The sequence below is a fragment of the Tamandua tetradactyla genome, chromosome 7 (assembly GCF_023851605.1).
Source record: "Tamandua tetradactyla isolate mTamTet1 chromosome 7, mTamTet1.pri, whole genome shotgun sequence".
In the NCBI taxonomy this organism is placed as follows: domain Eukaryota; kingdom Metazoa; phylum Chordata; class Mammalia; order Pilosa; family Myrmecophagidae; genus Tamandua; species Tamandua tetradactyla.
In genome coordinates this window covers 77198150-77342328 of record NC_135333.1, presented here as the reverse complement: position 1 = coordinate 77342328, position 144179 = coordinate 77198150, and the positions used below count along the sequence as shown (strand labels likewise).

Genomic DNA, 144179 nt, shown 5'->3' with positions numbered 1-144179 from the left:
GGAAGCCAGGAGAAGAAGCTAGCAGATGATGCCGTGTTCACCATGTGCCCTTCCAAATGAGAGAGGAACCCTGACCATGTTCGCCATGCGCCTTTCCACATGAAAGAGAAACCCTGACTGTGTTCATCATGTGCCCTTCCACTTGAGAAAGAAACCCTGAACTTCATCGGCCTTCTTGAACCAAGGTATTTTTCCCTGGATACCTTAGATTGGACATTTCTATAGACTTGCTTTAATTGGGACACTTTCTTGGCCTTAGAACTGTAAACTAGCAACTCATTAAATTCCTCTTGTTGAAAGCCATTCTGTTTCTGGTATATTGCATTCCAACAGCTGACAAACTGGAACAGATGGCATTGTTGATTCCACAGTGCCAGGGCCAGGCTCATCCCTGGAAGTCATTTCCCATGTTGCTAGGGAGACCTTCACCCCTGGATGTCATGTCCCATGTAGAGGGGAGAATAATGCTTTCACTTGCAGAGTTGGGCTTAGAGAGAGAGAGGCTACATATGAGCAACAAAAGAGGTCCTCTGGAAATAACTTTTAGGCATATCTATAAGCTAAGGCCTTGATCTTGATGCTTGCTCTTGTGAAGCATATTTATGTAGCAGAAAAGCTTAGTTGCTATTTTGAATGGAATTGTTTGTCTTAATTGTCTCCTCAGTTAGGTCATTGCTTGTGTATAGAAACTACTGGGTTTTGCACATTAATCTTATATCCTGCCACTTTGCTGAATTTATGTTTTAGATCAGAAGCTTTGTCATAGATTTCCCAGGATTTTCCAAGTATAGTATCATGTCATCTGCAAATAATGAAAGTTTTACTTCCTCCTTTCCAATTTGGATGCATCTTATTTCTTTTTCCTGACTTATTGCCCTAGCTAGAATTTCTAGTAGAATGTTGAATAATAGTGGTGACAGAGAGCATCCTTGTCTCATTCTTGATCTTAAGAGGAAGTCTTGCAGTCTGTCACCATGGAATATGATGCTGGCTATGGGGGTTATCATATTGAAGTTTCCTTCAATTGCTGCCTTTTGAAGTATTTTTACCAGAAAAGGATGCTGAATTTTATCTTTGGATTTTTCAGCATTAATCAAGATGATCATGTGATTTTTCCTTTTTGATTTGTTAATATGCTGTATTGCACTGATTTTCTTGCATTGAACCATGCTTATATTCCTGGAATACCCCACTTGGTCATAGTGCATAATTCTTCCAATGTGTCATTGGATTGGATTTGCTAGTGTTTTTGTTAAGAAATTTTGCATCTACATTCATTAGGGAGATTGGCCTGTAGTTTTCCTTTCTTGTGGCATCACTAGCCACTTTTTGAATTAGAATGATGCTAGCTTCATAAAATGAGTTAGGTAATGTTCATTTTTCCTCAAATTTTTGGAATGTTTGTTAAAATTCCTCTGTGAAGCCATCTGGCCTGAGCTATTCTTTTTTTTAAAATATTTTTCTTGATAATTCTTCACACATATACATCCATATATGGTGTACAATCAATGGCTCACAACATCATCACATAGTTGTGTATTTATCCCCATGATCATTTTTTAGAACATTTGCATCACTCCAGAAAAAGGAATAAAAAAGGAAAATACCTCATACTTGCAACACCCCATTCCCTCCCTTTCCTCTCATTGACCAGTAGTATTTCCATCTACCCAATTTACTTGACCCTTTGTCTGCCCTATTATTTATTTATTCTTGATCCATATTGTTTTACTGATCTGTCTATACCCGGGATAAAAGGAGCAACAGACACAAGGTTTTCACAATCCCATAGTCACATTGTAAAAGTTGTATCTTTATACAATTGTCTTCAAGAATCAAGGCTACTGGAACACAGCTCAGAAGTTTCAGGTACTTCCATCTAGCCACTCCAATATACCATAAACTAAAAAGGGATCTTCTGAGCCTGCCCATGCCAAAAAAAATTTTTAGATATCTATATAATGCATTACAATAACCTTTAGGATAACCTCTCAACTTCTGTTTGAAATCTTTCAGCCACTGAAGCTTTATTTTTTCCCCATTTCTCTCTTCCCCCTTTTGGTCAATAAGGCTTTCTCAATTCCTTGATACTGGGTCCCAGATCATCCCAGGAGTTTTGTCCCATGTTGCCAGGGAGATATACACCCTGGGGAGTCATGTCCCACATAGTGGGAAGGACAGTGAGTTCACCTGCCAAGTTGGCTTAGAGAGAGAGGCCAAATCTGAGTAACAAAAGAGGTTCTCTTGGGGTGACTCTTAGGCCTACTTTTAAGTATGCTTAGCCTATACTTTGTAAGAATAAGTTTCGTAAGGGTGAACCCCAAGATTGGGGGTTCCCACTGCTTGCAGGAATATCAGAAATTCTCCAAATGGAGAAGTTGAATATTTCCTTTTTCCTCCCCAGCTCCCCAAGAGGACCTTGCAAATACTTCTTTTTCACTGCTCATATTACCCTGGGATATATTGGGGTTTCACACTAACCTGGACAAACCAATAAGAGCTCACAGCCTACACAAGATTCCATGTACTTAGGCTGTTCAACTAAACTGACCATACAAGTTAAATTAGGAAATGCACTACCCAAAATAATAATTATGCACCAAATAAACATCTCTCCCTTTGGTCTCACACAGAAGTTGAAGTTTTAAAAAATGGACCATATCAACCTTTACCATGTGTTCTAGTTTGCTAGCTGCTGGAATGCAACACACCAGAGATGGATTGGCCTTTAATAAAAGAGGATTTATTTCATTAGTTCTTCAGAGGAATGGCAGGTAACTTTCATCTGAGATTCTTTCTTATGTGAGAAGTCTCAGGGTAATCTTTGCTGTCCTTCTCTCCAGGCCTCTCGGTTCCACCAACTTTTCCCAGGATGATTCCTTTCTGCATCTCCTAAGGCCTGGGCTGAGCTGCGAGTGTTGAGATGAGGTATGCTGAGCTGCCTGGGCTGTGCTACATTGACCTCTCTCATTTCAGCACCAGCCATTAAATCAAACATCATTCATTGCAGCAGGCACACCTCTTAGCTGACCCCAAATGTAATGAGCAACAGATGAGGTTCATGTATCTTTGGGTCATGTCCACAGCAACAGAACTAGGTGCCTTCATCTGGCCAAGCTGACAACTGAATCTAACTACCATATGTCCACCCCTTTTCAACTTGGTAACTACACACATCACCTTAAAGAATATTAAGGTGAAAAAAAATTCTCTTCTGGCTGTGGACCTGTGAATCTCAAAACAAGTTGTCTGGTGCCAATATGCAAAGGAGGGATAGTCACAGGATCCATAGGGAGAAATTGGAAGGAAAACCTGCAGGGCAAACACCATTGGATTTCAAAGACTGAAAGTCATTTATCCTTCGGCTTTAGAAAGTGGGAGTCCCACCCTTTCTAAGGGCATATGCAGTGGCCCGCCTCTTTCCACATCTACCTCGGGGAACATTGGGGAGACCACCTTTTTCTTGGCTCCACTCTCTCCAGGGTTCAGGGCCACCCTTGGGCTCTTGGCCATTTGCAGGGCACACACTCAACCCCTCCATGTGGTGTGCTCCCCAAGGAGCATGCTGTACCTTCTCCAAGGCCTGAGGCCTGAGGCCCTTCCATTGCAATGGGGTGGGAAACTCATCCTCGCCCTTCAGCATAAACTCATCATCTCCATGTATATGGGTGGGTCCACTCTCCTGGTTGAGGTTTCATGGCTTCAGACCCAAGCTTCCATGGTTCTCACTCTGCATACTCCAGTTTTTTCCTTTTGTGTCACCTTTGTCCAGGTTGGCAGTGGTTTCATTTACACCAGCAGTCTCTTCAAGCACTCCAGAACTTTCTCCATCATTCTCTTCACAGTTCCTCCAAAATCTTCCTTTTAGTCATCCAAAAAAACCATTCCAACATATCTGGTATTTGCACACTGCAGCAGCACCCCACTCCTGGTATCAAATCTGTTCTAGTTTGCTAGCTGCTGGAATGCAACACACAGGAGATGGATTGGCTTTTAATGAAAGGGGATTTTTTTCATTAGTTCTTCAGAGGAATGGCAGGTAACTTTCATCTGAGATTCTTTCTTATGTGAGATTCTTTCTTATGCTGAGTTGCCTGGGCTGTGCTACATTGACCTCTCTCATTTCAGCACCAGCCAATTAAATCAAATGTCATTTGTTGCAGCAGGCACACCTCCTAGCTAACCACAGATGTAGTGAGCAACAGATGAGGTTCACGTATCATTGGCTCATGTCCACAGCAACAGAACTAGGTGCCTTCACCTGGCTAAGCTGACAACTGAATCTAACTACCACATCATGTATTCTGATTTACCTTAGCCCTATCCAAATCAGCTTCCTTCATGTCTCTACCTTTTTCAGCTTTTTAAACAGTTCTGTATGGGGTACTGCTGACTTTCATAGCTCAAGAACTCTAACTCTGAGTTTCAGATGTCACATAAATACCTGAAGTTTCTGGGAATGACCCAGTTATAAACAATCAGCTCAGTATCTCAGAATTTAGAAATAACAGTTACAACTCTTGAATATATGTGACTGCTGTAAGAGCTTATGATCTAGGACCCTTTACAATAGGCCCCAATCTGATAACCTATATTCTTGACTTCAGTTCACTGAGTTTTTATATAATAGTTAGTCCATATGTTTGAGACATGATAATATTTGTCTTTTTGTTTCTGACATTTCATTCAACATATAGACCTTAAGATTCATATACATAGTTGCATGCCTCACAATTTCATTCCTTCTTGCAACTGCTCAGTAGTCCATTGTATATAAACACCATAGTTCCCCCTTCCATTCCTCAGTCGTTGTACCCTTAGGCCACCTCTATCCATTTTGGATCATGAACACTGCCACCAGAAACACCCGTGTGCAAATGTCCATTGGTATCCCCACACTCAGTCCCTCCAGGTATATTCTGAGCAATGGGGGTTTCAGGATCATATGTCAACCCCACCCCTAACTTCCTGTGGAACCACCACACTACCCTACAAGGTGCTGCACCTCTCACCTTCCCAACCAATGGTAAATAGGTACATCTCTTTCTCCACATTATCTCTAGCACTTGTTTCTCTCTGTTCACTTTTAAACAGTTTTATTCACACATCATATAACCCAACCGAAGTGTATAGACATGCCTTCACCACCATAATCTATATGAAGACCTTTCCTTTTTTTCCACAAAAAAATACATACCCCTCCCCAATGCCCCCTACCTGTTGACATTTAGTTTTGGCATAATGCCTTTGTTACATTCAGTAGAAGCATATTGCATTGTTACTGTTGAATACAGACCCTAGCTTGCATTGATTATACTTTTTCCTGTATACCATTTCTTCTAGTTTGCTATCTGCTGGAATGTAATATACCAGAAACAGAGTCGCTTTTAAAAGGGGAAATTTATTAAATTGCAAGTTGACAGTTCTAAGGGCCTGAAAATGTCCCAATTAAAGCAAGTCTATAAAAATGTCCAAATTAAGGCACGAACAAGAGTTTACCTTCACTCAAGAAAGGCCAATAAAGTTCAGGGCTTCTCTCTCAACTGGAAAGGCACATGGTAAACATGGTGACATCTGCTAGCTTTTTCTCCAGGCTTCTTGTTTCATGAAACTTCCCTGGGGGCATATTCCTTCTTCATCTCCAAAGGTCTCTGCCTGCATGGGCTCTCTGCTTCATGGCTCTTTCCAAAATACTTCCTCATTTAAAGGATTCCAGCAAACTAGTCAAGACCGCCTGGAATGGGTGGAGTCACATCTCCATCTAATCAAAAACTTAATACCCACAATTGATGTGTCACATTTCCATGGATATAGTCTAATTAAAAGATCCCAACCTACATTTTTGCTCTAGTTTGCTAGCTGCCAGAATGCAATATACCAGAAACAGAATGGCTTTTAAAAAAAGGAATTTAAAGAGTTGCTAGTTTATAGTTCTAAGGCCAACAAAATGCCCCAATTAAAACAAGTCTATAGAAATGTCCAATTTAAGGCATCTGGGGAGAGATGCCTTAGTTCAAGAAGGCCAATGACATTCAGTGTTTCTCTCTCAGCTGGAAGGGCACATGGCAAACATGGTGGCATCTGCTGGCTTTCTTGTGACTCTACCAAAGGAAGCTCTCTCCAAAATGTTTCCTCTTTTAAAGGATTCCAGCAAGCAACTCCACCTTCAGTGGGTGGAGACACACCTCCATGGAAATCATCTAATCAAAAGTTACCACCCACAATTGGGTGGGTCACATCTTCATGGAAACAATAAAAATGCTCCCACCCAGCAATATTGAATGAGGATCAAAGGGCATGGCTTTTCTGGGGTCCACCACAGATTCAGACTGGCGCAATTATTGAATAGGGATTAAAAGAAACATTGCTCCCACAAGATTGGATCAGGAGGAAAACATGGCTTTTCTAGGTATGTAATCCTTTCAAACCAGCACACCATCTATTTTCAGCACCCTACAATGTTGACATTCATATATCCCAGATACTAAACCCTAATCTGATATGTGGCTTCCAACTTTTGTCTCCCATTGTGTAGGCTACCTTTTCACTTTCTTGACACAGTTCTTTGATGTGCAAAAGTGTTTAATTTTGAGGAGTTCCCATTTATCTATTTCTTTTTTCAATGCTCATGCTTTGTGTGTAAGGTCTAGGAAACTACCTCCTATTACAAGTTTTACAAAATATTTCCCAGCATGGTCTTCTAAAAGATTTTTGGATTTAGCTACAATGTTTAGGTCTTTGATCCATTTTGAGTTAATTTTTGTATAGATTGTGAGATATGGATCCTTCTAAATTCTTTACATATGGATATCCAATTCTCTGAGCACCATTTATTGAAGACACTGCTCTGTCCCGGGTAGATTGGCTTGAAATTATCCATAGATAAGAGGGTCTATTTCTGAACAACCTATTTGATTCCATTGGTTAGTGTAGCTATCTTTATGCCAGTACCATGCTGTTTTGACCACTGTAGCTTTGTGATATGCTTTAAAGTCAGATAGTGTGAGAACTCCCACTTCATTTTTAGCTATTCAAAGCATGCTTCCATTCCAAATAAATTTAGTTATTTGTTTTTCTATTTCTGCAAAATTGTTGGGATTTTAATTGGTGTTGCATTGACTCTATAAAACAATTTGGGTAGAATTAACAACTATATTTAGTCTTCCAAACCATGAACACAATATGGCTTTACATTTATTTAGGTCTTCGATGATTTCTTTTAGCAATTTCTTGTAGTTTTCTGTGTAAAGATCTTTTGTATCCTTTGTTAAATTTATTCTTAAATATTTTATTCTATTGTATACTTCATTAAATTTATTCCTAATTATTTTATTCTTTTGGTTGCTATTGTAAATGGAATTTGTTTTTTCTTGTTTTCCTCCTATTAGTGTAGAAACCTATTGATTTTGGGTTGTTGATCTTGTTCCCTGCCACTTTGGTCTACTCATTTATCATTTCTAATAGCTTTGCCTGTAGATTTTTTTGGGATTTAAGACATATAGTATCATGTCATCTGCAAACAGTGAGAGTTTTACTTTTTTCCTTTCCAATTTGGATGTCTTTTTTCCTTTTCTTGTCAAATTGCTCTGGCTAGAACTTCCAGCACAATGTTTAATAACCATGGTGAAAGTGGGCATCCTTTTCTTCTTCCTGATCTTAGAGGGAAGGCTTTCAGTCTTTCCCCATTGAAGATGATGTTGGCTGTTGGTTTTTCATATATTCCCTTTATCATGTTGAAGAAGTTCCCTTCTATTTCTATCCCTTGAAATGTTTTCATCAAGAAAGAATGTTGAATTTTGCCAATCGAGATGATCATGTAGTCTTTCTGCTTTGATTTGTTGATATGGTGTATTGCATTAATTGATTTTCTTATGTTGAACCATCCTTGCATACCTGGGATGAATCTTACTTGGTCATAGTGTATAATTCTTTTTTTTTTTAATTTTTAATTAAAAAAATATATAGCAACAAACACACAAACATTCTTAACATATGATCATTCTCTTCTATGTATATAATCAGTAATTCACAATTTCATCACATAGTTGCATATTCATCATCATGATCATTTCTTAGAACATTTGAATTGATTCAGAAAAAGAAATAAAAAGAAAACAAAAAAATTCATACATACCATACCCCTTACCCCTCCCTTTCATTGATCACTAGCATTTCAATCTACTAAATTTATTTTAACATTTGTTCCCCCTACTATTTCTTTTTATGCCATATATTTTACTCATCTGTTGATAAGGTAGATAAAAGGAGCATCAGACAGAAGGTTTTCACAATCACACAGTCACATTGCAAAGGCTATATCATTATACAATCATCTTCAATAAACATGGCTACTGGAACACAGCTCTACATTTTCAGGCAGTTCCCTCCAGGCTCTCTATCACATCTTGACTAACAAGGTGATATCTATTTAATGTGTAAGAATAACCTCCAGGATAATCTCTCGACTCTGGAATCTCTCAGCCATTGACACTTTATTTTGTCTCATTTTGCTCTTCCCTCTTTTAGTTAAGAAGGTTTTCTCAATCGCCTAATGCTGAGTCTCAGTTCATTCTAGGAGTTTTCTCAATCCCTTGATGTTAGTCTCAGCTCATTCCAGGATTTCTGTCCCACATTACCAGGAAAGTCCACACCCCTGGGAGTCATGTCTCATGTAGACAGGGGGAGGGTGGTGAGTTTTCTGGTTGTGCTGGCTGGAGAGAGAGGCCACATCTGAGCAACAAAAGAGGTTCTCTTGGGGGTGACTCCTAGGCCTAATTTTAAGTAGGCTTGACCTATCCTTTGTGGGGTTAAGTTTCATATGAACAAACCCCAAGACTGGGGGGTGGCCTATAACTTTGGTTGTCTGCACTGCTTGTGCAAATATCAAGAATTCAATTTGGAGAAGTTGAATTTTCCCCCTTTCTCACCATTCCCCAAAGGGGACTTTGCAGATACTTTTTTATTCACTGTTCAAATCACTCTGGGATTTATTGGGGCATCACTCTGGACAAACCAACAAAATCTCATGTCCTACTCAAGGTTCCATGTACTTATGATGTTCAATTAAGCTGTCTACATAAATTATATTAGGAAATGCACTTGTCAAAATATAAATTTTGTACCAGATAAACATTTTTTGCTTTAGTCTCACACATAAGTTAAAATTTTATAATATTAATTACCATGTATTTTCAACACCCTGCAGTAATGACATTCCTTTGTTCTTCCTCATGCAAAAGCATTTTTAAATTTGTACATTTAGCCATTATACACTCTAGGCATTCCTAGATTATACCATCTCAGTCTTTATCATTTATCTTTCTTTCTGATTTCATTTGTGCCCCCAGCCCTCCTCCCTCTATCATTCTCACATTCAGCTTCATTCAGTGTTCTAACATAATTGTATTACAGTTAGGTAGTATTGTGCTATCCATTTCTGAGTTTTAACAATCAGTCATGTTGCACGATCTGTATCCCTTCAGCTCCAATTACCTGATATCTTACCCTATTTCTATCTCCTGATGGTCTCTCTTACCAATGAAATTCTCCAAGTTTATTCACTAATATCAGTTCATATCAGTGAAACCATACAGTATTTGTCCTTTTGTTTCTGGATAATCTCACTCAGCATAATATCCTTAAGGTCCATCCATGTTGTTACATACTTCATAACTTTATTCTGTCTTACAGCTGCATAATATTCCATTGCATGTATATACCACAACTTGTTTAGCCACTGATCTGTTGATGGACATTTTAGCTGTTTCCATCTCTTTGCAATTGTAACTAATGCTGCTAAAAACATTGGTGTGCAAGTGTCCGTTTGTGTCCTTGCCCTCACATACCTAGCAATGGTATTGCCAGGTCATATGGCAATTCTATACTTAGCTTCCTGGGGACCTGCCAAACTGCCTTCCACAGTGGTTGCACCATTTGATAGTCCTACCAACAGTGGATAAATGTGCCCCTTTCTCCATATCCTCTCCAGCAATTGTCATTTTCTGTTTTATTGATAATGGCCTTTCTGGTGGGTGTGAGATGATATCTCATTGTGGTTTTGATTTGCATTTCCCTAATAGCGAGGGAATTTGAGCATCTTTTCATTTGCCTTTTGGCCGTTTGTATTTTCTCTTCTGAGAAGTGTCTGTTCAAGTCTTTTGCCCATTTTGTAATTGGATTGTCTGTCTTTTTGTTGTTGAGTTGAACAATCTGTTTATATATTCTGGATACTAGAACTTATCTGATATATCGTTTCCAAATATTGTCTCCATTGTGTAAGCTGTCTTTTTACTTTCTTGATGAAGTTCATTGATGCACAAAGTGTTTAATTTTGAGGAGTTCCCATTTCTTTCTTTCTTTCTTCAATGCTCATGCTTTGGGTATAAGGTTTAGGAACCCTATTATGAGATTTATAAAATATTCCCCTACATTTTCTTCAAACAGTTTTATGATCTTGGATCTAATATTTAGGTCTTTGATCCATTTTGAGTTAATTTTTGTATAGGGTATGAGATATGGATCCTCTTTTATTTTTTTTTTGCATATGGATATCCAGTTCTCTATGCATCATTTATTGAAGAGACTGTTCTGTCCCGGGTGAGTTGGTTTGACTGCCTTATCAAAATTCAATTGTCCTTAGATGAGAGGGTCTATATCTGAGAACTCTATTCGATTCCATTGGTCAGTATATCTATCTTTATGCCAGTACCATGCTGTTTTGACCACTGTAGCTTCATAAAACACCTTAAAGTCAAGTAGCATGAGACCTCTGACTTGATTTTTCTTTCTCAGGATACTTCTACTTATTTGGGGCACATTGCCATTCCAGATAAATTTGGTTATTGGTTTTTCTATTTCTGAAAAGTAAGTTGTCGGAATTTTAATTGGTATTGCATTGAATCTGTAAATCAATTTAGGTAGAATTGACATCTTAACTATATTTAGTCTTCCAATCCATGAACACGGTATGCCCTTCCTTTTATTTAGGTCTTTTATGATTTCTTTTAACAATTTCTTATAGTTTTCTTTGTATAGGTCTTTCATCTCTTTGGTTAAATTTATTCCTAAATATTTTATTCTTTTGGTTGCAGTTGTAAATGGATTTTTTTCTTGATTTCCCCCTCAGATTGTTCATTACTGGTGTATAGAAATACTTCAGATTTTTGAGTGTTGATCTTGTAACCTGCCACTTTGCTGTACTCATTTATTAGCTCTAGCAATTTTGCTGTGGATTTCTCAGGGTTTTCAACATATAGTATCATATCATGTGCAAACAGTGAGAGTTTTACTTCTTCCCTTCCGATTCTGATGCCTTGTATTTCTTTTTATTGTCTAATTGCTCTGGCTTGAACTTCCAACACAATGATGAATAATAGTGGTGATAGTGGACATCCTTGTCTTGTTCCTGATCTTAGGGGGAAAGCTTTAAGTTTTTCCCCTGGGGCACCTTGCCATGTTAGCTGTGGGTTTTTCATATATTCCCTTTATCATGTTGAGGAAGTTCTCTTCTATTCCTATCCTTTGAAGTGTTTTCAACAGGAAAGGATGTTGAATTTTGTCAGATGCCTTTTCTGCATCAATCGAGATGATCATGTGGTTTTTCTGCTTTGATTTGTTGATAAGGTGTATTTCATTAATTAATTTTCTTATGTTGAACCATCCTTGCATGCCTGGGATGAATCCTGTTTGGTCATGGTGTATAATTCTTTTAATGTGCTGCTGGATTCAATTTGCTAAAATTTTGTTGGGGATTTTTGCATCTATATTCATTAGAGAAATTGATCTGTAGTTTTCTTTTTTTGTAATATCTTTGTCTGGCTTTGGTATGAGGGTGATGTTGGCTTCACAGAATGAGTTAGGTAGCTTTCCCTCTTCTTCAATTTTTTTGAAGAGTTTGAGCAGGATTGGTACTAATTCTTTCTTGTGTATTTGGTAGAATTCACATGTGAAGTCATTAGGTCCTGGACTTTTTTTTGGGGGGGGGGCTTCTTAATGACTGATTCAATTTCTTTACTTGTGATTGGTTTGTTGAGGTCATCTATTTCTTCTCGAGTCAATGTTGGTTGTTCATGCCTTTCTAGAAAGTTTTCCATTTCATCTACATTGTCAATTTATTAACATAAAGTTGTTCATAGCATCCTGTCATTACTTCCTTTATTTTTGTGGGTCAGTGGTTATGTCTCCTCTTCCATTTCTGATTTGATTTATTTGCATCCTCTCTGTTCTTCTTTTTGTCAACCTCACTAAGGGCCCATCAATCTTATTGATTTTCTCATAGAACCAACTTCTGGTTTTGTTGATATTCTCAATTGTTTTCATTTTCTCAGTTTCATTTATTTCTGCCCTAATCTTCATTATTTCTTTCCTTTTGCTCGTTTTGGGGGATAGTTTGCTGTTCTTTCTCTAGTTCTTTCAAGTGGACAGTTAATTCCTCGACTTTTGCCTTTTCTTCTTTTTTTGATATAGGCATTTAAGGCAATCAATTTCCCTCTTCACACTTCCTTTGCTGCATCCCATAAATTTTGATATGTTGTGTTTTCATTTTCACTTGCCTCAAGATATTTACTGATTTCTCTTGTAATTTCTTCCTTGACCCACTGGTTGTTTAAGAGTGCATTGTTGAACCTCCACATATTTGTGAATTTTCTTGCACTCTACCTATTATTGATTTCCAACTTCATTCCTTTATTATCTGAGAAGTGTTTTGTATGATTTCAATCTTTTTTAAATTTGTTGAGACTTGGTTTGTGACCCAGCATATGGTCTATCCTTGAGAATAATCCGTGAGACTTGAGAAAATTGTGTATCCTGCTGTTGTGGGGTGTAATGTTCTATAAATGTCTGTTAAGTCTAGCTCATTTATTGTATTATTCAAATTCTCTGTTTCTTTATTGATCCTCTGTCTAGATGTCCTGTCCATTGATGAGTGTGGGGAATTGAAGTCTCCAACTATTATGGTAGATATATCTATTTCTCTTTTCAGTGTTTGCCTCATGTATTTTAGAGCATTCTGGCATGGTACATAAATATTTATGATTGTTATGTTGTGCTGGTTTGAAATGATGCATGTACCCTAGAAAAGCCATGTTTTAATCCTAATCCCATTTTGTAAAGGCGTTTCTTCTAATCCCTATTCAGTAGTGTATGTTTGAAACTGTAATTAGATCATCTCCCTGGGGGTGTGATTTAATCAAGAGTGGTTGTTAATGGCATAAAGATAGATATATTGACCAATGGAATCGAATAGAGTGCTCAGATATAGACCCTCTCATCTATGGACATTTGATCTTTGATAAGGCAGTCAAGCCAACTCACCTAGGACAGAACAGTCTCTTCAATAAATGGTGCCTAGAGAACTGGATATCCATATGCAAAAGAATGAAAGAAGACCCATATCTCACACCCTATACAAAAGTTAACTCAAAATGGATCAAAGATCTAAACATTAGGTCTAAGACCATAAAACAGTTAGAGGAAAATGTAGGGAGATATCTTATGAAACTTACAATTGGAGGCAGTTTTATGGACCTTAAACCTAAAGCAAGAGCACTGAAGAAGGAAATAAATAAATGGGAGCTCCTCAAAATTAAACACTTTTGTGCATCAAAGAACTTCATCAAGACAGTAGAAAGACAGCCTACACAATGGGAGACAATATTTGGAAATGACATATCAGATAAAGGTCTAGTATCCAGAATTTATAAAGAGATTGTTCAACTCAACAACAAAAAGACAGCCAACCCAATTACAAAATGGGAAAAAGACTTGAACAGACACCTACCAGAAGAGGAAATACAAATGGCCAAAAGGCACATGAAGAGATGCTCAATGTCCCTGGCCATTAGAGAAATACAAATCAAAACCACAATGAGATATCATCTCACACCCACCAGAATGGCCATTATCAACAAAACAGAAAATGACAAGTGCTGGAGAGGATGCGGAGAAAGAGGCACACTTATCCACTGTTGGTGGGAATGTCAAATGGTGCAACCACTGTGGAAGGCAGTTTGGTGGTTCCTCAAAAAGCTGAATATAGAATTGCCATACAACCCAGCAATACCATTGCTGGGTATCTACTCAGAGGACGTAAGAGCAAAGACACAAACGGACATTTGCACACCAATGTTTATAGCAGCGTTATTTACAATTGCAAAGAGATGGAAACAGCCGAAATCTCCATCAACAGAAGAGTGGCTAAACAAACTGTGGTATATACATACGATGGAATACTATGCAGCTTTAAGACAGGATAAACTTATGAAGCATGTAATAACATGGATGGACCTAGAGAACATTATGCTGAGTGAGTCTAGCCAAAAACTAAAGGACAAATACTGTATGGTCCCACTGATGTGAACAGACATTCGAGAATAAATTTGGAATATGTCCTTGATAACAGAGTCCAGCAGGAGGTAGAAACAGGGTAAGATAATGGCCAATTGGAGTTGAAGGGATACAGATGGTGTAACAGGACTAGATACAAAAACTCAAAAATGGACAGCACAATAATACCTAATTGTAAAGTAATCATGTTAAAACACTGAATGAAGCTGCATCTGAGATACAGGTTTTTGTTTTGTTTTGTTTTGATTTTACTATTATTACTTTTATTTTTTTCTCTATATTAACATTCTATATCTTTTTCGGTTATGTTGCTAGTTCTTCTAAACCAATGCATATGTACTAAGAAATGATGATCATGCATCTATGTGATGATGTTAAGAATTAATGATTGCATATGTAGAATGGTATGATCTCTAAATGTTGGGTTAATTTCTTTTTTTCCGTTAATTAAAAAAAAAAAAAGAGAAGGGATAATTGGAGTTGAAGGGATACAGACTGTACAACGGGACTGGATATAAAAACTCAGAAATGGACAGCACAATACTACCCAATTGTAATGCAATTATGTTAAAACACTGAATGAAGCTGCATGTGAGGTATAGGTTTTTTGTTTTTGTTTTTGTTTTTTTTTTCTTTCTATTGTTTTAATTCTTATTCTGTTGTCTTTTTATTTCTTTTTCTAAATCGATCCAATGTACTAAGAAATGATGAATATGCAACTATGTGATGTTATCAAGAATTACTGATTGTACATGTAGATTGGAATGAGAAAAAAAAAACTTAAAAAAAAAAAAAAAACTTATGAAGCATGTAATAACATGGATGGACCTAGAGAACATTATGCTGAGTGAGTCTAGCCAAAAACTAAAGGACAAATACTGTATGGTCCCACTGATGTGAACGGACATTCAAGAATAAACTTGGAATATGTCATTGGTAACAGAGTCCAGCAGGAGTTAGAAACAGGGTAAGATAATGGGTAATTGGAGCTGAAGGGATACAGACTGTGCAACAGGACTAGATACAAAAACTCAAAAATGGACAGCACAATAATACTTAATTGTAAAGTAATCATGTTAAAACACTGAATGAAGCTGCATCTGAGCTAAAAAAAAAAAAAAGAGTGGTTGTTAAGATGGATTAGGTAGAGGCATGTCTCCACCCATTTGGGTGGGTTTTGTTAAGTTTCTGAAGTCCTATAAAAGAGGAAACATTTTAGAGAATTGAAGATTCAGAGAGAGCAGAGCAGAACGACATAGCCACGAGAAGCAGAGTCCACCAGCCAGTGTCCTTTGGAGATGAAGAAAGAAATGCCTCCAGGGGAGCTTCATGAAACAAGGAGCCAGGAGAAGCTAGCAGATGATGCCATATCTGCAGTGTGCCCTTCCAGGTGACAGATGGACCCTGAACGTGTTCACCATGTGCCTTTCTGGATGAGAGAGAGACTCTGCCTGCGTTTACCATGTGCCTTCTTACTTGAGAGAGAAACCCTGAACTTCATTGGCCTTCTTGAACCAAGGTTTCTTTCCCTGGATGCCTTAGATTGGACATTTCTATAGACTTGTTTTAATTGGGACATTTTCTCAGCCTTGGAACTGTAAACTAGCAACTCATTAAATTCCCCCCTTTTAAAGCCATTCTTTTTCTGGTATGTTGCATTCCAGGAGCTAGCAAACTAGAACATATGTCTTCTTATTGAATTGTTCCATTTAGTAATACATAGTGTCCTTCTTTGTCTCTTTTAACTGTTTTACATTTGAAGTCTAATTTGTTGGATATTAGTATAACTACTCCTGCTCTTTTATGATTGTTATTTGCATGAAATATCTTTTCCCAACCTTTCACTTTAAACCTATATTTATCCTTGGGTCTAAGGTGCACAGCATATCCTGTAGACAGCATATAGATGGGTCCTGTTTTTTAATCCATTCTGCCAGTCTATGTCTTTTGATTGGGGAGTTTAATCCATTAACATTCTGTGTTATTACTATACAGGTAGTACTTTCTTCTGCCATTTTGCCTTTTGGATTTTATATGTCATATCTAATTTTTCTTCTTTTTACCTTTACTGACAGTCTTGATTTCTACACTCTTCTCCACACCTCTCTCCTGTCTTTTCATATCTGCCTCTAGTGCTCCCTTTAGTATTTCTTGCAGAGCCAGTCTCTTGGTCACAAATTCTCTCAATGATTTTTTGACTGAAAATGTTTTAATTTTTCTCTCATTTCTGAAGGACAATTTTGCTGGATATAGAATTCTTGGTTGCCAGTTTTTCTCTTTTAGTATTTAAATATATCATCCCACTTTCTTCTTACCTCCATGGTTTCTGCTGAGAAATCTACACATAGTCTTATTGGGCTTCCCTTGTATGTGATGGATTGTTTTTCTCTTGCTGCTTTCAAGATTCTCTCTTTCTTGTTGGCATCTGACATTCTGATTACTTTGTTGTCTATCTGTTCTTTGACATTCAGTTCAGTTTATTCTGGGCCACTAGTTTAGGTTTTGTTTAACAGAGCAGAATTTTTCAGTTCTTGTTTTCTTGTTTCTTGCCCTACCTATATGGTGCCTTCCTCCCCCACCACCCTTAGGAGAGTTACTTAGGTATTATAGACCCCAGCCAGATTTTCCCAGACCAAATTGGCCTCCTGTCAGGAGGAAAGAGTCATTTGCATCAGTTTTCCTTGAGGGTGAGACCCAGCAGGTTGAAAGACTTTCCTATGAAGTCTCTGGACTCTGTGTTTTTCCTATCCTGCCCAGTATGTGGCACTTTTCTGCCTGTGGGTCCCACTAGTATAAGGTGATGTGGTACCTTTAACTACAGCAGACTCTTCCTGCTGGAGGCGTGGTTGTAGAGGAGAGGTTGTAGGCTGGCTTTAATCACTTCAATTTTCCAAATCCTGAGGTCTAAATTCCTTGAGGGAGGGAATCCACCTGAGCTGGGCCCCACCCCTCTCCTGGGGAAGACACAGGCTCCAAACAAGCTCTCAAACAAGATTTTTGCTGCCTATGCCTGGGGCAGTTGCAGCCTGAGAAGCCCTGCCGCTGTATCCAAAGGCCGTAAAGCCTTTGTAGAAACAGAGCCACAAAAAAAGAAAGAGAAAAATCCTTCTCAGAGAAGGACCCCCATTCTTCAGGTTTGCCAATCAGGAACATAAGTTGGTATGTTGCTTTGTGTACCTTCAGATCCTATATACCCCCTCATTTCCTTCAGGGCCCAGACCCTTTCAAGTATTATCTGCTATCCTGTCAAAAAAATCTCAGTTTCTTTTTTCTTTTTCTATCAGCCCTGTCCCCTTGGCACCAGGGCAAAAATCAGCAACCTCCACTTTGATGAAGTTCAGCTGAGCTGGGGGCCTATTTTTAGTAGTCAGAATTTGTGAATTAATTTCACAATTGGAGCTTAGTTGCACTCAGCCCCTACTGCTGGTAACGTCCCTTTCCTTTCCCCTCTGGGAGGCAGCCTGTGGGGGAGGGACACCGGCCGCCATGGCTTGGGGAACTCAAGGTTGTGGAGGGGCTTGCAACTGGTCAAGCTTGTCCAGACTGGGGTACGCTGTGTGTCCGATCACTGATGTGGCCCCAGCAGTTGTTCTGTACTGTTCCTGGCTATTTAGTAGCTAAATCCCATACCTCGCTAAGCTGCCACCTTGGCTGGTTCACCTCCAGAATTCTGCATAATTATTTTAATGTACTGCTGGATTCGATTTGCAAGAATTTTGTTGAGAATTTTTGCATCTATATTCATTAGAGAAATTGATCTGTAATTTTCCTTTCTTATAATATCTTTGTCTGGCTTTGGTATGAGAGTGATGTTGGCTTCATAGAATGAGTTATGTAGCCTTCTCTCCTCTTCAATTTTTTTGAAGAGTTTGAGCAGGAGTGGTACTAATTCTTTCTCGAACGTTTGTTAGAATTCACATGTGAAGCCATCTGGTCCTGGACTTCTCTTTTTGAGGAGCTTCTTAATGACTGATTCAGTTTCTTTACTTGTGATTAATTTGTTGAGGTCATCTACTTCTTCTTGAGTCAATGTTGGTTGTTTGCCTTTCTAGGAAGTTGTCCATTTCATCTCTGTTGTCTAGTTTATTAGTATAAAGCTGTTCATAGTATCCTCTCATTACCTCCTTTATTTCTGCAGGGTCAGTGGTTATATATCCTCTTTCATTTCTGATTTTATTTATTTGCATCCTCTCTCTCTTTTTGTCAACCTACTAAGGGTCCATCAGTTTTATTAATTTTCTCAAAGAACCATCTTCTGGTTTTGTTATTTTTCTTGATTATTTTCATGTTCTCAATTTCATCTATTTCTGCTCTTTTCTTCATTATTTCTTCCATTTTGTTCACTTTGGGGGTTAGTTTGCTATTCTTTCTCTAGTTCTTTGAAGTGAACAGTTCATTCCTTGATTTTAGCTTTCTTTTTGTTTATTTGTTTGTTTGTTTGTTTATATTTTTGTATTTTTATTTTTTCTCTATATTATCATTTTATTTCTTTTTCTGTTGTCTTGCTATTTCTTTTTCTAAATTGATGCAAATGTACTAGCTTTCTTTTTTTTAATATACACATTTAAGGGAATAAGTATCCCTCTCAGTATTGCCTTTGCTGCATCCCATAAATTTTGATATGCTATGTTTTCATTTTCATCTGTGTCAAGATATTTATTGATTTCTCTGTAATTTCTTCCTTGACCCACTGGTTGTTTAAGAGTGTATTGTTTAACCTCCATATATTTGTGAATTTTCTGGCCCTCTGCCTGTTATTGACTTCCAATTCAGTCGATTATGATCTGAGAAAATGTTTTGTATAATGTCAATCTTTTTAAATTTATTTGAGACTTGCTTTGTGACCCAGCATATGGTCTATCCTTTAGAATGATCCGTGAGCTCTTGGTAAAAATATTTATCCTGCTATTGTAGGGTGTAATGTTCTGTAAGTGTCTGTTAAGTCTAGTTCATTTATCATATTATTCAGATTCTTGGTTTTGTTATTAATCCTCTGCCTAGATTTTCTATCAATTGATGAGAGCAAGGAATTAAAGTCTCCAGTTATGATGGCAGAGGTGCCTACTTCTCCCTTCAGTACTGTCAGTGTTTGCTTCATATACTTTGGAGCACTCTGACTCAGTGCATAACTATTTATGTCTGTTATGTCTTCTTGTTGAATCATTCCTTCTATTAATACATAGAGTCCTTCTTTGTCTCTTTTAATTGTTTTACATTTGAAGTCTAATTTGTCATATATTAATATAGCTACCCCTACTCTTTTATGGTTGTTGTTTGATTGAAATATCTTTTCCCAACCTTTCACATTCAACCTTGTTCTGGTTTGCTAGCTGGTGGAATGTGCTATACCAGAAATGTTATGGCTTTTAAAAGGGGGAATTTATTAAGTTGCAAGTTGACAGTTCTAAGGCCATGAAAATGTTCCAATTAAAGCAAGTCTATAAAAATGTTCAAATTAAGGCACCAATAAGAAGTTACCTTCACTCACGAGAGGCCGATGAAGTTCAGGGCTACTCTCTCAACTGAAAAGGCACATGGTAAACATGGTGACTTCTGCTAATTATCACTCTAGGCTTCTTATTTCATGAAGCTCCACCAAGGGTGTTTTCCTTCTTCATCTCCAAAGGTCTCTAGCTATGTGGGCTCTTCTGTTTTTTGTGGCTCTGTGCTCTCTCATCATTCTCAAGCTTTTTCCAAAATGCTTCCTCTTTTAAAAGATTTCAGTAAACCAGTCAAGACCCACCTGGAGTGGGTGGTGTCACATCTTCCTCTAACCAAGGATACCCACAATTGGGCATGTCACATCTCCATGGAGATAATCTAATCAAGTTTCCAACCTACAGTACTGAATAGTGAGTAAAAGAAATGACTTCCTCCACAAGATGGATCAGGATTAAATCCTGGCTTTTCTAGGGTACACAATCCTTTCAAACAAGCACATATGGTAAAAACACCATGGAAAAAAATTGTATGTCCACTCACAATAGTAGAAGGTAAATGAGGAATCCACACTTCCACCCTTACCAATCTGTGTAATGAGATACTCCAACCCTGCCTCCTGAGGTGTTGACAGAGAGGCAAGAGTAGGAGGCTGAGAATTTCATCTCCACTGGTGGTAACAAGCCCCCCACCCCTAGCCAACTCCACAGTGTCAGTAGAGACCACATGGGGAACCTGAAATTCCAACTAACTCATCTGACCATAAACAGCTACCCCTCACCCTCTCTGCTGAAGTGGACAGAGGAGGCATGCTGTGGAAGTCGGAACTTTCAACAGTAGTGATGAGGGCAACCCCCCCCCCCCGGTTGTGGTGTCAAAGAAGGCCATATGGTGAGCAGTACAAGGCTCCCTCACCGTGCAGAGCCAGGGAGTTATAAATGGGAGCCTACATGGAATCTAGAATTCCTACCACTGTTTGGCAAGAAGAAGGAGTGTCCACCTCTAAGGTCTCAACATAGGCCAGGTGGAGAACCTGGACTTCTCCCTTCACCTGGCAGTAATGAATCAGTGCCCATCTCTTTCCCTGACAGAATAATGTTCAAAAGAAGCCAGCTACACCAGGGTAAAGTTAAATCCAGAGTGTCATAGCATAATACCTGAAATATCCAGATTTCAATTGAAAATCATATTATGCCAAGAACCAGAAAAATCTCAAACTAAATGAAGAAAAGACAATCAATAGATTCAAACATGAAGATGACAGAAGTGTTAGAATCATGTCAAAGCTTTTAAAGCAGCCATCATAAAAAAATACTTTGGTGAGCAATTGTGAACATACTTGAAACAGATGAAAAAATAGAAAGTCTCAAACAGAAATAAGAAACATAAAAAAAGAATCATAAAAAAATTTTAGAACTGAAAAATATAATAACTGAGACAAAAAATTATTAGACAGGTATAATAGTAGAATGGAGTAGACAGAGGAAAAATTCAGTGAAGATAGAACAATAGAAAATATCCATTCTGTATGGAGAAAAAAATAGACTAAAGAAAATAAACTGAACTTCAGGGATCTGTGGGATGTAACAAAAGATCTAACATTCTTGTCACTGGAGTCCCTGAAGGAGAGCAGAAAGTGGGCTGACAAAGTACTCAGAGAAATAATAGCTAAAACATTTCAAATGGGACAAAAGACATAAACCTATATATTTAAGAAGCTGAGCAAACTTCTAACAGAATAAGCTGCCACTTTACCCCCCCTCCAAAAAAAAGCCCACAATAAGACATCGTAGTCAAATGTTTGAAAACCAAAGACAAAGAAAAAATCCTTGAAAACAGCAGGAGAAACATGACACCATACATATAGGGAAAAACACCTCCCAATGACAGTAGATTTCTCACCAGAAACTAAATGTGACAGTTAGATTCAGGTATCAACTTAGCTAGATGATGATGCCTCGTTCTGATGCTGTGAACTTAAATCATCAGTACATGAAATTCATCTATGGCTGATTACGTTTGTGGTTGGCTAAGGAGAACGCCTTCCACAATGCGTGAGGTTTAATTAGCTGGACACTTAAAAGAGAGAGGTTAGAAGAGAACTCAGCAGTTCAGCATACCTCATCTCAGTACTCACAGCTCAGCGCACTCACAGACATTTGGAGATCCAGAAAGGAATTGCTCTGGGGAAAGCTGCTGGAACCCAGAAGCCAGGAGAGAAGGTTAGCAAATGTCCACCATGTGCCTCCCCAAGAAAAAGCCAGAGGAATGCCAGATGCATTTCTCCTGAAGAACTATAAATGTGTAAATAAATAAATCCACTTAAAAGCTGATCCATCTCTGATGTGTTGCATTCTGGCAGTGTTAGCAAACTAAAACACATGAAAGCCAGAAGGAAGTGTTACAACAATTTTTAAGTGCTGAAAGAAATAAATTAACAGTCTGTAATTCTATATCTAGCAAAAATATATTTCAGAAATGAAGAGGAAATCAAAATATTCTCAAATGAAGGAAAACTAAGAGAGTTTATTGCCAGCAGCCCTACCCTAAAAGAATGGCTCCAAGAAGTTCTCTAAAGAGAAAGAAAATAATAAAAGAATCATGAAACACCACAACAAAAGAAAATCATGGCAAGCAAAAATAATAATTATGACAGACCAAAGTTTCTCTCATAAGTTTTCTAAATTATGTTTGATGGCTGAAATAAAAATTGTTAGTTGAATAAAACACATTTGGTGTGCTTTTAAATGTGTGTGGAAGAAATAGTATAATTTCATTATGAATGAGAGAGGATAAAGGGATGTAAAGGAAGGTAAGATTTCTACACTTCATTTGAACTGCTAACATGATGACAATGGTAGACCATAAGTCACAGGTATATAATGTAATACCTAGAGCAAACACTAATAAAACTTCACATAGAGATACACTCAAACATACTACAGATAAACCAAAATGGAATTCAACAAATATTCAACTAATCCACAGAAGGCAAGAAACATAAAATACAGAAAATAAAAGCAGAGAGCCAACAAAGCAAAAAGTCAAGCTTAAGCCCTAACAAATCAATAACTACATCAAATATATATAGTCTGAATAAGTGAATTAAAAGATGGAGATTGGCAGTAGAGATTACAAAACATTACTCAATGATATGCCGTCTATAAGAAGCTTACTTCAAATGCAAAGATAAAAGCATGTTGAAAATAAAAGAATGGAAAATCCATATCATGCAAACATTAATCAAACAAAAACAGGTATCACTATATTAATATCAGATACAGTGGACTTCAGGGCAAGGAAATGAACCACAGTTAGAGAGGATGTTATGTAATGATAAAGGGATCAATCTACCAGTAAGCATAGCAATCTTAAATTTGCATATACCAAGCAGTGGAGCTGAAAAATATTTGCAGAGAAAACATAGAACCAAGGAAAGATAGACCACATTCACAATTTTGTGAATTGGAAACCTCCACATGCCTCTCTCAACAATTGATGGAAAAAACAGAATATCATCAAGGATATAGAAGAACTAAACAACACCACCAATCAACAGGATCTTAACATTTAGAGAACACTTCACCCAGCAACAGCAGAACACAATCTTTCCAAGCACCCAGGGAATAGGAACTAAGATAGACCATCTCCTAGGCCATCAAACAAACCTCAACGAACCTCATATTTTAAAATTTGAAATCATATGAAGAGTGTTTCCTCCATCCACAGTGAAAGCAAACTAAAATTCGATAATTAATAGCTAACAGCAAAATCTCCAAACACTTGAAAACTAAAAAACAAACTTCTACGTAATCATGGTTCCAGGAGTGAATCACAAAGGAAACTTTAAGATATTTTGAATTGAATGAAAATGAAAATACAGCATGTCAAAATTTGTGGGACACAATTAAACCAGCCCTAATGGAGAAATTTGTAACACTAAATGCATATATTAGAAAAAAGGAAAACTCTCAAATCAATTTTCTAACCTCCCACCTCAAAAACCTAAAAAATGAAAATCAAAGTAAACTCAAAGTAGAAAAGAAGAAGAAAATAATACAGATAAGAGAAAAAAGCAATGAATTAAAAACCGAAAGACAATGCAGAAGATCAATAATAGCACAATGAGATGTGTCTTTTTCAAGACCAGTAAAATTGACCCCTTGAAAGACTGGCAAAAAAAAAAAAGACATAAATTATCAAAATAAAAAATGAAATGGAATTGGTTACTTTTGTCTTAGGGACAATGAAATTATCTAAAGTTGAGAGTGCTGATGGACTGTGGGCTTTGGGCATTATACATGATGCCTAATGAATGCAGGTGGCTGAAGGATGCACTGACTGAGAAGTAGACTGGTGAATGCTGGTGTATACATATGATCAAATATTGTGCTGCTACAGAAAGGAACGAAGCTGTGAGGCATGCAACACTGTGTATGAACCTGCAGGGCACTGGGTGAGGCAAAATAAGGCAGCCACAAAAGAGCAACTATTGTATGGTCTCCTTTCAGAAAATGCTTATTTTATAAGAAAACAGGGGCTTAGATTATAAGCTCTTATAGCAGTCACATTTAGTCTGGAGTGGTAATTCTTATTTTAGGGTTTTGAGAGGCTGTTTTATAAATGTATAACCTGGTATTTAGAGATAAGAATGAAGCCCATCAGGTCGGGATTAAGGTAACTCGGAACACAAGGGTAAGGAAGACATTGTCTATATTCTAGAACCTCACCTACTCTTCAAGACCAAAGGAAGAAAGGTTTATTTTGTCCAGAACCTAAATTTTCTGTAGCACATAATCTAACTCAACCTATCTGGACAGCTCATTTAAATAATTGGAACACGGAGCCCAGAATAAAGAATGAGGGACTTTAATCCTGTATAGTTTAATGTAATGCCTGGATACAAGCTACAATATATTAAGCAGATAATCAAAAAAGTATTGGCAGAGCAGGCCACAGTGGCTCAGCAGGCAGAGTTCTTGCCTGTCATGCTGGATACGCAGGTTTGTTTCCCAGTGCCTGCCCATGCAAAACAACAACAACAAAAAAAGAAGTATTGGCAAAATCCCTTGAGGGATGGAAGGAAAAATATGGAACTATTAAACTTTACCACCAGAGAAACCCCTGGTACTGTGTGAAACATTAGGGACACCCAAATCAATAGGCCAAGCCTTTGATCTTGAAGTTTGCTCTTGTGAAGCTTATATATGAATAGAGAAACTTAGCCTACCTATAGGTATGCCTAAGTGTGACTTCTGGAGGACCTCTTTTATTTCTTAGGTGTGTTCTCACTCTCTCTAAGCCCAACTCTGTACGTAAAATCATGGCCCTCCCCTCTACGTGGGACATGACATCCAAGGGTGAAAGTCTCCCTGGTGGTGTGGGAGATGACTACTAGGGATGAGTCTGGCCCTGGTACCATGGGATCAACAATTCCATCCTGACCAAAAGGTGGGGGATGGGGGGGTAGGGGGGAAGAAGTGTAACTATAAAGTATCAGTGGCTAAGAGAGTTCAAATAGAGTTGAGAGGCTACTGTGGAGGTCACTCTTATGCAAGCTTCAGTTAGACATTGCTACCTATCAAAACATACCACCCCAACCAAAACCATTCCAGCCAATCCTAAAGAACACCTACAACAACATATAATATTCTACAAATGTTCTATGCAATAAGGGTAACTTTCAAGAAACCTACAACCTCCAGATGGGTCCCAGGATCAGATAAGTCCTGAAACTTAGAGGGACCAGCCTTTCCAGAACATCAGCTACTTCCATCTCCCTACCCTATATTATTGACAGCCCCTTTCGACATGAAAAAGTTAGAATGGCCATAGCCCAAATACCCTCTAAAGAATGGGATAGAAAGATCAAAGGTGATGGTGGAGTTATACAGAGAAGGTAGGGTTTAACAAACAAATATGATTGCTGAGTCATTAAATTGATATTTCTTTTAGTCTCCAGTATCTTAGAGTAGCTAGAAGTAAAAACCTAAAATTGTAGAATTCTAACCCATATCAAACTCTGAAATCTGTTCTACAACTGATTGTTGTGCTGTGCTTTGAAATGTATTGCTTTTTTTGACTATATGTAATTTTTCATAAAAAAAAGTCAATTGTAATGATAAAAAAAAAATTATTCCTTCTAGAATTTGATGTTCTGGAGCAGCTAGGAGGAAAAATCTGAGATAATGGTATAGTAGCCCATGAAAACCCCTGTAACTACTTGTTGAAGAGTGCTTTGAAAACCAATGCTTTTTTTCTTTCTTTGCTTTGTATATATGTTAGATTATACAAATAAAATAGCTAAAAGAAAAAATGAAATAGAAAATTTTGCTACAGACTCTGCAGATATCTAAAGGATAATAAAGGAAAAACATTGAACCAGCTCTACACACAATTTTACAACTCAGATGAAATGGACCAATCTTCAAAGAAAACAATCTGCCACAGCTCACTCAATGAAATAGTTATTATGAATAGAGGCTTAACTATTAAGGAAATTGAAAACATAATTTTAAAAACTCCCCAAAAAGAAATCTTCAGCACTGGTTTTTTTAGACTCCAGAATTCTACCAAACATTTAAACAATTAACACCAATTCTACACAATATTTTCCAGAAAATAGAATAGGAAAAACACATCACAATTCTGTGTCTACTATTACCCTGACAGCAAAACTAGACAAAGACAGTAAAAAGAAGAAAACTATAGACCAAAATCCTTCATGACCATAGATGTAAAAATCCTTAACAAAAATACTAGCAAACAGAATTCAACAATATTTTTAAAAATTTTACATAATTAGCAAGTAAAGTTTATTCTAACAATGCAAGAGTGGGTCAATAGAGGAAGATGCAGCCACAGCATGGGTAAGGAGCCTGGAAGTACAAGCCAAGATGGCAGATGTTTAGACACATTGGGCCGCCACAGTTTCCAGAAAGGATTTGATGGGAGGAACCTCTGGAGCAGCTGTGAGTTAGGGGGGCAGTGAAGAATGGGGTAGTATTGGGAGAGGGCAGGACATTGAGAATTGAAGGGGCAGGGGTTAGGTACCTCTGAGAAAGGGTGGGGAAGGGAGCAAGGGAAATGAGTGGTAGTCTGGATTGGTCCCACTGGAAGAACAGGCTGTGAGGGGCCTGGGAATACAGACTGGAGCTGCCCTAGAGGCAGTGCATACTCTGCTCCTATGCCCCTGGCAAATACTGTCAGGTAGGAGCCCGAGGAGGTGGTGGGTGATTACCACCTCTCTCTGCCCTCATTTCCCTCTGTGGCCCCATCCTTCTCTTTAATCATTAACAGCCCTGAGATTAATGGGCTCAGACTCACAGATTTATCTATGCACCTTTGCTATGATAATCATCTGTGCCTGAGGTAATTGGGCTGGAAGCTTTGCCTGTATCTAGTATAGAACAAGTGGAATGGGATGGCAAATGCATTTTTGTCCACTTCTCACTCCTCTCCCTCCCCTATACATTCCTTTCATTTCCACTTAATTTTCTGTGGCTAGGTGGCAATCCTATTTATTTGTTTGTTTTAATGGCACTCTGTACCTTGGCTACCTCTTTTGAATTCAACGTTCAACTTCTGTACCAGATCTGCAAGCTTTGTAGTAAGTTCAATTATAGGCTGTGTCAGGTCACATTTGGGAGTACCTCATAATGTCTGGTAGCTCCCCATTATAATGAGCATTTTCACCTAGGACTAATGAAATTCCAGACAGAGCCCTTGCAAGTGTTTCTAAAGAGTGTCGTAGTCCAGGAATTAAGTTCTCTTGCTCTAAATACTTTATTTGTGAGGAATTTACATGTTGCCAACTCTTTCCATAATGGCTTGATGTTGGGTTAATTCTGGATTTCTGTATTTCTTTCCATCCACACTTTATAATGCACTTCAGAAAACAGAAAAGCCCATATTGCTTTTTTTCCCATGCTTTTACAATAGCTCTTTTATCTCTCTCTACTTTTGTGTATGGGCACATCAGTCTTCAGTGACACATTGGACTTTGCTGATTTCCATTTTGTTTATTTAGCTGATTCTGTGTGTGTACAGGTGGTCTTAAATGAGACCGTGTGATTCATTTAGTTTTGTTTTAAAGAAGGTTATGAATCTGTAAAAAGTGTGAAAATGATTATTTTAAGGAAACAAAGAATGATGGAAAGATGTTAAAAATAAAATAAAATGGCCACCTGCGTTTTGCCCAGAGGGACCCCTTTCCAAGAAGGGATTTTCCAAAAGACAGAAACAATTAACCAGCAGGAGCTTTCTGAGAAAATGGACCGCACCCTATAAAATTGCAGATAAGAACATCTGGTGATAAACTAGTTTCGGTCTAGTAAAGATAGCTTATCAGCATGGATAAGCAAACCAAACTAATCAATGTATGTCTGCTCCCTGCTTTTTAACCCACCCACCCCCCATGTAAAGTGGAAGCTTAACATCAACCCGTCAGAACATTTCCTCAATTGCTTCCGCATTTGTCCTAGATTAACTCCCCCATTCCACCCCCTGAGTGGCGCACCCTTCTATTTCTTGACTGGGAAACTGCCTGATTTGTGAATCGCCTAATAAAGCGGTGAGATCCTAAATTTAATGTTCTTGCAAAATTTTTCTTTTAACAAAGTTCTCTTTGTTGATATTCTGTTGGTTTAAAAAAAAGAAAGATCAAGTAGCACTCATTTAGCCTATCATGTATTTCACAGGGAAGTATAATGATTCCCATTTTGGCGTTGACATTTTCTTTCGCTATCTTTTGTCTAATACACAACTGTGTTTGCTGAAGAAGTTTAAAAAATAGTGCCCAAAATTTAGAGGTCTAATGATTGCAAAAGTATCTGTAAATCTTGCCCTCAGTAACTGTTCTTGATAAACGTATTGCTAGCAGAATTATCATAACAGGTTTTCTTCTGATGCTGGAGAGTGTCCCATCCTAACTTTCAGTGCTTTCAGGCCTTATAAAACATAATATTTAATGCCTTCGCTGTACAAATAACAGTGTGTTTAGATGTTTCACAGAAATACAACAAAAGAAAAGAATCGCTACTTAGACTCAATTGATTTGGAACCCAGTTTGCCATTGAACAAAATGTCCAAAATTATTCATTCAACAAACATTTATCAGCTGGATACTAGGTGCTAGTCCCTGTTTCAGGCATTGGGCACACAAGCAAAAAGTCCATGCTCTCATGGAGATTAGTTGGAGTGAGAGGAGTGAGTACAGAGAGACAAAATAATTAAGCAAATAAATCAGATTTTGATAAGTGCTGAATAAAATAAGAGTGATGTAATAGAAAGTGTCGAAGTGGGATTCAGTTCAAGGAGATGACATTTAAACTGAGCTTTAAATTAAAAAAGGAGGAAGCCATGCAAAGATAAGGAGAGAAGCCTTCCAGGTTCAGGGAAATGCTAGTGGAGAAACTGACTGGAATGAAAATAGAAAATGAATTCCAGAATGGTGCAGGGAGAATATCAAAGTGTTATTATAAGAGATATTTAAAATGGGAAATAATCATCAGAAGATAATAGTCATTAGGAGATTAATATTAAAAATTGAAAACCACCATATAAAGTTTTATACTTTCCCAGTCACTATCATATCCACTTTTTTTATTTCTCAAAGTTAAAAAAAAATCTTTATTTAATATAAATATATTGAATGCTTACTGTACTGTTCTAAGAGATGGTCATATAGAAATGAATAAAAAAATCCAAATCCTTGAACTAACAGTTTAAATTCTAATGGTGAGACAAAGAATTAATAAATAAGATCATATAAAATAATGATATCTTTTATAAAGAAAATAAAGCAGGTGATATAATAGCAAATTACTAGCACAGAGTGTTTTTAAACTATTGCCCAAAAAAGGTAACTCAACCAAAGTACTATTTGAGCTGAGACCTAATAATAATCCATAATCATTGTTATGGAGCTAATGTTCCAGGCCCCTGAACTAAGATAAGCATTAATGCAATCACCCTTAAGTAAGTGGACCCTAGTGAATAAGGCAGAAAGTCACAGCAGATGAGGTGTGTGATGTAGAGAAGGGTCCCCAAGATGCTTTAATGGATCAGCAAGGTCAAAACTATTTTCATTAGAATAATACCAAAACGTTATTTTTCTTTTCCACTGTGTTAGAATTTTTTTTCTCTTCATCTGAGTACACCAGGTCCAGGAGCCCTTCAACTTGAATAGATGGAAATTGTAACACTAGTAGTATCTCAACTTCTATCATCACTTCCCTCTTTTTTAAAGTGAATCTCAGAGGCATTAAGTGAAACTTTTTTTCTAAATTATTTTTTATTAATTATTTCCAACCATTCTTCTTTCAAGAGCAAACACATGATCTGCTTTTTAAATTCCTCCAGTTGTTCTGTAAGGGTCATGCAAAAAGCCCCCAGTGGCAACACCATATGCCCACTCCTTGATATAAATAGCAATAATATACAAGAAAATTGACAGCAGAAATTTCTTGATGAGACTGCCTTCATTTCCTAATGATAAACACCCAGCATCATTGTTATCTTTCCTGTTACTTTCATATTTATGTTTGTGCCTGCCTCGCAGCTTTCTAAATTTTTGGCCAGAATTTTCACCAGCCTCTTCTCCATGCCCACATGTTCAATGCAATTGTATTTTCTTTCCCAACAAATTTACAGCTCTGTGCTTTGTTTTGTTGACTACTAGCTTCCGCTTCTCTGGCAATCTACTCCCTCCTTTTATTCCACTGGGACGTTGCGGGTGCCAGCTGTAAATAGGCTTGGCTTCTGTTTTCCATTCTTACTCCTTACATTCATTTCATCAGTGAGTTTTAAAAGCCTATAAAACTGTTTGAGACATGAGAACAAAAGTGTTGGCTCAAAAATACAAAAAGATAACAGCAACATCAAAACTGATAAATAATTTCAATAGCAAAATTGTAAAAATCCTTTCAATTTTGAACATAAAAATGACATGTGCCTTGAGGCATGCAACCAGGTGAATGAAAATTGAGGACAGTAAGTAGCATGAAATAAGCCAGAATAAAAAAGACAAATAGTAAACACCACACTAATATACACTAACTATAATGTGCAAACTCTGAGAATTTAAGTGGAGGGTATATGTTTTCAGAGGGAGACTTATTGTAAAGGTTCCTAGATTGTAAGCTCTTAACAGCAGTCACATCAATTCCAGAGTTGTAAGTGTTATTTCTAAATGCTGAGGTACTGAGCTCTTTGTGTAGAACCTGGTCATTCCATGGAACTTTGGGCATTTGTGTGACACCTGAGACTCACAGCTACAGTTCTGCAGCTATGAAAGTCAGTGTTACCCCATACAGCAATTGTTAAAAACACCAAAAAGTGATCAGACTTCAATTAGAGATAAAATGAAGCTGACCTAGGGAGGACTAAAGTAAATCTGAGCAAAGGGTAAAAAATGATATTGATTGTATTTTACAACTTCAACTTCTGTGTGAGACCAAAGGAAGAGATGTTTATTTAGTGTAAAATTAATATTTTGGTGCTGGTTTGAAACTGTAGATTATCCCAGAAAAGCCATGTTCTTAATCCTCATTCATTATTGCTGGGTGGGATCTTTTTGTTTCCATGGAGATGTTACCACCCAATTAGGGGTGGTAACTTTTGATTAGATGGTTTCCGTGGTGATGTGTTTCCACCCATTCAAGGTGGTGTTGCTTACTGGAGCCTTTTAAGAGGGAAACATTTTGGAAAAAGCTTCAGAACCAACAGAGCCCACACAGCTAGAGACCTCTGGAGAAGGAAGAAAATGCCCCCTGGGGAAGCCATTGAAGAAGCCCAGAGAAAGCTAGCAGACATTGCCATGTGCCTTCCCAGCTAACAAAGGTGTCTGGAAGTCAAAGACCCCAGCAGATGCCAGCCTCTTGCCTTTCCAACTGAAAGAGGTGTTCTGGACAGCATCAGCCTTTCTTGAGTGAAGGTAACCTCTTGTTGGTGCCTTAATTTGGACATTTTCACAGCCTTAGAACTAAACTTGCAACTTGATAAACTGCCCTTTTAAAAAGCCACTCTGTTTCTGGTATATTGCATCCTAGCAGCTTTAACAAACTAAAACAAACACTATCTAATTTAACTAATATGGTCAACTTATTTAAACACCATAGTTATATGGAACCATGAATAGGGAGCAAGATCTTATTGGTTTGTGCAGGTTGGAGTGATGCTCTACACATTCCAGAGAAACCTAGGCAGAAGATTAAAAAGCATTTGCAAAGTACCTGTGCTTTTTTGAAATTGTTATGCACCCCAGAAAAAAAAAACATGTTCTTTTCATTCTGATTCAATATTGTAAGGTGGGACTTCTTGACTGGATTATTTCTATGGAGATGTGACTACCCACCAATTGTGGGTGTGACCTTTTGATTAGATGAAGATGTGACTCTGCCCATTCAAGGTGGGTCTTGATTAATTTACTGGAGTCCTTTAATAGGAGAAACATTTTGGAGGAAGCTCAGAGCCAACACAGACGCAGACATTTGGAATACTGACATAGATGCTTGGATAGCCAATACAGAGAAAGCTGAGACACAGATGTTTGGAAATGCAAAAACCCCAGGAGATAGTAGGAATTGGGAGAGCATACAGAAGCTAGGCAGTAGCCAAAGTCCAGCAGACATTGCCATGTGCCTTTCTATGAAATGCTAAGCAAGTCAGAACCTGGAGAGAGCTAAAAGAGGCTAAGAGAAGAAATCCAGAGTTACTCCAGAGAAGGTAAGAAAGAACCAGCCTGTGCTGGTCACGTACCATCCCATGTGACAGAGGAAACCTGGATGCCATTTGACCTTTCTTCAGAGTCAAGGTACGTTATTCTTGTTGATGCCTTAATTTGCACTTTTTTTTTTTTACTTGAACCGGTCAATCTTTTTTTTCTTTTTCACAATCACACAATCACATTGTAAAAGCTATATACAATCATCTTCAAGAATCAAGCCTACTGGAATACAGTTCAACAGTTTCAGGTACTTTGCTCTAGCCACTCCAATGCACCATAAACTGAAAAGGGATATCTATATAATGCATAGGAAATACTTCCAGGATAACCTCTCAATTTTGTTTGAAATCTCTCAGTCACTGAAACTTTATTTTTCCTCATTTCTCTCTTCTACTTTTTGGTCAAGAAGGCTCTCTCAATCCCATTATGCCAGGCCCTGGCTCATCCCTGGGACTTCTGTCGCATGTTGCCAGGGAGATTTACACCACTGGGAATCATATCCCACGTAGCAGGGAGGGCAATGAGTTTATTTTATTTCATTTACCTTGCCCCTTTTGTAGGAAGCTTTCTCAATCCCACATTGCCAGGGCTAGGCTCATCCCCAGGAGTCATGTCCCACATTGTCAGGGAGATTTACACCCCTTGAAATCATGTCCCATGGAGTGGGGGTGGGGAGTGGGATACAGTGAGTTCACCTGTGGAGTTGCTTTAGAGAGAGAAGCTGCATCTGAGCAACAGAAGAAGTTCTCTGGGAGTGACTCATAGGTACAATAATAAGCAGGCCTAACTTCTCCTTTGCAAGAATAAGTTTTATAGGGGCAAACACAAAGATCAAGTGTTCATCCATCATTTGGACATTTTTAAGGCCTTAGAACTATAAACTTGTAACTTAATAAATACTCTTCTTAGAAGCCATTCTATTTCCGGTATATTAATCCAGCAACATTAACAAACTAAAGCAATCTCCTTGAGAGATTGGGGGAAAAAGTGGAAATATTGAAATTCCCCAATTGGGGAAGACTTGATATAACTCGTAAGCATTGGCTGCCAATTTAATGGACCAGGCCCTCAATCTTGTGGCTTAACCTTATGAAACTTAATCCTGCAAAGGAGAAGCTAAGCCTACTTATGACTATGCCTAAGAATCACCTCCAGAGAGCCTCTTTTGCTGCTCATATGTGGTCACTTTCTCTAAGCCAACTCCACAGGTGAACTCACTACCCCCACTACATGGGACATGACTCCAAGGGGTGTAAATCTCTCTGACAATGTAGGACATGACTCCCAGGGATGACTTTGGCCCTGGCAACATGGGAGTGAGAAAGCCTCCCATAAAAAGAGGAAGGCAAATGAAATAAAATAAAGTTTCAGTGGCTGAGAGATTTCAAATAGAGTCAATAGTCATTCTGGAGGGTATTCCTATGCAGTAGATTAATATCCCTGTTCAGTTTTTTGGTGTTTTGGAATAGCTAGAGGGAAATACTTGAAACTGTTGAGCTATAATCAAATAGCCTTCAGTCTTGAAAATGATTGAGTAACTGTAGAGCTTTTAAGATGTGAATGTGTGAGTGAAAACCTTGTGACTGGCACTCCCTTTAACCAATGTGTGGATGGGTGGGTAAAAAAAAAAAAAAAAAAAGACTAAAGAAAACCCTAAATAAGCAATAGGGGTATGGAGGATGTATTAGCTAGGGTTCTCTAGAGAAACAGAATCAGCAGGAGATATCTGTACATATAAATTTATAAAAGTGTCTCACATAACCATGGGAATGTAGAGTCCAAAGTGTGTAGGGCAGGCTGCAAGCCTGGCAACTCCGACGAACCTCCTCAGTGAACTCTCAGGAGAGGCTGGCTGAACAACCATGGGAATGGAAGAGTCCAAATCCATAGGGCAGGCTGTGAAGCTGGCAACTCCAATGAAGGGTCTGGATGAACTCCACAGGAGATGCTCGCTGGCTAAAGCAGGAAAAGAGTGATTATCTCTTCTGAACCCTCCTTAAAAGCCTTCCAATGATTAGATTAAGCAGCACTCATTGCAGAAGACACTCCCTTTAGCTGATTACAAATGCAACAACTGTGGATGCAGCCAATGTAATCAAGATTTAAGTCCATGAAATGTCCTCATAGCAACAGATGGGCCAGTGGTTGCCTGGCCAGATGACCAGACACCACCACTTGTCCAAGTTGACACATGAATCTGACCATGACAGGTGGTATGGGAGGTTTGGGGTGTTCTTTTTCACTTTTATTTTTATTCTTACTTTTTTTGTTTTTGAAGTAATGGAAATCTTCAAAAATCTATTGTAATGAGGAATGCACAGCCTATGATGATACTGTGAACCACTGTTTGTACTTTTGGGGTAGGATTATATCTCAATAAAAAATACATTGAAAAAATAATGCATGTGGGATCTAGATGTGGTTAATACATTTGATGTGATATATATTGGGATGACTCGTTTTTGTAATCTTGAAAGAATAAGAAGAATTTATCCACCGTGATCTTCTTTCATTTTAAATAATATCCTATTCTTCTAGGCATTTGTTCATCCTCCAAATAATTTTGCCAAGTTTTAAGCATTTGAGAAATTATTTTTCCTAATCTCATATATAGCCAGGAAAGGAATATCCTCCACTCTACATTTCAAAGCTGTTTTTTTCCAAATATACCCTGTTGTTTCAATAAACATTTTCAGACAATAAAAAAGCATAGCTAGATAAGGAGTCAATCCAACAAGAAGCCATGACAATTATAAATATATACGTATCTAATGACAGAGCCCAAAAATATATGACACAAATATTGACAGCTTTGAATGGAGAAATAGATGGTTCCATGCTAACAGAAGGAGATTTCAATATACCACTTTCAGTAAGAATAGAACATCTAGACAGAAGATCAGTAAGGAAACAGAAGACTTGGACAATACTCTAAACCAACTAGACCTAAGGACACTTCACCGAACAACAGCAGAATGCACATTCTTCTATAGTGCACATGGATAATTATTCAGGAAGGGCCATATATTTGATTACAAAACAAGCCTCAGCATATTGAAAAATATTGAAATAATATAATGTATTTTCTCCAACCACAAGTGAATGAAGCTAGAAATCAATAGCAGAAGGAGAACAAAAAAATTCACAAGTATATGGGGATTAAACAATGCTCTTGCAATCAACGAGTGGGTCAAGAGTAAATCACAAGGGAAATTAGAAAATATTTCAAGACAAAAGAAAATGAAAACACAGCATACTAAAATTTATGGAATGCAGCAAAGACAGTTCTGTGGGATAAATTTATAGCTCAAAATGCTTAACATTAAAAAGGATAAAAGATCTCAAATCAGAGACCCAACCTCACAACTGGAAGACCTAGGAAAAGAAGAGCATACTAAACCCAAAGCAAAAAAAAAAAAAAAGAAGGAAAGAACAAAGATTTGAGCAGAGATAATGAAATAGAGAATAAAAAGTAATAGAATCAACAAAACCAGAAATTGGTTCTTTGAGAAGACCAAGAAAATCAACAGACCTTTAGTTAGACTCACAAAGGAAAAAAAGATAGGACACAAATACTTAAACTCAGAAATGAAAAGGAGAACATTATACAGACCTCATAGAAATAAAAAGGATTATAAAAATGCTATGAACAATTTGTATGCTAACAAATTAGATAATCTATATGAAAAAGATACATTCCTAGAAATAAACAAATTAGTTACACTAACTCAAGAAGAAATTGAAAATCTCATCAGACCAATAACAAGTAGAGATTGAATCAGTCATCAAAACCTTCCCAATAGAGAAAAGCCCAGGACCAGATGGCTTCACAGGTGAATTTTGCCAAACATTCCAAGAATTAATACCAATCATGCTCAAACTCTTCCCAAAAATTGAAAAGGAACACATTCTAACTCATTCTTGAAGCCAACATCCTCTTAACACCAAGGTCAGATAAAGATATCATGAGGAAGAAAATTACACACCAAAATACCTTATGAATATAAATTCAAAACTCCTTAACAAAATACCTACAGCACACTGAAAGGGTTATACACCATGATTGAGTGGATTTTATCTTAGGTGTGCAAGAGTGGCTCACATAAGAAAATAAATTAATGTACTACACCACAGTAATAGAGTGAAGAGAGAAAAATGACATAACCATTTCATTTCAAGCAGAAAAGGTATTTTACAAAATCCAACACTGCTTGAAAAGACCACTTTAAAAAACTAGGAATAGAAAGAAACTTTCTTTTCTATTAAAGAGCATATACTGAAAACTCACAGGTAGCATCTTATTCAATGGTGACTGAGTGAAAGCTTTCCCTCTAAGATCAGGAATAAGACAAGGATGTCTACTGTTACCACTGTTATTCAACATTGTAGGAAGTTCTAGCCTAAACAATTAGGCAAGAAAAGTAAATCAAAGGCATCCAAATCAGAAAGGATGATGTAAAACTTTCCCTATTTGCAGATGAAATGATGCTATTTAGAGAAAATCACCACCACCACCAAAAACTACAAAAAAGATATGAGAGCTAATCAACAAATTCAGCAACATGGCAGGATACAAGATCAACATGCAAAAATCAGTAGTGTTTCTATACATTAATAAAGAAAAATTTGAAGAGGAAATTAAGGAAAAATTCCATTTACAATGGCAACTAAAAGCATCAAATATCTAAGAATATATCTAACCAATGATGTACAGGACTAACATGCAGAAAATCACAGAACACTGCTAACAGAAAACAAAGACCTAAGTAAGTGGAAGGACATTCCATGCTCATGGGTTTGAAGGCTAAAATAATGCCATGATGTCAATTCTACCCAAAACAATTTATAATTTCAACACAATCCCAATAAAAATTCCATCAACCTTCTTTGCAGAAATGGAAAAGCCAATCATCAAATTTATGTGGAAGGGTGTTTCAGTTTGTAAAAGCTGCTGGAATGCAATATACCAGAAATGGAATGGATTTTTAAAAAGGGAATTTATTAAGTTCCAAGTTTACAGTTCTAAGGCCATGAAAATGGCCAAATTAAGGCAAGCCTATAAAAATGTCCAAACTAAGGCATCCAGGTAAAAATAACTTAGCTTAAGAAGGCTGATGATGTTCGGGGTTTCTCTTTCAGCTGAAAAGGTACATGGTGATATCTGCTAGCTTTCTCTCCAAGCTTCTTTAACATCTCCCCTGGGGATGTTTTCTTTATGCATCTCTAAAATGGTTCTCTCTAAGCAGCCCCACCTTGAATGGGTGGAGACACATCTCCATGGAAACCATCTAATCAAAATTACCACGCGCAATTGGGTGGGTCACATCTCCATGGAAACAATAAAAAATATTCCACCCAGCAATATTGAATGAGGATTAAAGGACATGGCTATTCTGGAGTACATAATAGCTTCAAACTGGCACAAAGGGAAAAGAGCCCTGAATAGCTAAACTCATCTTGAAGAAAAAGAATGAATTTACAGGACTCGTATTTCCCAATATGGAAACTTACTGCAAAGTCACAGCAAGCAAAACAGTATGGTGCTGGCATAAGGACATACATATAGATCAATGGAATTGAATTGAGAGTTCAGAAACAGACCAATTAATACTTTTTTTTATTAGAGAGGTTGTGAGTACACAAAACAATCATGCATAATACACAGGATTCCCATACCACCCCACCAACAACATATTGCATTGGTCTGGAACATTTGTTTCAATTGATGATAGCCCCCCCCCCCCCTTTTTTTTAAAAATATAATTGTACTATTATTTTTAACCATAGTAGCTTTGTTACAGTTGATGAAAGATTATTAAAATAGTACTATTAACAGTCTTCCATAGTTTACATTAGGTGTGTTTTACCCCATATTCCACCTGTAATAGTTTGTTAAATGCTTCTGGAATGCAATGTATCAGAAATGGAATGGCTTTCAAAAAGGGAATTTATTATGTTACAGATTTACAGTTGTAAGACCATAAAAATGTCCAAACTAATGCATCCAGAGAAAGATAACTTAACTCAAGAAAGGCCAATCTGGGAAACGTAGCTGGTGTCTTGCTAGTCCTTGTTCCCAGTTCTGTTGCTTCCCGCTTCTGATGTTAGCGGTTTCCTCTCTAAGCATCCGTGGGCCTTTGTGTAGCTCCTCTAGGCCACAACTCTGAGTGCTGACTTGCTTAGCATCTCACAGGAAGGCACATGGTGACATCTGCTGGGCTCTGCATCTCCAAATGTCTGTGTCTAGGTGTCTGCTCTCTCTGTTCGTACTCCAAGCATTTCCAAATGTCTGTGTCTCTGTAGCTCTGAGATTCCTCCAAAATGTCTCCCTCTTTAAAGAACTCCAGTAAACTAATCAAGACCCACCTCAAATGGGTGCATCACATCTTCATGGAAGTAATCTAATCAAAAGGTCACACCCTCAATTGAGTGAGTGGGTCAAGCTCCATGGAAACAATCAAATCAAAGGTTCCACCCTAAACAATATTGAGTTAGGATTAAAGGAAATGGATTTTCTGGGGTACATAACTGTTTCAAACTAGCACACCACCCTATTATTAACTCTATGTATTAGTATCATACATTTGTTATAATTCATGAAAGAACATTCTTATACTCTAGTCCATTGTCTATAGTAGTGTTGACTGTTATGCAATCCTATGTTTTATCTTTCAAATTTTATTCTAACAACATGTAAGACCTACAGTTTTCCCCCTTTTAACCACATTTACCTATATAATTCAGTGCTGTTAATTACACCCACAATTTTGTGCTGCCATCACTACCATCCATTTCCAAACTTTTGCAACCAACCTAAACAGAAATTCTATGTAAATTAAGCATCAACTCCCCATTCTCTAAACCCATTCTATCCCCTGGTAACCTACAATCTAGATTCTAACCTTATGAATTTGCTTATTATAACTAATTCATATCAGTGAGGTCATACAATATTTGCCCTTTTGTGTCTGGCTTATTTCATACAACATAATGTCCTCAAAGTTTATCCATACTGTTTCATGCATCAGGACTTCATCCCTTTTTATGGCTGAATAATATCCCGTTGCAGGTATATACCAAATTTATTTATCCACTTATTGGCTGATGGACACTTGGGTGGCTTCCATTTTTTGGCAATTGTGAATAATGCTTCTATGAATATCAGTATGCAAATATCTATTCTAGTCCCTATTTCAGTTCTTTTAGGTATATAACTAATTGCAGTATTTCTGGATCATATGCCAAGTCTATACTTAGCTTCTTGAGGAACTGCTAACCTGTGTTCCACAGCGAATGCACTATTTTATATTCCTAACAGTACTGGATGAATATTTCTCCACATCCTCTCCAACACTGGAAGTTTTCTGATTTTTAAATAGTGGCCATTCTAGTAAGTGTGAAATTATCTCATTGTATTTTTTATTTGATTTTCCCTAATAGCTAGTGATGTTGAGCATATTTTCATGTGCCTTATAGCCATTGCATATCCTCTTTACAGAAATGTCTATTCAGGTCTTTTGGTCATTTTTAAATTGGGTTTTTTTTTATTTTTAGACATTAGGATTTCTTCATATATTCTCATACTCTGGATATTAAACACTTATCAGATATGTGGTTTCTAAATATTTTCTCTCATTGAGTAGGCTGTCTTCACTTTTGTGACAAAGTCCTTTGATGCACCAAAGTTTTTAAATTTGAGGAGTTCCTATTTATCTCTTTTTTCTTTTGTTACTTGTACCTTGGGTGTCAAGTTTTTAGACTTTATCTAAAATCAATTGGATGGCCAATTGATTTTTCACAAGGGTACCAAATCCTCTTAATTAGGAAAGTATAGGCTCTTGAACAAATTATGCTGGGAAAACTGGATGTCTACATGCAAAAGAATGAAAAATGACCCCTGCCTCACACCATAAATAAAAAATTAACTCAGGTAGATCAAAGACCTAAATATAAGAACATGACTATAAAACTCCTAGGAGAAAACATAGGGAAGCACCTTCAGGACTTGGTATTAGGAAAATACACACTAGATATTCAAACTGCCAAAAAGCACATTGAAAGATGCTCAACATCATTAGCCATTGAGGAAATGCAAATCAAAACCCCAGTGGTATAACATTTCACACCACTAGAATGGCTACTATTTAAAAAAAATGAAAAATTGCTAGTGTTTGAGAGGATATGGAGAAATAGGAATACTTATTCATGGTTGGTGGGAATGTAAAATGGTGCAGCTGCTGTGGAAAAGAGTTTGACTGTTCCTCAGAAAGTTAACGTAGAATTACTGTATGATCCAGCAATCCTGCTACTAGGTATACATACTCCAAAGAATTTGAAAGTAGGGGCTCAAACAGATGTTTGCACACAACCGTTCATAGTGGCTGTGCTAGTTTAAAAGTATTATGTACCTCAGAAAAGCCATGTTTTAATCCTGATCCGATCTGTGGGAGCAGCCCTTTCTTTTAATCATGGTTCAATACTGTAGGTTGGAAACTTTTGATTAGATCATCTCCACAGAGATGTGACACCCCCAATTGTGGGTGTGACCTTTGATTAAATGGAGATGGACTCCACCCATTCCAGTGGGTTTTGATCAATTTATTGGAATCCTTTAAGAGAGGAAACATTTTGGAGAGAGTCGGAAATGACAGAAACAACAAAGCCGACAGAAACTTCAGAGCAGAGCTGACACAGATGCCAACACGTGAACAGAGACACAGATATGGAGATGCTTGGAGCCCAGAAGACATCGTCATGAAATGTTAAACAAGCCAGAACCTGGAGAAACCAGAGGCTGAAAGCAACAGAGCCCAGGAGCAAGGACCAGCCAATGCCAGCGGCATGACTACCCAACTAACAGAGGTGTTCCTGACCCATCAGCCTTCCATGAACTAAGGTATCTTACCCTGGATGCCTTAGTTTGGAAAACTTTGTAAGCTTAGTACTGTAAACTTGTAACTTATTAAATTTCCCTTTCTAAAAGCCAGCCCAGTTCTGGTATACTGCATTCTGGCAGCTTGCAAACTAACATGGTGGCATTGTTCTATTGCCAAAAGATGGAAGATGGAAAATCCTAATTCAATTCTATAAGGCAGAAACGTTTGATTAGGTTCTCTCCACAGAGATGTGACATGCCCAATGGTGAATGTGAACTTTTGATTAGATGGAGATGTGACTCATCCATTCAAGGTGAGTCTTGATTAACTTACTGGAGTCTTTTTAAAGAAATATTTTGCATTTTTTCTAACAATGTGGGACCTTCAAAATGCCAAAACAGGTTGCCGATGTTTGACCAAGAGGGGAGCAAAAACTTTCTCCCTTATGTGATGGAGCCTGTTAGCTGAGCTCCTAAGCACTTATATCTATGACTTGATATGCTACTAAGTGCTTTCTGATTTAGCTCTTTCATTTTTTTGTTACAGGTCTTTTTCTCCCTTGAACTAAGACATGTATCCATGGGCTAGATGGGAGATGGATTTGAGTAATGTGGAATTAAGCTCTACAGTTCAATTGTTGGCTGTTTCCCAGGGAATGAATTACCTCCAAAGTGGCTCTTCAACCCCTGATAAATGGATATATTTTGGCAAATGTCATCAATCACCTGGCATGCCCACACATGTCCATACTCCAATAGGGATCACAGTTTAGGCTCAAGCTGGAAATTGTCTAGAATAAGCATTCAGCTCATTTCAGAGATAAGAAAATTGAGAGCCTGCAAATTTAGGTATCTGCCCAAGCTCTTAAGCCTAGCAAGCAGCTAAAACAAGATTCAAATCCAGCTCTAGGTAGTGTGTGAAGTTTTTTGTTTGTTTGTTTTGTTTTAACAATATCAAATTATCTCCTGGAGCTCAAAGGAGGCTCCTCCATATCTCAAGAAATACAATTCTGTTCTTTAAATGCTCTCCCTGCCTTTCCAACCACCTATTAAGGTTGCATCAATAATTAAACAATCCACTACTCTGCCCTTGAAGAGTTTATACTTCAGGGAACTATCCACTATCTTCCTATCTTCTTTCCCAAGCTGTCATATCTATGAGGAAGTAATCCTTTAGCCACCCAGGGAACAAAACAAGAGTAATGTCTGAGTTCTCTATAGGAAAGCCCAGACTTCCCTTCTCAGAGATGAAATATGAGTCCAACTGAGCATGCTTTGACAGCTTAGGGAGCAGGATGTGCCTGTTCCTTCTGCTGTGTTTGAGGGAAGAGCAAAGTTATTTCCAGAGCACAGAGAGCTGTATTCCAGCAGAGAAACATTACCACTGTCTCCAGCATACACTTCCTGTAGAATATAGTACACAGCCAGCTGGACAGACTAGCTAATCCAAGAGTTACCAAGAAATGTAACAGATTTTTTCAGTAACCCCTGACATGTCTAATGGTTATCTCCTTGGGCCTTTCTTGAGCACATAGGAATACTGTACAAAATGGTCTCAGGAAGGAAGAGAGAAAGAAATTGCTCAATGATTTGAAAGTTTACCTTGGAAGGGGACGGGGGAGAATCCACGAAATAGGGACAATGAGGAAAAGAAACAAACTTATCGGTGCAAAACATCAGAGGCACTGGTGCTAGAATTAAATTACATTTGACTGGTCTACAATAGTGATTCAGTGTCAGCTGGATCATACTATCTTGTGATCTACATAAAATTACTTTCAACCTCCAAAACCCACCCCAGTATTTCATCATATCCCTGAGGTTCTTGGCTTACCATGTCAGCTCTGACTTCCAAACCCCTACTTCTGTGAATTATGTTAGCATCTTCGTCCCTGTTCTTATCCCATTGATAAGATCCATATCCAAGCACTTTTCCACGATCCCCACAAATTTGGCAAGATGTGTGTGGCACAGACTTGCCTGAAAATTTTGGAAGAGTTTATCCATTTTAAATGCCCTCGTAAACACAATTTTCACAAAGGCAGAAATTTGTTCATTTGTACCACAACTCCAATGCTAAGAATAACGTTTGCCGTATAGAGGGTTATAGCTAAATATCTGTTGTATAAAGGAAGTGAGGTATCTTACCTCAAGGAAAATACAAGCAATCTCATATTATTTTAGACCACCTTGTTCTTTTAAGTCTTCAGCCACTTTCCCACTGTAATTTTTCCACCAGCCATTCTTCCTATATAGATTCCTACCCCTTGCCATGTCATGGTTTCCTCTCTTTCTGTTCTCATCTCTTCTCTTTAATGCCCACCCAACTCGCCACCCCCCACCCCAAATTAAACTTCCCTATTTCCTCATATTATTCTATAAAGCAATTTATATTTCTCTATGCTTAACTCAGAGTGTTTGCATATCCAAACCCATTTGAGTGCTCAGCAAAACCACAGAGCCTTTTAGTTACCTGAATCTATCTGCATTAGGTTATGCTATGTGAATAGGATCAGCATTTCAACAGGAAAAAACAGCTAATTAAAACAGGAGACATGAAAAACTCTACATTTACTTTTATCTCAAAACACATACATGTTAATTTATTCTCCAGTCTGTTGATGACGGGGCAAGGACTTTTTTTTGAGTGTGAGTCTCCCGGTTGGAGCTCTGAATCAGCTTTCTTACCACACCCCTAATCATCTGATATTTTGAAGCCTATTCAGGTTCTGGTCTACTATGATATACTGAAAATCACAAGTACTATACTGTTCAACTTTACTAATCCCATCCTATTGATGTTTTAGGTTATTGAATGGCCCCTAAAGCATTTCTTCTTTTACCAGGATAAACAGTAGAACCAGCTGGGTTAAACCAAAGGAAACTAGGATGTTATACCAAGCAATCTCTTCCCAGGTGATCTGGAGGCCAAATTACCATAATCACCCACAGGGTCTCATCTAAGCTGAGTCCTAAGGAAGTCCCTTCTTGTAGGCCCTACAATGAGAGGTGCAACTACCAATGCAAAGGTGTCATCTACTGAGACAGAAAGTCTTTTATGGGGCCATTCAGGAGACCAGAAGAGTGGCTGCCGTCCAGATTTTATGGGATAATTTTCAGAGGGATTGCCTCCGTTTTGATTGGTTGACTTATCAGCAATTCACTTTTTTTTTTTTTTTTTTGGTCTTAAAGTCTAAACAAGGTACTTCTAGGGAAGAATTACCATGCTAGTTAACACTTTCATTTTTCACCGTAATGTGTGCAGCAGTAGTAATCAAATCCTTGTGGCAAACAAATAACATTATTTCATCAACCACACCATATCTTCACAGCCCAAATCCTGAAAAGTACTGTCTACCCTCTGATTCTATTTCCAGTCCCAATTTAAATCCGTAATAACCCAAAACTCCATGGGGGCTGGCTCATACCTGTGCAGATCCTTTAAAATCAACATGTCCAAAAACAGAATTTATAATCTTCTTCCCCAAACAAGCTCCTCTTCTAGAATTCTAGACAATCTACCTGACTGAGCACATCAGAAGTCACCTTTGACTCTTCCCTCTCCCTAACACCTAAATACAATCAAATATCAAGTCTCATTCATTTTCCCTACTAGATTCCATCCCTACTCCACTGCCCTAGTCTGGGTCTCCTTAAGTCTCATTTGGACCACAGAAATACCTCCTAACTCTCTCTCTTTGCACCCCGTTCTGCTTCTTAGAGCATTCCTTCATGGCAGTCTGAGTGGTCTTTACAAAGTCTTCTGATTATGTCTCTTTCTTGATTCTGAGGATAAAGTCTCAAATCCTTAATGGCTTCCAAACAACTCCATAGCCTGCCCAGATTACTCCTCTGACTCCTTTCATGCCACTCAGCTCCTAGCTCTGTCCATTCCAATTGTGCTTTCTCAGTTCCTCAAGCATGCCAGGCTCCTTCTCATTTGGGCCTTTGTACAAGTTGTCCACTCTGCTTGGCATGCCATCCCTCTTTCTGTCTGGGCTAGTTTGAACCTGTTATGTACCCCAGAAAAGCCATGTTTTTCTAATCCATTCTTGTGGGGGCAGACTTAGTGTTGGGTGGGACCTTTTGATTAAGTTGTTTCCATGGAGATGTGACCCCATCCATTCAAGATGGGTCTTAATCCACTTATGGAGTTCTTTTAAAGGGAGACATTTTGGACAAAAGACAGATACTTGGAGACATAAATGCCCTAGGAAATGATAAGCTAAGAGTTGAAAGCTAAGAGAGGACCAAGAAGCTAAGAGAGAACCCACAGATGCCTAAAGAGACAAAGCCCCTGGAGACACTAAGAGAAAACCCCTAGGACACAGAGAGAAAGCCACTGGAATTAGAAGCTGAAAGCAATGATCTGGGAGTAAGGACTAGCGATGCCAGCCATGTGCCTTCCCAGCTGACAGAGGTGTTCCACATTCACCGGCCTTTCCTCAGAGTCCAGGTGTCATCCTGTTGATACTTTAGATCAGACATTGTTGTGACCTTAGAACTGTAAATTTCTAACTTAATAAATCCCCTTTGTAAAAGCCAGTCTATCTCTGGTATATTGCATTCTGGCACCTTTAGTAAACTGAAACACTATCCACCTAACTCCTGTTCATCCTTTAGGGCTCAGCTTGAAGGACACTTTTCTCAGGGAAGTTTACCTGATTTTTCAGAAAAGGTTATGCTAATCTGTCATGTGCTTCCTTAGCACTCAGCACTTTGTTTTCATCGTCAAGTTACTTAGTTATTCATAATTGCTTATTTAATGTTTGTCTTATGATGAAAGAATTATATCTCAACCATTCATGGCTGTATCAGCAGTGTCTTGACAATGCCCAACACATAGTCAAATCTTAATAACAATTTGTTGACTGGGTGACTGAAACATGGCTTCTTCCTAGGTAAGGATTCAGTTCATTCAGTCCAGGATATTCAGCTAAAATCTAAGCACTAAAAGGCCATCTATTTGTGCTTTTCTTAGCTCTTCAACTTTTATTTTCCATTTTACAAAGCTGTATATAAATACACTGCTTCTTCCTCTTTTCCTTCTTCCCAGTAATATGACACAAATTGATATATTTTTATTGGGTAAGACCCAGGTAACCCCCTGTTTTATAGCTCTGACCTTAATGCAGGCAAACACACAAAGTGAACTTTGGTTTATCTCCTACCATAATGTAACTGCTAATTACTGTCAGGCAGTCTGTGTTCCACAAACCACGTGAGCTGCGGGGCATGACCAGAAAGGAGTGTGGGGACAAGCGGACCAACAGATCCAGGATTCTGCTGCCCAGCTGGAGTTTCTGCCTCCCTGGAAGCCCAGAGCACAGCCAGTGAGTGCAAGGAGGATGCTTCTGAGGTGTGCAAGGTCATGAAGACGCTGCTGCTGAACTTGGCTTTGTGGTGGTCACTGTTCCCCCAGCCTGTGTTGATGTTCGGGCTCTCCCAAGTGAAGCAGAACTGCCAGGATGGCCTCTATGAGATCACCGTCCTGAATATGAGCAACTCAGCCTTCCCAGAGTCCCTGGAAGACCTGGAAGCAGTGGTGAATAAGGGATTGAATATAGTGAGAAAGCGTCTGCATGAAGCTGGTAAGAACTTGGGAACAGAACCCTCCCCTTTCCTGTTACCACTTCTGGCATCAAAATGTGGCTAAGCAAAGACCTTGCATTCTTAGCCTTATCACCTGACCCTCTCTAATGGCTTGTCTCAAACCCCTTTCTATTTCAAGGCAGTAGATTCTCAGAGATAAGGATTTTAACTCTACTGCTGTGCGCTTATTCACAATCCACCCTGCTCTAGGAATGGCCCCCGACCCAGGGAAAATCAGGTGTTCAAGGTAGTGAAATGCCCTAGATAAAACTGGATTGATTACTCAGTTTGAGGGAAGCATCATTTTTCTTTCCACAGCTGCTCAGAGGCAAGATTGTGTCTAGAAGTGAGAATTCACAACAGTACTAGTCAAGTAGATGAATGAAGGAAGTAAAATTTATAAGACACTGAATCTTTCTCTGTGCCTTTCATCTGTTTGCTTTTTACATCTCTCATGGCTGGGGTTATCAGGCATAGTATAATACATTTGCACTCCAATTCATTTTTGCAATCTGTTATTGCATCATTTAATTATAAAAATAAATTTTATCTCATTACATAAAATGTGCAAAATAAAGAGGAGAAAAATCATCCCTGGTTATTTCCAGCCACCCAGTTGTTCCCAGTCTCCTTATATGCTTTTTAGTTCTTGTTTTCAGAACATGATTATGGTTAAGTATGACATAGAAGCAATTTTGTATCTTTCTGGTTTCACTTCACATTAGTCCACAGGTGACTTTCCCGTAGCTGCATAATCTTTACAGTCATCATATGACTTTATATACAATATTCCTTGTAGTAGATATCCCACAGACTTACCTAACAATTCCCTATTGTAGACATTTCATTTGTTATTAATTTTTCATGGCTATTTTAAAAATACTACAATTAACATTTTCATGTATATAGCTTTTCTCTATTCCCTGAGACTAGATTGCCAGAAGTAAAAGTACTGTGTCAATGAGAATTTAATGCATCTTGATGGTTATTATGGTTTTAAGAATGGTATGTCTTAATATTCTTTATTTAAAATAATTTGGTAAAATAATTTGGTAATAATAGCAACTATTCAGATATGTACACTAATTTTCTTCTGTGCAGTACACATTCCTCTAATCCTGTCTGAGACTAGATTCAGATGTAAATGGATGCATATCTTACCTAGAGCAGTAATGGAACTAGGAGGTCATTTAATCAAATGACCCCTTATTTACCAACCAGTGTTATATAGTGGAAAGAATATTGGATTTCAAGTTTGATGACCTGGATTGGAGTCCCTGCCCCAGAGTTTTCTCTTTCTGTGACGGTGCATGAGTTTTGTCCCTTAGTTTCCCCAAGCCTCACTTTTCTTGTTTTTTGAGTACCTGTCAAGTCCTAGGTAAGTTCCAGATATTCTGCATACACAATCTCTTCAATCACCTCAACTCTGAAAAGTTGGTATTAGTAACATTGTTTCACAGTGGAGATTTAATAACTTTGCTGAGGTCACATGGGTTGTATATTTGACATGAGATTCAAACCCAAATCTGTTTGATTCCAAAGAGTGCATTGTATTGTCACCGTACAATCTCTCCCCACCATTTACCACCTGTGTGACCTCAAGCACATTAAATTTACTGGATCTTAATGTCTTCCCCTATAAAATCAGGATAAATAGTCCTTATCTCCTGTGAATATGGTGTGGACTAAATAAGGAAATTCATTAAATGAGGCAAGTACATATTACACTGACTGAAACACAGTAAGGACTCAATAAATGACAGTTGTATTTTTATTGTTGCTGATGACGTGGATGTGCCGCTGTGGCTGCTGTTGGGAGAACAGTTACTAGGCATATAAAATAAACAGTATCTTATGAGTGTCTAGTTAAGGTCTTGGTCTCAGAATTCATACAGCATGAATTTGAATTCCTCCTCCATTATGTACTAGTTGACTGGCACGAGCTTTGTTATTTATTCAAAGTTTCTCTCATCTCATTTGTAAAATAGAGTTATTAATGGTGACGTTGCTGAATAATTGCATAAGTGGTGAGTTTTGGGAGATAATTGATGAGGCCCAGATTTTTGCATTTGGTGGTGCATTTTGTTGGATGGGTGTTCTGCTATAGCAAATGCAGGAGGAGCAGGTTTTAGGGGAGAGATGGGCTTATGTTCTGAATATATTGAGCATTATTATTTGGGAAAAATTGTAAGACAATATTCTAAGGGCTAAATTGAAGAAAATTAAGAATTCAAACGTTATGAGTGATGTCCAAAAGAAGGGATCAATATTTTTTCTGAGACAGAAAAACTTTGTAGGTCTTAAAACACCAGTAGGATTTAGTGTAAAACAATCTGTGAAGAGATTCTTTCACCCTCAGGATACTACTTCCTCAAAGCTGTATGTTCTCCGGCTAAGCACACATGGTCCGTATGCTTTCATGTCTTGAGGGGGTCCCTTTCCTCGATTCCTGCGTCTTGACCCTGGCTTTGCTTTGGTTCAACCCTGTCTTCAAAGCACTAAATGGGAAGAAGAGAGCTACAGAATTGCCCTGTGTTCTTCACATTCCACCCGTTGTCCCAGGGCCAAGGTGACGTGGTGGGGCAGCGAATGCAGGCAAGGAGGGTGAGGCGCAGCCTTAGGGAGAGCTGCTGCTCTTAACAGTTAAGCTTTGATTTGAAGTCATGCCATTGTCGGAATAATGTTTGTGCCATATTTTCCCCCCAAATCACTTGGGATTTGGAGAGATAAGAAGGAAAAGAATCCCCACCACCACCAAATAAAAAAATAATTTTACATAAACTCCACGTAGCCATAGAATATTGAGAAGCAGCATTCTATGGTATATTCCACAATAGTGGTTCTCAACTTTTTGGGCTCAGGAACTCCTTACACGCTTAAAAGTTATTGAGGACCCTGAAGAGTTTTGTTTGTATGGTTACATTTATTGATAATTACTGTACTGAAAATTTAAACCAGGAAATATTTTCAACATTTGCCTTTTAAGTCATTAAAAATTATTTCAAACATTTTCTCTATTAACATAATTGACATAAATTTGTATAAAAAACCCTAAATTTCTCAAATAAAAAAACATGTGAGAAGTGTGGTATTGATTTACATTTTTGTAAATCTCTTTAATGCCAGGCTTACTAGAAGATGGCTGGATTTTCATATCTGCTTTTGCATTCAATATGTTGCAATATTATAAGTCATTTAGCTTCTAGAAAACTCTACTATATGTTCATGACAGGATGAGAATGGAAATAATGTCTTATTATTGTTATGAAAATAGTTTTGACTTTATGGACTCCCTGAAAGTGTCTCAGTGTCCCTCAGGAATTTGTGGCTGACACTTTGAAAACTGCCCTTCTATAGCATATCAAATTCTAGAATCAGACAGATCTAGGTTCAAATTCCAGGTTCACTACTTGCTTGCTGGGTAGCCCTAAGCAATTTAATCAACCTCTCTAGATATCAATTATCCATTTTAAAATTAGGATGATGAAATATGAGGTACCTCATAAGATTCAAGAGGGATTCAGTAAAATAATGCATGTAAAAATCCATAGCCCAATGCCAGGCATATAGTAACTGTGGTAGTTAGGTTCAGGTGTCAACTTGGCTAGGTGAAGGTGCCTAGTTCTATTGCTGTGGCCATGAGCCAATGGCATGTGAACCTCATCTGTTGCTGATTACATCTGCAGTCGGCTAGGAAGCGTGCCTGCTGCAATGAATGATGTTTGATTAATTGGCTGGAAGCTTAAATGAGAGAGCTCAACATAGCACAGCCCAAGCAGCTCAGCATACCTCATCTCAGCACTCACAGCTCAGCCCAGGGCTTTGGAGATGCAGAAAGAAATCACCCCAGGGAAAGTTGTTGGAACCAAGAGGCCTGGAGAGAAGGCTAGCAGAGATCACCCTGTGCCTTCCCGTGTAAGAAAGAACCTCAGTTGAAAGTTAGCTGCCTTTCCTCTGAAGAACTACGTGTTTTTAACTAAATAAATCCCCTTTTATTAAAAGCCAATCCATCTCTGGTGTGTTGCATTCTGGCAGCTAGCAAACTAGAACAGTAACAGAGATCATTTATTGATAGACCATTCTATCAATAAATGGAAGAAGAACTGGGGTCTTAGTGATGAAGTCACTTGTCCAAGGTCACACTCAATAGATGTTGGTTCCCCTTCTTATTCAAGTAAGTATTCTTGAGTTAGCCAAACAAGCAGGCCCAAAATGCTCCCTAGCTGGGACAGCAACTTCTGTTGTTGAAGTGCTTTATTCTTTTGAAGACATTATTAAAAATAATCATATTTGACAAAACTGATTTTAACCACATCTTACATGTGAATAAACCAAGTCAGAGAAATTAAATTGGCCTCTGCAAGGACACTTAGAGAGTCACTAGTAATACCAGATTTACAACTGTGATTTCCAGATATCCTGTATAAGGATTTGCCCAAATTAAGAGAATGTCTCTGCTTTGGAATCAGGCATTTGTCCTGATTATTTTATTTTATTTTTTTTTATTAATTAAAAAAAATTAACTAACAAAACATTTAGAAATCATTCCATTCTACATATACAATCAGTAATTCTTAATATCATCACATAGTTGCATATTCATCATTTCTTAGTACATTTGCATCGATTTAGAAAAAGAAATAAAAAGACAACAGAATAAGAAATAAAACGATAATAGAGAGAAAAAAAAACCTATACCTCACATGCAGCTTCATTCAATGTTTTAACATAATTACATTACAATTAGGTAGTATTGTGCTGTCCATTTCTGAGTTTTTGTATCCAGTCCTGTTGCACAGTCTGTATCCCTTCAGCTCCAATTACCCCTTATCTTACCCTATTTCTATCTACTGATGGTCTCTGTTACCAATGACATATTCCAAGTTTATTCACTAATGTCAGTTCATATCAGTGAGACCATACAGTATTTGTCCTTTAGTTTTTGGCTAGTCTCACTCAGCATAATGTTCTCTAGGTCCATCCATGTTATTACATGCTTCATAAGTTTATTCTGTCTTAGAGCTGCATAATATTCCATCGTATGTATATACCACAGTTTGTTTAGCCACTCTTCTGTTGATGGACATTTTGGCTGTTTCCATCTCTTTGCAATTGTAAATAATGCTGCTATAAACATTGGTGTGCAAATGTCCGTTTGTGTCTTTGCCCTTAAGTCCTCTGAGTAGATACCTAGCAATGGTTTGCTGGGTCATATGGCAATTCTATATTCAGCTTTTTGAGGAACTGCCAAACTGCCTTCCACAATGGTTACACCATTTGACATTCCCACCAACAGTGGATAAGTGTGCCTCTTTCTCCACATCCTCTCCAGCACTTGTCATTTTCTGTTTTGTTGATAATGGCCATTCTGTTAGGTGTGAGATATCTCATTGTGGTTTTGATTTGCATTTCTCTAATGGCCAGGGACGTTGAGCATCTCTTCATGTGCCTTTTGGCCATTTGCATTTCCTCTTCTGAGAAGTGTCTGTTCAAGTCTTTTTCCCATTTTGTAATTGGATTGGCTGTCTTTTCGTTGTTGAGTTGAACAATCTCTTTGTAAATTCTGGATACTAGACCTTTGTCTGATATGTCGTTTCCAAATATTGTCTCCCATTGTGTAGACTGTCTTTTTACTTTCTTGATGAAGTTCTTTGATGCACAAAAGTGTTTAATTTTGAGGAGCTCCCATTTATTTATTTATTTCTTCAGTGCTCTTGCTTTAGGTGTAAGGTCCATAAAACCGCCTCCAACTATAAGATTCATAAGATATCTCCCTACATTTTCCTCTAACTGTTTTATGGTCTTAGACCTAATGTTTAGATCTTTGATCCATTTTGAGTTAACTTTTGTATAGGGTGGGAGATACGGGTCCTCTTTTATTCTTTTGCATATAGATATCCAGTTTCCTGATTATTTTTTTATTGGAAGGAGTAAGAGATAGCTTGGTCAAAATGATTCTTCTATCTCTTTGTTCTTTCCAAAATGCAGTTCTTAGCAATACTCAGGAATGTCATTGCCAATGCCCTTTTCAGTCGTTATTGAAGGTGAGAATCCCCCCCAACCAATGATCCCAGGCCAGAATGCACTGATCACTCTGGCTTTCAGGTAGATCATGGGGAAATGCCTGATATCAGGTATGGTGATCTATCCAGTAGCACTGGTCACCCCATGACCAAACCACCATGTTAAAGAGATGTATGTTTTGAACTCTGGTATTGCTTTCTTTGAGGAAAGATTGGTGGGCCAGAGGAAAATCCAATCAACACTTTCTTATCTCATTTAGGACATGTTGAACATATTTTTTCTTGTTCATCCTTTAAGAGAAATGTTTGAAAGTAAGAGAATATTTTCAAGACAAAGGGGCTTTTCTAGGGGATTTTGCAACATCCTGCATTCTCTTTCCCTCTCTACTGAGAAAGGGAACAAAGAAATTGCAGCACCTTCTTTATGAAAGTCAGACCATTAGTCACATTCATGTCCTCTGAGAAGTGCTGCTACAATCTCTCAGACCTATGTGGGGACTTCCCAAGTGTATCCTACATGTTGTATCCTACTACTTGCCCTTTATCCTGATGCTTCAGGAGACAGAGGGGCTAAAATGGTGATATAGCAGGATTCTAAGTAGTCTTATCCATGATAAATTTTTGATTAACTTTTTGGTGGATCATTAAGCTGATAAAGACTATTTTCTCGTGTGAGTTTGAATCTGCGAGATCAAAAATGCAGCAAAGGTTTGGGATAAGACCATCATGGCTTCGATTTCAGATCCCACCATTTACTAGATGTGGAACTCTGGGGCAGCATCTGCTAACATTCCCCAATAAAGCTTTCTTCTCAGGTTCTGATTTCTAGAAAACTTTGACTAAGACATCCCTCTTGTACTAAAATTATAAATCTTAAGTCCCAGATGTGACAGTTTTTTATTAACAATTCTACCACATCTTGGTCAATAGTAGTTCCCTTTGTCCACTCACACATGCCAAAAGTCTTGGAATTATCCTTGAATTCTCTTTTTCTCATACTTCACAACCCATCCATCAGCAATTTCCCATTGGCCCTACATCAAAATACATCATCACTCCAACTATCTTTCTCTACTTTTGCTACCACTACCTTAGTCCAAGCTAACCTACTTTATTAATAGTCTTCCAACTAGTTTCCCTGCATTTATTCTCATTCCCACAATCTATTCTCTAAATCAGAGTGAGCATTTTAAAAATGATGATCAGGCAGTATCTCTTCTCTGCTCAAAACACTCAAATACCTTCCATCTCAGAATGAACCCAGGATTCTTCTGAAGGCCTATCTGGCCATCCGTGATGTGGTCTCTTTCTAACCTGATCTCCAGCCCATACAAACTGTCACTTTCTCTGCCATACCACTGGCCTCCCTGATGTTTCTGAAACATTCCAAGAACAACCCTGTCCAGGAGTTTTGCCCAGCTGTTCCCTCTGACTGGGACGCAGATATCTGTGCGGCTCACTCTCATTTCACTCAGGTTGTAACTTTCCGGAGAGCCTTCCATGACCACCCTATCTGAAACAGCACCTCCCCTCTCATTCTGTCTGATTCTCCCAACAGAATGCAAGCTTCATGAGAGCAAGGTCTTTTTTGTTCTGTGCTGCTGTATCCTGAGTACATAGAAGAGTGAGTGGAGTATAGCAGGAACTTAATGTTTGTTGAATGGATGGATGAATGAAGATCAGAGACCATGAAAGACCGTTGCCTTGCACACATCGGCAGCAAACAGAACCAGCACTCTGGGGACATGAAACAGCAGGATATCGTAGTGTTCATGTCCCTGCTTTCCTGACACTCACTAAGCCCATGTAGGAATTTTGCTGAGTCTGGGTTGTAAAAAGATTGAGAGCAATAGACATAATGGAAATACTCTAAAAATGGATTGTGAGGATGGTGGCACAACTCTATTTACTAAAAATCATTGGACTGTACACTTAAAATGAATGAAATTTATGTTGGGTAAATTAGCTCAGTAAAGCCATTTAAAGAGAGATAAGAGAGAGTGAGGGAAGGAGGCAGGTTAGGAAAGGAGGAGAGAAGTAATTGGGAATAATAGAAAGACTCAGTATTATAATGCCCTAAGCCTGAAAATGGATATCCATTTTACCCAGGAACAATTGTCAAGCAATAAATCTCTTAGCTGGTATAAACTACTGAAAATTACACGAGTTTTCTATTTTCTCTCGTTTCTGGATAACAGGCATAAATGTGAATGTGACAGCTAACTTTTTTAATTCGAAAGATCCAATTTATAAGTCAAATGACTGCCGGAGTAGCACCTGTGAAGGCTTGGACCTACTCAAGAAAATTTCAGTAAGTGTTGGCCTCTGTATAAGTAGCTCATACCCTCTTTTGCAGAGGATGATCACGGGGGTGAAACTTGGACTCATCCCCATTAACCTTGTCTCCAGCCAGGCAGCTGAATGACTCAAAGTCAATGTACTCTGCTTCCCTCCCCCTAAATCCCCCCCAAGTGGCAAGGGCCCTCTAGAAATCCAGGAAATTGGGGAGGACCTTAATGATGCACTAACTGTACACTTTGGGTGGTATGAAGGGGAATTATGTTGTTTTAAAAACTTAAAATTTTTTTTTAAATGCCGGTATTAAATGGGTTACTTTTGTGTGCCTCTTAAAAATATCTGAGGTTCCATGTTTAAAAGTATATTCCAAGACCCCGCCCTGAGATGTCATGTTACCGCCATACATCTGGTCACGGATTAAGAGCTTAAGGGCTGAATCTGAAACATAACCGCTAAGTGGTAACCGTCAGGTCACAAGATGGAAATGGGAAGAGAGAAATTCTTTCCTAGTTTTATCCTTCCAACCCACAACCTGACTCAGAGCTTTATGGAGTTAAAGAGTGTTACAAGCTCTCTAGAGATAAGAAGGTGTGTGAGACAATCCCTTTATTCCAGAAACCTAACAAAAAAAGACTCTCAAAGGAGCAGAGTCCTGAAAGCAGAGCCCCAGTCCCAAAACTTTACTCAAAAATCTCAAACAGACTGGGTAAGACAGATTCACATCAGGTAGAGGGGCTCATCAGAGCATTGATTATCAATCTTGAGAGGGTGAGAGGGTGAGAATGGGCAAGGATAGTTTAGTAAACCCAACTTTTAAGATTCCAGCAGCGTGTACTTCTTCCACCTCCTCAGAGGGGAGTATACTCTGATTTTCCAAAATCAGGGATAAAGATATTCCTAGCCAGACTCCCCTTGTGAAAGAAGAGAAAATGAGATCAATGATCACTCCATTAACTGCATTGCACTTGTTTACTTCAGCCCAGCTTTGTAGTTCTCTCTGAAACCTAATCTTGTCCTTTCCTTTAAAGCACTTCCAAATCTAGTCTCCCCACAGTTTGCATACAGACTATTAATCTTGTAGTCTGCCAGTTCCTCTTCTACCCACTCTACATTCTCCACTGGATAAAGAATCCAGGTTCACCTTCAGTGGATACCATTTCTCTCCACCTGCAGCATCTCATCTCTTTCAGACCTGCTTATTCCTTCACTAGTTGCCCGGCCCAAGCCATCACATGTTTCTCCTTTCTGGATAACCTTCTAACCTTCTTGGAGCCTTCTCTTGCCATTTTGTGTGTGTGTGTGTGTGTGTGTGTGTGTGTGTGTGTGTGTATGTGTTCCATTGATTATTTTTCCCCCCTTACAGGAAGAAAACATGGGCTGTGTCCTCTTGGGGCCCTCGTGCACATATTCTACCTTCCAGATGTAGTAAGTAGTTGTCTTAACACCGCTGTGAATTGCAGACAAGAATTGTCATACCTAGCTATTTAAATGATTTCTCAAACAAATGTTGGGGTCCCAGTATTCTCCCACTTCTCCGTAGCTGCCATTCCCTTATCCATAAAACTGCCTTTGTTCAGAGTGGGGTGAATTACAATAGCCATTCAGGGTCAGTCACTAGCATCCAAGCTTGAGAGGCAACACAGTAATGGACATTGGTCAGCATGCTGGCAGGAGGCAGGAAAGTTAATAAGGAATTTAATCAGGGAACTCCCTTTGTAGGGAAAGGGTTCTGTTCTATTCCCAGGTATCTAAGAACAGGGAAAGGAACAGAGTAGCTATTTCATAGGGTTATTTGAGGATTATATTAATGACATATTAAATCACTTTGCACAGTGCCCTTATCATCTTAGAAAAAAGTCTTCAATATACTCTAGAAAGAAAATATTACTCTGGCTTTAAGAAAATCATCTACCCTGATCCCTCCCATTCATTTCAGTCTGTGTAATTTGCATCACCACCACTTTGTTCAGGTGGAGCATACCTTCCCCCAATCAAAATCCGTCTCACACACCTTTCTTTTTTTTCCCTAAAATCAAAGGTCACCTTTGCCTACACAGGGGAAAAAAAAACTATGCTGAAAGAACCCCTTGCTATCCACTCTGGAGGATAACATTAGACCACCAAAATTTCAGTGGCCAAGTTTGCTTTGGACACCTCACACCCAACTACAGATAGACTCCAAAACCCAGGCCCACCATGTACACAGGCATACTATGGATGCACATTTGGGGCCCATCTTTTTAATCAAAATGCATGCAGGTACAGAATCTTACCCTGCCTTGAACTCACACTCCCCAGTATTCTCTTCTTTGACCACTTACTGATATTGCTATTAACTAAGCCTGGACAGAAAGGATGATTTGAAAAATTAATTCACCACTGATTGTGGACCTTCTACATGTGCAGAACCATTTTAGTTATGTCAGGGTAGAGAGAAATGAATAAACCCAGCCCCCATCCCACGCCCACACCATGTAGCCAAATAGAGAAGGTGCAAGGGCACTGATGACCAAGATAAGGCAGAGTGAGATAGGTTCCATCAGAGAGGTACAAACAAGATGTGATAAGGATGCACAGAAAGAATTGGTCACCTTTGATAGGAAGAGTTACACTTTAAGGGGGGAAAGGCTTCATAAAGGAGATAGTATTTGAATTGAGTCTTATGAAATGGGTAAAATTCCAGTGGGTAGAGATAAGGTGATATGCAGCCCAATCAGGCAGAGGAAAAAGTATGTGTAAAAGCAAATAAGCATTCGTTTAGCCTCAAGTATCTTAGAGTGGCTAGAAGTAAAAACCTAAAATTGTGGAATTGTAAATCATACCAAACTCTGAAATCTGTTCTATAACTAATTGTTGCAATGTGCTTTGAAATGTACTACTTTTTTGTATATATATTATCTTTCACAAAAAAAGAAAAATATATATTTCTTCTGGCCTCTAGTGTTTTGGAGCAGCTAGAAGGAAAAATCTGAAATAGTGGAATGGCAACCCATAACAAACTCTGAAATCTGTTCTGTAACTACTTGTTGAATGAACTTTGAAAACCATTGCTTTTTCTTGACATATGTTATATTTAATAAAATGGTTTTTTTTAAAGCAAATAAACAAGAAAGTGTAGAAAATTTGTGAAAGTCTGTTTTAACTGGAGTGGGAAATGTAAGGGAGAAAAATAGAATTAAAACTATAAAGAGAAAGTAGGGCCATATTTGGAAGGTTGTGAATTGCAGGTGAGGGAATTTGTATTCATCTGAGAAACCACTAAGGTTTTGCGCAGGAGAGTCCCATGAGAAGAAACTGAACTTTGGGAAGAATAATTGACAACAGTGTATAGGAAAGATTGGAGCATACTAGGGACAGACTGATGACAGAAAATTCAGGAGGGGAGAAGGGGGCCCTAAGTTAGCATGAAAGAGTTGAAATGGAAAGAGAGGATAGCTTTTACAGATATTCAAAGGTAGAATCAAAAGCATTTGATTCTCTAAATGAGTGGATGTGGGAGTGAGGGATGGAAAGTAATCAAGAAAGGCTTTGAAATCAGAAAACATGAAAGGAAGATGTTTTTAAAACTTAAAAATTAAAGGATAAGTTTGACAGTGAACACTTTGAGTTTGACATAAAAACAGTACACCCAGTACAAACTTTTTAATGGAGCACCAGAAGATGGGAAGAGATGTTGTTTTCCTTAATTCATTAAATCCATATTGAGCCCCTATATATGAGCCAGGCACTGTGCCATTCACTGAAGATATTGAGGTGAACAAGCCAGACATGATCGCTGACTTCACAGAGCCTACAGTCTAGTGGAAGAGACAGGTATTAAATAGACACACTCACCCCAATAATTACCTGGTCTCAGGTATCAGGGAAGATTTCCCTGATGTTAGGTTAATAAATTGAATCTAGGATCTGATGGATGAGAAAGAGTCAACCAGGAAAAGAGGTGGGAGAAAATCATTCCCTGGCATTTGTTGAGCCCCTGCTTTGGAATGAAGATTGATATGTTTAAAGAACTGCAAGAAGGTCCATGAGCTGAGCAGGAAAAGAAATAATTAAAAATCCTCAGCTGGTGTCTGTCTTGAAGGTAGTCCATAGAAGAGCCAGAAAGGAGGCAAGGTGTTGTGAGAAAGGCATAGAAGGCATCTTCCTGGCTTTACAGTAATTACAGTAGTGCTGGAGGTCCATCTCTGTTTTCTTAGGCCTATTTCCCTAAGTCTCTATATCCCAGTCCAGGTACCATGACAACTCAAATGAGAACCCATTTTAAAATAAGTCAGAGTAACCTACCTGGAGTGTGCTTGGAACAAAGCATATGCTCAATACATGTTGCATAGGAGAAACACCTGTACAAGTGAGAAATCTGCTTGAATGACCCTGTATCATTCTTACCATTTATACACACATGGTGAAGCAGGCTAAAAGAGATCTTATATATGTTACTTAAGTTAATGCTGATATTGGTTTCTTTCTCACCTCTTGACATAGCCTTGACACAGACTTGAACTACCCCATGATTTCAGCAGGAAGTTTTGGATTGTCATGTGACTACAAAGAAACCTTAACCAGGCTGATGTCTCCATCCAGGAAATTGATGTACTTCCTGGTTAACTTTTGGAAGGCCAATTATTTTCCATTCAAAACCTTTTCCTGGAACACCGCCTATGTTTTCAAGAACAACACTGAGTCTGAGGACTGCCTCTGGTGAGCAGGATCATTAATACTCTTGAGAAGTCATAGACTCATGGCAGACCACCTAGTTCCTATCAGGTGTACTTTCCCCCCATAACTGCCATTAGAGTGGAGGCCAGTCTACTTTTCCACATGCAAATAAAAGGAAACATGGTATCCCAAATATGGTAATTATCATATATTGCATTTATAAAATTCTTTCTAGTTTTCAAAGTACTTTCATGTTAGTTTTTGATTCCCTGTAGTCAACCCTCTAAAGAAAATAGAACAGGTACTAATATCCCCATTTTAGTGATCAGGAAAGTGGAAAAAACAAGTGAATGCTTTCACAGTACTGTGGCTGTGCATACTGCCTATACGTGCAATTAGTTTCTCGTCAGCTTTTCAGAGGAACAAGAATTAGTGTCCATAGGCATCATGCTAAAACCAAATCTCAATGTTCACACAACTCTTGGAAATGTGGCAGAGAAAATCTTTTGATTGGAATACATCTGTACCTTCAAGATGCTGCTTAGTTCTCCAGTCCTGCAGAAGACTGACATAGGGCATCACCCCGAATGCATATTGAGGGAGCTACAAGAATCAATCCTAAAACCCCACACTGGAAACTTCGAGGTTGAACTTAGAACATTCAAAAGTCCATTCCACAAAGGAAGAAAAATTACTCTTATCCACCCTGAATTTTTGATAAGAGGGCTGGTTTAGGTATATAGGGAGCTATTCTAAGGGGCCCATCACATCTCTACTATTTGTATATATAGATTAAAATTTACCCTATATTTTCACTAAACTAGATTGCTACAATCCTAACCAGTGGTATCATGGTATGCATTGTATATTGAGTTAACAGCAGAAATGAACTTTAGATGAATAAATCCCAGGAGAGATCTGAAAACAAGGAGCAAATGGTGTGGAAGCCACGTGGAAACTAGGCAAGTTTGTTAGAGTTTCTCTTTCCCTTGTTTTAGGTACCTCAATGCTCTGGAAGCTGGAGTTACCTATTTTTCTCAGGAACTCATCTTCAAGGATATACTGAGAGGAAATGACCAGTTTCAAGCTGTCTTAATGGATAACAACAGGAAAAGCAATGGTAAGGAGACAGGAAGATGACTTTTTTGCCAACTTCCTCCTCACAACAACCACCTGTTTTTGAGTCATTTTGACAGATCTACCACTCAGAGCTATCATCATGACCTATGTATATCTGTATATTTTGGAAGAGCTGTTGTCCCCACAACTCCATTTTATTGTTCTTTTCATTGATTAAAGCCTTATACTCTGAAAGAATAGAAAAATAATGTTGAGCAAATGTAGTCCCATAATGAAAAGAATGATGATAGTAAAAACCAGCTTTTGTAAGCCAAAATGATACCAGTAAAATGCTTTTTTAAGTTCATCTAACTCCAACATATTATGAAATTGTGACTTTCATACATTCTGAATCCTGGTGCCTCTGGTGACCAAGAGAATATATTTATTTATAGCTGGCTTCAGGCACAATTACAGGGTAAGCAAAAATGACTTTGTAATGTCCTCTCACTTTCTTTTAATCTCTCCCTATCTCATCTGTCCAATGATCTCCCTACTGGAGGCCATGTACGGCCTCACTACCATCCTCATTAAGGTCTAAGGTAACTGGTTGCACTTTCCACAGAATTCTCTTTACAAACAAGAACGGTTCAGGAATAGAGGAATCAAATGTGGGGATTTCCTGCAAAGGAAGATGCTTGCTTAGCATGATTTCCTGGTATCACACATCTCATTATCAACTGCCATTATCAACCACCATTGAGAAGTATCATTTGTAAAACATCGTCTGAGACGGGGGAAAATGAATTATAGGTTTATTCATGTCTTTAAAGATATAAATTCAACCAGAAAGCACAGCACATGAGAAGATCCAATGATGTTCCCCCCAATTCCTCTTGCCCATAAAGCCAGCATTTGGGAGATGGCTGGCTGCGATTAGTAGTAGAGCTTATAGATTCAGATTGACATGTCACTGAAATCACTGAGTTCTGAGTTAAGAAGATATAAACATAGCCCAAAGAGTGTTGATTAGGAAGATTTTATGAATTATCCATGCATTAACTTTTATTATATCTTTTTCAACAAAGATAGTGAGGTGCACTTCACTTATTTATGAAAATAGTTTTTGTAACCACTAGTGTAATGGAATAAGCACTGGATCAGAGAATCAGGAGCTTGAATATTAGAGCCAGCTCTGTCATCTACTGGATCTTTGACTCTTTGGCATTTGGGCTTTAGCCTCTTTAAATCTATAAAATTAAGAAACTGGTCTAGATGATTCCTTTTAAGATCCCATATAGCTCCAGTCTATGATTATAAATGAAAGAAAAAGGGGGATTTGAAACATTGTTTTAATCTTTAAAAATAGCATAGCGTGGACAAGATAAGTTCAAATTTGGAAAACTCCCTCCCTTCCTGTTGGTGCATAGACCATTGGTTGTTTTTCTCCTTGTCTTGCTCTTTCCTCCAGTGATAATCCTGTGTGGTACACCAGACATCATCTACACCCTCAAGGGTGATCGACCAGTGGCTGAAGATACTGTCTTCATTCTAGTGGATCTATTCAAGTAGGTATAATAGTTGGAAGAATCCTCCTCCTTACAGAGAGGAAATAATCCAAGGATTTCCAGGAGACACATTTTCTTTTCACTTCCTTTGCATAGCTTCTTTTGGGTTTCAGAGTGAAGATGATACTTGGACCTTCATTCTTATTTCAATTGTGGCCTTAGCAGAGATGTATACCTTTGACGCCTCTATTATGTTTAAATGGAAAAGTTATATAAAAGCAACATTAAATCCACAAATACATCTTACCAGGTCTGTTCAGTCAACACAGGATCCTGACCTTCAGCCTGTTTTTAAGGTCTTTGTTCAGGCAGTGATAAATCAACTGATAACCCAGTAGTATTACTGGGATTGTGGCCATATTTGTTCTTTCAATTGCTGATGGCCTTTGGTCCTAGATTATTTTTCCTTTGGCCACCTTTGATAAGAGGAAAGTCACAGTTAAATGAGACTGATTTATACAGTTGCCCTCTTTGGTTATTCACTGGGTGGTGATCTTTTCATCCCCACTTTTCTGGGACAATGGAGAGAAAATTCTGGAGCAGAAACCACCTTTTATCACATCCCCTTTTTTTTCACCATTCATCTTCTCATATGGTTAGAAACCTCACTAACAAACTGTACCAAGGAGGTAATGTGTAAGTCAGACTAAGTTTAAAGAAGGCTTCACTGGTCATGCCTGTGCCCTTTGTCCCCATCCGTGAGGTCATAAGATTTCTCTTGTCTCAATGGATCATTACCAGAATTGATTAATACATTAATACATTACCTGCAATCATTACCTTTCTGTGTTCAAATAAGAGTCAGCTACTGCACTGGATCTTTCCAATATTTGCCTAGTCAGTCCAGTAAATTTCACTAACAATATATTTCTCAACATGAAGGGAAATGAAATAAAGGAGGAAACGTATTTAACTGCTAGATGTTCAAAATGATAATTCGGTCAATCAATAGCCTTTTAGTTGAAGTCCAGCAAAAAGGGCAAAACTGTCAAGATTACAGCCCTACAATGACATTGATTTCAGTACCTGCCATGCCCTCGGGAAGGGATCCTAACTGTAACCTGGCGCTTTGGTTCACCATGCTGTTATGACAAGTACCGCACAATGGGTTGACTTGAACAAAATTTATCTCCTCACGGCTTTGGAGGCTGGAAGGCTTGCCTCCCACCAGGGTTGATAGCGTTCTGGCTGGATGGCAACCCTTGTGGTTCCTTGGCTTTTCTGTCATTTTTCTTCCAGTTCCCACTGACTTTGGGCTTCTCCCTGTGGCCTTCTCTTCCTGTGTCTGACTTTCCTCTGCTTCTAAAGGACTCTATTAATTGGGTTAGAGGCCACTTTCATTCAGTTGGGCTACATCTTAACTAAAAAACACCTTCAAGAGATCCTATTTATAATGGGTTCACACCCACAGCAATGTGGAGTAAGGTTAAGAACATGTGTTTTGGGGAGTACATAATTCAACCTATCATACCGGGCTGGTGTAATTTTTCTTTCAGCATATCGCCAATCAACTGCTAAGGTGCTGGTACTCCTTTGTTACTATTCCCCAAGGACACCCGGTGATGTTCTAGGAGAGTGATGAGATTAGAAACCAAATAAACATGGGTTTAAATTGTGATTCTCATGCTTCTAGTTCATTTAGTCTCTTGAGATAAAATCTTATCTGCAAAACGAGTATTAAAATACAGACTTTAAAAGGGTGCTTTTCAGATTAGATGCATTAACATGAGCAAAATACCCCAAACAGGTCCTCAGCACATAGTAGATGTGTTCACCTGGTAATTTGAATGAGGAATAATGGCCATCCTAATTATTGTATTTCAAAAATGTTATATGCTTTTCATCTTGAAACATTAGAATACTCAGAATGCTTCAGAAACCACATGATTGGCAGAGCGATCTCAGACAGTATTGAACATCCTTAATGTCCGAAGCTATCTAGGAGTTGAGACTACGAAGATGCCTAAGGTGATGTCCCACATGTCAGGAAGGCCACAGTCAAGGGAAAATGCTTAGTCTTCTTATGCTTATCTTGCAACATCTGAAGAGTAAGCTTAAGTGATAATATCTCTCTCTCATATCCCAATATCTCCAAATTGTTATGAGCACATAGGAAAAAGAAAATTTCCAGGTATAAATGAAGACTCACTAAACCTCACAGGCAAGTACTAGGTCACATGTTCATAGCCCAAAGAATTCCCCTCAAGGAAGTGTATGCCTTATGATCTACCTTTGCTTTTGTGTACATTAACCACAGCTGCCTAAGTTCTCATATCCAACTTAGCAAATATAGTAGAAAATAAGACTTCCTGGGGAAAACAGAAAGTTTTGCGTATTGCTAGGCTAAATTTTTTTTTAAGCCATGAAAAATTTGAAAGCATTTTCAAGGTCTGATGTAATAGTTTATGTGAATTGTAGAAGGTAAATCTCTATTTCTTGAGGGATCTAGTTTTCATGGAAACCTGTGTTTTTTATTACAGTAACCATTACTTTGAAGAAAATATCACAGCTCCTGACTATATGAAAAATGTCCTTGTGCTGACACTGCATCCTGAAGATTCCAGCCTAAATAGCTCCAAAGATTTAACACTAGTAAGCATGCATTCATATTCTTCTCTCTCTCTCTCTCTCTCTCTGTCTTTCTCTCCCTGTCCTGATATGTACATAAAGATGCCTTCTGCCCTCAGGACAGGCAGTTCAGAGCTTTGGGATGGGAGGAGGGTGGAAGGGGCAATCCTGAGGACTCTGGAGAACATTGGCATGTGAGGCAATGGCCAAGTCCCAAGAGCTGTAAAGAGAGTTGGGCACCTTTGAGGGTATCACAGTTTTCCTTAGACTAGCAGTTCTAAACCCTCTTGTTTATGGCCCTGCAAAAATTAGGGGCCACAACCCTTTTAGTAGCTGGGTTTTAGCTGGATTCATTTTATTTCATGACATGATGATTTCAGCAAAAAACTGAAACCAATGAATGTGTTTTATTTTTCTTTTTTATATATTCCAGTAAACATATTTCTGGATTTAATGTTCAGATACCTCTTGCACTGCTTCTAGGCTCTGGCAAAAATGTAATTCTTCGCAGGTGGGCAGTCCACAGTGCCCAAGCTGACAAAACTCACTTGGTGTTAGTGGGGCACAGATTGTTTATGCCCAGCTCTGTGAAGGGCACCGTGCCATGGTTTCAGAGGCAGAGGAGTTCGAGCCCCTCCAGCATTCTCCCCAGGGAAGACATTTGGGGCCAGAGGTAACACACCAATCAGAGCTGTCTTCAAAGCAGGTTCAGTGGTATCATCCCAACAAACTCTTCACGCCCCATTCAAGATACTGAGAGGCAGGGTTTGTTTGTTTGTTTTCCTCTCTTTAATTCTTTAACGAAAACATTTAACTATAGGTGGGCATCATTTCTATATAATGTCATACAAGAATTATATAAATGTTGCATGTCCATCTTTCCTGGTTGTAATAGTATATTCTATCATGATGGGAAGGAACTACAATAGCTTGTAGTTACTTGCCTAAAAGCAGTGGTCTTGATTTACTGATCCCCAAAGAAGGCAGAATTGTGGCATGCAAACACTAAAGAGCCCCTGGCTTAATAAAGGATTTTCCAAACATCTTCCTAACACTATCCCTACAATACCCCTCTTAGAGACTCACCTTTTGTTCTTGGCCTCACCCACACTGAGCCCAAGAACATTTTGCTCTAGGATCAAGACTAAAACTGCTTTTTCAGGAACCCTTTAAAGATTTTCGTTTCTCATTCAGGTGAAAAATGACTTTGCAGTTGCCTACCTGAATGGAATCTTGCTCTTTGGACACATGCTGAAGACATTTCTTGAAAGGGGAGAAAATGTTAACACCCCCAAATTTGCTCATGCTTTCAAGAACCTCACTTTTGAAGGTACTGGTCACCTAAAAACAAGCAACAACAACCAAACCCAAATTTATACTTTCTACAAAAAGCCTCAGAAAAGCTGGGCTCAATGTATGGACTCTGGGAAGCAAAGCGGTGTGTGTGTGTGTGTGTGTGTGTGTGTGTGTGTGTGTGTGTGTGTGTCAATAAATGGATCAACAGCCAAAAAGCTTTGAACTTAATTGGAGGCATATATCATGACATAAACTTTGGGGTATGCTATTATTAATACCTGAACCCCAGTTTAAGCTGCATACTTTCCAAATCTTCAGCTATCACAGAAGGAACACACAGCTCAGGCCCTGTTTTTATGAACTCACCTCATCCTAGGGCATGTTGATTAGTGATATCCTGACTATGCTGGATAAGCTAGCAAGAAAGAAAAGTATTTGATGTCTGATTCTGGTCTCCTCTTGTTTTCCTTTGTATCCTTTGGGCATCGGGGCCCCTATGCTGCCCTCCAACTACCAAAACCAGCACCATCCAGGAGTTCCCAACACAGTTCCTCTGAACTGCACAAATCAACATTCTCTTTCTCTGTGAGCCTCCACTGAAACTCCTGTTTTCATTTCCCAGGTCACATCTAGATATTACGGAGTTTCCTTTCAAATCTAGTGTTTGCTAAGTAAAATACAAATGGCAGTTGCCTACTCTAACCTGCCTTGGTCCTCACCCTGACAAACCTTCATCCTGCCAACCAACTGCAGAGTGAGCTCCTGCTCTTGGCTTCAGAGAGCAGCAGAGACCCAGCCCCAAGGCCTGAGGGCTGCACCCACTGCCATGACGGGGAGAAATCATGTCTGCTCCCCTGAAGCAGCCGAGAGGGAGTGACAATCATGTATTGATTATCCATTGTGCCCCAGGTTCTGCCAAGCACTTCATGTATATTCTCAATTAATTCAATTACATCCATAATCATGGTCAAGCATCCTAATAACCACTAAGACAGACTTGCTAACCACAAATGCCAGGAGACATTTCTTTGTGTCTGAGTTTAGCTACCTAGTAGCTGTACAACTATGGGCAAGCTATTTGATATCTCTGACCTCAGCTTTCTCAACAATAAAATTGAGACAATATTAGTTTCAATATCATGATATTTGGGGGAGAATTAAATGAAAAATATGTATATAAAGCACTTAACACCAAGTCTGGCATATAGTAAATACAAATAAATATTAACTATTAGGTTGAACCATAAGAAACTGCTGATAATTGGTCATTTTTTTTTACCTAAATTCATTTTGTAGGTTCATCTTATACTGCTGTTATTTCATCAATGAATAAACTGAGATTCTGAGAACTTAAGTAATTTCTTCAGTGTCTCACCACCAATGAGTGATAGAGGAAGTATTTTGATCTTACAATCTAGATTGGATTGTATAGTAACCTAAACACTTGTGCAATGGTTCAGTAAATATTCTTAGCAAAAACTTGTCACTAATCAGCAAAGAGAAATTTATTGGCTGTCTACATTGGATGCTACCCTAAATGCAATAAATAATTTCTTTCTAATTAAACCACATCTCCCAAAAAGGTATCTTTCATAGATCCCAGGGCCAAGAACCACCAATACAGGTGTCACCTGATTTGATCATTAGAGGAAAGAATTCTTCAGTGAAATAGAGCAATTTGAACCAGTTTGACTCCCCCCCTCCCCACACTAGGATATGTTTGGTCCCTTCTGGCAAGAAGCCACTGGCGGTCGCTAACCCTCTCTGATTTTGCCCTAGGGTACCTGGGTCTTGTGACTTTGGATGACTCTGGAGATATTGACAACAACCTGACGCTTCTTTACACCTCTGTGGATACCAAAAAAGTATGTCTGATTCTGAAATGCTGACTCCTTTTCAGAAAACTCAAGATGGTGTGACTGGATTAAGGCTGGGTGAAGAGCGAGAGTTTAGAAGAGGAATAAACAGCAAAGGAATTGGAGAAGTTATGCTTAATATTTGCAAACTAGTTTATTTCAGACTTAAAATTATGCTGCACCTGGGACAGTATTTCTTAGGCTTTTTTCACCCAAACTTAGATGCGTGCTCTATTTACTATATTAAAAAATTACTTACCCAGCACCTGCCATGCAGGAGACCCAGGTTCGATTCCCGGCCCATGCACTTCCTCCCTACCCACCCCACCCCATACAAAAATTCAATAGATGGTACGGCAATAACAGGACACTCATATGGAAAAAGAATGAAATGAGACCCCCACCATACAGCATACAAAAAATACCAGCAACAACAATTTATCCAGAAAAAATTGATATAGAGACTAAACTGTCAGTGGGACACCAATAAAAGGATGACAGGTCTTTACTAAGAAATATTTATTTTTGTTCAATCCTACAACTCAATATTTCTGGGAGACATCACCTGTTCTCTCCATCTGAACACCCATGAAAATCCCTCTGGTGCATTTAAATGGCTCTGTCATGCTGTGTCTTTAGGCCCCTTGTCTATGTCTTTTCTCATCAGCTACATGGAAAGTCCTTTAAAGAAAGGGAATGGGTCCCAGTGACCTCCCGATCTCCCAGTGCTTAGCTTCTTACTGGCCAGTAGTGGATGGCTGATAAGCATCTAATTTAAAATTAAAACAACTGTCCTTCTGCCATCTGAAGTTGTACTCACAACAAATTATGAAAGCCATTCTTCTAGAATATACCACACGGCCAATATAGAGCCTTTTTTTTTTTTCTTTAAAGATTGGCCCCTGACATTTAACTAGGAACCTAAAAGAAAAAGATCTTTTATTTTTGTCATGTGATTTGATGTTATGAGCCTTATGACACCCAAAAGTTATATATGGGGTGTCTATTGTGACGCAGCTTTATAAAAGGTATTTGCAAGAAAACCATGAAAAGCTAGAGAAGAGGTGCCCAGATTGAGGAAATTAAATGAGAAATTTGGGGCAGCATTTCAGAAGAGCAATCCATAGTTATCAGTTACTATATTGAAGCTTCAATATAATACCATCTTTGGCTTGAGAATACCTTCAAATAAGGTCCCCACAATGCTTCCTTTACTAATAGTAACAATGAAGAGTATGTGAGGTCCCTGTCAGTCTCATGACTGTGCTTCAAAATGAAAAATATTGCCCTATGTATTTACTCTCTCTGACAGTAGAACTAGTTGAATTTTTCAATAATCTTTTACCATCAAAGTAATTGTGCTTTTTATAAAGTGTCTATTTGGAGAAAACAAAGATTAATTCTCAAAACAGCATAGCACTATAGATTGTTATTCTTATTCTTTGTTATTCAAAAAAGATTCAATGTACTATAACCTAATATTTAAGAGCTTTCCTGTCCTCAGTGCATGTAATTATAGCATCAGCTCCAAAGTAAAGAGTAAAGTTTTGAAAATGTGAAACTTTTACCCAGAAGGGCTGATAATTTAATTTTACCATCTGTGCATTTGAAGGACTGTTGGTGGATTGAGAACAACTGTCAATTTTTTGGGCTCTCTTACAAACTGGTTCATTATATTTGGCAGGAACTTAAGGATATATTAGCTCTCAAATTGGCAAATTGCTTGAAAAATAAATCTTGTGTCTTAGAAACCTAATCAGTGTCATGGACTAGAAGACACGTTAAAGCAAAGGAATGGAAGCGATTAGAGAGATGATTTAATTGACCAAACTTAAATGTAGAATTATTTCAGGGCCACTTGACATGTATCAAAATGATATGATGGATTTTAGCTATGGTGCATTTTCTCTAGACATTATTTTCAGTAGCAGTTCAATACTGTGGAAAACACTGGCCCTTCATTTGCCACATGGCTTGGAGCTGATCATTTCATTTTTCATGCACTCTGTTTTAACATTTGTAAATTGAAAGACTTGAGCTAAATTCTCTAATGACCCAAAGAATCTATATTTGGCAGAGGTTACTGGCATCATCCCTGGTCATAAAGAAACAGAAAATTTAGCAGTCAACCTGGAGCTTGAATCCACGTTTATGCTGCAAACAAATGAGCAGATCCCAGCAAGCGGGTTAACAGTTACCTGGCTTCACTGAGACACATTACTTTGAAATACAAGTGTCCTTGGGCAGCCTGGTCCACCTCAGCAGAAGTTGTTCTGATGTGTCTTTTTCTTTTCCTTCTTTTTCTTTTCATGCCCTGGGACAGTACAAAGTTCTTTTGACCTATGACACTAAAAAAAATACGAGTAGCCCCGAGGACATGAGCCCCACGTTCATCTGGAAGAACCACAAACTTCCTAATGACATTCCAGGACAGGGTAAGAGATTCTTAGCACAAGTTCTTTCCCTGAATTTGGTTTTCTGATAAGGAGAGAAAACTCTACAGTTTATGCAATTAGCCTTGCTTGTTTTGCTTTATTTTGCTGTCAGAATTAGGTTTGCCAGGTTTGTGAACATGGACTTTATTTCCCTGCTCAATGACTAAGGCATTGCATTGCTGATGAAACTGTACTCTAGCTATGTCTGTCTTGGAACCATCCTATCTTTTGACATAATTTATTGCATAAAAAAATAAGGTCGGGCAGCTGGCAAAAATGAGCACAGAGACATCTATTTTTGCTCCACTTTACTGGAAAAAAAGTTCAAAGAATAGATATTTGAGCAAAGAATAGTGAATGTCATCAGACTGAGAGATGGTGTGTGGTCATCCCCTTTCACTCGTCAGTTCCTCTGGAGGACATGTACTTGAGCGGTGATGATGGTTACCCGCCCCCTTCTGATGACAGCCTGTCACATGGAAAGCCCTCCTGTGACCAGGCCTGTGGGTTTGCAAGTTGCGTTACAGCTGCACAACAATGGTCCTCGCTGGGCAAAGCCAGTCAGGTGTCTCTTGGGCAACAAGGTCTCAGGGCCACTTGACATGTATCAAAATGATATGATGGATTTTAGCTATGGTGCATTTTCTCTAGACATAGCTAGAGTCTGTCCGTGACTGCCTGGCCAAGACTTACCATGGAAACAGTAATTCCAATTTGGTAATTTACTTTAAGGAAAAAAATCTAAAATATGGACAAATATTTCTGCCCAAAAGTGGGGGGGGAAAAGTAGAAACAGCATTAGTAAAATGATTTAGAAAATGATACTTGCATAAATGGAGCATTATGCAACCAATGAAAATATTTTATAAAGAATTTTAAATGATGTGAGGGAAACATGATGTAAGGTAATAGAAAAATACAGCTTTTTTTTAAATTTAATGAGATCCCAAGTTTGTAAACCACCATATAGAAATAAGACTGGAAAAAAATATATGCTAAAATGTTTATGGTAGTGGCCTCTGAGTGATAGGATTCTAGGAGAGAATTTTTGTGTTGTTGCTTTTTGTATTTTTTCTGAATTTTCCAATTTCCCCATAATAAACCCGTACTAGTTTATGATTTTTAATTAGAATTAAAAATATTAGCTAGAAGTATTTCTTTCCTAGCACTTCTTCACAGCTAGACGCTCTGACCTGCAGGCTGATCTCATATAAAGGGAGCATTTCTGGTTTGATGGCTTGCTTGTGTTAGAGCTCCGACTGGATTTCTAGTCCTCTTCCATGCCACAAGTCAAATTTGGTTCAAAATGATTCCTGTGTCCTTGTCCAACAGGCGTTGGCAAGTGACTAAAGCAAGGGGGGAGGTGAGAGTGGAGATAGAGTCTTCTAAACAATGAACAAGGCTGAACTGATTTCAGATATACTGTTTTTACTGCTCTTTAAAGTTGATTTCTTTTTTTTTAATTTTTTACATGGGCAGGCACCAGGAATCGAACCCGGGTTCTCGGGCATGGCAGGCAAGCGTTCTTGCCGCTGAGCCACCGTGGCCCTAAAGTTGATTTCTGGGTGGCCCACGGTGGCTCAGCAGGCAGAGATCTCACCTGCCATGCCAGAGATCTCACCTGCCATGACAGAGACCCGGGTTCAATTCCCAGTGCCTGCCCATGCAAAAATAAATAAATAAATAAATAAAATTGTTTTCTTTTCTTTAAAGAGCTTTCTTTCTTTTTTCTTTTCTTTCTTTCTTTCTTTCTTTTGTTTTTTAATTATCTCTAGAACCATCTTTAAGTTTCCTGGGTTTTAAACCAAACTTGATGTTCTAGTTTGCTAGCTGCTGGAATGCGATATACCAGAAATGGAACGGCTTTTTAAAAGGGGAATTTAATAAGTTGCTAGTTTACAGTTCTAAGGCTGTGAAAATGTCCAAATTAAAGCAAGGCTACAGAAATGTCCAATCTAAGGCATCCAGGGAAAGATGCCTTGGTTCAAGAAGGCTGATGACGTTCAGGGTTTCTCTCGCAACTGGAAAGATGTGGTGAACGCGGCAACATCAGCTAGCTTTCCCTCCAAGCTTCTTGTTTCATGAAGCTCCCCCATGGCATGTTTTACTTGTTCACCTCTAAAGGTCTCTGGCTAGTGGGCTCAGAAACATGTTCCAAAATGTTTCCACTTTTAAAGGATTCCAGTAAACTAATCAACACCCACCTGGAACGGGTGGAGTCACATCTCTCTCTAATCAAAGATTAATACCCACAATTGGGTGTCACATCTCCATGGAGATAAACTAATCAAGTTTCCAGCCTACTGCCCTAAATGGGAATTAAAAGAAACAGCTGCCTCCACAGATGGATCAAGATTAAAACATGGCTTTTCTAGGGCACATAACCCTTTCAAACCAGCACACTTGACTTCTGAAATATTTCTTTTCTTATGGCCTTCTGCAGGTCTCTACTTCATTTTGTAACTTTTTGAGCAAAACTATTTTTTCTTACTCCTTAATTCAAACTTCCATGTAAAACTTTAGGTTTGTTTGTTGTTAGTTAGTTGTTTTTTTCTGAATAATTTTTTTTAGAACATTCTCATTTTCCTCCCCAAAATCCATACCCTTTATATCCCCTCTATTATTTAGCTTTCATGTAGTGCATTTATTACAATTAATGAAAGAATACTACGATGTTACTATTAACTATAGATCTTAGTTTGCACTAATTGCATTTCTTTTTATTAACACCTTGTAATACTAATGGATGCTTGTTCCAGTTCATATAAGAGCTTTTTATATTTATACAATTTAACCACTGTCATCATCCACTCTAGGTTTCGCTAAGTGATACAGTCCCAGTTTTTATCCTCTAGCTTTCCTTCTGGTGACATACATAACTAGCCTTCCTCTTTTAACTAAACTCACACTCAGCTTTGTTAATTACACTTACAATCACACAGTTTGCACTATCCATTTCTGAACCTTTACAATCATAGGCTTATATTTTTAATAATTTTTTTTCAAGTTTTCAGATGTCTTAATTATTGAATACAAGAGTCCTGTGGTTTGTAAAATACTGAACTGTTCAAGAGTAATTTTTGAGAGTGTTTATTACTTACCTAAAAGAGATCACATTAAATATTTGTCTTATGTACTATAGGGACATATTGTCTTAGGCATCTTGACTTCACTCTCAGTTAACTAGAAAATTCAGTTAGCCAGAACTTTTGATTGCTTAAGTGTTACTATATTTCATTTTAAACCTCACAAATAAAATAACCGACTTTTTCCAATAGTATATAATAAGATATTCATGGCTTGTCTTTTATCTGTGTCCACATCTGCCAATTAAATAGCAGAAAGTTTCACTTGGTGATTTCACCATCACTGTCTTTTCATTCATTCCACAAAGTTGCACTTTAATGCCAGGCAATTTTCCAGGCACCTGGGATGCAGTGATGGGCAGTGCAGACCTTGTTTCCATCCCATACCCCAGCCCTCATTACCTGCACCCTGGCTTAGAGCCATACCTTGCAGCTGACTTCCTGCCCCAGCCCTGCCTGTCTCCGCCCCAGCCCACGGGGCTACCGAAATGAAAGCATTAAATTGGTTTTGTCACTGTGCTGTTTTTACAGTTCAATTGACCACTCAGCTTTACTTTCAGAATAAAGTCCAAATGCCTTAATATAGCACAAAACATCCTTAATCTTCCTATTTCTCCAGCCTTATCTTTCACTTTTCCTGAAATCCTTTCCCCATTCCCTCAATTCCCTCCTACTTCTTTAAAGAAAAAGCCACAGAATTTTATGCTACTGTCTTTACTTCTGCTATTCCCTCTGAAAAGGATGTATCCTCTCCCTCTGTATCCAACTGTAAGCATCCCCTTATCTGCACAAGTTAACGTGAATTTCACCTTTCTTAAGTCTCACCATCCAGGGCTATTTGTATCGAACTTATCCTACCAGACTTGTAGCCATAGTACATATATCACACTATTTTGTTTACATCTGTTTATACTATATACTTCATAATGGCAGGCCCACACCTATTCATATCTCCTTGCCCCAACACAGTGTCTTTGAATTAATGTACAAACGAATCACAATATGAGATAACTATGAATACGTTTCTAGTCTGAACTCCAGCACTAATCTACACTGTTAAGTCAATTAACTTCTCTTGTGTAAGTGTGAGTTTATTCCCTCTGTTAAATCAGGAGATTGCTTAACTGATCCCAATTTTCCTTCCAACTATCACGTCATAAAATCTTGGTATTATTATACTCGTTCTGCGTTCATTGTCCAAGTAAAATAAGATGTGATTATCACAGCCGCCACCAGAGGGCAACAGAGCTTAACCTTAGCTCTAATGTGCTCCGATGACTTACCTAACAAGCAAAACTAAAACCTATGTTGCATAGAAACTGCTATATTAAAATATAGCATACTTAAATGCTACATAATATATTTAAATGCTGTATTTAAATATTAGAATTATATTTAACTCAATGAAATGTTCATACTGTGAGATGCACAGAAGAATTGAGACGTGCCGAGGAACCAGCAGATAGGAGCGCTCATCTCCTCTCGAACTCATTCTCTAGTCCCGTGCAAAAGCAACTTTAATAGACTGCTGAGGGAAGCACCTCCACTGTTGAAGTGGTCTTTCTGGCAGTCACTTTTTTGTTTGTTTTTTCTTTTTTTGTGTTTTTATTTATTTATCATCATTATTATTTTTTTATTTTTTATTTTGGCAGTCACTTTTGTTTAGAGATAGTGGTGGCAGTGGTGTTGGCGACAAGAGTGCCGATGGTAGTAATAAACCAACGGTGAATGTGCTCGCGATGCAGCTCTGATTCCCGGGCATTAACTTATTTCTTCCCGGAGAAGAGTGGAAATCCAGGGGCTGCATGCTCCTTGCTAAAAGTTTCTCCTTAGCAGAAAACAAGACAAAATATTAAAAAATATATATACATATATATTTTTAAAGCGTCTCCCTTCTGTAAGTTATATAGTAATCTAGAATCTTTGAAGTGCTTCTTTTCTCTTTTCAAAATCCTTACTCAAGCCTTTGTCCCCGTCTCTCCCGGCCCAGGCCCTCAAGTCCTGATGATTGCGGTGTTTGCCCTGGCGGGAGCCGTGGTCCTGCTCCTGCTCATTGCACTGCTGGTGCTGAGGTACCGCCCCCTCCGCTCCGCCCACGCCTGACCCTGGGGTTGGGGGGGTGGGGGTGGGGGGTGGAGACAGAGACAAAGAGAGACTGACACGTGACGTCTATTGGTGCTCACCTAAAGGTCTCTAGGCAGAGGTAAGACCATGAAGGCATTTGGCAGCAAAGCCCAAATGAAGGGAAGAGCATTATGAAGTGCACAGAATGGGGCTTTGAAGTCAGAGACTCCTGAACTCAAACCCCAGTTCTGTGTTTTGCCAGTTGCATGGTGCTAAGTGTGTTATTTAGGAAATTAAACATGATATTAAGCTTCAATTTCCTCATCTTAGCTGTCATGAAGGTTTGAAATCAGATATATACATATACATATATAGAAATAGTGGCTATTCGTAAAAGGCATTCTATAGATGAACTGTTTTTACCATTTTATTGGTATGTTGTGGGCACCATTTCACGTATATCGCTATTTACATGATGGTCAGGCTAGAAGAAGCTGAAATAGTAGGAAACACCTACTCCATTCTGTTTTAGCATGGAGAAGGAGAGACCCAGGAACGCCAAGTGGCTTGTCTAGAATCACATCCCCAGGTAGTGGGCAGGGTCCGAACTGGAGCTCAGGTCTCCTCACCATCTGCAATAGGATTGTTGTCTTGTACTTGGGCATACAAGTAGAGCAGGCATTGTGCCAGGGACACAATGGTTGCTTAGAAATATTTGCTGTGTATGTAAATGAATACATGAATGACACTTTACCTCCTGATATGTGTATGTTAAACACATGAAATGTTCCATCCTTACTGGATTATCAGAGTCATCCCCATGTGCCAGCGAAACCAAACAATAATTTTCTCTGCCTACGCACACTTTGGTCTGTGTGCCACTATGCTTTCTCATGATAAGCAAGTCCAACCTATCACATGCAGGTTGAAGATTCCACCAAGAAAGTGGAGGAGGCCATTCTCTCCAACATTAACACAGAGCTTGGCTCCTGACTCTATACTGCTTCACAGTATAGGAGATGGGCCACGGTGTGTGGTGACCATTTAGTTGAAGGAGAGAGCAGAAGCCAAAATTTGGAGAAAGCGAAGCCAGTCATAACAAGGTCACAAGTGTGGTTATTGTCCCTCAGAATGGGTGTCGGCCTAAGATAGGGGTAATTCATAAAGTTACGGACAGTAATGGAATAGAAAGTATTTTCCATTGTCTCCAAATATCAAAGGCAGGTATAGGGCTTCCTAATGACCAGAGCATTTCTAATGGCACGTCCGTGAGGAGACCTGGAAGATGTGATGTTACTCTTGTAATTCGCCATTGCAGAGGCTTCTACAAGAAAAGTAGTGAATGATTTATGACATCACCTAACTCAACATGAATGACAGTCAACATTGTTGAGTACCAAAAGTCTCCTGTGGTCCAGAGATGATCACCTGCAAGCTTTCAAGGCCTTGAAGTTTTCCCTAATTGCCTCCAGGTTTTAGAATCATAATTGTTGACCAGCAATATGCCATTTTATATGTATTAAACAGAGAAATACTCAGAGTTAGATGGAAGCATAAGAAAAGAGGATCATTTCTGCCTAGGGGACATTAAGAAAGATATCGTGAATAACCTTGAAGGTGAATAGAAGTTTGACAAAAGAAAAAGCAGGAGGGGAGCATGGGTGGTTCAGTGGTAGAATTCTCATCTTTCATGTGGGAGACCCAGGTTCAATTCCTGAATCATGCACACACACAAAAAGCAAATTCAAGGATAAGTAATTAGATCAATGGAAAAGAATATAAATCCTAGAATCAGGCAAAACCAAACTTGGGAACTTGGAATATGACAGAAGGGACATTACAAGTCAATTGGCAAATGATGCCGGGACAATAGATTTTCTACATGGAAAGAAAAATTAAAACCCTACCTAACATCCTACACAAAGGTACATTTCATTCCATATCAAGTTTTAAATGGATGAAGGACCTAAGTGGGAAAATCAAATTTCAGAACTGTCAGAAGAAATGAATGGAAAATGTCTTTGTGATCACAGGGTAGGAAAGTATTTTCAGTCAGGATAAGAAAAGTCATAAAAGAAAAATAAATAAATTTGACCAGAATAAAATTGACGCTTTCTGTACAGTAAAGTTAAAAGAAGCAATAAGCTAGAAGAAGGAACTTACAACACATAAAAGGACAAAGGCTTTTGTTTTATAGAATATGTAAGGAACTCAAGTAAATCAATAAGGAAAAGGCAAATAATGCAATAGAAAAATGGGCAAAATTATGAATAGACAATTCTACATGAGAAGTAAAATAGCCAGAAATATTTATAAAGATACTTAGTCTGTTTCTTAACCAGGTAAATGCAAATTGGAGCAACAATGAAACACCATTTCATATATATCAAAATTGTAAAAAAAATTAATAATACCATGTATTGTCATGATTATGGGGAAACAGGAATTCTCATGATGGAAGGGTAACTTGGAACAAGTACTTTGGGAAGCAACTTTTGATAATCTATCAAATTGAAAGTGTCTATCCCTTACAGAACAAGAATTCTGCTTTATTCATATTATCTGAAGGAAGCAATTATAAAATTGTTTTATACATTTTGTATGTTGGGATGCAGGTTTTTAGGTGTCCTCTGTACGTTTCTATTTTCTATATGCACTTTTTTTTTCAAAGAGAGAAAGAACTTATTACAGGGCACATAGTAGGAGAGCAGATGGCCTGTAGGCCCAAAATCTGTCTCCTTGAACTGCAGTAATTCTGATAGCTTTATTAGAGAAAAGATGGGCAGGGTTTAGGATAATGAGTATAGTGGCCCCAGATGATGTAATTAGAGGTGATCTAATCATCAAGCACGCAGACTGATTCCATAGTTAGTCACAGAACGTATGTAAGAAAATGGTGGAATGAGGTGTATAGGTGACTTACAGGTTAAAGTCTGCATGTCAGGCAAACCTATCTTGGTTAGATCCAGTCTTGGTCATCAAGATAACTTTGAACTTGGGGTAGGTCAGTTCTAGGTTGACCCAAGATCCTTCATTAATAAACATTAGGGGCTGTCTTTAGCGATTACAAGACTCTAAAGTTGAAAACTGAATAACTGGGTACAAATGAATGTTAGTCACAGGGCTTTTACAATCACAGGAGCAGAAGATAAGGGCTATTCGATCATTATCAGAGATGATCAAGGCAGCTGCACTACAATTTAGATGTTTCAGGTATTTCTCTCTTCTGCTCCAATAAACCAGAAAGCAAAAAGGAATATCTATATAATGATTCAGCAGTCAAAAGCATCCCTTAAATCCTGATTTCTTTGTGCATTTTTAAGGCACAGATGCATAAGAAGAGCTGGCTTGTGTGTTCTTTGGTGGTTTAAAAGTTAACATTTTTGCCTCTAAAGATGATCACTTTAAAACATTTTTTTCTCCTCTGTTTTTATCTCACTCTTTCCATGTCAGCAGTTCAGATCCTTCATGAGAGTGAAGGACTGCTCTAGTGAAGGAGCTGGGAAAGTAAAAGGAAGAGAAAATTTTAAAAGTATATAAAAGAACCATCAGGAATGCTTATAAGGTCCATCGTGGTCAGCACCCGCCTGGCCAGTGAACACAGTGCAGCTTTGGGCGGGCCTCCCTTACCACACTCTATCCGAGAATGTCAGGTTCTAAATTTCTCCCAGCGTTCACCCTGGGAGATGGATGCCAACTAAAACCTATTGACCGTTTCTGTTCCATCCACAGAAAATTTCAAAAAGACAATGAACTTCGCCAGAAAAAATGGTCGCACATTCCTCCGGAAAAGATCTTGCCTCTGGAGAGCAGTGAGAGCAACCACGTCAGCCTGAAGGTAGGGTGTCCTCTCCTGCAAGAATTCCAGGGCTGGTGTACCTGGCCAGGTGTACGACAAGACCTTGGTGGCACAGATAGGAAATGTGCCAAGCAGGGATTGTTTTCAAATCCAAATGATAAGAATGCTTAGATGTTTTCTAATTTTCAGCTCCTACTTTCCCCGTGATTTTACCTTACCCTAAATGTCAGCTGGTCAATCCATTGAGCCCTTCAGTGGAGCCTGATATATGGTGTGTGGCTCATTCTTTGCATCTGACCTAGAAGAGAAATGTACATACAGGGAATCTGTCATGGAAGGAAGGCAGGAATGGGTGGAGTGTTTGAGGCCCCCTAGACCTTTGAAGCTAATTTGCCCTACTAAGGGCCTATTTTTCTTGTTGCTGAAGAAAGAGGACCCTACCTACTAATATATACCCACGTTTTCCCTCAGCCAGAGAATGTCATTAGCAGTCAGTAATAGCCACTTCCATTCATTGCAGTCAATACTGGATCTTTGTTGCTTCATCTACTCCACAGAGCACAAGGTTACGCACAGCTAGTGAGAAAACTTACCTAGTGCCAGCTATTATAATTAACACTTACTGAGGACCTATTATGTGCCAGTTTCTCTATATGCATTGACCCATTTCACCCTCCCTTCAGTCCTGTGTGGCAACAGGGCTGGAACTTCAGGAACCACAGCTAGAATCTGAACACAATCTAACTTTAAAGCCCGAGATCCTAACCGTTCATTATTTTCACATTATTTTCAAGTTTTATACCAAAGCATGCTAAATGAGAGCCAGAACCTCCACATTAAGAAATTGATTACCTGAGTTCCTCTGAGCAGGACCAAATCAGCAGGGTGTTATGATTTGAGAATGCCTCTCTGCCATAATTCAACAGAAGTAAAATTGCAATTTGGGCCAGGTTTGCCTCTGGAGCCTCTTTACCAGCTCTTAGCATCCATCCAAGTTTGCCCTTATTGCCCTCTAGTGTCTTGGAACCCCCATTGCTGAATGGGGACTGGGCACTTCCTTTCCTCCACAACTGCTCCAAACACCAAAGTGACCCCTTGCACATTCTGAACCTCCCATAGAAAAATTTTCTTCACAGAGGGCAACCTCTCAGGCTGGTATCAGGATGAAATCAATCTTGTAGTAATTCACACTGAGATGGAAATGATCACGACAAAGGACATAATCACCCCAGAGACTATCGAATTTCAAAGAGAGAATGCAGTTGACCAGATGACTAGTTGGCAGTACTTACTTGGAAGTCATTGGAAAGAGGAGTGGAGCCCTTCAAAGGGGTGAGAACAGCTTCCTGGTGTGCCCTGTCTCCCCCAAGGCACTGGGAAGGGCCCCCACCTGCGCCATCCCCGTACAGGGGCAGCCTTCCTTCCATTCCTCAAATGTCACCCCACTGCTCGAAACCCCCGTGTTGTCTTCATTCTTTTAGAATCACGGTAAGACATCATGTCCATGTGTGTTTTCTGCAAAGGCGAATGTTCCCAGAAGGTATGACCCTAAAGGAAGAAATTTAGAGGTGATTCAGGCTGTGGTTATGGTTGCTACTCCGAGTTTCAGACAGGCTGCCAGGGGGTCTGGGAATTGGCTCCGCAGTCAGGTCATCAGGAAGAGCCAGAAGAATACCCAAGGAGGTCAGCTAAAGCCCGCAGGAGAGTAGAATACCATACTGCAGATAGGTGGTGGCTCAAATCCTGATACTCATCGAAGGAGGAAGCAAGACTAAGGGGCAAGGCTATAAAAAATCAAAGTCACATATTCCAGAATAGAGCAAGAGGGCTCGGAAAACCAGAACAAAAAATCCAGACAAAAAAGAAGTCAGAAAGTCAAAGGAATGGAGTAACAGAGATAAAGATGATGATAACTCATTCATGGATAAAACACTAGCTTGCAAGACATTTCACAAACTTTGTCTCATTTGATCTCTAGGTATCCTTATGAGTTAGGATTATAATCACTATTTTACAGATAATGAGCTGAGATTAAAATAGTTTAAATGGCCTATTCAAGGCCAGAATTATTAGTAAACAGCCTGAAACAAACAAACAAAAATAATAGATTAGAAGATAAGCCCAAGTTCTTCCACTTTCTTGTGTGATATTTAATGTCTTTTAACACCTTTGTACCTCATTTATAAAATTAGAAAAAGGGAAGAAAACTGGAAACTGGATATTTGTTAATCTGCATTGTGCTAAGCCTCATGTTTAGAACTTGATATAATTTATTTCATTCACATGTGTGTATGTTAAGTCTTAGCAAAGATAATATTATATCCTAGTTGTTATCAAAATCAAATTGAAGATGCAATAGTTCTCAACCTTTTCTTTGCCTATGGACCAGAAGTTAACTGGTAGACCAAGAACCATATCTAGCCTGCAGATGTGAGATGGATGTGTGTGTTTGTGGGGTGCAGAGTTGGGGGGTTCTCATTATGTTTAATATGTTTTTAAAAATTAATTGCCAATACATACAAATCATGGAATAGCATATAAAAATCCAGATGACAAGCTTTCTTTTAACGAATCATATGAACTGGTCACTCTGGGCTCACAGCCATCATCAGAGCGTCCCTTCGACACCCAGCTCCATTTCTTCATTTTCCTCTGCTGCTCAGGCCCTGAGACTGCAGTTTGCAGTGTTTGCAAACCCTGCTATATACAATGCAAGTGCATCACATGCTTCCCTGAGGGCATATGTCAGTAACTACAGGCAATCATTCCCCAAAGAAGGAGGACGTGGGTAGAAAGAAGCACAGATAATCCCTGGCTGATGTAGGGCCAAAGGAGGAAGGAAGGAAAGGGGAGGGGCACCTTCATGGTGCCCCCAAAACCCAGAGTTTAAGCATAGGAGGGGTAGATACCTGGGAAGAAGATGTTAGAGTGCAAAGGTGAGGAGTGAGAAGGAAACACAAGTCAATTATAATCATTTTACCGGAAGCTGCTGAACAAACAACAGCTATAACCCCCCTGACAGTGGATGGGACAAGATATAGAGCTTCTGGAATAATTAGCTCTTTCTTGTTCCAGATCGACGATGACAAGAGACGAGATACAATCCAGAGACTCCGGCAGTGCAAATATGATAAAAAGGTGGTTACAGTCTCCCCGGCACCTTTGAGCTCTTAGCCTGCTGTGTTCCTTCCTCTCATCATGGGCCCAGCTGTCGCTGGTGGCAGCACAGTTGTGGGGTGGCCAGCTTGCTCCAAAGGGCTGTTCTTGGAGTCAGTTGCAGGGCTGGGCTGGGCTCAGCTTCAAAGTTAAAACTCACAGTCCTGGGGAAACTGAAGGACAAATAGAATTTTTGGAGGGGTGGAATGCAGGAAGGAAAAGAAGACATGAAATAGGTTCAGAGCAGTATTATATTTTGGCTCATTGCTTTAAAAATATGGCAATCCTATTTGGGGGATTTGCATCTCCCCTTCCTTCCTTCCTTCCTTCCTTCCTTCCTTCCTTCCTTCCTTCCTTCCTTCCTTCCTTCCTTCCTTCCTTCCTTCCTTCCTTCCTCCCTCCCTCCCTCCCTCCCTCCCTCCCTCCCTCCCTTCCTTCCTTCCTCCCTTCCTTCCTTCCCTCTTTCCTTCCTTCTTTCCTTCCTTTATCCCTCCCCCCTCCTGCTAACTTCTTCCCTCCCTCTTTTCCTTCCTTCCTTTTCATTTAGACATTCTTAAAGAAACATTCAAACCTGAGACTACTATATCCCAGGTCTGAGGGATAGAAATGTCAGTAGAATACTGTCCCTGTTCTCAAGAGGTCACAGTCTAGTGAGCTAGTGAGATAAACAAGTAATGCATATTTTTGGTTATGCTACAGTGATATCGCCTTAATTTAATTGATCGTTACAGCGAGTCATTTTAAAAGATCTCAAGCACAATGATGGAAATTTCAGTGAGAGACAGAAGATAGAATTGAACAAGGTATGTATTCCTTCCCTAAACCCTTAAGTGATCAATAGCTTCACTCTATCTTCCCTAACCGTAAGGTCACTGGTAGAGCAAGGTGTTATTGGGAATGCTGACCGAGAAGCCTTCTGGCCAAGAAATAGGTGACTATGCTTCTTGTTGTTGCAAATTCTACCAACAAATTTGAAGAGTGAGATTTTATGGTGCAAAACATTTTGGAAATCTACTAAGATGTCCTAGAAAACAGCCTTGATATTATTTGAGAGTAGTCAAAGGTTTGTATTCAAGTTGCCCTGCTGACAAAGGAATAATCATTGATAAAAAAGAATGCAATGTTTAGTAAGAGGTGGGTACTGACATTACAGTTTGTTCAAAGCAATGCATCTTTCAAAAATCTTTTTAAAAGACTCATTTTTATTGGCATACTAATTTTTACTCTGACACCTATTTCTGGCTGTGTTGCTGATTTTATTTGTGAATAAACATGCTATCCTAGTTGCTGCAGATTGACTATTACAACCTGACCAAGTTCTACGGCACAGTGAAGCTTGATAATATGATCTTTGGGGTGATCGAGTACTGCGAAAGAGGATCCCTCCGGGTAAGGAGCCATGGCCATTTCCAATTTCCTAACTGGGTAACCATGTGAAAAATATATTTTGCCAATCTTTTAAATGTTCACCCAAAGAAGCAGTATTAGAGAGTTGTCAGAAAAGTTGGTGGGTTCAAACTATATCACTCAGATTTTATCAATCAATCCTATTGTATCTTTGCAATCAAGACAAAAAATATTCAGAAGAGATGTTTAGACTCAAAAAGAAGTGAAAAAGTGAGCGTGTATCTCCAAATCAGTTTTGTTTTATTTGCATTTTTGTTTTTATATTAAAAGAGAAAAATAGATGGTCACTATGATAACACTGAGTAAGCAATAGGAGACTTGTTTGTAAGGCTTATTTCTGCTACTATCTAAATTCTTACCTCTCCCTCCCTTGTGAGGGGCTGAGGACAGTCCAGAAGTTGCCAGATGGGGTCAGGAAGTAAGACGCGGCTAAGTCAAGTTCTTGGAAGAACAAAGTGTAAAGCTAGGTGGCTTATTTCCCAGTTGTATGGCAAACATACTTTTGGGTAAGGTGACTGTTTCAGTTTGCTAATGCTGCCAGAATGTAATACACCAGAAATGGCTTGGCTTTTATAAAGGGGATTTATTTAGTTACAAATTTGCAGTTCTTTGGAGGAAAGGCAGCTGATTTTCAACTGGTTCCTGTCACATGGGAAGGCACACAGAGATGTCTGCTGGCCTCCTCTCCAGGCTTCTGGGTTCAGATGGCTTTCCCTGTGGCGTTTGCCTTCTGCATCTCCAAATGTCTAGGTCTGTGTCGGTTCTGAGTGCTGAGCTGGGCTGTGCACTCATCTGGATCTCAGCTCAGCAGTCACTTTCGGAAGGAAACTATCCTTGCCTTTCACATCCAAGCAAATCCCTAGATTTTAGACTTTTCTTTTTTGAATCATTTTTCACAGCTATAATTTTGCATTTAATTATCTGGTTATTTTATGAATGTCAGCTTCCCCCACTAGACTGTGCACTCTAAAAGAGGCCCCTATTGCAACCCAACATCAAGCATTGTGCCTGACATGTAGGTGGCACTCAATACATTTTTATTTTTGTATGCCGTATGGTGGGGTCACATTTCGTTACTTAATACATTTTTTAAATAATAAACCAATGGATGAAAATGATGTTGAGAGTGAAAACATAAGGCTAATGAACAAATGAGCTTCCTAATACCAATTTCCTGTTTGAAACATTAGGCACAGTGCAGCTGCTTGTTAATCAGGTTTACCAGCTCCTTCTTCAGGGGCATTCCCTTACCCCAGGGCTTGGGATGCTGTAGGTATTTCCTGATCATCAACTTGCGGTAAAAGCCACCAATGCTTCTTGTTTAGGAAAGAAGAGAAACAGAGGAGTTCCAATATGTTCCTGACCCCTCATGATTAGAAGCTCATATTTTGGCTGATAACATTCTCTCTACGACATCCTTCTTTGCAGCAATTCATCTTTTATTTTTTTCTCCTGCTTAGGAAGTTTTAAATGACACAATTTCCTACCCTGATGGGACATTCATGGACTGGGAGTTTAAGATCTCTGTCTTATATGACATTGCTAAGGTAAGAGACCTGCCAACTAAAAAAACATTTATGGAAATTAAATATAGAAAAACAGATCTAGCAAGTATTGAACCTCTCTATGACTTGGTTTCCTCATCCACAAAATGGGAAAAATACTAGTATCTTCATTGTAGGGTTATTGTAAGGATTTTATGAAATAATGCACATGCTTAGTGCAATGCCTGATACACACAAATGAATAATAAATATCAGCTGTTCTATTTATATCATTATAATCTTTATAATCTCTTTTGGGTGCACAAAAAAAGATTTTCTGCAAATTAAAATTGTATAAAGCTGCTGAGAAAATAACTGAATACTCAACTTTATAAGAGAAAATATTAAAGACAGGCAAGAGACAATGATATATCTGAAGCTATATATTCCCAGATATGATATGAAAAAGTAGAAACCAGTAACCAGGGTCTCATTTAAGAATGAAGAAAAGTCAGACCTGAGAGTGAATTGTTTGATCTAGTCTTAAATCACCTGAAAAACATATAGGATCAGAATCAATTTGTAAAAAATGTTATGTGATCCAGGCTGAAAAAACGGTTTCTACTATGACACCTCTGATCACCAGAGGGAAACATGCCAGTCAAAAAAGGGCTTTCCCTTTCAAAATTCTCAAAGAATGAAACAAATTACATTTTTGATAAATAATCCAGCCTAGCCCCTGCCTTATTACTCATATTTTAGAATTGAGCTAGCAGAAAACCAGACATAACCAAGGTCACAGACTAAATAAGCAGGAGGCAGAAACACTTAAGAAAAATCTGTTCTCTTGATTCTCTGGAGTGTCCTCTTTCCTTTTTGAAATGGTTAATATTTCTTAGGTAAGAAATATTGAAGTCAATTCTTTGCCTTATGTAACTACTTAGCCAGGGTCTTTAGACAATTGCCTTTTCACTGTATCACTTAATTAAACTTCAAAATTGAATAAAGTGCTTATGCAAATATTAGGGCTCTAAAAATATTTTTTAAATAAAGCTAATGGAACCAAGTTTTAAATCTTATGACTATTTCTACGCTGAAATAGTTTCAAAATGTCACTACTTTCTTTAAAAATATCAAGCAGCTGAAGGGTATCACATCTCTCTCTCTCTCTCTCTCTGTCTCATTGACATCTGGAAAATTATAGGGGATGTCATATCTGCACTCCAGTAAGACAGAAGTCCATGGTCGTTTGAAGTCCACTAACTGTGTAGTGGATAACCGAATGGTGGTGAAGATCACTGATTTTGGTTGCAATGCCATTTTACCTCCTAAAAAAGGTCTGTGGTGAATTTGATTTTCATTTTCTTGCAAGTCCATGTAGAGCATTCAGGAAATGGTGATATTGATCAGAAAATAACCACTTGGAGCCTCTAGAGGCAACAGCTGGCTCATTCTCCGGCATTTCACACTTGCACCGTCCAACGAGTGCTTTTTAAATTGAACAAATATCCTCTATGAATTTCCTTCATCTATGGATCCCTTGAATATCAGTGAGAAATTGTGCAGAAATGTTTGGCTTGTGGAAGCAGTGCTGGGTAGAAAAATATAGACGCTTAGAGAAAGAGACTTCAAAAATCATCTGAGCTAATCCCTCTTCTTTTAGGGAAGACATAATTGAGGCTTGGAGAGGTTAAGATATTTGTCCAAGAAGATAGAATACAAGGCAAATCTAAATTCCAGACATCATTTATCTGTGATTTAGTTTTTCTTATCAGTAAAATATATTCTTACTTATCCCTCTCTGGATTGTAATAGTTAGTCAAAAATGCTAACACATAAAGGGCTTTTCGTATTGAATGTTTTCTCCTATTCTTTGCTATAACTCAGGGTTAAAACAGTCTCAGAAATCTATATACCCACAAAATACTATGTAGATACAAAAATGAAATTCTATGTCTAATGCTACTTTGGAATTCTTTTAGTTTTTCACAAGAGAAAAATGTAAATTCTGTCCCATTTTCACAGTCATGTCAAGCACAATATGATACTGAACTCAATCCAAATAAGTACTTGTTGAAGACCTACTATTTGTCAAGCATGGGTCATCATGTAGTTGGACTAATTCCTGCATGAAGTGACCCATCATGACACAAACTCTGATGAAACTGCAGGTCAAGCCCTATCTTCCTGAACCCCACTCAATTGTACCTACCAAACTGTCGTGTCACTTACCTGAAGTTCTAACATAAGTAGGTTTTCTTGTCTTTCCTATAACATCAAAACTTTAGGATTAATTTTACATGAACCTTAGGTCACATAAATCCACAAGATGTAAATTCAAAAAAGCAATGAATGGTCAAATGGAAGACCAACAGGGGAAAATGTGCCCCGCCATATGCAGAACATTCCAACTAACCACATGAATCTATAGATTGTTCATTTGAAACTGCTGAAGACAGAGATACAGAAAAGTTTACAAAGAGCTAGGTGATCCTGAAAAGTTTTTGAGGGGTGTTGAAGGAAAATCAATTGTATGCCTCTGCTATTACTAATATGATACGTAATAGGGGTCCCAAACGCAAGTGCCAATGGGAACCAAACAGAACACAGGAGCATTTCACTTTTGCAAAGTGGAGTAGCCATAAAGCAATAGGATGTGGGAGGGACAGTAGTAAACTGTGAGTAAATTTTATATATGTATAATTAAAAAAAAAAGAATATAACAGGAGCCAAAGTAAACATCTGTTTTGTTTTGTTTTTCAGTAGACTTAGAGGCTGCCACTATGTCGTGCCTAGAAAATAATATAAGTGATTGTCTATTTGTTTAAATATGCTGCCTTTATTTTTCTTAGTGACTATATATAAAAGTTATATTTATGTTTAAAACCTTCCATAGGTCTATGCTCTCTGACCCATAAGCTCTCAGTCTCTCATATTCTGCTGCATTCATTCAACAAATATTTCCTTACGATACACAGACCCTGTTCTAGGTAGGCAATGAGGGTTTTCAAGACTATGATTCTAGCAGTTATGGGGGAGATATTGCCTTATGACTTCACTCAAATCCTGGCTTTATATCATCAGCTTAAAAGCAGGGGTATGCTCTACCTGCTAACATGAGCATTAGCATAAACTCCTCAAAAGTTTTGGACCATATATATTTAGGGCTAGCCATATTCGGGGCAGATGGTATAGGGACTTAAGGGCATGTTGGAGACCTGTGGGCTGTTCAATCTGTCTTGGTTTCCTAGGGCTGCCATGACAAAAGACCATAGATTGGTGGTTTAAAACAACAAAACTCATTGTGCTGCAGTTCTGGGGACTAGAATTGTGAAATCAAGATGTTTGCATGGCCATGCTTCCTCTGAAACCTGTAAGGGAGAATCCTTTGCCTCTTCCTAGCTACTGGTGGTTTACTGGCAATCATTGGCATCCCTTGGCTTCTGGCAGCCTAACTCCACTCTCTGCCTCTATCCATCCATGTCCAAATTTCCTCTTCTAATGAGGACACCAATCATATTGGATTAGGACTCACTCTAGTCCAGGTTGACCACATCTTCAAAGATCCTATTTCCAAACAAGGTCACATTTGTGAAACCAGTGGTAAGGACTTAATCATGTCTTTTTGGGGACCACAATTCTACCATAACACCCCCTCGATTTGCACTCTCAATGGCTGAATGCTCAGACCTCTGGACTGCTCCAGAACACCTCCGCCACAACAGCATCTCCCAGAAAGGAGACGTGTACAGCTATGGGATCATCGCACAGGAGATAATACTGCGGAGAGAAACCTTCTACACGTTGAGCTGCCGGGACCAGAATGGTAAATTTCTTTTATTATTATTATTATTATTATTATTTAAAATACAAAAAAACACCAAACAAACGCGAACATTCTTAACTTTTGATCATTCCATTCTACATATATAATCAAGTAATTCACAGTATCATCACATAGATGCATATTCATCATCATGATCATTTCTTGGAATATTTGCATCTATTCAGAAAAAGAAATTAAAAGAAAACAGAAAAGAATTCATGCATACCATATCCTTTACCCCTTCCTTTCATTGATCACTAGCATTTCAATCTAAATTTATTTTAACATTTGTTCCCCCTATTATTTATTTTTATTCCATATGTTTTACTCATCTGTTGATAAGGTAGATACAAGGAGCATCAGACACAAGGTTTTTGCAATCACACAGTCACATTGTGAAAGCTATATCATTATACAATCATCTTCAATAAACATGGCTACTGGAACACAGCTGTACAGTTTCAGGCAGTTCCCTCCAGCCTCTCCATTACATCTTGACTAACAAGGTGATATCTATTTAATGCATAAGAATAACTTCCAGGATAACCTCTCAGCTCTGTTTGGAATCTTTAAGCCATTGACACTTTATTTTGTCTTATTTCAGTCTTCCCCCTTTTGGTCGAGAAGGTTTTCTCAATCCCTTGATGCTGAGTCTCAGTTCATTCTAGGGTTTTCTCAATCCCTTGATGCTGACTCTCAGCTCATTTCAGGATTTCTGTCCCACATTACCAGGAAGGTCCACACCCCTGGGGGTCATGTCCCACGTAGACAGGGAGAGGGTGGTGAGTTTGCTTGCTGTGTTGGCTGGAGAGAGAGGCCACAGCTGAGCAACAAAAGAGGTTCTCTTGGGGGTGACTCCTAGGCCTAATTTTAAGTAGGCTTGACCTATCTTTTGTGAGGTTAAGTTTCATATGAACAAACCCCAAAATTGGGGGCTCAGCCTATAGCTTTGGTTGTCCACACTGCTTGTGAGAATATCAAGAATTCAACTTGGGGAAGTTGAGTTTTCCCCCTTTCTCATCATTCCCCGAAGGAGACTTTGCAAATACTTTTTTATTCACTGTTCAAATCACTCTGGGATTTATCAGGGCATCACTCTGGACAAACCAACAAAGTCTCATGTCCTACTCAAGGTTCCATGTATTTATGGTGTCCAGTTAAGCTGTCTACATAAGTTATATGAAGAAATGCACTAGTCAAAATATAAATTTTGTACCAAATAAACATTTTTTGCTTTAGTCTCAAACATAAGTTAAAATTTTTAAATATTAATTACCCTCTATTTTCAGCACCCTGCAGTAATGACATTCCTTTGTTCTTCCTCATGCAAAATATTTTTTAGATTTGCACATTTAGTCACTATCATTATACACTCTAGGCATTCCTAGATTATACCATCTCAGTCTTTATCATCTATCTTTCTTTCTGATTTCATTTGTGCCCCCAGCCCTCCTCCCTCTATCATTCTCACATTCAGCTTCATTCAGTGTTTTAACATAATTGTATTACAGTTAGGTAGTATTGTGCTATTCATTTCTGAGTTTTTATGTTCAGTCCTGTTGCATAATCTATATCCCTTCAGCTCCAATTACCCAATATTTTTCCCTATTTCTATCTCCTGATGATCTCTGTTACCAATGAAATTCCCCAAGTTTATTCACTAATGCCAGTTCATATCAGTGAGACCATACAGTATTTGTCCTTTCATTTCTGGCTAATCTCACTCAGCATAATGTCCTTAAGGTCCATCCATGTTGTTACATACTGTATAACCTTATTCTGTCTTACAGCTGTGTAATATTCCATTGTATGTATATACCAGTTTGTTTAGCCATTCATCTGTTGATGGACATTTTGGCTGTTTCCATCTCTTTGCAATTGTAAATAATGCTGCTATAAACATTGGTGTGCAAATATCTGTTTGTGTCCTTGCTCTCATGTCCTCTGAGTAGATACCTAGTAATGGTATTGCCGGGACATATGGCAATTCTATATTTAGCTTTTTGAGGAAACGCCAAACTGCTTTCCACAGCAGTTGTACCATTTACATTCCCACCAGCAGGGGATAAGTGTGCCTCTTTCTGCACAATCCTCTCTAGCACTTGTTATTTTCTGTTTTATTCATAATGGCCACAGAATGGTAAGATTCTTAACCCCTTTAGCTGCCCCCACTGGGAGTCAGCCAACCTGTGTTCTAAGCTGACTGAAACACTAATCTGTTTGTGACCACAGCTCAGTTTCTTCATCTGCAAAAGGAGTAACACATCTGCATGACACTTTCCAGTGTATTAGAAGAATTAAATGATAAGGTGACTATTGGAATGCTTTTAAAAGCAAAAGACAATATGCCACTGCCAAGCATCCTTATTGTCAGTAATATTCGTAGTACAAGAATCTTCCCTTAGAATTTCCCCCTTTCCTCCTGATCCCAATAGAAAAAATGGGTCTAACACCTGAATTTGACCACTCTAGGAGTATGACATACTTATTTTAGTTCATACTAAAATAAGCTCTACAGTTTTTGTCACAGATCCTTGGGAGGTGAGGGTTGGAAGATGGTTCATTTCATTCATTTAATCTTTACTTACTGAGCATTTATTATGTGCAAAGTTTTAACTCAAGTTTAGTGGGGCTAGGGGTGGAAGTGATGGCTGAGGGAGGTAGGGCTAGGGCACAGTGCTAGACAGAGGAAGCCTAGTGAAGGCAGTGGTGTCTCAGATGAGTTTTAAAAGGTTTGTAGCCTTAACTTAAGGTAGCCTCCTGGGTGTAAGTGGGGATAAGTCTCATTCACCTAGTTACTCATTCCTCATTCAATGTTTACCTGTTGAGTGCTGGCCTAGTCTCTGGAATGCACTGACTGGGCTGAAGAGTCCCCTAGGGTAGGTGAACCAATTCAGAGTGTGTCTCCTGCTGAAATTTCTTAATGCTGCATTCTCTCCTGTAAATTGAATTATTCTCATTCCATCAGAGAAGATTTTCAGAGTGGAAAATTCCAAAGACATGAAACCCTTCCGTCCAGATCTGTTCCTGGAAACAGCAGAGGAGAAAGAGCTGGAAGTGAGTACATCCCACTTCCCCTACCCCATATTAGTTTCCAGTAGCTGCTGGAACAATTTACCACAAACTTGGCGGCAGAAAACAACAGAAATTTATTCTCACAGTTCTGAGTGCCAGAAGTCCAAAACCAGTATGTCAGTAGGTCAAAATTAAGATGTTGGCATGCCTCACTCTTTCCTGAGACTTTAGGAAAGAATCCATTCCTTGTGTCTTCCAGCTTCTGGTGACTGCTGGCATTCCTTGACTTGCAACCACATCACTCCAATCTCTGCCTCTGTGGTTGTGTTGCCTTCTCATCTTCTGGATGTCTAATCACCCTCTGCCCCCCCTCTTATAAGGATACATGTGATTTAATCCAGGATAATCTGCCTATCTCAAGATCTGTAACTTAATTCAGACCTGCAAAGACCCCTTTTCCAAATAAGGTCATTCACAGGTTTCAGGGATGAAGACGTGGACCTATATCTTTGGGAACCGTTGCCAGCCTCCTCCTCAGCCTCAGGAAAGAGCTGGCTGCCTAGGCACACAATTACATTCTGTCTTTAGGAGCAAAAAAAGGGCAAGATGTCCATGGGAATAAATATATTTACTAGGCTTATATTGACTATTTTCTGATTTTTAAAACATAAGCCAATATTCAGGAACAAGAAAGAGAAATTGTATTTTTTGCTCCTCTTATCCCCACTCTGAAGAAAAGAGCTATTCTCACTGTATCAGCTAATATTTTAAATAATCTCTTCCAAAGGCCTTTATGGAGGAATTCTTGTTTAGAATTTTACAAAAGCTTTCTAATCTAAGACCATGAGAAAAGTGTTTTAAAAATATTTATGGTCTTTCTTTTAAAAGTGACTTTCGTACCCTGATGGATAAGGATAGAAATATCCTTAAATTTACAAGCACCCTGGGAAATGATTTTATGGTCAGATGCTACAATGTACAGGTGGGCTGTTTTTACCTCTTTGTGTCTGTCTCTCTCTCCCTCTCTCTCCTTTTCCTTTCTTTCTTCCCTTCTCCCCCCACTCCTCTCTCTTTCTGCCATTAAACACACTTTGTAAGCCTCAAGGTTCTGAGATATAGCTGCCCTTATCCCTACTTTCCTGATATTTGTATCCTCCTGGGTTTCCCAGTCCTGCACTTCGTTGCAGCACCCTGGCTTCCCTTCGTGGACCCTCCTTTCTACTCTGAGTTTATACAGATGTTGTTTAAAACCACTTTCACCAAAGCATCAACATCCTAAATTCACTTGTGTAGCTGGGTGCTTCTGGAATTGGGAATGAGGAATAAGCTTCCATTTCTAGTAGCCGGCTCCAGTGTTCAGGCCTGGAAGTAGATCAGCTGGAGCTGCCTTAAAAACACCTGGTATTTCGTTTTGTGATGCTGCATCACATTTGTCAGCTGATGCTGTCCATTCTTCTCCGACATAGTCAGCAGTTCATTTTCCAAGGCAGGAGCATGGTCTACCATAGACAATCAAAGGTTATATTATGGTGCTGGTCCCTTTCTAGGGGTTCGTTTAAGCAAAGTGCAGGGGCAGTGTGTGCTTCTGGTACCATTTGTGAACCAGAGCAAAGAATAAACTCTATTTAAAACAAATGGTTTCATCTACTTTTTGATCAAGCAAAAGCTGCAAACAAGTGGTAACAGATGAGATGTTGGTTCTGTGTGCTTCCTCACGTCTTCCTTGTTGGCTGCAGTTGTGCATTACAGTCATCTGGGGAACTTCAAGAAAATACTGTTCCCTTTGCTTAGGCAATATTTGTGATATGCTTATACTAAAGAATTAATCTATTGTTTGTCTGAAATTCCAATTTAGCCAGGTATCCATATTTGTATTTGCTATATCTAGAAACCTTCACAGGCCCCATCACAAAACAATTAAATCAGAATCTCTTGGGATGGGGCCTGGGTACAAGAAATTTTGTAAATACTCCCCAGGTAATTCTAATATCAGCCACAGTTAAAAACCACTGATGGTTTACTCTCATTTAGAGTCACTTGTCTTATACACTCTTAAGTCTAATTATTCTTTACCCTCCCCAACATAAACCCTGCAAACCACCCTAAAGCATTTTGTTTCTCCCATCTACTGAGCCTCATCCAAATCGATATCACCATTTTCATTAATTTAGAACCTGACAAAATTGCTGGATAAGGTCGGGTTGGTGGTGATACCTGAGTCAAGAACTGCAGAGAACTATGAACTTATCCTCACTGTCAGAGTTGGAGATATTTTAAAACTATGTCTTGCCTTATTTCCTCGCATAATGGAAGATACTAATATAGGATTCTTCCTTGACTGAGTTGACCACCCCCTTAGCTAACCGTTTTTTTCCAGATATATCTACTTGTAAAAAGCTGTTGGGAGGAAGATCCAGAAAAGAGACCTGATTTCAAGAAAATTGAAAATACACTGGCCAAGATATTTGGGTATTGCTACAGTTTTAATTTTTTCTTGCTAATTTCTTATTGTTCTAATAACAGTTGACATTCACTGGCACCTAAGAATGAGTATACCTGTTGCAGAAGGGAAAAATGCCAGCCTTTAACACCTGTCTCAAACAAATTAAAATGATATGGAGAGGATGGTGTGACGGTGATTCAGTGGCAGAATTCTCACCTGCCATGCCAGATACCCGGCTTCGATTCCTGGTGCCTGCCCATGAAAAAAAAAAAAAGATATAGAGACCAACAGATGATTTCTTAGGAAAATAATCACTTGAAAAATTAAAGATCAAAACTTGCTAGGTTAAGAACAAATTCTGATTGGTCAAAAAGTTGTTCATTAAAAATGAAATTCATGGACCCCTCTGCAGAAGTCTGGTATGGTCTCTGGGAATCTGTAAAACCCCAAATCATTTTTAACATCAACAAGTTTCTTTACATGGGCAGGCACCAGGAATCGAACTCGGGTCCTCGGTCATGGCAGGCAAGCACTCTTACCTGCTGAGCCACTGTGGCCTGCCCATCAACAAGTTTCTTAAGATCACTATCATTGGCCCAGGTACTTTAGACTTGTGTCATGAATCAGAGTGTAGTTCATTGTCCACAAAATAAAAATATCATCATACAATGATCCAGCTAGGTTGGATGCTAGATTTCCCATCTTTTCAGTTAGACATTGTGTTGAGTGGGGAAAAAAACTGGACTAAGAAATAGGCGATCCAGTGTCTAGACTAGCATATGATAATAGCTTGTCGTATGCATTATTAGGTGAATTGTACCCTCACTGTCAGTTTTCTTGTTGGTAAAATTGGTTTGAATAAGCTAATTGCTATAGTTCCTTCCAGCTCCAACTTTCTGAGGTTTTCATTAGGTCAAAAGATTCGAAGACAAGGTAGAATGAAGTTGATGGATATGTAGTTGCTTATTGGTAGAACTAAGCTGTCAGTTGTGAGAATGGAGCAGGAAGGTACAATTTAAACTCATATAGATAAGTTGGGCCCCTGATGTTTAGCCTTTAATGCAGTGGTTCTCAAACTTAACCACATTAGAGTCACCTGCAGATCTTTAAAATACTGATTTCTATAGCCTGGTACAACTAACTGGTCTGGGGTGCAGGCTGGGCATTGAGATTTTTAATAATGACCCAGGTGGTTAAAATATTCAGTCAAGGTGGAGAAATTGCTTTAATTGGATTAATTAATCGTGGAGTAAGATCATGAATAATCCATTTTCATCCCTTATACTTGCTCCCTCAGCCATTCCACTAGTATAGTATCCATTCTATACCAGTGATTTCAAGTAAGAATTCTGGGGAAGCTTGTTTAAAAAATTCAGTTTCTTAATCTCCATCCCAACAATTTTCACTCAGTAAGTCTGGGATGGGGCTCAGAAATGTATTGAATTTTTTCTAGCATCTCTCCCTACCCCAGGTGGCTCTGGTATAAGTAATCTTCTCCTTCAGTGCAAAAATGTGTAATTTATTGCTAATAATGACATGTCATGAACATCATCTCTGATTCTGCCAACAATTCCACAAGACCTTAGGAGCGTACTTCCTTATCGAGCTCCCACCAAGACTTGTCAGACTTACCAGGGTCAGAGAAAGCTGGTTTCTCTTCTACATCTCCTTGGCCTAACAAAGTAAACCAGAGTTAGGTCTTTTGCTTTAGGACTCTGACTCTCTGTTCTGAGGAATACATGAGCCATAAGGCATGGCTTGTTGTTGTTGTTTTTGTTTTTTTTGCGGGGGGTGGGGTTTGCCCTTCTCTCACACTTCAGAGTACCATTTCTAGAGCCTGTTAAAATTTTTCTTTTTGGGGTATTCCTCTTGTTGCAAACTGGTCATTAAAAAGTTAGAAGCTATGAATAAACAAAGTAAAAATATCACCTGGAATTATAATTTTTGCCATTTTGTAAATTGATTTTTTAACAATATAGAGAAAGCATCTTTGAGTATTTAACTATTCTAATTTGTATTTAATAATACATTAATATTCCATTGTACTATACTATTTTTCTTATTCCATATGTTTTACTCATCTGTTGATAAGGTAGATAAAAGGAGCATCAGATGCAAGGTTTTCGCAATCACACAGTCACATTGTGAAAGCTATATCATTATACAATCATCTTCAAGAACCATGGCTACTGGAACACAGCTCTACATTTTCAGGCAGTTCCCTCCAGCCTTTCCATTACATCTTGACTAACAAGGTGATATCTACTTAATGCATAAGAATAACCTCCAGGATAACCTCTTGACCCTGTTTGGAATCTGTCAGCCATTGACACTTTATTATGTCTCATTTCACTCTTCCCCCTTTTGGTTGAGAAGGTTTTCTCAATCCCTTGATGCTGATTCCCAGCTCATTCTAGGATTTCTGTCTCACGTTGCCAGGAAGGTCCACACCCCTGGGAGTCATGTCCCACGTAGACAGGGGGAGGGTGGTGAGTTTGCTTGTTGTGTTGGCTGGAGAGGCCACATCTGAGCAACAAAAGACGTTCTCTTGGGGGTGACTCTTAGGCCTAATTTTAAGTAGGCTTGACCTATCCTTTGTGGGTTTAAGCTTCATATGAACAAACCCCAAGATGTACTGTACTATTTTAACTACTCTATTTTTACAAATTTAGGTTACTTTCAAATGTTTGCTATTGTAAAGAATGTTGTGCCATTCTTTGAGGTTAACCTTGAATACATTTACAGTTTTCTCCTTAGAGTAACTCACAGAAGTAGAATTGAAGGGCCACTAGTTATGTACATTTGTACAGCTTTTGATGCATTTTGCCATATTACCCTCCAAGAAGGTCATACACTCTACTTTCCCACCTTCTTACCAATATTGGTTACCATCATTATCACATTTCTTTTTCTTTTCTTTTAAATCTTATTTTTATTTCTATTTCTCTAATTTCCCCTGAGGTTAAATTTTTCTGATTATGTCTATTGGCCATTTTAATTTTTTTGTTAAAAAAAACCAGTTGGCTACTGTTTTACTGGATGTTCATGTTTTCTTAATGTGTGAGAGTTCTTTATATAATTTTACCTACAGCCTTTTTCATGACCAAAAAAATGAAAGTTACATGGATACCTTGATCCGACGTCTACAGCTATATTCTCGAAACCTGGAGCACCTGGTGGAGGAAAGGACACAGCTGTACAAGGCAGAGAGAGACAGAGCTGACAGGCTTAATTTCATGTTGCTCCCAAGGTAAGGCGAATCCTCCTGCTCTTGTGGTTTGCCAAGATTCCTTGTAGCTAAGAATTGAAAGCATCAGCATATCTGTCCAGTTTTTATCTTTGTATTTATGTAGGATTGTTCCCTTTTGCATAATTCATCAGCAGATTCTTGAGTTTAAAATGTACATACATTGCTAAGCCTTGTTCTGATTTGTATTCTAAATACTTGGAAGAAAGAGGCTATTTTTTAATGGCCATGCAAGCCACGGAAGTGTGGACTTTAGCATTAGATGGATTTGGGTTCATGTATGTGGTATACACAACCTATCTTTTCTTCCTAACCACCTAATTCACTGAAACTCTCAAGTTTGAGAATTTCTGGTGGACAGTTATTAACTACTCTGTTTCAAAGATTTATGCAATAAAAGAAAAAAAAATTACTGATGTTGAAGGCACATTTTTTCCTTCCTCCTCTAGGCTGGTGGTAAAGTCTCTGAAGGAGAAAGGCATTGTGGAGCCTGAACTGTATGAGGAAGTTACAATCTACTTCAGTGACATTGTAGGTTTCACTACTATCTGCAAATACAGCACCCCCATGGAAGTGGTGGACATGCTTAATGACATCTATAAGAGTTTTGACCACATTGTTGATCGCCATGATGTCTACAAGGTAACCACATCATCTGACAGGGTGAAAACTTCTTACAGGTCATCAGTCACAATTCATTGTTCCTGTTATTACTCATCTTTTGTCCTATCTAAAATAAGATTTCATGAATTGGTGCTTGAATCCGATGTAAAGGTGAAAAGAAATGGAAGAATAAGAAGGATCAGAAGTTAAAATGGCCATGTAACTTTAGAAGCAAGGTGAAAGGAACAAAGTTGAGCAGGAATGAACTTTGGGTAGTAAAATAGAGAAAATGGCACACTCTCACATCATCTTCAAAAATGGACAGTGTTTAGGCTGATTACGAATGCAGCTGAGAAGACACGGGGTCATATAAAGCAAAACAGGAGTCAGGTCATCTGTTACTTTTTGTTGCTATTGAAATGAAAAGATTAGCAAACATCATTCAGAGAAGAATAAAGTAGAGCTGGATCTTTTATCTGACTAGCATGCTGACCAGTTCTGGGCTAATAATGTGTTAAGTTGAAAATAGACTCTGAAAACCAAAATGCAGAATAAGTTTATTGAGCTAAGTGACATGCATGGGAGCAGGACTAAAAGAAAGTTACTGCTCAAAGAAAGTGGGGGGGAAACAGTTTCTAAACTGTTTAGAACAAATAAAGGGTATGGGGGGACACGGGGAGGGGAAGGCAAGGAGGACGTGAGCTGGGTGAGTTGTTTGAGGCAGGGTGTCTTTGGGTTCCATAAATCTGCAAAAACTGCCCAGGCAGGTGGGCCATGGTGGCTCAGCAGGGAGAGTTCTCACCTGCCATGCCGGAGACCTGGATTCGATTCCTGGTGCCTGCCCATGCAAAAATAAATAAATAAATAAAATTTAAAAAAAAACAACTGCCCAGACAGAATGTTTGTATAGGAATGGGCTTATCTGGTGAGGAGTAGCAGACTTGTGGTGTCAGATGACTATTACAGTTCCTCCTTTCCTATGGAGGCAGAGGTCTTAATTAGCAACCTAAAGGATGGTTGATATGTCAGCCTGCCTCAATTGCTTTCTGTTTCTTCTCTGTAGTTTCCTGAGTAAAATGGAAGTTTGAGAAAATTAAGATGATTAGTAAAGCTATTTACCATTGTTAACTTCACATTCCCTTCCTTTTGGTCAAGGGAGTCTCAAGACTCCTGATTAAGGTAATTTAGGGACGCAGGTGAAACAAAATACAACTTAGTGACTTTTAGTCATGGAGACATGAAGTTGGTGAGCCATCGAAGGGTTCCTGGGCTAAAGAGGAGCAGGAACACAAGCATAAGTAGAAATGAGATTAGGGAAAGTGGGAATGTATAACTGTGTTACAAGTTACTCTGTCCCACCACTGTTAACAATCTCTCTGCCACCTCTTCTGCTTAAGTCTCTGAACGTAGGAACAGGAGGGTTCAGGTTTACAATCTGACGTTGAGAAATGAAGTCACAATTGCAATATAAACAGCAATAGGATAAACAATTTTTCATTTATAAACTAAGGAGTTTTGGTGCTTAGAATGCCATATTTAGCAACTACCCAGGTTAAGCTGTACTAAATAGGTGTCACAGATGGGTGGGTCAATTTTAGATGTTTTCTAAAAATAAAAATAACATGTTGAACAGAGAGAGAACAGTTAGAATTAGATAGTTGCTACTTTGGGGGATATGGATGATTAATAGCTATTATTTAATTACTCTAGTAAACTAAGGACAGTGGGAGAATATCTTGTAAGAGGCCAGAGCTACTTGAAGCTGGCACGTATCTGCATACTTAACAGTCAACCTGGTTGTAGAATGTCACCACAGCATGGCTTAATCAAGGAAGATATTAGATGAACTTAGAGGAAGCAGGGAAAGAAGCCTGGGGCACAAACATAAATGTTTATTGAGTACCCAAGTGGGAAGCTCTTTTCTTGTAAATAAAATTACTGCAGAACTTTCTCCTATAGGGCCGAGGGTGTGCTGTTAATGAGCGATTGTTAGGCTTACAGTTCCACACGTGCTGTCTCCCCGTAAGAGCAAGCTTTAGTGCCAATTGTGTCCTTTTAGTGTTTAACCACATAGTTCCAGCTTTTATTTCCCTGGTGGATACATTTCTTGTGCATCCTTCATAGTATAGCGTTGTTGGTCCTTTTGAGCACAGGAAGACGGACTCCAGGCTTCCACTGGCCTGTTTCACAGGGCTCTTAGGCACTATACAACACAGCCAGTCTGGAGGCAGTGTTCACTGTAGAGTTAAGGAGACGGAGCTCTTTCCAGTAGGTAGAGTTTCCAGGCTGTGCATATAGTAAGATGTTTCCATCCACTTTGGGGACATGTCCAGAAGATGTATGTGGCTGATACTTTTATAGTTTTGCAGGCTCTGGAAATTGGCTGTGCCAGTAACTTAAGTGGGAGACAGTGTTTGTTGAAACAGAGGTCCAATTTCCTTTTCATGTTTTTCCTAGGGTTATGTGAGTTAATGGGTAGAACATAGTTTATATACCGCTTTGCTTCTTTTTTGTTGAAGGTGTAGCTCTGACCTGTATAGCTGACAGTAAGTACCTTCAGAGAAGCATTGGAGTAAAACAATGTGACTGATAAGGAAATTTGATTATTTCTGTGCCATAAATTCTTCAAAAGAATTAAAACTATGATTAGCGGCACTATATTGTTGTCTAATATTATGTAGATCAGCGACCAACAGAAGCTTAGAAAGTAACTTTCAATTTCTATAATGTTTTCTAAACATTTCTTATGCAATTTATAATAAATGAACTCAACTATTTTTAGTAATTCATCTTTTATAAGGTGAAAAAAATGAATTTTTGCAACTGTTTGGAATAATAAGATATCCTTTAGGCTTTGACCTTGAGAAAGCAAGATGTCAAAAGTTGTTAGGTTTGAAACAATATTTGGTTCCTTATTTAACTAAAGTTAAGGAAAAACAGCTTTTTTAAAAGTGTGAAGATGATTTTCTTAAAAACTAAGGACATTCTTGTGTCTGATGCTCCTTTTATCTACCTTGTCAACAAAGGAGTAGAACATTTGGAATAAAAATTAAAAATAGGGGAAACAAATGCTAAAATAAATTTAGTTTATAATGCTAGTGATCAATGAAAGCGAGGGGTAAGGGGTATGGTAGGTATAATCTTTTTTTTTTTCTTTCCTGTGTTCATTTTATTTCTTTTTCTATTGTCTTTTTATTTCTTTTTCTGAATTAATGCAAATTGTTCTAAGAAATGATGAATATGCAACTAAGTGATGATATTGTGAATTACTGATTATATACATTGATGTTTTATTTGGTTTCTTAATTTTTAAATTAATAAATAAATTTAAAAAAAACTAAGGACATGATGAAGTCAACATAAAGTACAAGAAGTAATTCTGATAAAACATAGACTTTTGCTTTTTTTAACACTGATTATTCAGAAAAACTTTTATAGCCTCTTATTAAAAATAGAATAATAATTTAAGAAAATTTTATTACTTTAATAGAGAGAAAACAAAATTTTAGTTTGTATTGATATATTATTTGCTACTAAGGCTTTTAAAAAATTTTAGATCGACACATTAAATCTTATTCAACTTTGACTACAAGAAATAACTTTCTTCTTTTTCTATATACTTTCTACAACTTTCTATATCTATTCAGGTCGTAGCTGAGAAGTTAGGACTTTAGTGATGATTATGATTACTGAATTATAACATATATATCCCTTCTTACTTTCTGGTATATTGGAGTAGGCAGAGGGAAATACCTGAAATTTTTGAACTATAATCCATTTTATCTGGTTTTTTGAATTTAGAGTCTAATGATCACTTAAGATAGCCCCTGATGTTCATTAATAAAGGGCCTTGGGTCAGCCCAGAACTAACCTACCCCAGTTCCAAAGTTATCTTGATAATCAAAACTGGATCTAACTAAAATGGTCCCATTTGGCATGCACAGTAGTTTAAGTAAGTGACCTATTCTTCATTATAATAACAAAAACCATGACCATCCTATTAAGGCCACCATTTTCTTATATACATTCTGTGACTAACTATGTAATCAGTCTGCACATGCTCAATAATTAGATCACCTCTCATTACATCATCTGTTGCTGTTGTGCTCATTATCTTAAAATCTGCCCATTTTTTTAATACCATATACCTGTCAGAATCACAGCAGTTCAGGGAGACAGATTTTGGGGTTGATAGGCCATCTAATCTCCTGCTTTGTGCTTAGTAATAAAGTCTTTCTCTCTGAAACCCCAGTGTCTCAGGAATTGGTTATTTGGCTGCACTGGGCAGAGAATCCACTGCCATTGTCCAGTAACAAGATTTTGTCTTACATCTTTTTATTCTGTAACAACCAGTTATCCAGGACAAAATTACTCTCTCTTTCCTTTAATAAAAACACAACCTGTATACCTTACATTCTTAAGCTACCAGAGTGATTCTGGAAGTTATTTTCAAGTAACCATTTTACAACATACAATTACCATATAAATTAAACTTGTTAGAATAATGCTTAATATTTAAAACACTTTAATTAATGCATTGTTGAAAGAGTAATATACAATCTTTAAAAAGAATTGATGGGTGTATATATATATGTTTATACTGTCCCCTAAAAAAAAAAGATTTAATTTTATGTTAATTTTGAAATCCTTGAAGGTATTTTGTCTTTACAGTTTTATAAAATCCTTCAGGGGCAGGCTAGCTTTATGAATGTGCTTACTACTAAAGGGCACTGAACAAGGGTGAAGCTAGAAACAAGCTTTACAATCTTGTATTACAGTTACTAAATCAGATTATTTGAGAAGTATTCCTAAAACTTTTGCCTTCCTTTATGCGTATCTTTAAAATGTAATTATAAGGCAGCTTCCTCAGCAGGTGTAGGCATATTAGGCAGATAAAGGCTAAAACATTTGCTTCTTAGTTACCAGGAGGAGCAGCTTTTCCCAATTTAATTAATTCCTCAGCAGCGTATTACAATTAGTTCCACTTTTCACTTACTGACTAAAACAGGATTGTTAAAGGGACTTTACATTGCTCTGACAATTAGCATTTTTGCTAATTCTTTGATTATTGGTATTTCTTGATGTCCTCTCAGGAATTCTAGGTTTTGGATCCCATTTTTTTTTTTTTACCTCTTAATTTTAAGAAATGACAGGGTAGCACTTATATATCATTATCTCTCTTATTTAGCTGTTCTCACGAACTTGTTACTAAAGCAGATGTGGAAATCTGCATGTCTCTTTTTAGCTCTAACTTGTTTTTCAATTTGCCGATATATCTGTCTTGAGACAGCTTACTGTAGCTGACCATACCGCACAAAATGACCACCAGCTGACTGCTGAGGCAGTGCTTCTGCTATTTTTATTAGGGTTCATAATGTCTTTGTAACATGTGCTATGTTCCCTCAGGGTTTTCAGGGTATGCCCTTACTTGCACAGAGGTGTGTAGCAGTTAAGCAATTGGGTGACTTCTTCTTACGATAAAGAAGCAGGCCACCTGGAGATTACTCCTCCAGGTTCCCTACCCTAGCTCAGGCTTTGGGTCCAGGGAACAAAGGATTTGATTTTGAATGAGAACATGAGGTTGGGTTAGATGGGTTAGTTTTAAAAGACCTAGCAGGGACAGATCAGGAATTCAGGTATTAGGAAGGGGAGGAGAAAAGGGAGAAAGGGGTTTTGGCAGCACTGTGAGAGAAAGAGAGCAAGAGGGTGAGAGAGAGAGGGATAAAGAGAGAGGGAGAGAGAAGCAGCTGCATTAGTTCTTTATTGTTTCCTTTCAGTAGTTTCTAGTAGCCATTTGTTAAAAGCATTCCATTTAGCAAACAATTTTAAATTAGGGGCTAAGTTTTTCCTTGAGATAATTAAGTCTAATATGATCAAAACAGCCTCACTGTGTCTATGTAAATTTAGATTCATCAGAGGTTAGTTTAACTCATCTACCAGGATACTCGGAACTGGTGACATTAGAATTCTTATGTAGATATAATAAATGACTGTTTTTAATAAAACAAAACAGAGTCAATAAAACTTGGCAGTTCAGTAATGAATCCACAAAGGTTTTACCAGGGTGTGCTGGTTTGAAGCTGTTAAATACCCCAGAAAAGCCTTGTCTTTTTCCTGATCCAAATTTGTGGGGGCAGTCCCACAAGGTTGATCAAATAATCAGGACTGTTTAATCCAGATTCAGCATTGTAGGGTGGAAACCCTTTGATTGGATTGTTTCCATGGAAATGTGACACACTCAATTGTGGGTGTGACCTTTTGATTAGATGGAGATGTGACTCCATCCAGTTGACTCATGGGTCTTGATTAGTTTATTGGACTCCTTTAAAAGGGAAAACATTTGGAGAAACTTCAGATGCAGATGCAGACACAGACATTTGGAAATGCAGAAGCCCTAAGAGATGCCAGCTGCTTCAGAGCTGATAGAGATGCAGATATTTGGAGTGGAGACAGAGAGAGCAGATGCCTAGATACGGACGTTTGGAGATGCAGAGCCCAGCAGATGTTGCCATGTGCCTTCTTATGAGATGCTAAGCAAGCCCAAACCCAGAGCTGTGTCCTAGAGGAGCTAAGTGAAGGCCCATAGACACTGAGAGAGGAAACCACTGGTATCAGAAGCTGTAAGCTACGGAACTGGGAACAAGGACCAGCAGATGCCAGCCACATGCCTTTCCATGTGACATATATTGGCCTTTCTTGCGTCAAGGTATCTCTCTCTGTATACCAGAATTTGGGCATTTTTATGGCCTTATAACTGTAAACTTCTAACTTAATAAATCCTCTTTATAAAAACCAACTCATTTTTGCTATATTGCATTCCAGCAGCTTTAACAAAACAAAACACAGACTATTTGCTCAACAAAACAGATTGACTGACTGACTGTGTCTCAGAGTTAGAGAAACAAAAGAGAATTCTCTTACCAGACAGTTGAAAACAACAGAGTCTGCAACAGAGCTTAAGCTCAACAAACATATTTGACCTCAACTGCAACACAATGGGAGTTCAAGGATCTGAGAGGGCTAGCCAAGTGAGCCAGATGATGAACCTGGAGAAAACGGGGCACAAATAATTCCTGCTGGTACCTAAGCTCTTCCCTGAACTGCCATCCCAGCATTGTCCTGACAGCTGTCTTCAAATCCCACTTCTGACATCAGACTGTTAAGTTGAAAACAGACTCCAAAAACCAAGGTGCATGTGCCAATTTGATGCCATTATGTTCCCCATAAAAAACCATGTTTTAGTCCTGATTCAATCTTTGGAGGAAGGGTAGCCATTTCTTTTAATCCTGACTCAATACTGTTAATCATCTCCACAGTGAGATGGATTAGATCATCTCCATAGTGATGTGGCACACCCAATTGTGTGTGTGACATTTTGATTAGATGGAGATATAATTCCACCCATTCCAGGTGGGTCTTGATTAGTCTACCAGAGTCTTTTAAAAGAGGGAACATTTTGGAGACAGTTGACAGCCAACAGAACCCAGAACTAACACAGATGCTGACACTTGGAGAATAGAGCCACAGATGTTTAGAGATGCTTGGAGCCCAGCAGACATTGCCATGAGATGTTAAGCAACCAGGACCTGGAGAAAGCTAAGGGAATCCAAAAGATGAAACCCAACCTTGGAAAAGCAAAGTGAGGAACCCCCACAGGAACAGAGGCTGAAAGCAATGGAGCCCAGAAGCAAGGGACCAAAAGATGCCAGCCACGTGACTACCCAGATGACAGAGGTGTTCCTTACCCATTGGCCTTCCTTGAATTAAGGTATCTTTCCCTGGATGCCTTAGTTTGGACAATTTTATAGGCTTAGAACTATACACTTGTAACTTATTAAATTCCCTTTATAAAAGCCATTCCATTCCTGGTGTATTGCATTCTGGCAGCATTTAAGAAACTATACAGTGCAGAATAAATTTATTGATTAAATGATCCACATGGGAGCAGAAAGAAAAGAAACTTACTATTCAAAGAAGAGTGGCAAGGAAACAGTTTATATATGTATCTGTTTAGAAAAAATAAAAAGAGTATGGGAGAACAGGGAGGGAGAGGCAAGGAAGAGATAAACTATGTGAGTTTTGGGGGAAAGGGCATCTTTGGGTACCATAAATCTGCAAAAGCTGCACAGGCAGAATGTTTGTGTAGGAATGGCCTTCTCTGGTGAAGAGTAGCAGACTTGTCAATGTCAGCATGACTTGTTTATTATAGTTCCTCTTTTCCCATGGAGGCAGGAGTCTTAATTAGCACTGAAAAGGATTGTTGGAATGTCAGCCTGTCTCAGTTGCTTTTTGTTTCTTCTTTGTGGTTTCCTAAATAAAAGTGGGAGTTTAGGCAAATTAAGATAATCATTGGTAAATGGTATTGGTAAAAAGCTGTTTACCATTCTAACTTCACAATTGTATGATTCAGAAGAGTAGAGGAGAATTGAATTCCCACATTTTCATATCAGAAAAGCAGTAGAGCTTATAGATGAAGTAACTTTATAATTAGACACCTGCATTCAAATTTCAGTTTTCCCCTTACTGTGTGACCTTGTAAAATATGTTTCACTTCACCAAGTCTCCCTTTAGCTATCTGTAAAATGGGAGTAAAAATAATACTTAACTCAGTGGTTTATTTGGAAGATTATTGAGATAACAATGTTCCTGAAACATTGTAATCCCTTAAATAAAACTTAGAGGACACTCATATAATAATCTGTTAATATTAATCAGCAGAAAGGATGTCTCCAGTAGGGTTTGTTTAGTCAATTTCCCAATGCGTGGAGCCCAGAGAGCCAAATTAACAATAGTTCCTGTAGAAAATGATAAAGCATTTTAGAGAAAGTTGGCAAAAAGGAGTTAACTAACCAACAGGTGCAGAACTATACATATCATTATCAAATAAAATTAAAGAGGAAGACATTTATCAAAGAATACTGCTTACAGGATGCCATTAACATTAATTTAGTACTTATTACAGGAAAAATGTTTGGAATCATCATACTACAAGAATGTTTATTATGTCTTGGAGGAACCTACAATTATCTTTTGTAAAATAGTATGTGAAAATTGATAGATGCTAAAGATGACTCTTCTGGTAATTAAGGAGTTCTTAGATAAATTTAGTGAAAAAATGATAATCCAATGGAAAATGTTAATGTTTTCTCCTGGAGACAAAGACTATTTGCATAAATTGCCTAAAATCAGTTAGATTATTTAACATTTATAGAATTGGCACCATATCTGGATGATTTATATTCATATTAAGTACTTTAATGTGGTTTAAATTCTTTCTAGCTGTTTATCATTCATTTAACTAGATTATAAAACTATTAAAAGCCTGAAGAAATAAGCATGGACAGATCTTGAACTGGCCCCATTAAAGGCAAACAGGACCATGTTCATACTGAATTCCCAATAAACATGCATGTTTGATACATAATTAGTTGCTTCTGTTTAATTTCTGTGCCTTTCAAAGGGGCAGATTCACTGATTAGAAATGCTTTCCACAGGTGGAAACCATTGGTGATGCCTACATGGTGGCTAGCGGTTTACCCAAGAGAAATGGTAATCGACATGCAATAGACATTGCGAAGATGGCCTTGGATATCCTCAGTTTCATGGGGACCTTTGAGTTGGAGCATCTTCCTGGCCTACCAATATGGATCCGCATTGGAGTTCACTCTGGTACCATATGCATCTGTGTGCACCACCTAAATCAGAACAGATAAAAGGTCTTCAAGTGTGATAGATTTTCATGTGAGGTTTACTCTTGAATTCTGTCAGTCAAATATGGGGCTCCATCCTTACATATTTAGACCCAGTCCCTAGATAGCTCTAGAAAACACTTTTTTGACAGCACTTTTGACACTTAGAATGATAAACAACCAACAACTTGCTGAAACAAGAAGCTTTGGGCTTCTAATTTAAATCATCATATTTATTCTTTCATTTATCTCCTCCCCATTTCCTTACTCCCCTAACTCTGTATATTTTTTTCACTAAAATATTATAGAAGCCTAAGTGGATTAGATCATCTATAGAGGTAAAAATATCTAGTTGGACAACTTATAATAAAAAGGCATTTATGTCCCCCCTTTTTCTCCCCTCCCACCTTCCTTCTAATAGTGCAGAAAGAACACAGGTCACTTTAAAAACCTTGAAAGTTGCCCAGGCTTGACCTGAGGGATTTGAGAAGATGAGTTACAAATAACAGAAAAAAAACATAGAGAGGAACTCAGAAGTCATATAGATTAATTCTGTGCAGAGCATAAATTGTCTTTATATTTTCCTTAAGTAATTATATAACCACTTTTAAAATAACTTTAGGACTCCCAGAAAACTCATGATTTCTTCAAGCCAACTCACTCTGTCATTGAATTGTGATTGCCAGGCAGCTTTTCCTCGTGTTACGTTAAATCACTTATCCATATACCTTTTCTTGTCCTTCTCCTGCCCACATAAGAGGGTCAGAATACTTATGATCTGAGAGATGACACTGGGCTTTGTGACAGTGACCAGAAAACTGTAATTGCAAATGTCATCCTGTATTCACAATGCCTAGCACAGAACCTAACAGTAAATATTTGTTGAATGAGTAATAAATTGGTGAGATTCTCAAAGTGACAGTAAATAGAAAAAAGTTAAACTGCTACCACATCTTTGACTGCCAGGGAAAAACCATTTCCTTCACTCGTCATATCCATGGCCAAATGCCACTGATGTTTCCATGTACACATGGGGGATTTCTTGCTCCCTGTCCACAGCAGCAGTATACTCTTTTCCAACTCTTCACACATTTCCAGGCCTGGAGGGAGGGATGGCAGCAGGACTGCCTGAACCAAGGCAATGAGACTGGGGCTCTGGCCCTGGCCCAGACCATTTTCTCCATGACCTGCTAAATGTCTGGGGTTATCACCATTAAGACTTCAGGTCATTTTATACCCGGAGGGGTTTGGACCTGTGAAATTAAAAGGTTGCAAAGTTAAATTTTGGGAATCCAGAGATATATATCTACAAGGAATTTTCTACTACCAGGCCTCTCCTACCTTTATCACTTCCTTTTTGAGAATATACCTAGCACTCTTAACACAAGGCCAGGTCTGGCTGGGGAGCTCAGAGATCACCTGATTAGACAGCTGCCTCTACTGCTCCTTCCCTTCCTTATGGGTTTGTTTTGGTGTTTGGTTTGTGTTTATTTTGTTGTTTTTGCTTCAGATCTGTTAGAGAAGGGCTCAGCACTCAGGGAAAGCTCAAGTATTGTGATTTTTTAAAATGCTCATAAACAGAGTATTTATTTCTAGGATAAATCCAAGAAACTCATACAGATCAAAACTCAATAAGCCAAATAGAAAATTAGTAGTTTTCTGAGTTAATTGTTAACTTCTAAAAATTTCTTGCATTCAGTCATTCCATGCAAATGCTTCATTGAGCAACTCTTCTTTCCTACCTAATACCCACAGAGTACAGTCTTGCATTGAGTTTTGTTGCTTGTTGGAATGTTCTTGACTTGCAAGCTCTTCTATCCAGGTGCCTTCACCTGGCCCAAGAAAGGCTTAGGAAAGATTATACCAAGTCATTGTCTTCTGGGTCTTCCATCATCATGCCAGAAATACCTGACTAAAATTTAATTAAATTAAATAGACTTGGACCATTGTGCCTTTGAGTCTACTGTGTCACCTAGCAATCTGGAATTCAGAGTTGTGTGACTTGATACAGTAAGCAAGCAGGGGAAGTCTTCATCCTTCTTGAGAGCCTTCTATTTAAAACATTAAATATATAAGGACTTCTCAACTTTGTGACCTGGATCTCTGAAGCAGCATGTCATCTTGTTTAGTGCAAATTTAATTACTGTGGTACAGCGAAATACTGGATGAAAGCATACATTGAAAAATGATGTTTCTCTCATTGGATACATCCATTTAAAGCAAAAGTGACAGTTCACATTCCACATACTCAGCCACTTCTCCAATGACATGAATATTCAGCATTTGACTCAGAGGAGGTAATTGTCTATCTTCACTCCATGCTGCAATTTCCATTGTCTCCACTTGCTACTTTCTGTCTCCTGTTTCAGGTCCTTGTGCTGCAGGAGTTGTCGGGATCAAGATGCCACGATACTGTCTATTTGGAGATACTGTCAACACAGCCTCTAGGATGGAATCCACCGGCCTCCGTAAGAATGGAGATTGTTTTTCGTTGAGTACAAAGATTCTGTCTTCTAGCAGAGGGGAATTGTAGGCTAAAATGCACAATAAATAAATAAAATGCACAAGTTACAAATCACCAGTGAAGTGAATGGCCCTTTACATTGGCTGGAAGTGATCCTGTGTCAATCCAGTCCCTGCTATATTTGCTTTTATTGTTGTTTATAAATAATTATTTATTCATCCTTCTTTGCTCAGCTTTAGACTGTTACTGTCATTTTTTGGCTCATTTGCAATGTATTCAGGCATGTTCCACCTGGAATGGCCATTCAATTTAAAGTTGGAAAAAAAATGAATGGGTTAGATATGGAATATCTACCGTGGTTCATTTTTCTATTCCTCTTTTATTTGATTTCCCTGGGAATTGGCTTTAGTGAAGAAAAATCTAAGTGTTCATTTTACACAAAAGCCTATATCGTATTTGTCTAGCAGGGCAGAGTTACAGTGCACTGCATATAGTAGCCCAATAAATACTGATGATAATGACAGAAATGGAAATATATAGAAAAGAGAAAGAAACATTGGAAGATATGGGTGGCAGAACTTACAAAAACACAAAACACCTTGGTAGTCTACTGATAATCTGGTACTAGCTTATAACTAGCTTATATTGGAAAATTCATGCAGCAAAAGAGAGAATAAGGTTGGGGTCAGAAAGTTAAAATCCTATCTGGTAATCAGTAGCTCTGTAAGTTGGAGGAAGGGTTGGCAGAGAGTGACTGGATCTTTCTAAGCCTCAAACAAATGATGGTATAAGTTGAAAATGGGCTATCAATCCTGGCTGGGACGGTTTGATATGACATATGTTAAGCATGTAGCATGCCTCTGACACCTGGTAGGCCTTTAATATGGGATTGTCATTATTCTTACTATTGTTATTATTTTTGGTGTGACTGTTAGGCACCCACAGTGGGAAAAGTGGTATCCAGAAGCAGACTTAAGAATCAGAACTGGAATGCCCTCACCACTTATTGTCAGAAGGATAACAATATCTCAGAAGTATAAAATTTGAGAAAATTAAGACCTTGAAACTCTCTCCTGAGTCTTCCTTTTGCCCCCAACATGCCAACTATTTATCAGAATCTTTACAAACGGGGCCCTCACCAAATTCCAACCCCCAAGCTCAGTGCCACCCGCCGAGTCCAAACCCACGCCCAGGGGCTACATTCCGGACTGGAAGCAGAGTCTGTGGGGCACCACCCAAGGAGCCCCAGTATTCAGGACACTAAAAGCAACTGTCAGACCCTCTTTCTTCCATTTGTGCTAAGATTCTGAACCTCACTGATTTTATTCATAAATTTTCTTTCACAAAAATATCTACGATATCAAGAACACCTGCAACTTACCTTCTGCATCCCAGGGAAACCAATGTGATTGTGTAACACATTTTAAAATGGACATGATTTTTATCTGTTTTGCCTTCCCAGCCTTGAGAATTCATGTGAGTGGCTCCACTATAGCCATTCTGAAGAGAACTGAGTGCCAGTTCCTGTATGAAGTGAGAGGAGAAACATACTTAAAGGTAAGGAACCCACAGAAAAAGCACATGGACCACTTCCTTTCAGGCTTGATGTCCAGGCTGGTCATCCCATAGCTGGTGAAGCTGAGGAGCATGAAGACAAAGAATCTTGTCCTAGGGCCATGGTGGCTCAGCAGGTAAGAATGCTTGCCTGCATGCCCGAGGATCTGGGTTCGATTCCCGGTGCCTGCCCATGTAAAAGAAAAAATGAATCTTTTTCTATACTCCCCACAATGATCACCCACTTTCCCTGGGAGGAGAAGCCATCTCTGAAGAATGTCAGCTCAGAAATTTCCTTTACTTCACACAGCTCTTGTGATATTTTGAACTATGACCAATATGCTATAACATGTGCCATTGCTTCCTCCACACAGTCATTCCTCACTATTCATAGATTCCATATCTGCAAATGCACCTAGTTGCTAAACTTTATTTGGAACCCCAAAATCAATATTCCCGTTGCTTTTATGATCACTCACAGATATGTGCAGAGCAGAAAAAATTTGAATTGGCCAACCCACGTATTTTCCCATCTGAGCTTGAACAAGGTGGCGTTCTGCCTGCTTGTTTCTGTTCTCATGTGGTCAACAGATGTCCTTTTTTTTTTTTCTTGCATGGGCAGGCACCAGGAATCTAACCCAGGTCTCTGGCATGGCAGGCAAGAACTCTGCCACTGAGCCACCATTGCACCGCCCCAGATGTCCTTTTGACATTATATTTAATGACACATTTTTCACATTTTTATGCATTCTTTTGGTGATTTTACTGTCTAAGATGGTCCCCAATCGTGTGCTGCCTAAAATGTTCTAAAATTCAAAAAGGCTATGATGTACCTTATGGAGATCACACATGTGTTAGATAAGCTCTGTTCAGTCATGAACTCTAGTGTTTTTGACCATGAGTTCAGTGTCAATATGTGTTAAACAAGGTGCTTTTAAACAGAAACACACATAAAACAAAGTTCCTTGTTGATAAGTTGACAAAAATGTGTGACTAGAGACTCTCAGAAACTCTGCATTTCTCCTAAGTGAAATGGATGCTAATTCAGTGTCCACAGCGACTTTGTATAACGTAACTTCTTAGAACATCCCATGTTCCTGAAGTGATTTGCCTTACCTCTAACACATCTTTATTTCCAAGTACTTATTAAAAGATAAATCTCTCATTCTTCAGACGTGTTTTTTCAAAGTATTCTCCTTTTTCCCCCTTAAAGACATATCAAAATATCACGATAGCAATATTACAAGAACTCTAAATTAAAAAGGAAGAAAATTCACCTAGAGTTCTGCTATGCCAGCAAATTGTCCACTTTTCTTTTTCTTTTCGTCTCACTAGGGAAGAGGAACTGAGACCACCTACTGGCTGACCGGGATGAAGGATCAGGAGTACAGTCTGCCAACCCCTCCTACTGTGTAAGCTGCTGGGGCTGGCAGGGAGAGGGAAGCTGGAGATCATGGCTCTCTAAGTTGTTTTACATATAGACGATTTGCTGACACATGCTTTGCAGGTGACAATGATATATATTGCATACGAGGTTAGGGGCTATGCACATAAGAAGGTTTAGGCATCTCCTTTCTCTGGCTACTAGAAACTGGGGGCTCCAGGCTTGCTCAAGAAAACAGAGGTCAGTTTAGAGGTCACCTCCTGCATGTCTGGTTCTGACAAGAGAAGAGCATTCTGGAGGCAAAGAGGAACTCAGCAGTTCCACCCTTGCCCACACCTTGTCCTGAGACACCTGATGGAAACAAGACCTTTCCCACCCCCAGGACTACAGTTCTGGTCTTTACATCGAGTTGGTGTTCTCCCTGAGAAGAGGGTTTCAGATCTAGCTGGCAGGTTTCAGTTCCCCAAAAGGTGACTTTAATTATCATTCAGTTGCACATGGGCAGGTACTGCAGCTACCTGTCCAGTGGCTGTTGCTATGGTAGCGGAAGCCTGTCTTGCAGACTCCTAGATGCCAGACCCGGACAGATGCCAAGCCTGTAGAGACACCAAAACCCCATCCCTGGGCACAGGTGACCTGGCCCCTAGGAATGCCACAGCTCTAGTCCAAGCTCTTGAAACCTTCAATCCATTCTGAGCCCTCCCCAAACACCACCCCACTCCCAGATCTTTGTGGGACCAGCAGGTTTTCTGGGTTATACAGTAGGTACCTAGCATCCTCCTGGCTCCTTGATCCCTTCTTGCAGGGGCTTATGTAATCCTAGCTCCTCCTAACTATGCCTTCTAATTCCAGCTGTGTGTTGTTTCCCTTTGCAATTGAAATATAATTTCCTGCTTGAAATAGATTCAGTTCTTTCTATCATGACCAACACATTGGGGTAACAGTTTTATGCCTCATCAAAGGCAAGGATTGGCTTGAAATTTTTGGATTTCCTGTGTCTAGCAGTGTCTAGCACATGATATGCATTCAATGAGTATTGTGTGAACTGAACTGAGTATTCTAGAGCTAAAAAATATTCTGTATGAACATACTGAGAAATTCCATTTTGTCTCCTCACCCCCTTTCCAGGGAGAATCAACAACGCCTGCAAGCAGAATTTTCAGACATGATTGCCAGCTCTTTACAGAAAAGACAGGCCTTAGGGATAAGAAGTCGAAAGCCAAAAAGGGTAGCCAGCTACAAAAAAGGCGCTCTGGAATACTTGCAATTGAACACCACAGGCGAAGTGAACACTTATTTTTAAACCTAAATGAGGCCAAAATCTCAGTCAAATTAAATCCAATTGCACTTAGCTAGCAACCTCAAACATCCTGAAAGCCTCTATTTTCCTGAGACCTCAGTGAAACAGATAAGAGCTTAGATGATTTCTATTTAGTCTTGGCTGCCCTGACTGGAATACAGACTTTCTTTTATGAATCAAATATATGCTCTTGGTGCAATAACTACCTTTTCTCTGTAGCCTTACACCTTACACTAGTAGTTTCCACCTGGATAAGAAGAGGAACTAATACACCAGCCGGAACCTAAGGAGATTCTGTTCTTATTTCATGTATTTTGGTTTTATTTTGTTTTGTTTATTGGCTCTGTTTCTGTATTTGTGATAGAATTTTTCAAATTGACAATTATATTTGAAATACTTATCTCAATTAAATTATATTTAACTCAAAATAGTTCTTGCAGAAAACATATTATATATTAGGTAAGAATAAAAGTTAAAAGTTTAATGAGTCTGTGTGTTTCCACCGATTCTATCCATTTTCTGAAATGCATCAGTTGTCATCTTGTGCTCACTGAAAAACTGGCTAAACTCTCCTGCACTGAAGCAGAGCAAAGCTAGCATTGCTGCTCAGGGGTAAGAAAGTCTGAGGTCAGTATCATTTGCCCCACATGAGGGGTTTTGCTTCCAGCCTCTACCATGGGAAGCAGACATGCAGCTGTCTCAGGTGCAGGACAAAGTCAAATCCTGTTTACCTGTGAAGACAGCCCTTCAAGCTGCAAATATTCCCTCCGCACCATCTAGCAGCCACCCCTTACCCCTTCTTAAGGCATCTAGCTTCACCCATTTGCTTAAAATCTTGGGGAAAATGATGAAAGTCAGCTGGTCTTGAGTAGCGTTGACTCAGCAAATGCAAGAACAAATTTGCAACTCCTCTGCTACTAACCTTCAAAACTTCAAAATGAAAACATGTCCTCCAACCATATTACTCCTCCCCCAGGCCTCTGCCCTCAAAACCACTTCTGAGATTAAGAAAAATCTTATGTCTTCTCTGTCACCTAGGAAAGCAGAAAATGAAAATAAAATACAATAATTTACAGGTTGAACACTCAATGTGCAGCAAGAGTCCTTACTTGGTATCTGGACATCTGTAATCTGTACCTCAATGTCCAGCACAAGGAGATTCTCTGGATGGGGATCAGATTGTGACATAAAAGCTCTTGGTCATCATTCATAAGTATGTTGAGCATCAACTTTTATTCCAGGAGCTGTGTTTGGTGTTAGAGGTGTCCAAACATGGTCTCTGCCTTTAGGAACTTTGAATCAGACAGGGAAGAGTGAAATGTAGAGATGGGTAGGTTCTAGTAGCAAGCAATATTCTTGACAGCTGGCAGATTCAGTAACTCAAAGACTGACAAAAAAAAAAAGACCCCAATCATCTTTAATTCTAAGGCAGCATTGATGAAACAGCTCCTCAGTTGAAGACTCCAGGAGTCATCTTCCATCGTGGTCACTACATATTTGTGAAACATTTCTTAACCTTGAAACAGAGGCATGGCCCCAACTTGCCCATCTAGCAACATAGATGTGATATACCAATTCCAGTGATGGCAGTGACCTAAGAATGGAACCCAGACAAAGGTCAAATTCCTGCTCTGCTCTCTACTACCTGAAGATTAATTAGCATCTCTAGGCCCCTGGTGTTTCATCAGTGAATCACAAATCATAATACCCACTTCACTGTCTCATTATGAAGATTTAAAAACAAAAAATTTGTCAAGAACCTACCACAGTTTCAGTCACAAAGAAGGTTCCAACAAATAATCTTTACCTTTCAGTTCTCCCCTTTACTCACTTTATAATTCAGAATGAATAATTTTCAACCCTGGGACTTCTATGTAGGCTAAGTAAACCTAAATTAATTTATTTTTAACAAATGACTGTAGAATTTTTCAAATGTACACAAAAATAGAGGGACTAACTAACAAATTCCCATATATTCATCAGTTTCAAGAATTATCAGATTTTCCTAAACTTGTCTCATCTATTCTGCACCGATTTTTTGTTTTGTCTGTTAAATGCCAAATATCCAGCATCAAAAAGTAATCAAGACCTAGGGTGCGTGGGGGTTCAGTGGTAGAATGCTCACCTTTCATGCGGGAGACCTGGGTTAAATTACCAGATCATGCACCACCACCCCACCAAAAAAGAGTAATCAAGACCTAAAATGGAGAATAATATTTTTTCCTTATTCTTCTTTCTTTAAATCCTTTGAAGAACAATGAAGATAACAAATAATAGAAGAGAAAAATTTAAACTACAAAATACTTGTCAAAAATTGACAGCTACAATAAAATAAGGAACAAATTAAGGGAGGAAACTTAAGCCAGCTCTTACTTCCATAGACCTCAAGCAAAAAACAAAAAAAAACCACACACACACATAAGAGATTTCCCTCAAAGTTGATAGCACAGTTCTGAAAGGCTCATATGTTGATTTCTAGATTATTGTAACCAGATCGAGCCCATGAAGAAGGAAATGACCTTATACATATTTTTAAAGCCTCAGAACCACAGTGGAAATAGGTCTGAGATAGAAACAATGCTCATAGTATTACTAAGTCTACCACATAATATCCTATTGAAAGGGATGTCAGAAATGAAGTAGGAGGAGGAGTGATGGCAGATCTGAGAGTAGCAGGGTCCAGGAATCAGTCTCTCCACCAAATCAACTACTGAACTGATAGGAACAGAATCAAGTACTTTGAAACTCCTAGTGGAACACTGTGAGGCATCTGGGGAGGAGCAGGAAGAAGGGGCTGATAAATTTTGGTAAACACCATTGAGCTTCACCCTTCCTGTAGCTGCTACCATCCATACCTCCCCCTCCCCAGTCTCAGGGCAGGCAGCAGTGGGGACTGGAGCACAGGCTCTAGGCTCAGCTTTTTGGTGCTGGGAGACATAAAGACCTAGTCTTCCAAATTCCGGGAGGGCGAGGCTGTTCTGATTGCAGATCTCTACTTTTGATTGGTTACTTCAGATCACAGTGGGGTGGGGAGGGGCCAGCTCTGAGGGTGGAATTGTTCTAATCCCCCAGGCAAAGGTAACAGAGGAAACTTAAAGATGGTGGGTGACCTTCAGTTAAAGGACCACATTAACCATACAAATGCTGGGTTGTGACTGAGTAGTTAGGATTTAAACGATGATGATGATTATTACTGAATTATTATATAGATATTCCTTCTTGCTTTCTGGTGCTTTGGGAAACATCTGAAATCTCTGAACTATAATTCAACTGCCCTGATATCTGATGATGAATGTAAAAGCCCTTATCTTGAGCCTTTGTGATTGTATGAGCTGTTACTTCCTTTATCCCATATTTGCCTTAAGGCAACTTACAGGGTCAAAGACTATAATGCTAATAGAAGAACCTGAGTTAGCCTTTAACTGGCTCCAGCCCCAAGGTCACTCTTTTACATTTGCAGATTGTTCTTGCTTACACTCACTATTGTAATGGCAAGTCTAGCCTAGTCTCAACCCTGTGCATACTTACTACTGAAGTGACTTGCCTTTTGAAATGATAACTCTGTCTCCCTTTCTGCTTAAACTTGATTATTTGAAGTTGTAATGACTTCATCTCCTCTTGTTAGACTCCATAAAAAACCTTGTGAAAGGTTTAGGAGGCGAAAGGGTGAGAAAGAAGAAAGGTAGACCAGGAAACTCAAAGGGGGGGGGGGGGGTACTTCTGTGCTCACGGGCAGAACTCACCAAACCCAAGATGGAGGGAGGTGAGTGCACGCATGGGCTTTGGTGCAGGCAGCTTTTAAGGATGGAGGTCAGGTGATGTCCAGAAGGGGCAGTTCATTAGTTCCTGAAGTCAGGTTGGGAGGGGTGACACAGCTTCCGCAGCTCCAGTTGCAGTGCCCTTCCCTGTTCCCCCGACCTAGCATTCCAGCCTTTTTGTGATAATAGGTTGCTGAGATCTTTCTGGCTACTTCCTGCTGTAGTGGGGTGGCGTGGGGTTATAGGCTGGAACCATCATGGCCAGGGGAGTGGGGAGGCTGGCTGTAGGAATCTGGTGAGGAGGGCAGGTGATGATAATGATGCAGAAGCATTTGGTTGACTGCTACCCGGGATAGTTCCTTCATGCATCCCTGAAGGAAGTTGAGGAGGCAGAGAGCTAGGAGAAAAAAGAGACAGATCAGGATAACTGGCCCTAGTAGTGGGAGGAGCCATGTCACCAGAGGAGAAGAAAACCAGCTTAAGGCAGAGTTGGTTCCTTGTTTTCTGTGGTAGAGATCTCCTCTTAGTTTGTTTAGGGTTTGAATATTTTGTTCCACCAGACCCGACTCGTTGATGTAATAGCAGCATTTCTCTTGGAGGAATATATATGTTCCTCCTTTTTCAGCTGTCAGCAGGTCTAAGGCCTGTCGATTTTGAAGAGTTAACTGGGCTAGTGAGGTGAGTTGGCATTGTAGAGAGGAGAGGGATTTTGATGTTGATTCCAGGGCTACCTGTAGTCGAGTTTTAAAGTTTTGAGAGGTTAAAATATTGTGTCCCAGCGCCCCTCCCACTGTGGCTGAGGCTGCGACCAAAGCGGTTAGGCTGATGCCTGCTAGGATAGGAAGAAAGGCAGTCCTTTCTGAGCGAGGAGAGGGCAGTAGCCAAGTTAGTTTGGACTCCCCATAGAGGGTCAATTGAGGAACAGTAGTTACCAGGAAGCATGGTCCCAGGGCAGTGGAGTTAAGGCACTTGGTAAGAGTTCCATCACACCAGAAATCTTGTCCTTTGGGGGCATGGGTGGGGCTGTGGATAGTGACGTTAGTCTGCCACTTGCTATGAAGTTTTGTTTGAGGGTTTTTTATCCAGTGTTGTGAGGCTCCTAATTTGGCAAGAAGATCTTGCCCCATTAGTGGGCTGGGGCAAGAAGGCATTACTAAGAAAGAATGTGTAATGGGGTACCCTTCTATTAAGCATGTAAGCGGCCCAGTAGTTAAGGGGTGTGAGGGACGGCCTTCTATGCCCATAACCGTGACCTGGGAAGGAAGGAGTTGACCTGAGTAAGGGGGGAGGACAGAAAAGGTAGCCCCTGAGTCCACTAAAAAGGAGGTGGACTTACCCGCTACCTTGATTGTTACCCTGGGCTCGACGAGGGTGATTGGGGTCGCTGAGGCCGGGGGTTGTCAGTCGTCGGTGGCCAGGCCCAGGACTGCTAGCGGTGGGTCAGGGGTTGGAAGGACGGCCCCTCCACGGCCAGGCACTGAGGGGCAGTCACTTTTCCAATATCCCTTTGTACCACAGAGAAAGCATGGTCCCTTGGGCGGTCGAGGATTGGGGCACTGGTGGGACCAGTGTCCGTCAAGGTACATTTGAAGTACTTTTCTGGTGGTGGATTAGTCGTAGCCAGCTTCTTCTCCATTGAAGTGGGCCGCAGAGCTGCAATCAGGGATTGGGTTTGTAAATTCACCTTTCGGCAGTCCCAGGATTCCTTTTCTGCCCTCTCTAGTTCATCACGAGTGTTAAAAATTTTAAAGGCCGTGTTTACCAGGTCACGGATAGGGGCCTGAGGATCATCCTCAATTTTTCTAAGTTTACGCCTTATATCTGGAGCCGATTGGGGTATAAAGTGTGTGGCTAAAACAGTTTTACCAGCCTCCGAGTTGGGGTCCAGGCAGGTATATTCGGGAGGGCTTCTGTGAGCTGGTGTAGAAAAGTGGCCGGGTTTTCATCAGGACCCTGGGTAATTTCCCTTAGCTTATGGAGGTTTACTACTTTATGTGAAGCTTTCTGCATGCCTACTATGAGGCATGTAAGCATTTTGTCTCGTCTAGTCCACCCGTTCCTCCCTGCTGGAGTGTCAACCTGATATTCCCACCCTGGCTCCTGGTCTGGCACGGCCTCGGCCCCTACCGGCATGGTGTGGTCGGTTATATGCACCTGGTTAGCGTGAGCCCTGGCTGCATTGAAAATGCGGTCCATTTCATCTGTAGTGAGGGAAGAAGAGCAGATTACATGAAAACATCATGCCAGGTGAGGTCGTAAGCATTAGCTAGATAGTCGAAGCGGGGGGTGGGAGGCATGCCGGTAATGGGAGAGCCTTTGGAGTAGAAGGAGGAAGGGAAGGATAAGATGGCGACTGGAACACTGCCAGAGCGGGGGAGAAAGAGGGGAGTAAGATGGCGGCTGGAGCATCACCAGTGGAGAAAGAGGAAGAGAAAAGCAAGATGGTGGTGGGAGTGTCGCCGGTGCGGAAGGGGAGAGAGGAGGGCAAGATGGTGCCTGGGACATCGCCAGAACAGAAGGAGGAAGAGAAGGAGAAGATGGCGACTGAGATGTCGCCGAAGCATAACTGGGGGAGGGAAAGGCAAGATGGCGACTGGAGCACCTCTGGAGGGAGAGGAGGGGAGAGCAGGGGAGAAGAGGATACAAAGAAAGGGGCGGGAGTGCAGAAGGAAAAAAGCCTGGACATAAGGAATTTCGGCCCATTTGTCGTTCCTCTGACAAAAGTTGCGGAGGTTGGTAAGGATATTACAATCAAAAGTCCCATTCTCAGGCCCATGAGAGAGGACCTGCTGCCCATACTGACGGGTCTCAAAGGAGAAAGGACAGACCCAGGGGGTGTCGGCGTCCCAGCGCCCTGAGAGAGTCCTCAGAGCTCTTACGAGCCGGGCTCGTCTCCCCAGGGGACGCCTCACCCTGGTTTGAGGCCCTTTCAGGTCCTGGACCTGAGTTTGGGAGAGAAACGAGAAGCGGGGCGTCCCCACAGCTTCTCGAGCCCCAGAAAAAGGGGATGAGGTTTGCGGGCATCCCCGTTCACCTCAGCCCTCGGAAGAGAACCTGACGTGAATTCACGATTTTCGGAGAGTAATTAATGGACAGGCTCTCTCGGAACCGTGAGACCCGGCAGCAGGGCTAGGAGGGAAGGGACTTACCCAATCTGTGGTGGATGCAGTGGCAGCCGAAGGATCCCTTGTCGCTGGCTATGTGGAGGAAGGAGGAGAGAGGAAGCCGGGGTGCCCTTGGACAGGTGGGCAGCACCCGTGCTCCTCTCCCGGCTTTCAGCACCAGATGAAAGGTTTAGAAGGCAAAAGGGTGAGAAAGAAGAAAGGTAGACCAGGAAATTCAAAGTGGGGGGCTGGGGGGGGGGGGGTATTTCTGTGCTCCCGGGCAGAACTCACCAAACCCAAGACAGAGGGAGGTGAGTGCGCGCGTGGGCTTTGGTGCGGGCAGCTTTTAAGGATGGAGGTCAGGTGATGTCCGGAAGGGGCAGTTCATTAGTTCCTGAAGTCAGGTTGGGAGGGGTGACACAGCCTCCGCAGCTCCAGTTGCAGTGCCTTTCCCCATTCCCCCAACCTAACACCTTGAACCTCCTAAATTTGAGGAGACAGATTTTTGGGCAAATAGGCCATCTGATCTACTGCTTCATGCCTAGCAATAAACTTTTTGTCTTTAAAACCCCAGTGTCTCAGGAATTGCTCATTTGAGCACACAGACAAAAGAATCCACCATCTTTGTCCAGTAATAGAATCAAGGAAATTCACCTTGCAAAGCCATAGAAGTTTCTCTACAATGCAGGGTGGAGACAGCTTGCACTCTCATTGTGGGTCTCTGGCCATGTTCCACACATGCACGGCCCCTGTGTGCATACAGGGGTGCATGTAAGTCAGTGACAATCTACTGGGCGAAAGTCTGAGAGGCTGAGCTAGGGAATATGTCTCAGGGTCACCAGCCCAGAGTATGTCCTGAGGTCAGAGAAACAACTTGCAGACAGCTGTGACAGTGTTAAAAACAATTAAGTTGAAGTGGCCTGCATAAAACCATTCAAGAGAGCACTCAGGATGGGGAGGAGTATCTCCTGTAAACTGTAAATGGGGAACTCCTAAGGCTTCTAGCAAGCGCACAGAAAAAGAAGCAGGCTCCTTGGCTCCGGTTCCACATACACTCAGATAAGACAGAGAAGACTCTGGACTTCCCATTTGCCTCAGGCTGTTCTTCTTGATATGAAGGCAAAACTCTGAAGGAGGCCACCCACCAAAGTAGAGCCAATTTGCAAAAACAGTGGAAGGTGCTTTTTGCCTTGATTTGCTTGTTTTTTATTAGCTTTTGCATTCAAAAAAATCAGTCATATCTAGCCAGATACAAATTTAAGAAATAAACAGCTCAGGGACTAAATCCCATATTTAACACCTTAAAATAATAAAATGTACAGTGTACAACAAAAGATTAAAAGACAAAGAAATGGAGGGTGGGCAACAGTGGCTCAGTGGCAGAATTCTCACCTGCCATGCTAGAGGCCCAGGTTCGATTCCTGGTGCCTGCCCATGCAAAAATAAATAAATAAATAAATAATAATAATAATTAAAAAGTAAAAGAGGCAAATAACTGGAAAAAGATAAAAAGTCAGGAACCACCAATGAATAAGACCAGAGCTTGGATTTACTAGATAGAGACGCTAAAGAAACGACCTTCAATAGGCTGAAGGAGATAAAGAAGAACACAGAGAAGGAACTATAGGATATGAGGAAAACAATGAATGCATAATATGGGAATCTCTTCAGGAAATACTGGAGTTGAAGAACACAATAATTGAAATGAAAAATTCCCTAGACAATTTCAACAGCAGATTGAAGTGTTAGGCAGAGCCCCATTCCCCCATGATGTGACCAACCTCTAGCAAATATTCCAAGAAGCTTCCTCCACCCGTGATTTCCAGGAAACCCACCCTTCCCACCCCAGTCCATGCCGTCTTGCCCTCCTGGGCAGCTGCCATCTTGCAATAAGCCCCCTTATCCAACATCCACCCTCCAGCCGTTGAAACTCTGCATGACTACAGCAGCCTTTAAATTTTAAGCCTCACCAATAAAAAGCTTCCAACTCCCAACTTAGCACCCTGCTTCCAAAACCAACCAATGGAAACCTGCCAACTTCCTGCTTCCAAGCTAGACAAAGAAAACCCACTGCCTTCCTTTCCCTCCTTTCTGCCAACCATCCTATATATATAAGCTATACCCCTTCCTCTGCTTGGTACTGTTGCCATTTAAGCGTCAGCCTGCCTGTGCATAGCTTTACAATAAAGCTCCTTTAATCAAGTTTTGGCCTCTACTCCTTCCTGGTCAAAAAACCTATCATGGAGGTGGTAGAGAAAAGAATCAGTGATCTTGACGACAGCACAGCTGAAATGATTTAGGCTGAGGAGCAGAAAGGAAAAAAATAAAAAAGAATAAACAGAGCCTAAGAGACCTGTGCAATGCCATCAAGTGTTCTAAAATATGCATCATGGGAGTCCCAGAAGGAGAAAAAGAGAGAAGGGGGCAGAAGGACTATTCAAAGAAATAATGACAGAAAACTTCCCAAATTTAATGAAAGATATGAATAAGCACATTCAAAAATCCCAACAAATTCCAAACAGTATAAACTTAAAAAGAACAATGCCAAGACACATATTAAACAAATTTCCAATGCCAATAACAAGGAGAGAATTCTCAAAGCTACAAGAGGAAAGTAGTAAGTTATGTATAAGGGAATCCCCCCAAATTAAGTGTTGATTTATCATTTAAAATCATGGAGGCAAGAAGGCAGTGGTACAGAATATTTAAAGTGCTGAAAGAAAACAATTTCCAAGCAAGAATTTTATATCCAGCAAGACTTTCTTTCAAAAGTGAGGGAGAGACCAATTTCTGGAGTAGCTAGAAGGAAAAATCTGAGAGGATCACATATGGGAGCCCATGACAAACTCTGGGATCTGTAACTACTTGTCAAAGAGTGCTTTGAAAACTATTGCTTTTTCCTTTCTTTGCTTTGTATATATGTTGTATTATACAATAAAAAAAAGTTAAAAAAAAATATGAGGGGAGGATTAAGACAGTCCTAGATAAACAAAGGTAAAGGAGGCCATTACCACTAGATTTGCCCTAAAAACAATGCTAAAGGGAGTTCTTTTTTACTTTCTTTAGAAAGGAAAGGATACCAGACAGTGACTCAAAGTAGCATAAAGAAATAAACACACAAGGTAAAGGTAATCATATAGGTAATTATAAATGCCAGTACTATTGTACTGTATTTTTTATTATGTTGCTCTACTTCCTACTTCTTATAGGTGCAAAAATGAAAATGCATAAAAATAATGAAAGATCAATGGTTTCAGACATACAATGTACAAAGATAATTTGTAACAAATACAAAAAAAAGTTAGGGAGACAGAGGGGTAGAGAAGCAGTGTATATGTGTGCTATTGAAGATAAATTAGTATCAAATCAGATATGATTGTTATAGATTTTGGATGTTAAATTTTAACACCATGGTAACCACAAAGAAAATAGATGAAATACATCTTAGGAAAAAAATGAGAAGGAACTCAAAATGGCACAATAAAAAACACAAGCAAACAAATATGGAAGTAAGCATCAATGGAAGAACTGAAGGTCAAAAACAGCATAAGACTTACAAAGATAAAATAGCAAATGGCAGAAGAAAGTTCTGCATTATCAGAAGTTACTTTAAATGTAAACGGAGGGGTGCATGCCCCAGTAAAAAGGCAGAGATTGGCAGTTAGATGAAAAGGCTTGACCCAATTGCATGCTGTTTATAAGAGACTTACCTTAAACTCAAAAACGTAAGTAGGTTGAAGGTGAATGCATGGAAATTTTCAATGAATGAATAATAAATATATGATCTCACTGATATGAAATAATTAGAATAAGTAAATTCATAGAGTCAGAAACTAGAATATAGGTTATCAGTGGCCTGGGTAGGAGTAGGGAATGGGAAATTAATGCTTATTTGGCACACAATTCCTTTTTGGGATGATAGGAAAGTTTTGTTAATGGATGGTGATGATGGTAATACAGCATTGTGAATGTAATTAACAATGCTGAATTACATATTTTTTATGTAAAAAAATTGAAAGTGGCTAAAAGGGGAAATTTAGGTTGCATCTATTTTACAAGAATAAAAATTAAAAACAAGTATAAGACTATACAGCACAGTGAACCCTGTTGTAAATGATGGACTACAGTTAATAGTGTAATTACAAAAATGTTCTTCCATGAATTGTAACACGTCACACTAATGCAAGGGGTGTTAATAATATGGTGGTATATGGAACACTTGTATTTCAGGCATGTTTTTTATGTAAACCTACAACTTCTCTAATAAAAAATGAAGCCGGAGAGGGAGGGGATGGCAGTAATCACCATGACAATAGAGACATACTGTATTTTAAGAAGCCCAGCTATGACTTACATAAACACATAACTAACAGTGTGTTAGCTAGCACACTAACAGCGGAGTCCAATGGAGATATAATGAATCACATATGTAAGTTTTTAAACTCTCTATTTTGAAAAAATAACAGATTCTCAGAAAGTTGGAAAAATAGTACAGAGAGGACTTTCAGTCCAGAAAGATGGTAAAGACTCATTTCTCACTGATCCTATCCAGGAAATACTGTAAACCCAGAATATAATGTAAGAAACAACCATTGGAGAACTATCACAGATGGAAACAGAAGAATTTGTTGGGGACTCAGGGATTAGTAGAATAACATTGCAACATGGTATCTTTAATGCTCTTCACTCAATAAAAGAAGGCAACCCAGGCCTGACATTTTCAATGTTTAACAAAGCAACAGAATTGTCTTTGCACCTTTGTTAAAAATCGGTCACCCATACTTGTGTGACTTTATTTCTGGCTTCTCTATTCTGTGCCATTCATGTTTGTGTGTATCTCTCCTCCAATATTATACAATCTTGATTACTATAGCTGTACAATAAATCAAAATCAGGTAGAATGATTCCTTCCACTTTATTTTTCTTTTGCAAAATTATTTTAGCTCTTCTAGCTCCTTTGCCTCTCCACGTAAATTTTAGATTAACCTAGTCTGTATCTACAAAAACATTTTCTGGGATTTTGATAGAATGTGCATTCATTTATATATCATTTTGGGGAGAATTGACATCCCAACTATCAATTCTTCTAATTCATCAATATAATGTCTCTCCCTTTACTTAGCTCTTCTTTCACATATGTAAGTTTAAATGTTTTATTAGTGACTTTTGTTTTAAAGTAAAAAGAAACAGATTGTTTCAGTTTGCTAATGTTGCCAGAATGCAATATAACAAAAATGGGTTGGCTCTTACAAAGGGGATTCATTAAGTTACAAATTTACAGTTCTAGACCATGAAAATGTCCAAATTAAATTATCCAGAGAAAGATACTTTGACTTTGAAGAAAGGCCACGGGTATCTGGAACACCTCTTCAGCTGGGAAGACACATGGCTGGTGTCTGCTAGTCCTTGCTCCTGGGTCATGGCTTTCAGCTTCGGATCCCAGTGGCTTTCTTTCTAAGGATCTGTGGGCCCTCATTTAGCTTCTCTGGGTAAAACTATGAATTTCTTCTCCAAACTGAGCATCTCCAAACATCTGCGTCCTGGTTTCATCTCTTTGGTCTCTGTGTGGGCTCTGAGTTCTCTCTCATAAAGTGTTCCAGGAGAAGATTAAGACACACATTGAATGGACAGAGACATATCTCCATGAAAACAACCTAGTCAAGGAGTCCCACCTTGGGACTGTCTTCACAAGATTGAATTAAAAGAACATGGCTTTTCTAGGGTACATAAGAGCTTCAAACCAGCACACAGATAAAATCATTTTAATAATACATCTAATTAAACCAATATATTAAAGTATTAACACTGAAACAAGTAATCTATATAAAATGATTAATTAGTTATATTTCATTCTTTTCTTATGCTGTATTTGGAAGCAGTGCATATTTTACACTTACAGTATATCTCAATTCAGACTAGCCATATTAAAAGTGCTCAGTAGTGATAAATATGCAACTAGTGACTATTAATTGGAGAACACAACTTCAAGCTTCCAAAAACTAGGGAGATTCTTTTCCAGGGAAAGGAAAGGAAAAGAAACAATAGATTCAGTGAGAGAATAAGACAGTCTGTTCACACTTTCAAGAGACAGAAACAGATACGCATATGGCATAGATGCTCACGTGGAGTTTTAAATAACTGTAATTAGTACACTAAAAACTCTGAAGGAAAAAGTAAACAACATATTAAGTCAAATGGCAATTTCAATATAAAGTTGGAAAATAGTGGACAACCAAATTAAAATACTGCAAATAAAAAACATAGTAATCAAGAATATCTTTAAAAGGCTCATCAGTAGACTCCACACAGCTAACAAAAGAATCAGTATACTTGAAGATAAGGCTAAAGAAATTTATGAACTAAAAACCAAAGAGAAAAAAATGAAAAAGCAGTATATCAAAGAGCTGTGGAATAATTTCAATTTGTCTTAATACATGCATTTGGGATCCCAGAAGAAAATAGAACAATGCAGAAGAACTATTTGAATAGATAGTGGCTAAGAATTTGTCCAATTTAATGACAGACCCCAAAGCATAGGTCCAGTAATTTCAGGGATCTGAATACCCAAAAATGACACCTGAGCACATAATATTCAAATTGCTGAAAACAAAGGACAAACAGAAAATCATGAAAGCAACCAGAGAAAAAAGACATATCGCATACAGAGAAGCAAAGATTAAGCATTATAGCAGACTTTTCTTCAGAAACTAGAGTTTTCTTGAGAAACCATAAAACAATGGAGTGATGTCTTTAAAGCGCCAAAAGAACTAGAATTTTATGCCCAACAAAAATATATATTTCAAAATAAAGAAAAAATTGACTTTCTAAACAAAAAAAAAAATGAGCATTTATTGCCAGCAGACCTACTCTACAATAAATATTAAAGGAAGTTCTTCTTGCAGTGAGACTATACTACTAGATAGAAATGTGAATTGATATAAAGAAAGTAGGGGTACTAGAGATGGAATATATAAAGGTAAAATGAACTTTTTGCTTATTTTTAATTGTTCTGAAACAACTCATGGGTTTACCTTCTTGTTTTTGGTTTCCAGTTGCATTATAGATTTAGACAATTACAGCTCTATTTTGGTTTGTTTTTGACACTTCAGTAAAGAAGATGAAGGGGAAAAATATGAAAAGATATTTACCATCATTAGTCATTAGTAAAATGTAATTAAAACCACAATGAGAACATTGTATATTTATTAAAGTCACTAAAATTTGAAACCTGACAATATTAACTGCCATCAAAGATGTAGAGCAGATGGAACCCTAATATATTGTTGGCAGAAATGCAAACTGATACAGAAACTTTGGAAGACTGACAGCTTTTTATAAAGTTAAACATACATTTATCATAGGATATAGCAGTCCCATTCTCACATAGTTACTCAAATGAAATGAAAACTATGCACACACAAATACATGTGCATGAATGTTTATATCAGCTTTATTCATAAAACACCAAAACTAGGCACAACCAAAATTTTTCTAAACAGGTGAATGGATAACCCAACTCTGGCACATCCACACAATGGGAAACTCTTAGAAAAAGAATGATTATGGTTTCATACAACAACCTGGGTGACTCTCAAATGCAATTTTCTAAGTCAAAGAAGCTAGACCCAAAGGACTACATCCTGTATGATTTCATTCAGGAATTCTGGAAAAGGGAAAGTTATAGGGGTGTAAATCAAATCAATGGTTGCCAGGAGTGGGGTGGGGGAAAGATTTGACTACCAGGGGCAGCAAAAATGAATTTTAGGGGTGATATAACTGTTTCATTTGGTACTGTGAATGTAAATGACTCTAAGCATTTGTCAAAACCCTAGAACTGTATACCACAAAGAAGCAATTTCACTATATGCAATATTTCTTAAAAACAAAACAAAAAACAGATAGGGATGGAACCCAAGATGGAATACAGAATATGACAAATTAATCTAACTGTAATATATTGGATGACATAACTTCACTGAAAAGGGTGATCAAAAAAGGAGCTGACATAAGAAACTTTGGAAAATAGTATTTTGACCAGATACGGTAAGGCTAAAACCAAAAGAATCATACAATGCACTATACTATTGTGTATTTTTGTTTGTTTCTTACAGTAGAATGGGTTAGAAATTCTAAAACTACTTCAAATTTATATTAGGGTTGAGTAAATAGTAAATACAGTATAGATACAAATAACAGGTTCTCATCGTCAGAAATAGAAACACATATAAGCAAAGGGGGAATGCTAGAATGAACCTTGTGGCGCTGGATTCGATCAGAGGTATGATTTTTAATACGTATATAATACCAGGAAATAAAGAAATAAATGTAGATGTGTTCATATACTGATTAACATATGTTCTAGTTTGCTAGCTGCTGGAATGCAACATGCCAGAGACGGATTGGTTTTTAATAAAAGGGGATTTATTTTGTTGGTTCTTCAGAGGAAAGGCAGCTAACTTTCCACTGAGGTTCTTTCTTACGTGGAAGGCACAAGATGGTCTCTGCTGGCCTTCTCTCCAGGCCCCTGGGTTCCAACAACCTTCCCCAGGGTGACTTCTTTCTGCATTTCCAAAGGCCTGGGCTGAGCTGCTAGTGCTGTGATGAGGAATGCCGAGCTGCTGGGCTGTGCTACATTGAGCTCTCTCATTTAAGCACCAGCCAATTAAGTCAAATGTCACTCATTGCAGCAGACACGCCTCCTAGCCGACTGCAGATGTAATTAGCAACAGATGAGATTCAACTACCATTGGCTCATGTCCACAGCAACAGAACTAGGTGCCTTCACCTGGCCAAGTTGACAACTGAATTTAACTACCACAACATATATTCCCAGATCTTTCCTCTGAAAGGACCTTGTAGCAGTGACATCCAGGTAGCGATGAGCACACTTAGTTTCCAGGTCATGGTTTCTAAACATCATTCTCCAAAGGAATCAGGGCTCCTTGGAGAAGTGGTTAATTTTAAGACTGAGTCAGGTAAAATACAAAATAAGCCTGGGGCATCTTATGTTACCTATAAATGATAAAGTGCTAAAAAAAAAGTTTTGAAGCATGTAAAATGGACACAGGAGCAAACCCAGTAGAGCTCTCAGTGGCCAAAGCTGGAAGAAATTGAGCAGTAAAATAACTGTATGAGTATTGGGTTATAACTCAAAGAAAAAATGTAAATGTCCATGATTCAATACTGATATAAACAAATGATTCAGTATATATATATATTTTTTTAATTTAATTTAATTTAATTTTTAAATTAAAAAAAATACAGCAACAAATACAAACATCTTAACTTATGACCATTCTGTTCTACATATTATGATCATTCCGTTCTACATATTAAATATATTTTTAAAATAAGGGAGAACAACTCTTCCTTATAGGATAAATGTAGAATAATTGAAGGAAGTAGAGAATCACCATTAGTATAGCACAGTACTAATTGTTACTGCAAAATCTGATTAATGCTCAAATTAGTGGATGAAAGTTTGAGAAACAATATATTACCTGCATAGTTTCAAAGTATATTCCCCAAAATATTTGCTAATACAAAGGGGAAAATAATTTAAAATGGAGAAACCTTCAGATACCACCTTAACCAAATGCTTAACGTTAATCCTAAAACATGAACATCGGAGTCTGAGGCTCTGAGAGGCCCCATCACCTCTGCGATCTTCTTCCTTAAATGTACAGCCTCATTCTAACCAAGAGAAAACATCAGGCAACTCAAATTTAAGAACTTTCTACAAAATGCCTGACCGTAGTAGAAAGGAAGTTGGAGGAAATGCAGTGGACCTATGTGGATGTGCCTATAAAAGAGTGCACCGTAAGTCGAGAGTTTGAAGTTGTAGAGATGACCAGTGGCAGGTCCAAGAGCATTGACAGTGGAAGGAGGTGACAGAGCAAGATGGAGAGTTATATTAGTCTATTAGCATATTAATGAGTCAGCTCTCCATCTGTAACAGCAGGAAGCCAGGTGACGTCTAACTTGATAAAGCAAGAAACACAATGAACATATTTCCATTCATGGTCACAACCTCCAGAAGACCTAAAAGGAAAAGTAGTAAAAAAGGGACAACTCCAGAGAAGTGAGATCAGGGGAAAGTAGGAGTGGGTCAGGTGACTTCTCATTTTTGTATTTTTTAACCGTACAAATTGATTATTTCCCTTATTCTTAAGAAAAAGACAAAAAAATATATATTTTCTATGAAATTGAGGAAGACTGTTTTAAAAAGATATATAATACAATTTCTTTAACAGTTATATATATGTCTTCCACGTGTACAAAATGTCTTAATTATAGAAGGAAAAATGAACCCATATGTTTGTTTTCTGTAATCTACCTAGTGCACAAAGTGAAATATTCCCGTCTTTCTGAGGGCATCTTTCTAATGACCATATAGCCTTTGTTTTGAAATTGAAAAAACAACAACAAGATGAGGGAAATTGTTCCTTTTGAGCCTGAGCTCCATGAATTTTAATTCAGCCACCAGATGGCAGAACAGCTATTGGGTGATGTGTTCTGAAAATGATCTTGTTTCATTAAATGGTGATACATTAATTATTATAGAAATATAAGAATTTCCAGTCTAGAATTCTTATGGAGAACAACTGTGTATTTGCAATCACAACACATTGTTTTCATGTTTGCTAAAAATATCATTACCTTGCTTTCTATATTTTTATAGAGTATAAAACATTGTTTGTGTTTACACATAGGTGTACAGTATACAATGCAATCCCAGTTAAAATACTTCTTATCTCCTACATTTAAATAATGGCAATTTGGTGGTGCATAGATGATTCGAACATCAAATGATATATGTATTAACTGAAATGAGCCTCAAGAAACCAGTGACATGTTCCTGGCTCAAATGTGTCCTGATATTTGGACAGACTCATGACTTAAACAATTCACATTTGTTACAAAAAACATGATGTATCACTTTCAGGTCTCTATTTCTTTGAAAATAAAGCAAATCTTGTTCTTTATAAAAGTACAGATGTTTTGAGTAGCGCGGGAATTAAACAAGAGCCTTCTGCAGCTTCTAAAGAGATTCTGAGTTATCTAGTTACTCACCTCTTCAGCTCAAGAACAAAAACAGGATTGAGCAGTGCTTCTCAATCTGTTCTGAAGGACCTTTTTATTATCATAAAATCTATCTCAGAATGATATTTTCTCAAACTTATCATCATATGCTTGGATACAGTGGCGGTGTCCAATTGCAATAAAAGTTTCTAAACCTTTACTGTTCATTTTTTGTACTTGTTTCATGGAGAACTCATAGCAAGGGGTTTGCAGACCAGCACTGGGCTGCAGAGCCCCTGAGCAATGGTAGAGAAGACCAGGAATTCAGAAATTTAGGGCTCAATCTCTGCTTTGCCAAAGGCTAAACTACAAGTCTTTTAGCAAATCCTTTTAACTTCATAAGGACAGAGGAGTTTTTATAGATGAAAGCTTTGTAAATAGTGAAAATTTTTATTAATATTAGCTATTATTTTTAACCTCTCTGAATCTCAGTTTCAGTATAATTCCAAAAGAAAAGTTAAACAAGGTGATGTTTAAGACCCTTTAGATTTTAGTGGTTCTGTAATATTTATACGTTTGTTTAAATAAAGCAACGTGTAGGTAGCGAGTAGTCCAGTGGTGGTTCCTGACCGTCTTTTCTACTCATCCTTGGCTCCTTTCCTGAGTCCTGTGGTAACTGACAGGAACACACCAGGACAAAATCTTACACTGGGGACTTACAGGCCCTCTTTGGAATGGGGAAATGAGTCCTGATCAACAAATCAGTCCCATGAGACACCATTCAGATGGGAGAAAGAAGTCCCACGTTCTTGCCCACTCACTCCCCACTGTGAAATGTTCCAGTTCCCTCCAGAGAAAGCTTCCTCTGTCCTGATTCTAGCTTTTTGCTTGTAAACTTCTTCACGGGTTAAAAGTCCCATTCTTAGTTACAGAGAAACAAGTCTGCTTGAACTTAGTTAAAAAGTAAGGAGTTTATCACGTAGCTTCCCTCATCTCTGAGAGGATAAAAGAATTGGGCCTAGATGCTACAAAACCAGAGGAATCAAAAAAAAAATACCTATGCATAACAGGCAATTGTTTTAACAACACACCCCAACTGCCTGCTGCCCATCTACCGAGGCCCGTAGGGACTGCATGACAGACGCCACCCAAGAAGAACATTCAGGGCGGGCCGCGGTGGCTCAGCGGGCAAGAGTGCTTGCCTGCCATGCCGGAGGACCCCGGTTCGATTCCCGGCCCCAGCCCATGTAAAAAACAAACAAACAAACAAAATATAATAAAACAAGAAAATGTTTAAAGATGTTTCCCTTTCTTCCTCCCTTCCTTCCTTCCATCCTTCCTTCCTTCTCTGTCTGTCTTTCTTTCCTTCCCTTCCTCCCTCTCTCTTTAAAAAAAAAAAAAAAAAAAAAAAAAAAAGAAAAAAAAAAAAAGAAGAACATTCATGCCGAAAATATGATCTCCCAAACACGGCCACCACTTTGCCTTCTTCCACGCACTCCTAGATGTCTCTGCTTGTCAGACGCTAGACTGTGTACAGAACCTTAGCTGCAAAGGAGTCAGGGAAATGGTGTTTTTAGCTTTCAAGGAGCCAAGCCAGAAGGTGATTGAAAAGGAGCCCATTTTTAGTATCCCGTATCTGCCTCAAGTCCTATGGTAGAAATCTTTGGGTTCTCTAAGCTTCTCTGTAAACTTCCCAACACCCTCTGAGAAAAGGGCGGAACTAGCCCTATGCACCACGTAAACCTGCTCTCCTGGCACAGCTGGTTGGAATAAGGTAAACTACTAACCACTGCATGGCCAATCAGATTTTCTGGGAAATAGGTCACTAGTCAATCAAAGCTGGCGCTAGAACTGAAATTTTCCACCATGGGTGGACTGAAGGGAAGAGAAAAACAGTCTGAACAAGAAGCACAGACAGAGCAAGAAACATGAAGTAGGTACCCTGAAAGATGCAGTGGTGGTGGGAGGGGAATCAGAGTTTATCCTTGGTCCTAAGTATTCGCGTCCTCAAAAGACCTGCCTCTGCTTCCTGCCCTTGGGATCTGTGAAAGGCCCTGGCATCTGTCTGCAGCAGAAGCTCCTATAGGAAATTAACTTATTTCTGTGTGTTTGAGGATTTTGTGGCTGTTTTTCCTACTCTAGCAAAGAAATATTAAAATTGTGTTAATCTTATCAAGAGGGTAACATATCACTAAGATACAAAAGATTTTTTTTTTTCAAAAAGCTTGGGTTGGACATAGGAAGAAACAGGTTGAAAGGGGTGGAGAGAAAACAAGGAGGCAGAATGACAATGTCTCTAGGTTAATCATAGAGTTAATGTCAGAGCCCTATCCTGACAGTTTGCTGGAGAAGTCTGCTGGTGTCAGGGTCTGTGGAGACAGTGGAGGATTTCATAACGCCAGTGCTTAGAGCAGTGCCTGAGCTAGAAACCCAGCATGGTTCTCTCAGGAGGCTCCACTCTGCTGTTGGCTGCTTGCCTGTTTCTGTGCCTACAGAGGAGACTTTTGGAATGTCCTGTATCACAAAGCAGCACGTCAGGAGCTAGACTACCCACACTCTACGGATGGACTGCAGCACACCAGAGCACTCCAAGCTGGAGGAGGGGGGCACCCTTTTACATTTCCATGCATTCCCTTTTGGTTTGAACTAAACTGCATTAGCTCCTATAATTCCTTCCTCCCTTATAACTAAATATAAGCCATTTCTCTTTTGGGCTCAGCTTGGATTTCACCTCTTTCAAGTGGTACTGTGGAGCAGAACTGACATCTTCCTCCCCTGAACTCCTAGGGCACACTCACTTATTGGTGTGAACCACTCATTTGGCACTTGTCTTAGACAACCATCTGCTGCAGCTTCGTTGCTGCCATATGTCGTCAACAAGTCTGTGAGTGCCAGAGTGAGAAGGAAGCCATGTAATTCTAAAAAAGAAACAAACAAACAAACACAACCTTAACAGAAAACCCATTCCATGGTATTTAATAGAGGTGGTAATCAATAAAATAGGTTTGCTGCCAATACTGATAATGACTTTGCCTATGCTGATTCCACTCTAGGAATCTTTCCCACATTCTTCATTAGGCTCTGAGATTCAGCTCAAATGTCACTGCCTCCTGAAGGGTTTTGTTGACCTCCACTTCTCATCAGCACCTAGTGCCTGTTGTCTGTACGCTCCAAAGCACCCTTGGCTTCCCTCAATCACAGCACTTACCACACTGTGTTGAAATGAGCTGCTTATCTTCTGGGCCCTTCAGACCATGAACGGCTCAAAAAGTCAGGACTGTGGCTCATTCACCTCTATCTCCACAGAGCCTACGTGGAGACCCCATGTCTGCTGAAATGAAACTGGTTTAATTTATTTGATTTTATGCACCCTTTGGCTTACGATGAATTGGACCTGAGATTAAAAGCCAAAACAAAGATGTGATGAACTAGAAGGAACATGCTCTGGGAGAGCATACAGCAACATTGTCAAATGCTTGAGAGAAGGGGCCAAACCTGTGGATCATCAAGGTTAGGAGGAGAAGCATGTTCTTGTAGTAAATAGTGAAAAGCCTACAAAACTATGACCTAGAATTTGCCTATACTCTGGAAAAATGATGCAGTTCTCCTGCGAAAAGCAACAAAGGAAAAGCAAACATGAAAGAAAAATCAGGCTTGTTGCAGGTAGAGTTTAGAAAGAGAAGGAGGAGCCAGCTCTTAGCTCCTAAAAACCAGTATCGTGAATATGATAATCAGCAAATAGCAACTCTTGTTATTAGTAATACATATACTCATCATTTGTCATTGGTGTCAGTTGAACACATTCTATTCTACTCAGTCTCATCTCAGAAGGGAGGCTCAAGGCTTCCTCTTTTTATCACCAAGGTAGAGAAGTTCAGCTACAGTGTGCGTGAAAACAAATGAGGAACTAGAGGTTTCCTGGGAAGGAGTGAATGCAGGTCCTTTTTTTCTTCTTCCTCTTTTTGACTCTCTTACCCAACCCTGCTGTGACCAGGAAGGCCTGGAGGATAAGGGTGAAATACACACAAAAAAGAGCCATGGCACTGCCTGCTGAATACAGAACATGCTCAGGCTTAAAAGTAAAAGATACTGAGATTCCTAAGTCCACCTCAATCAGTTAACAGGAGTAGCAGATGAGACAGATATGTGCGTATCTCCTAAGTACTTTATCAACATTATTTCAAATCCTCACAACACTGCATTTTGACATCAGGGAAACTATGGCTCAGAATACTTGAAGTCCACGCCTCCTAGTTGAAGGAGGTCAGATTTGAATCCAGTTCTACCTGTTCACAGAGTGTCTATTCTTTCTGCCAAACCCAGCAGGGAAATTAAATGGTGTTTTCTGAAAAAAAAAAAAGTTATACTCAGCATTATTAGCCATCTACGCTGTTGTCAGGGAAAACTTACTGACTTGGTCTGTGGAATATCATCACCTTTTCTCAGGAGATCCCACTGAACTGGAAAGACCTTTTCCCAACTTGTCCATTTCTGTCTGTGACCTCACCATCCTTCTACTCTCCTGTGTCTATTAAGCACCTACAAGTAACAGGGACATCATTTAATTTAATCCACAACAACCCCTGAAGTAACACTTACCCTTGCTTTACAGACTCTGAGAAGATGAACTACTTGTCTAACATGACACAGCTGCTAAAAGTCAGCGCCAGCATGGGGACCTAATTTAACCAGACCCCAAAGCCAATGATGGCGTCAAATTCTGGGGTTATTAATGACTCTTCCCTCTCTGTACCACTCACTTAGTATTCTTTAGTTATATTAGAGATGTATCTATATTTAGTCATCATTGACTAGTGTACTAGTTTCTTGAAGACAGGGCATTTGTCTTATATCTCCTTTGTCCTTTCTTATTCAGATACAGCAGTCTATAGAGATGCAGCTGGATATCTTCTTTCTGCTCCATAGATCCAATCTGTACCCTTCTCTTCTCTGCTCTGCGTCCCCAGGAACCTGACCTTTAGCGAATGGGCTGCTTGCTTTCTGATATGCAGCTCGGTTTGGACAATGGAGAGTTCCACCAGAATAGTGAAGAAAGGGGAGAAAGCAGGGCCAGCTCCATGTGTGACCTGTGCAATCACACAGGTTCCCACATTAGAAGGGACCATACCTAAATTAGTGTTCTACTGTTGTCATCTTGAAAGTCTTAATACTTTTTTAACATGAGGTCTTGCACATTCATTGCTTTTATTGGGGTACATTTTAAATTCACATACCATATAATCATGAAGAATGAACAATCAGTGTTTCACAGTATCATCAAAAAGCTGTGCATTGATCATAACAATAGATTTTTGAACATTTTCATTACTCTAAAAATAAAAATAATAGATAAAAAGTGAAAGTAAAAAAGAACACCCAAAACATACCATCCCCAGCCCCCTATTGTTTGTTTATTTTTTGTCCTTTTTTTTTTCCTTACTCATCTGTCCATACATTGGGTAAAGGGAGTGTTAGAACAAGGTTTTCACAGTCACATGGTCACACCTTAAAAGCACTATGGTTATTCAATCAAATTTAAGAATCAAGGTTATTGGGTTACAGTTTAACAGTTTCAGATATTTCCCTCTAGCTACTACAATGCATCAAAAACTGAAAAGGATTATCTATACACTGCATAAGAATAACCTCTAGAATGACCTCTCAACTCTATTTGAAATCTCTCAGCCACTGAAACTTTATTTCATTTCTCTTTCCCTTTTTGGTCAAGAAGGCTTTCTCACTCCCATGTTGTTGGGCCCCAGCTCATCCTCAGGAGTTCTGTCCCATGTTGCCAGGGAGATTTACACTCCAGGGAGTTATGTTCCACATAGGGGGGAGTGCTGTGAGTTCACCTACAAAGTTGGCTTAGAGAAAGTGGTCACATCTGAGCAACAAAAGAGGTTCTCTGGGGGTGACTCTTAGGCATAATCATAAATAGGCTTAGTTTCTTCTCTGCAAGAGGAGAAGTTTCACAAGTGTAAGCCCCTAGTCCATCAAATTGGCAGTCCCCAATTCTTGGGAAAATATCAGGAATTCTCCAGGGGAGAGGTTTAATATTTCTACCTCTTCCCCCATACCCTCAAGGGGACTTTGCAAATACTTCTTAATCTTCTGCCCAGATAACTCTAGGATGTACTGGGCATCACACCAACCTGTTTGAACCAACAAGATCTCACCCTCCATTCAAAATTTCATGTAATTGTGGTATTTGAATAAGCTGGCCATACAAGTAAATTATGCACATTCATTTTGCACTGGGCCTTAGAAATTATGGATCAAGACCTGGAGAAGTGTGACATTGGAGCTCCAAGGTCACAGTTCTGGGATCCTCTCCACACTGCTCTCTTCCCTCATCCCTTCAGGCCTAAGGGTGGTAATGGAGCTTCCATGTTACTAGCCCAAGGGTACTGCACCTTATGGTTAACCTATACTATGCTCACAGCTTTAAAATCTTTCTTTTTTCTTTTTTGTATGCTGTATGGTGGCATCACATCTCATTATTTTTCCATTATTATACATTATTATTATATCATTATTATTGTATTATATATTAATATTATATCATTATTATTTTCATTATTTTCCCTTTATTGCAGCACTATTTGTTGAATTTTTGCTTGTCTTTTTTTTGTTTGCTTTGCTTGTTTGTTTGTTTTTAGGGAAGTGCATAGGCTAGGAATTGAATCTGGGTCTCACCTGCAGGGCAGGCGAGAATTCTACCACTGAACTACCCTGGCATGCCCTGTTAATAATTATTTTGACTGATTCAACTGTGCTATCAGTTTCCTGACAGATCCTTGACTGGCAAAGAGAAAATACATTTTTTTATATATCCAATAAATATTTATGGAGACCTACTATATATCAGACACTGTTTTAGTCATTAGTGATACAACAAGGAGATGGGGGAAGCACAAAACACATAAATAAACAAACAAAAACTGGACAATTTCCCTGGTCTGAAGGAGACAAAAAGCAAACAAATAAATGGTATATCAGGTATTAAGCGCAATGAAGGAAATAAAGCAGAGTGAAGGGATGGAGGTACAAGAGGAGCGCAACTTTAAATAAGGCAGTGGGGACAGGACCTTTCTGATAAGACTACGTGAGAGAGTGAACCAAGCAACACTCTGGGGGCCCAATCTTGATGGCAAAGAGGAAAGGAAGTGCAAATCCCTTAAATGATAGCTTACTTGACCTATTAGAGAAACATTAAGAATGACCTGTGGTGCAAGGGGAAATGATAGGCTACTGGGTCTGAGAGGCAGCCAGGGGCTGTGTTCTTTGGTGCAAAATGTTTTATGGATTTTGGATTATATTCTGGGTGATATATGGAGCCACTGAAAGGTTCTAAAAAGAAGAGTGGCATGTCTAATATTTTTTCTTTATTTAAGGATCCCTTTGGACGGTAAGGGGGCTGTTTTAGTTTGAGAGCTGCCAGAATGCAATATACCAGAAATGGAATGACTTTTAAAAGGAGGAATTGATTAAGTTGCAAATTTACAGTTCTTAGGCTGCACATGTCCAAATTAAGGCACCAGCAAGAGGTTACCTTGACTCCAGAAAGGCCTGTGAAGTTTGGGGTTTCTCTCTCAGCCAGGAGGGTACATGCGGCATCTGCTAGCTTTCTCTACCCATTTCATAAGGCTTCTTTAATGGCTTCCCTGAGGCTCTGTCTGTTCAGTTGGCTCTGTTGGTTCTGGTGGCCTTTAGGCTTTTTTCAAAATGGTTTCCTCTTAAAGGGCTCCAGGAAGCAACCCCACCTTATACTGGGTGGAGACACATCTTCATGGAAACCATTTAATCAAAAGTTACTACCTATAATTGGGTAGGTCACATCTCCATGGAAACAGTCAAAAAGCTCCTACCCAGCAATATTTAATGAGGATTAAAGAATTTGGATTTTCTGGGGTAAAACACAACAGATTCAAGTTGGCATAGGGGCCAAGGGTAGAAAGTGTCAGGCCATTTAGGATACTCTAGTAATAGTCCAGTTGAGGGTTGTGACTTAGGCTAGGGTGGAAGTAATGTAGGGTGAGAAATGGTCAAGCTCTGGGTATATTTTGAAGGCATGTACTACAGGATTGACTGACAGTTTTGATGTGGAGAGGAGAAACAGATGGCAAGGCCAACTCTAAGATGTCTGACCTGAGCAACTAGATGAAGAAAGCTGCAATTTACAGAGATGAGGAAGACTGGGGAAGGAGCAAGTTTGAGATAGGGAAGTAATGGATAGAGGTGAATTGTGGCGTACCTGAACACGAAAAAGAAGAAAAACTGTGGTCAAATCATAGAAGGCCTTGAACTCCAGATTCATGAATATGGCCTTTTAGTGGGAAAGTCATGAAAGGTCATAAAAAAGGAGAATTACATAATGAAGCCTGTGATTTAGGGAGACAAATCTGACTACAAAATGGAGGCTGAAATAAAACGGGCAGAGGCTAAAACCCTCTTCCTAATTTAAGCATCAATTAGGAGAGTGCTTCAAGAGTCTGGGCACAAAAATCCGTGTAGAGAATTCACAGAATTTAGTGACTAATTAGAATTGGAGTATAAGGAAATGGGAAAAGTCTTATATAACTCTGAGGTTTTGAGCCTAAAAAGTAGGAGAACATGCTATTGTTGGTGGAACATAGAAATTACATTTAGGGAGATGGTATTGAATATGACCATGAGCTTTTGGAGGGTCAGAGCTTTTGTCTGGTAGGCAGTCAAAAGTGTTTGTTGAGTGGGCCACAGTGGTTCAGCAGGCAGACTTCTCGCCTGCCATGCTGGAGACCTGGGTTCGATTCCCAGGGCCTACCCATGCAAAAAATTTTTTTAAATTAAAAAAAAAAGTGTTTGCTGAATATTTTTTGAATGGCTGAATAAATTTAAAAATGAATTAGGTGATTGTTTTGGTTTGCTAAAGCTATCAGAATGCAATATACCACAAATGGAATGGTTTTTACAAATATATAGTTCAGAAACTATAGTTCTAAGTTTGGCCTAGTTCTAACTATGGCCTTCTATAGTTCTAAGGCCATAAAAATGTCTGAATTAAGGCATCAACAAGGTGATAGCTAGCTGAACTCTGAAGAAAGGCCACCAGCATCTGTAACACCTCTGTCAGCTGGGGAGGCCTGTGGTTGGTATCTGCTAGTCCTTGCTCCCAGTTCATTGCCTTCAGCTTCTGATTCCAGTGGCTTTCTTACTGTGTCCTGAGGGTCTTCTCATAGCACCTCCGGGTGTTTCTGTCTCTAGGCATATGGGGTCTCCTCTTAGTTTCGCTGGGCAAACTCTGGATTTCATTTCTTAGCTTTCCTTGACTGTCTCCAGGTACTGGCTCTTTTAGTTTCTATGGGATCATTGCTTAGCATCTGCTAGGGCATTTCTATCTCAGCTTCTCTAAACTGTCTTGGCTCTCTATGTGCTCTCTTAAAAGACTCCAGCAAGCTGATTAAGACACACTTTGAATGGATGGGGTCACAGCTCCATAGAAACAACCTAATCAAAAGGTCCCACCGAACAATTGTTCTGTCCCCACAAAATGGCTTCAAACCAGCGCATGATTCAAACCAGCACAGATTCAAATCAGCACATGATGATGGAACATATAAATGGAAGTAGGTGTTCAACAGACAGAACATGGAAAAGTTATCAAGACTTGTACTGTAGATTTAGAAATCATATACATACAAGCAATAGTCGAGGTCATTTAAGGAGTCATTTTAACAAAACATTAAAATGTCTTTAGAAATCGCTAACGAAAATAGAGAACAGAACCTTGTGGTCAACCATCATTAGGAGGCAGAAAACAAGAAAAATCAATGAAAATTGAGTAAGAGGTAGCATTATAAGCGTCAAGAAAGAAGAATATTTGAAAATGGGGGCTTATCAAGCAAAACACTGCAAAGGCCAAGCAGAATCAGAGTTAAATAAAAAATCAAATGGCAATTAGGAATAAAGTGGTAAATTTTAAGAAAGAAATTTCTGGAGAATAGAAGAAGGGGTAACTCAATACCAGATTAAAGAAGACCCTTTCCTGTTCTAAGACCTTTGTGAATCCTTAAAATAATAAATTCAATTTTAACAGATAATTTCTCCTGTAAAAGGCAAACTCACAAAGAGAATTAGCAAGTCATGTTGAAATGCTAGAATTGTTGGGTCATCAGTTGACCTCATCCCACTTGATCTGTACTTTGTGCAACAGCAAAATTCCTAATGGTTGCTTGTCACAGACAGTTGGGGAATCTCTTGACATTGGAAACCAAAATTATATCTCAAATGGCAGGGTTCTTCTGTACCTTAAAGGAAGCCAACCTGGATCTTTACTATAAAGATGTAACATGAGTTGGATAAAGACCTTTGTCATATGCCAAACAAATCTGCTTACATCACTGGGTCTTTAACTTTAATTAGATTCCAAGCCCAATTTTAGAAATTCTGAAGCAGCAGAACTCAGTAATCTGCATTTTTAATAAGGATTCCAAATAAGCCTAAGGCCGTGGTGGTTAGAGCGTCTATTTGTGATACAATCAGAAGGTATTGCCTGTGTTCATTATAAAAAAAATAATGCCCCAAGAAGACTAGTATCTGAATTTGTTACTTATTCCAATTTCAGCCTTAGTTCAATAACTATTCTTGACTATGACCTGCATTGTCCTCTTTTATACAAGAAAACTATATTGTGTTCATTTGGCTCCAAAGCCAAGAAGAGGTTTTGGAGTGGGGGCACAGGCTGGTACTAAGGCAAGGGAAGATGCGCAAGCATGAGCTCCAGGAAAAACACCCCAAGCTCTGGCTTTGCATGTAGCTCCACCTGATCAGGTAGTCACTCACTTCTTCACCAGATGGGAATCCCTTTGTGTTGAGCCCAGGTATGAAGGCCCAGAAGTGCCAGTAACAGGACCTATTCCACAGGGAAGGCAGCAGTGTCTCACACCCTTCCAAGTGGGGCTCGTCTTCTGAACCACAGAATACAGAAAATTATTTAAGTGGTGATTTTCTCAATTCCCACAAGGACCGTACATAACTAGCTTCCATTCTAGACATAG

The 144179-nt window shown here is 39.0% G+C and overlaps 1 protein-coding gene and 1 long non-coding RNA gene across 12 annotated transcripts; one reads left to right on the top strand and one right to left on the bottom strand.

The window, feature by feature from the left end:
* The first annotated feature begins 46576 nt into the window (after nucleotides 1–46576).
* On the top strand, nucleotides 46577–115712 carry GUCY2C (guanylate cyclase 2C). Of its 3 annotated transcripts, XM_077170156.1 has the most exons (27): nucleotides 46578–46978; nucleotides 55201–55313; nucleotides 56664–56725; nucleotides 59783–59998; nucleotides 60955–61076; nucleotides 62487–62583; nucleotides 65064–65175; nucleotides 66346–66481; nucleotides 68227–68312; nucleotides 70627–70738; nucleotides 75815–75896; nucleotides 79621–79726; nucleotides 82763–82825; nucleotides 83575–83646; nucleotides 84128–84232; nucleotides 85711–85797; nucleotides 86939–87071; nucleotides 89423–89560; nucleotides 92529–92617; nucleotides 94953–95044; nucleotides 98110–98268; nucleotides 98715–98907; nucleotides 108363–108537; nucleotides 110927–111025; nucleotides 112484–112578; nucleotides 113911–113987; nucleotides 115088–115712. In XM_077170156.1, the coding sequence occupies exons 1-27, from the start codon at nucleotides 46759–46761 to the stop codon at nucleotides 115260–115262; spliced, it is 3216 nt and encodes a 1071-aa protein (XP_077026271.1). In that variant the 5' UTR covers nucleotides 46578–46758; the 3' UTR covers nucleotides 115263–115712. The 3 variants fall into 3 exon arrangements, with proteins under 3 accessions (XP_077026272.1, XP_077026271.1, XP_077026273.1); XM_077170158.1 differs by lacking the exons at nucleotides 55201–55313; nucleotides 56664–56725 and having other exon boundaries at nucleotides 46878–46978; XM_077170157.1 differs by lacking the exons at nucleotides 112484–112578; nucleotides 113911–113987; nucleotides 115088–115712 and having other exon boundaries at nucleotides 46577–46978; nucleotides 108363–108609; nucleotides 110927–111021.
* LOC143691542 (uncharacterized) lies at nucleotides 108297–118226 on the bottom strand. Of its 9 annotated transcripts, XR_013179565.1 has the most exons (8): nucleotides 117998–118217; nucleotides 117385–117457; nucleotides 116397–116853; nucleotides 116182–116293; nucleotides 113853–114001; nucleotides 112403–112545; nucleotides 109219–111091; nucleotides 108297–108563 (listed from the first exon to the last, which is right to left on the bottom strand). It is a non-coding gene; the product is annotated as an uncharacterized LOC143691542 (long non-coding RNA). The 9 variants fall into 9 exon arrangements; XR_013179562.1 differs by lacking the exon at nucleotides 116182–116293 and having other exon boundaries at nucleotides 113853–114233; nucleotides 116369–116853; nucleotides 117998–118218; XR_013179563.1 differs by lacking the exon at nucleotides 116182–116293 and having other exon boundaries at nucleotides 116369–116853.
* Between the last annotated feature and the right edge of the window lie 25953 nt (nucleotides 118227–144179).

What these genes read in the sequence shown, in the direction of transcription:
- GUCY2C (XM_077170156.1), top strand. Translation starts at nt 46,759, where the DNA reads ATGAAGACGCTGCTGCTGAACTTGGCTTTGTGGTGGTCACTGTTCCCC. An exon ending in GAGTCTGAGGACTGCCTCTG is followed by an intron (nt 59,999 to 60,954) that starts GTGAGCAGGATC and finishes CCCTTGTTTTAG; the next exon opens with GTACCTCAATGCTCTGGAAG. An exon ending in AGTGCAAATATGATAAAAAG is followed by an intron (nt 82,826 to 83,574) that starts GTGGTTACAGTC and finishes TGATCGTTACAG; the next exon opens with CGAGTCATTTTAAAAGATCT.